Raw genomic sequence first — 143,603 nt, forward strand, 5'->3', positions numbered from 1 at the left:
TGATCCCACAACAAATGAGGAACACTGCATGGGCACGCTGTCAGGTTAGCCCATTGTGCAAAGGGCATACCTAGCAGGTTCCCAGGCAAGCCATGAGGATGTCACCCCCCAGTGCTCCCCTCCCCCGGAGTTCTCCAGAGAGACTGTTTTATACTTACCATATTTTACCAAATCCTAACTCTATGGGCTCATCATTATCTCCTCTCTCTCTTGCCCTTTTCCAAGCAGCAAGGTTGCTTGGACTTTGACAACACTGACGAATCCCTTCACCACAGGAATCTCCTTTTTATCTCCCAGTTGTCTGACCTGATTCTGTCCGGGAGAAATATGAGAGAGGGCTGCTTGTTTTAATTTATTGACTTTCTTTCTGTGGGTTTATAAATGATTCGATAATCATGGTTTACTCTCATCAATATTAATGGTAGGTTGTGTTGGTTTTTCCAGAGTCAGCACACACATAAGTAGGGTCTGGCAAATTGTTACCTTTGTCCTTAACAGCTGTGTATGAGATATGATATGGGACATTCCTTATTCCTTTGGCTCAGAGGCCTTGTTGGCTTCATATTAATGCACACCTGTAGAGGCCTGATTAGATTCCCAGCAAACATCCAGGTCTCTCTGGGGGCCAGGGGGTGGGTTTCCTGAAGTTGATGTATGTATCTTGCCAAAGGTGTGCTCTCTGGCCACCACCCCTTCAGTGTAATGGCGAAATGGCTTTTCTGGCAAGAGTTCTCCCAGCCTTGATAGAAAGCCATGTCTGTAATTTTAAAATTTCCTAGTAGAAAAGTAAGTAGAAATAAATGAAGTTGGCTTTTAAATTTCTCACTGTAAAATGTATGCAACTCAAAATGTACTACTTATACTACATTTCGTTCATCTGTTTGCTAGCGGACAGTCATTGAGGAGTCACAGAGATGCATGCTACGTTTGGAGCTATTTTTTAAAGTTTTTTTTAATTGCTTATTTGGGAATCTCACATCATGCAGCCCAATTGTGCTCACCTCCCAGTCTTCCTATGTTGCTCCCTCTTCCCCCAAAGGAAAAAGCAAGTGCATTTTGTGTTATTCATATACTCACTGGAACACAGTCAAATTCCTGGTGGCTGCCCCTTGAGGGAGGATTAGTCTTTCCCTGCCTGCATCATCTCCAGATGCCATCAACTGAGGAAAGCGGGACAGGGGTCAGGGAGGGGCAGAGCCAGAGCTTCCACATCCACTCCACCACTGCAACCTCTTTGCTGTGGACCAGTGAGATGTCGGACCTTTTGGAACTGATTTTAGGAATGCTGCCATAAGGGCTGGTAAAATGGTTCACTGGGTTAAAAGAGCTAGCCTCACAAGCCTGAGGATCTGAATTCGATCCCTGGAATCCGTGGTGGAAGAACAGCAACTCTGACCTCCAAACATGCATTATAGCGCATGTGCATTTCCCCGTAGTACATACACGCACGATCATAAGTCAAAAAATAAATCATCTTAAACTTAAAATAAGAAAAAATACTGCTACGGGTGTTGGTGTCTGAGTATCTGTGTCCTTGCTTTTACTAGTTTAAGATTTACTACTGTGAAATTAACTCTAGCAATGCATTTTTACTTAACAGATATAAACATTTCCATTTCAACATGCAATCAATAGAAAGACAAACGAAGCCGGGCGTGGTGGCGCACGCCTTTAATCCCAGCACTCGGGAGGCAGAGGCAGGCGGATTTCTGAGTTCGAGGCCAGCCTGGTCTACAAAGTGAGTGCCAGGACAGCCAGGGCTACACAGAGAAACCCTGTCTCGAAAAACCAAAAAAAAAAAAAAAAAAAAAAAAAAGACAAACGAAGGGGGGCGGTAGTTGTATAAGGTCTCAAAATTCAGTACATTTACAGTGCTATTCAATTTAGATATGCAATCTCTTTCGATATCTAGATTTCATAAAATTTATCGTTAGAAAAGTAGATTCACATTTACAAATTGTTCCAAACATTTTACAGCACGTCAGTCAACCACATCTTAAGTGCTCATAGCTCTAAGTGGCTAATGGCTTCTGTGTGTAATGCAGCAGTCAGGTGATGGGGCAAGATGCCCCATCACAATCTGGCTCCATTCTGCCTCTCTCAGCCTGTCTCCCTCTACTCCACAGCATACATCATAGAGTAGATCATCTGATCCTGAACATGAATTTGACAAAAATCTACACTGAGCACTTGCCCTTGTGCAAGCATTCTGCTAAGCACTGGGTATAATAGGACACAAAGCTATGTCTGGATGGGGCATAAAAACAAGCAAGGCCTGTAAGTCAAAGCAGTACTGATTGTACAATAAGTATAGTGTGTCATATACATTGTTATATGCCTAATGGGAAAGAATCTAATAAACACACAAAACAGATGTCATTATAACATAAATAACAGCATCCTCTCAATTTTTGGTATGTTGGAGAAAAGGAAAGGACTTAATGACATGTGTACTGATAAAGGCTCCAACTTAGGAATAAGGGAAGCTGTTCAACGGAAGCTAAAATGAAGGACAGATCATCTGTGGAAAGGGTTATAAACTAAAACGAAGGACCGATCAGCTGTGGAAAGGGTTAGAGAGAAGGGCCAGCATGGTGAAGGAGCCAAGGCAGCATGGGTCACAGGCCTGAAGCGAGAAAAACTTGCTTCTGGTGAACAAAGAGAAACGCTGTCTGTGGAAGAAGGCAGAAAAGCAATACCTAGCTCACACAGGGCTTTATACCAGAGTATAGACTTCCCATTTTGTACCAAATGCACTGGGAAACCTACTGCACAATAACTCAGAGATGTTGGGTTGGATGAGACTGGAAAGCATTATACTGAGTGACCTAACCCAGACCCCTAAAGACAAATACATGTTCTCACTCATATGCCTATCTTAGTGTTCAATCTTTTGATTTGTGTGTTTCATGTGGAGTACCTGTAGACTCCGGGAAAATAGGAAGAGACCACCTGTTTTGTGGGGAGGGGAAACAAAGATCTTAAGGGAATCAGGAGAGTAGAACACAGGTGATATGAAGGAGAAGGATGAATACTGGGCGTGGGAGAGGCTAAGCAGGGAGAGGGTTGGGAGGGCAGGGGAAAGGGAAGACGAACAGTATTCTGTTTGGAAAAGCCGTATGGAGCTAGCCTGTTGTCTTAGTCAGGGTTTCTATTCCTGCACAAACATCATGACCAAGAAGCAAGTTGGGGAGGAAAGGGTTTATTCGGCTTACACTTCCATGCTGCTGTTCATCACCAAAGGAAGTCAGGACTGGAACTCAAGCAGGTCAGGAAGCAGGAGCTGACACAGAGGCCATGAAGGGACGTTCTTTACTGGCTTGTCTCCCCTGGCTTGCTCAGCCTACTCTCTTATAGAACCCAAGACTACCAGTCCAGGGATGGTCCCACCCACAAGGGGCCTTTCCCCCTTGATCACTAATTGAGAAAATGCCTTACAGTTGGATCTCATGGAGGCATTTCCTCAACTGAAGCTCCTTTCTCTGTGATAACTCCAGCTGTGTCAAGTTGACACACAAAACCAGCCAGTACACCTGTCATTTTAAAAGCTCCCTGTTTAGTTGGAGTTATCCTACACAGTCGCTAATGCTCACTCAGGAAGGATCAATCTCAGTGCCAGGTAGAGCATGCCACCCCCTTGAGTTGTTGATTAGGGGTGTCCCAGAGATGCTCAAAGTAATACAAGCTATTGTCGTTGCTTTTAGTTGCCCAACAGAGCATGATGATAAGATCATATTGATGAAGACACTGTACACATTGGCCATAGGATACAGAGAAATCAAGTTTATGTAGGCTTAGATTTTTTCAAAACTTAGTTTAATAAGGATTCTTAACGATTCAACCTCCCTTCAAGCCCACTGTCCAAAGGTAGAGGAGGAAGATAGTTAATAGCACAAGGAATGTGGACGTGTTTAAAAGTAGTACTTTGGGGGCAATTCTAACCTTCTTACTGTCAGTCTATCAGCAGTACAGTTCAATAGCGTCAGGATACTAGCAGTTCAGTTCAATAGTGCCACCAAACATGTCTGCTTCAGCAAAACATCCTCTCGTAAGGCAGCTTCCAGAAAAAAAAAATCACATGACACAACTGAGTCTCCAAAGAACCCAGAAATTTCTACTGCAAGTTGATAATGATTGGGAAGCTTCCTCCTGATACTCTCTGATAGATTCTCTCTTCAGAGAGTGCTGTGCAGGCTGCTTGGAGTGGGAGGGGGGAGGCGTCAACAGTCTTACTCAGCTGTGAATGCTGTGAGCTACACTAGTGACTGGCGTGTCAAGATATGCTTGTGAGTCTAATAAATAGTAGCACAAATATAAGGGAGTGTCCAATCACTTTCTGTGGGCTTTAAGGCCATTCATTCCACATGAGGAAATTCATGTCTAGTGATGTAAATCTGGCTAGGAAGTGAGAGCTCACAGGCTCCAGGCATGAACCTACTTCTATTGTTTTGCTAAACGGACATAAAGCTGTCCTCTAAATCCTCTTTACACATAAATGAGTGCAGCTCTCAGACACTCTGAGAAGTGCCAATGTGTAGTAAACAGTCTTTACTATAGAAACCTACAAATGGTGAAAGTGTAGCATGAAGTACTTGGCCACAATGTGACATTTGTACTACAACTTTCCTCCCTCCCAAGACCCAAAGACTATCATTCAAGAGGAAGCAGGAAGATCACAGGAGCCAGAGGTCTGAGCAAATGGTACCTCTTGAACATGACAGGACCACTGCACTTAGGAACTTAGTAGCAGCTGTGGTTATCCTGTTGAAGATCAAAACAGCCAACCTTCTGCCCACCCCCCCCCCCCCCAACCGAATAGCTATTGGCTTTTGATGGATCCCAGGCCAGAATAACTGGACTCAGTGGATTATTTAAAAACAAAACAAAAACAAAAACCAAAGAAGTAAAGTTGGGAGAGAATGTGTGAGCTTAGGTGAGGATGGAGGTGTGAGCTTAGGCGGGGATGGAGGTGTGAACTTGGAAGTTACGAGGAGAACTCAGGGGTGAATATGATCAAAATACACAAAGAATTGACACAAATATTATATTTAAAATGTGCTGGGTTAGCATTTATTTTATTTTTACTTTCTATTTACTTATTAAAACAGGATCTCACTCTATCTCTGAAGATAACTTGAAACTCACTTGGCAGCCCAGCCTGAACTGGGACTTGCTACAATCCTTCTGTTTCCTGAGTTCTGGGATTACAAGATCACCCCACCCCATCATGCCTTTCTGGCTTTATTTAAAAACAAAACAAAACAAAACAAACAAACAAACAAAAAAAAAACCAACCTAGTGTGTAAAAGCTTTTAGTTAAAAAAAAAAAAAAGCTTTTTAGTTAAAAGCTAAAGCTCTTGATGCTCTTTCAAAGTTTCCTGTGCCCCCAGACGTCTTGCTTTGTACTTACAATGGTTATATCATGGCTGTCTTCCCTTACTACACACTAATACACACACTGGCCTCACTAGCAGATCTTACTCTAAAGCTTTTCCAGCGATAGAAGAGGGTTCTTTACTATCTCCTCCACGTGACCAAGCAGAGCAGGCAGTGCATACATGCACCATCTGCTAAAACATATTAAAGTCTGATCACAGTTTCCCTCCTACAAAGTGGGAGAGAGTGGTCCTGCCATAAAGATTTAAGTCCCTGAACAAGCCTCAACTCTGCCACTCCCCGGCATCCATTCTACCAATACTTCACAACAAAATAGGACATGGTTTTTTTATGCCAGGTTGGGAGCGAGGGTGGGGTTATGTGCTGGCTAGTTTATGTCAACTTGACACAAGCTAGATTCATGGGAGAGGAGGGAACCTCTATTAAGAAAATGCCTCCATAAGATCAGGCTGTAGGCAAGCCTGTAGGGCATCTTCTTAATTAACAATTGATGTGGGAGGGCAGACAAAGCCCATCAGGGTTGAGCCTCCCCTAGGCTGTAAGAAAGCAGGCTGAGCAAGCACTATGAAGCAAGCCAATAAACAGTAATCCCCCATGGCCTCTGCATCAGCTCCGACTTCCAGGTTCTTGCCTTCACTTCAAATGGTGAATTGTTGTATGGAACTGTGAGTGGAATAAACCCTTCCCTCCCCAAGTTACTGGTCATGGCGATTCATCACAGCAATTGACCCTAAGGCAGTTTACAGAATGTATCATCAACCCATAAGTGACCTCGTCATTAAGAGTCTTGAACTTTCCCACCCCCTTGAACGTTCTGGCTTGGAAACAGTGTACTTTAAAGAATTCTTAAGAAACACAATCTTTGATCCAAGAAAGAAGCGCTTGCACTTAGCCATAAGCACCCCTGCTGACCTACACACCAACAGCTTCCCTGAGGGGCTTCCCCAGTGGACTGTCAGTTCATCGGTGCAAAGAGGCATAGAAGTGCCACCCTCAGGTACTTTCCAACTGTAGCACTTGCAGGATAAATTTCTGATTTTTTTTCTACATCAAAACTTGGGAGGATTAACTGAGAAGTAAAAATATTAAGCAGTAGTTTACGATCCAACTGCTCTCTGTGCCTTTAAGGATTCCCCCAAGGAGAGAGGGGAGGAAGGGAGTGACCCTTGGTTGACAAAAGAAAATGTAACTGTTTCCTCTTCCTGTCCAGAACGTTCAGATCTCCTAGCAGATAATCTTAGGGGTAGGTCTCTGAAATATGCATTTCACCGTCCCGACCGGGGCCCATAGCCTGCACCGGCGTTAACAAGGCCTGGCTTCTCCGGAGCACGCGGGCATTCTCCGCAGGCGTGGAGGGTGCTGCGGTCCGGGTGCGAGTCCCCGCTGCAGCCTCCTCTCCCAGGCTCCCGCGCCTCGCGCTCCGCCCTGGGCGGCACCTTCCGTGCCCCGCCTGCTGTGCACGGCTTGCCAGGTCCCGAGGGCCGCGCCGAGGCCAGTGCCCCAGAGTAACCCCGCGGGCCCGCCCCTCAGCTCTGGCTGCTCAGTTCGGCGCCGCGATTGGCCGGCGCCGCCGCGGGTGAATGGCGTGACCCCGCTCGCCCACTCCCCGCCCACCCACAGCTCGGCGCCCGGGTGCTGGCCGGAAGTGAGGCCGTGGAGGTCCGCGAGGGTGCGGGGGGATGCGTCACTGAGACAGACAGAGTCCCGGGCCGAGGGTCCCTCGGGCCACCGCAGCGATCGCCCACCCGCACTAGCGCCTTGGAGCCTGGGCGGGGCCTCGCCAGGTTCTGCTCTGGGCTGGGCTGGCGTGCGGCTGGTTGTGTAGACTAAGTACCCTGTTGAACATAGGATTTTTGGACTCAGCCGCTTCGAGCAGATCACATGCAGACTTCAGTAAAGGGGGGGGGGGGCGCCTCTTGCCGTGGTAAAGTATTGAGGGTGAGAATCAGTAAGCAAGACCATTACAGAGTGTGGACGTGCTGGGAGAGAAGGAAACTAGAGGGGGATTGGGTTTGGGCAGGGTAGTGCTAGTCTGGTGGGGCCTATGAGGAGGTTAGAAAAGGAGCTGAAGAGGGGGAGTAGACGGGCTTTGAAGCCTCGCTTTGCTGTGTTCTTTCCTCATTCTCTCAACATTGAATTCTTACAGCTTTTAACTCTTTTATTTGCTAAAAGTGCATCACTTTTCCTAACTTATTGTTTGTTATCTGAGGTCCCGGGAGTATAGCATTTCCCCAGAGACCAGTCAGTAAATACGTACATGATGTTACTGCTGGCTGGGTACAGAGGGCAATTTTTTAAAAAACGAATAACATATTCGTGTTTGCTGAAAATCAATTCTCTTTATGCTTATCCCATTCACCCAGATTAGCACCCCTCCTCCCTGCCCTTTGGAAGCCTTCCTTGAATATCTATCTACAATACAGCTTTCCACAGCGTTCGTGCCCTGAAACTTATTCTGACCCATAAGCTCCTGAAAACACAGAGTCGCATAGGATGTTTGTGTTAGTTTTTTGTGTTACTATAGTTACCTGCAATGTGTCCATAGTAATAAGTGAAGAGAAAAACAAGCAAATAAAAACGTATAGCATCAATTTGAGACTCCGGAAGTCGTATTTATCTTGAAACAGCCTACTGAATCTAACTTGCTCTTGTGACCATGGAAAAAGTAAATGGTCTTGGAATGGTGTGTGTGTGTGTGTGTGTGTGTGTGTGTGTGTGTGTGTGTGTGTGTGTGTGAAGTGATGGTCTTCTACAAGTCTACTTCAATAAACACCCATTTCTTTTTGCTTTTTATGTACCTGGCCCGACACTATACTAGAAGTTTCTGCCCTTATCTTGAGGAAAAGAGTTATTGGAAACAGGAAGTGATGAAGGGAGCAGAATGCTCTAGCTATGCGGAAAGAGGAAAAGAAACATTTTGTTCTGCTTTACATTCCTCTTTTTTTTTTTTTTTTTTTTTTTTTTTTTTTTTTTTTTTTGGTTTTTTGAGACAGGGTTTCTCTGTATAGCCCTGGCTGTCCTGGAACTCACTTTGTAGACCAGGCTGGCCTCGAACTCAGAAATCTGCCTGCCTCTGCCTCCCTGGTGCTGGGATTAAAGGCGTGCACCACCACGCCCCGCCTTGAAACAAAGCCTAGCGAGAGAGGAAGACAAAGGAAAAAGATGAAGTTAAATGCACATGGGGCAATCGAATGGCAAGCAATAGTCTTCAAAAACTGATTAAGCTGGCGCCGAAGAGACGGTTCAGTGTTTAATAGCATGTGTTGCCGTTGGAGAGAACCTGGGGTTGGTCCCCTACAACTCCATGGTGGCTCAAAACCTCACTCCAGTTCCAGGGAGATCTGATGCTTTCTTCTGTACTCCCTGGGCACTGGGAACTCACATGGTGCATATGTGTACATACAGGTAAAACACTTGTGAGTATAAAGCAAAAAGAACTCATTTTATAAAATCAAGCTGACTCAAAAACTTGTAAATTTTCACTTGAGTCTTACGTGGTGAAAAGTGCACTTGAGACTGTGAGAAATTGTACTACCATCTTTTGGCATGGAAGAGTATGTCAGGCGCACAAAAGCAAGGCTTTTCACAATAGACTTTTTTCCAGGTAACTAAAATACCAAATGACCTAGAGTGACTACATCGTTTAAGGCTAATTGTTAGAGAACTTGTTTTTATAAATGATAGATCCGGGGCAAAGACTATTGAGTACACGTGGTCAGCTCTAACAGAATATATCTCACTTTGAAAGTATCCTTAGCCAGGGTTCATTCCCTAACTTCAGAAGCCGTATCACTACACTCTACCAGTTTACACGACTAATGTTTGGCTAAGAGTAAGCTTATCAACAGCTTTTTATCTAACCTTTAGCTCTTGAATAAATTATTGAATCAAATAAATTAGTTTTAAAATTTATCTTGATAACCAGCAAAAGAAAAGACTCAATGATAATCTGATTTGGTTGAAAACCTTTATTTCCACTTAGATAACAACTTTATTGAGATATGATTTATAAAGCATGAAATTCAACCAAGTAAAGTATAGACTCCAAGCATTTTAAGCAGTTAAGAACTTCGTGAAGCCAGACTTTAATTTTAACCAACTGGCTTTGCAGCCACCATAGATATACCACTTGAGTCTTCTATGGCTTGATATATATGTTTTTTAATCATTGTGCTGTTGACAGAATAAAGCCAGGGGATTGGAGAGATGGCTGAGAGTTTAAGAGCGCTTGTTCTTACCAAGGACTGGGGTTCAATTCCCAGAACTCACAAGTGGCTCCCCACTATGCACAGGATATCAAGTGCCCTCTTCTTATCTCTTGGGGCACTAGGCACACATGTGGTACACAGACATGCCCATGAGCAAAGCATTTATGTATATGTGTATATATATATATATATATATATATACATACATATATATGTATGTATGTATATATACACACACACAATAGAATAGTAAAAAATTATTTCAATCAAGCTTTACTGGGAAAGGTCTTAGAAATTTATCAGTATTAAAAGAGAGAAACTGGTACCAGTTTTTAACTTTAATTTTAAAAATGTATATGAGTGTTTTGCGTGTACACACACACACACACATCGTCATGTGCATGCCTGGTGTCTGCAGAGATCAGAAGAAAATGTTCAGTCTCCTGAAACTGGTCTTACAGATAGTTGTGAGCTACCAAGTGGGTGCCTGTAACTGCTGAGCTGTATCTCTGGCCCCCAAAATTTGACTAATTGTTGTAATAAATATAATAATTTCTATCTAATGGGAAAGTGCTTGGTATTCAAATTAATGCAAACTTGATTTTTTTAAAAAGAGATTTATATTTGTGTGTGTGCTCGCATGAGTTTATGTGTGTCACATCTGTGCATGTATGTGAGGATGCCAGAGAGTGTCAGATCCCTTGGGAATGGAATTGCAGGTGTTTGTGAGCTGCCTGATGTGAGTTCAAGTCTTCTGTAGGAGCAACAAGTGCTCTTAAGGGCTGAGCCATTTCTCAGTCTTGCCTTCACCTTAATTGTATTGCTCTGAGTCCTGAGATACAGTCCTAAACAGTAAGCTTATTAGAGGATCGGATAATAACTGTTAAAAAGCAAGTGTGGTGTGTTAAATAGTAATGAGTTCTAAGGAGAAAAATAGTAAAGAGGATACAGAAAACAGGAGGCAAAGGGGAAGGTGGTATGGAGTGACAGAAAAATGTCATTTGCTTCCTGAGGAGGTGGTGTTTATGCAAAGATCAAAATGAAACAAAGTTGCAAGCCTTAAGCGATTGCTAGGTTAAATCCTTGCAGGCTTAGAGAACCAGTAAGAGCCAGGGTTCTGAGCTGGTCTAGTGCTCACTGTATTCAATTAGGCTACTGTTTAAAAAAGACCACAATGTCCAGCAAGGCTTGGTTGTGGAAACCTGACTGGGGTGATGAGGGAATGACAACGGGACAGACATGCTTACAAAAAGTGGAACAAGTCACTTTGATGGAATGGCACCTACTACTGCACAACCTGGAGCCTCCCTGTCTTGTTTTGCACAGCTCAAGAAACTATTAGCTAGTCTTAGCAGGTCTCCATAGGGGAGCAGTCTCAGGCTCCAAGGGAAGGAAGCTAAAGTTGCTTTGGCATACTGGCCAGTCATTCTTCTATACTCCCACTTGGACCAGAGGGAGGCTTTGCTATGTCTCTGAACCTCACCCAGGTGATGGTGCCGCCAATTCCCTTGGGTCTGAGGCATTGACCCTTGTCAATCATGCACTCACTCAAGGCTTCCTCTGTTGCACCACAGGAGGTGGATAATTTTAGAAGATTAGAAAAATAGCAACATGCTAAATAATTGAAGCCCAAAGGCTTTTGTTAGGATTTGGGCTTTAATTCTGTGTTGAGACATGAAGTTGATGGGTAGTACTGCATTGACTGGAAAAACAGAGGAGAAAAAGAGGAAGAAAAACAGAAGAAAAGAAGAAAGGGGAGCAAGAGAACCCAACAGATGGTACAGTGTCATCCTTAGTATAAAACAACAGTCATCCTAGATTCTAGTCAACTTGGAGATGTTCAGAGATTAGCATAGATTTATCACTTTAGAGATAGGTTTCATTATGCCATGCAAATCGAACAGTAGCAGTTTCAGTCATTAGAATTCGGTATTTTAATGAAGCTGTTAATTGCATTTTTAATTCAACTGCAGCTGCTCTTGCAATAAAGCAAATTGCCCAGGATATTAAATAATTCCTTCCTCAAAAGTAATACTGAAACAGTCTTCTTACATACTTGGAAGTGTATTAGAGGAGATCTAGGCTCACTGATAAAAACTAAGAGCAAAGTGTCTGGGGTGGGGGATACTGCCATAATTTAAAAGTAAATAGAGAATAAAATTATTATTTAATGGAGAAAACACATTTTTTTATATTATCACATGAACGCTACTAAAGAACTATCTCAAATCACATATGCTAGGTAAAATGGTAGAGATAGCTTCTCATGGTTCTTATAGTTCCCAAGGCCAAGAATCCAGTTCTCATGGTACCCAAAGCACTTCTCTTCCATTCCATCCCTTAGTAAGCCTGGCACTGAATCATAGGGATGTTTTTATTTGGGGGAAAAAATAGCTAAGATGGGAAGTTATACAAGTTCTGTGCTTTTCTTGCAAATTTACACTTGAATTCAAAGATACTAAAATGGGGGTAGCTATGAGGCTGGTGGTTTCAGACCTTGTGGAGTGGAGTAAATTTAGCTGCTGTGTCAGGGAAGGTCCCGCCTGCCTCTGATTACATATGTAAATCACATACTGGGAACCCTAGGAGAGAAGAGTATGCCTTGCTAGTAAATAGCCTAGAGAAGAGTTAAGAATCCTGAACAGGAGGGACACGGATGGCAAGTGGAGCTGAAACAGGGATCAAACATGGCACCGCTGAGTTCATGCTTCACCCATAAAAAAAAAAAAAAAAAATGGTTAGGACTTCTTGTCACACTCCAGACTACAAAGAACTGTCGCAGATGATGCCTCAAGCCTTGTAAATGCCATTGAGGGGAGAAACAAGCTAGATTTAGAGCATTACTTGCCTGCAGATCTTAGCGGTCCCTGGTATGTGAAAACTACGAGACAATTACAATGCACACGGTGAATGCTAGGAAGCCAGGTTGCACAGATGACCACTCACATGCCACTTGAACGACACTTCCTGTATAGACAGACATGCACTTATGGTTAGCACTCGGCACTGTTGCGGGGAAGGCTGTCCTTACTCAGTGTTTGTAGAAATGAATGGCAACTAATTGTTATTGCTACAGCAATTTGTGACTGTTTAAATTATCTAGTGTTTATAGTTTGTATATTCGTATTCCTATGACAGTGGTCTGGGTCCTGGAACATTGCTGGATATACAATAAACATTTTACTATAAATAATAAAAAAATGTTTCAACACTGAATGACTGCTTGGCTGTGTTGTGTCAGTGGGTGTAAAGCGAAGGGGGCACAACAAAAGGTTACATTTCTAACGTTTGAAGTAAGAGTTGTAGGCCTTGATTTATCAAACAGCAGCGGAAACTAGAAAGGCTCTTATGTTTGTACCTGCGTCCCATTTAAGTGTTTGAATTTGCCCAGCTGAAAGACATTACAGTACTTCATTACAAGACTGATAATTTCGTAGAGTAGAAATATCAAAACTCCCAATAGTGTGTGATCAACCTATCCAAGAATTACGGTTGCAAAGTTCCTAGTGATTTCTGTTGCTTCAATTTGCGCAACAGCAGCTCCACCTAGGTTTTAGAACCCTTGCTAAAACCATGAAAAGGGTCCCCTTCACAATGTTGGCGAAACCCGTTAGGTGGGTGGGCACCTGCCAAAAAAACAAAAACAAAAACAAAAACGCCAAGCCTGCCCCTGTCCCCCAGCCGTTGGAAGGAGTTCAGGGCATCCAGAACTTCACTGTGGCTATTGCGCAGACTCTGCGTCCCACGCAGGCTTATTAGGAAGAAGCAAGAAAACTGCCCCGAGACACGTGAACCACGGGGGACCAACCCTGGCTTCCTCTGCGCACCGCATCTGATTCTGGAATTTACAATCACGAAAGTTCTATCGCCCCAGGATTGGTTCCAAGGCCGCATGACATCATAGCGCTTGATCCTGCCTCCGGGCTCGGATTGGCTGGCCGCGCCATTGTGACGTCACGGTCAGCCCACGCCGGGGTTGAAGCTGCCGGGCGCCTTCCTCTTGCATCGCGGCTGCCACTTGCTTCTGTTCCCGCGCCCGCTTGCACATCCTCCTGCTCGCGCGGTCCTGCTGCCGTCCGGTGCTCCCCGTAGCCGCTCAGGCAGAGAGGTGAGCCGCCTGCTTCAGGAACTTGGCGGGTGCCAAGGCACTGGGGTGCGGCCAGGCTGCTGGCGCCGTGAGGTCCGGGTTGGGCGGGGGGCGGCAGGCACCGTGGCCCGGCGAGCGCGGGGCGCGGGCCGAGAGGAGCTCCGCCGGGATGGATGCTTTCGCACCTGTTCGTGGGTGGCAGCCACTTTGGCGCACTGACAGGCGCGGAGATCGCAGGGAAGGATGGCGGCGCGCTTGGATCTTCCTCCGAGCTTTCTCTGAGCGACCGTAAGGGCTGCCGAGGAGGAGTCCGCGTGAGTCCGTGCAGTACCGGGCTTTGGGGCCGCGCGCTGGCCTTTCCCCCGCTTTCCTCTCCTTTGCTGCTGCCAGGGACGCCCGCTAGCCCGCGACCACTCCAGCGGGTATATGCAGCCCAGCCTGCCCCGGGAGGGTGGAGACGCGGACGCATAGCTGCGGGTAACGGCCTGGAGTCTGCGAATCCATAAAGTGCGCTGCTTAGAGTTTTAGGGAAAGTGTCCTTTATTGTTTGCTTGCCAGCAAGCCTTCCCCTTCCCCTATCCTTGAGGTGGAGATAGTAACGCCCCAGAGAGAGTTCTTTTTAGACGATCTTGAAGCCTTTGGCACCTTCGAACTTAGCGTCCCCGCTCTAGATTACATTATGCTTATCTCTAGGCGCCTTGATTGCAAATTTGAAGGATGCATTGGATGAATTTTCGTAAGGGGAGGGGGCGATTGAAAGAATGCAACGCATGACTCCTTAGCTGGAGGATACCCGGGGAGAAGTCTGGTAAGAAATTGTGGGGGAGCGAGCAGTCCTCCCCACAAGCCTCGACTGTCTTTCTGTTTTTTAATGTCAGGGCTGGTGGCAGGAAGTGTTTTTGTACAGTTGTACAGGAGGGCCAGTGTTGTCTGTTGGTTTTGTAATTCGTTCCTCTAACCGCTTGGCAGTTATAACCTGTTGGTTTGTACTTGCAAGTCTTTGTGCTTTTGCAAAGTCTCAGGCCACAGCATTTGGGTCAAAATCTACAGATACAGTCAGCTTTGCATTAGATGAATGCGAATGCACACCGTCGATTTCATCTATGGCTGGGCACAGGTGCATCGTTTATCTAGTCAGCCCCAGTACTGCCAGGTTTCTCTGCGAAAGCTCTGACCTTGAAAAAAAAAAAAGGCTACTTTCCTTTGAGATTTTTCTCCTGATAACGTCAGTGCCAGGAACATCTACCATAGGCCATCTCCTTTTCTATTCTCTTTTTGTCTTTCAGTTCTTTGGAACTGAAGAAAGAAAGGAGGAATGTTATATACTTTCATAGAATGGAGGGTAAACTTAACCATGAATGGGAAACGTGGCTGTTGGGTTTTTCAAAATAGGTAACTAGTAAGTAGTTCTTACTTGACTCGGTTTCCTTGTCAGCCAGCTGGGTCCCATGTAACTGATTTATTTATTAGGTGGTTTCAAGAGACTGTAAGTGAAAGAACCAAAAGGGGGTCTGCTAAATAGTGGTTTGATAAATGTCTCCTTTTCCTTCCCTGGGATTAACAGTGTTTCTCTTGGCCAGAGCCTTAGCCTTTGGATGCCTGTTGTTCGAAGAATTCTTTCCCCCAGCAGTTCCGCTCTGCCTTAGCCGTAATTACTGCTTGTGCTGCTGTTAGAGGTGAAGTACTCACCTTTGTGCTAGATTTCCAACTTGAAGTCTACATACAAATCGAGGCAAAATTGCCTTGTCTTCCAGGAACTATGGCAGAGTAGAGCATATTTGTTGCCTTTTTCTCTAACACACACTAACCTTCTCAGGGGTGTGTGTGTGAGGTGTGTGTGTGTGAGGTGTGTGTGTGTGAGGTGTGTGTGTGTGAGGTGTGTGTGTGTGAGGTGTGTGTGTGTGAGGTGTGTGTGTGTGAGGTGTGTGTGTGTGAGGTGTGTGTGTGTGTGAGGTGTGTGTGTGTGAGGTGTGTGTGTGTGTGAGGTGTGTGTGTGTGAGGTGTGTGTGTGTGAGGTGTGTGTGTGTGAGGTGTGTGTGTGTGAGGTGTGTGTGTGAGGTGTGTGTGTGTGAGGTGTGTGTGTTTGAGGTGTGTGTGTGTGAGGTGTGTGTGTGTGAGGTGTGTGTGTGTGAGGTGTGTGTGTGTGAGGTGTGTGTGTGTGAGGTGTGTGTGTGAGGTGTGTGTGTGTGAGGTGTGTGTGTTTGAGGTGTGTGTGTGTGAGGTGTGTGTGTGTGAGGTGTGTGTGTGTGAGGTGTGTGTGTGTGAGGTGTGTGTGTGTGAGGTGTGTGTGTGAGGTGTGTGTGTGTGAGGTGTGTGTGTTTGAGGTGTGTGTGTGTGAGGTGTGTGTGTGTGAGGTGTGTGTGTGTGTGTATTCTACTTTTGTCTGCCAATTCACAATACCATAGACCACTTCCCCTCAGTTGCCTGTTTTTTCCTGCATGTGTTCCCACTCAGAGGCCATTCACATGGCTGCTTCCCCCCATGCCTCGTTTCTGGTTTTCCTGCTGCAGAGTTGAACCCAGAAGTTCACACGTGCTGAGTAAACACTGCTACTGAGCTCCTTCAATCCTGCTTCATGAACTGATGCTAAGAACAGATTTGCTAAGTGTTTCTTTTCACAAACCAGTGTCCTCTAGGGAGTCCCATTACCCATCTTTTTGTTAAAAAATCTGGAACTTACAGCCAGGTGGTAGTAGCACCTGCCTTTAGTCCCAGCACTCAGGAGGCAGAGGCAGGCAGATCTCTCTGAGTTCAAGGCCAGCATGATCTACAGAGCTAGTTCCAGGGCTAGGGCTGCACAGAGAAACCCTGTCTCAAATCACCAAAACAAATAAACAAACAAACAAACAAACCTGGAGCTAAGGCCCAGAGATGTTGACTTTCTGAAAAACACACAGCTCTATCTCCAGCATTCCCGCTTCTTACTACATCTGTCTGTTGTTGGATTGTTTGTCTAATCAGCTACATGTCATTTATGTAATTGTGCTGTTTGCTAACTTAAAATACTCTAACCCTGTGCTGAACCATCTTAAACCAAACTTAGCACGTTTCAACAACACACATACCTCACACACACACACTAAACCATAGGATTAGCAATTTGCTGTTTCTCAGTCTGCCTGAAGTATGTTCCTGTATTTATCCTATTCTTGATTCATTTGTTTTAAGACAGTGTCTCATTGTAGTCTAGGCCGACACCTTGTCTTAGGGGTTTCTGAAAGGTCAGCCCTCAACTTCTGATCCTCCTACCTCTGTCTCTTAAGCACAGGGATAATAAGGTATAGGTTAACACATTTGGTCTGGGCTGTGCTGGGCATGGGACCCAGTTTTGGCTGTCCCCAATCCACAATTCATTTTTATTAACTTACTGAGTTAGCGGGTATGTGTTAAATGTGTGTATGGCTGGGGTGTTTGGATCCAAAGATGAGTGAAGCAGTTTCTGATTTCAAAGGGCTTCTTGATTTGGCTTACACTGGGAGCCCTTTTATGCATACTTATTTTATACTTTACACCAAAAGAGAGTCAGAGGTAGGTTTCTGGGACACATGGCACAACTGTCCGTCAGTTAGTGCAGTGCCTATTAAGACTGAATTGGTCAGGATGCTTTTGATTCACGAAGCAAAGCCCAGTATAAATAAGCTTACAATCACACCTTTGTAATGGCCTTGAAAGCAAGACCTTTGCTCCAGTTCACTGCAGTCCTCTGACATGCTGGTTATAGATCCTTAGGCTCATTTTACAAGATGACTCCTAGGAAGTGTCTGGATTCCCCCTTGAGGTGCTTTTACCTTAAGCCTCGGCCCCTTTAAGCACTAGCAGTCAGAAGGATCCGATAAACCTGGTATTCATCCCACCGGTGGGCTGACTCTTAACCTCACCTAACTGGCTGCTGTACTGGCTGTTAGGGAGGGCTTGCGTTAACACCAGGTTGTTGAAAATAAGAGGAAGTTTGGAGTGTGAACAAGTATGGAATCACTGAACAAGAAGGAAGTGCAGGTGACTGAAGCTGGTAGAGACAGCAGAAGTCCGACGTTAGCCTGGTTGTGCTGTAATAACAACTAACTTAATAAGGTTGTGGTGTCAGAGCACTAGATCACTTCCTGAGAACGGACCTCACTCAGACCCTATTAATTGATACCAGAGGATTCTCACTTTATAAGAAGATGCCCAGTTTAGATACTTGCCCAAGGTCACAACTCATGCAGCCTAGACATTTCTGGTGCCAGATCCTGTCTTCTTTCCTGAGATGTCTCGTAACAGAATACTACAAGTAGCCCCCCCCCCACCTCACCCCCAAAAGGAGTACACTGGGTGCTGTGCTTGGGAAATAGGAGTCTTGTCGGCATAGAGGATGACTTGGCTAGGATGGAGGCTCGGATTGTGGAGAGAGCCTGAGATTATGGAGAGGTTAACAGTCTGGTTTACCTCCCACAATAAATGCATGTGACAGACTGAAAAAGTACAGGCTCGGGATTCACGGTCGAGTAAAGCACATGTGTGCTAGCTAGTGTTAACGTTTGCAAAGGCATGGGCATTGGTGGGTAAAACTGGCTGCGTTGTTCCTTATCTTCACTGCTACCAACATGAGAAATTAGTTTTGAGCCCTGGTGTCTGTCTGTCTGTCTGTCTGCGCCCCCCCCCCCTTCTCTCCCATTAAAGATGAAAGGTTACCGTTTCTTAGTTTCAGTTTTGCCAAGAATAAACCCTTTGTTTCTGTTTGGCAGTGGATTGAGAATGAAAGTTGAGATCTCTTAGGTCTCAGCAGGACAACTGGTGGGGGGATTGAAGCAGTAGAAGCAAACTGCTGCTCTTCTGACTTTCGGAGATTGGATCTTGAAATGTTACTCTAGGAGATGTTTCAGCCTAGGGAAGCAACTTGTTAAGGTAACACATCTGACCAAATGTAAGTTTCTGTGATAGGGCCTCCCTCCCATGCCCTGATTTCAACCCATAAATGTTACTGTACCACACTTGTGGGTTCTCATTGGCATGTCTTTTCCCCGTGGGGACATGTTTCGTTGACTTGAGGGCATCCACTTTAAGCGCTCTGTGACCCCTGGGCTTAAAACAGTCCAACTTGGTGCGTTTTTAGACGTTTAAATTCCAGCATAGAGAGGTGACTTGGCGTGGCAAGCCTGAGGACTTGTTAGGTACTCAGAACCCATAGCTGAGGGTGGGGTATGGGCGGGAGCTGGGAGCAATGGTATCCATTTGTATTCACAGCACTAGGAGACATTGGTAGGCAGATTCCTGGAGGTCCCTGACCATCCAGACTTGACATCTCAGAAAGTTACAGACCGATGAGACACCCTGTTGTGTCCCCACTCCCAAAGGACAGCACCTGAGGTAAAATGGCATAAGGATGCCCTCAGGTACACAACAACTACACAGAGACCAGATTCCTACCCTTCTTGTCCCTTCTTTCCCCACCTGTTGTGTATGAAATTCAGTTGTAATTGTAGTCAGGTAGTAAGGGGTACCCCAGGACTCCTTATTGCCAGACAGACTTTAGTGCTTTTGGCTTCACATCTTACATTGTTTGAGGTTTAAGATTTTTCAGTGTTGATTCTGCCTTGCTTTTTCTAACTGGAATAACCATTTTCTTGAAAAACAACTTGTGACTTTTAAGTGCATTCTTAGTTCCTATGTGAGGCTAGAAATGCCCCCTCATGCTCCGGATGCTTTCTGCTGGCTGATTTCCACCCTGCTCTTTCCTTCTCCTGGTTCATAGTTACTTCTTGTTACTTCTAGGAAGCTGTCTTGAATGGGCTTTATCGGAACCAGACTGGGGAGCTGGCCTCTCAGGGATGTGTTTTGTGTTTCCGAAGCCAGGAGTACTGTTCCCCCTTTGTCTTGGCACAGTGAATGTGGTGACAAAGTGATTGTTATGAATTCTCCTTCCTTAAAGAATATTCTCAGGATACCAAATTCAGTAATTACTCATTTGCTTCCCCAGGGTTTTCAGCAGTATGGTGAGTCCTCAGGGGTAGTGTTCAAGGCACACCTGCTTCTTTGGAGAAGAAACAAATTAATATTTACAGAGGCTACTGAACCCCAGTCAGCTGTTTTGTTAGTTGATTTGCACAATTGAAAATTAGCATTCACTTCTGACAGAACTGGCGAATGTCTTGGGAATTTAAATGCACTTTAGGATCTGAGATGCATTTAAAGGAACACCATGCATGCATCTAAGGAAGGCAGGCTGAAGGGCACGTGTCAGAGTCGGTGCCGTCCGAGTTAGCAGCCACACACCCGCGTAGGCTTCCACACTTACTGAAGTGTGGGCTGTCATGGGTAAGTTATGTCACCTTCCCAAGATCCCAGCTTGTGTTGAGAGTTCCGATACCAATGCGCTCACTTTGAGTGGTGCTGGATCCATCAATATTATGTGTGAAAGTGAAGTGGGGGGATCTGGTTATTGCAGGTAAGAATTCCCTCTGTACAGGATGCCACTTGAAGCATTGTTTAAGCAAGGTAGGTTAGAAGATGTTCTACCACAGAATAAACTGGGCCATAGCTTGGCAAGGGCAGGCATACACCCACTGGTGTGTGCAAAATGGAGCTGGGTTTTGTTTTGTTTTGTTTTGTTTTGTTTTGTTTTGTTTTGTTTTTACCACGAGCCACTTTGGTTAAGGGCTCGGCATAAACTAATTCATTTCCAGTAGCTCACTGGACCTTATAAGGTAAGAGCCTGAGCTTTACAGATGAGAAACCGGATTTAGGAATGGTACCTAAATGGTTCAGAGTTCTATGCAGAGCCAGGCGAGTGCCGCCTCGGAGTCTCCTAGGCCCTTGCAGTGCTCTAACCCCTAAGGGCACCTGCAGGGGCAGCCCTTGTCAGAAGGCACAGGAGGCAAGCGCAGTTCATGTCCATCCCATTCCGGGAGGTTGGTGACAACATAAATGCTTTGTTGACTGTAACTAGGCAGAGCTTTAGAAGATGTGAACAGGGACTAATGACCCTGGTGGTCAGGGCTTAAGAGGGGAACTTTTTATTTCTTACCTTTTAGATAGTCTGAACATAAGGCTTGTCTGTTTGGGCAATGGTGCTGGTGGAGCATCTCAGACAGAACGCTTGCTTAAGGTTGCCCAAGGCCCCAATTCTGTTCTCAGTACTGCGAAAACAAAAAGTGCAGATGCAGGACTCTGCTGGCCTAAGAAGCCTGTGTTGAGAAGCCTCCTGACTGGCCTAGGGAAGCCCGAGTTGCTGTCCTGATGTGGACTTGGCCCCAGTAGGTTTTCTCTACAAGGTGTGAGGTCTGTGAGGTGTATGCTGCACTGGGTAGGAAAGGCACCCAGGTTCCATAAGGAGCATCCTCTCTGTGCCCTGAGAATGGACGTGTCAGTCGTTAGTGACTGTTTGAGAACACTCGGTCATTCTGCTACCTGCTCTGTTAGAGCTGGTGCGCTGGGCTGGTGTTTCAGCCGGAGGCACCTGCTGCCCGTTCTGTTCTCCTGGGATCCCTCCGGCTTCTCAGCACTGAATCTTCTTTCTAGGTGAGCATAGTCACTAGGTTTGTCTGACACGACTGAGACGACTTGAAAGTACCTTTGTTCCTAAAATAAAATCACTAGTCATATGATGGCTTCTATATTAGCAAGGAATCTGATAATAAAACCATCGTGACCTTGGGCCACAATCTGTAGAAGAGATGAATACATAAATACTATTATGTTTGCTTTTTAAAAACTACAACATTGCAAACCGGCTTTGAAAAATAGCCTGCACGTTTTGGTTCTGGGAGCCCTGCAGTCACCTCCACACACTGGTAGTAGTTATAAGATACAGCTGTTTGGTCGAACTTTAACAAAGAAATGTGTTTTCATATTACTTGCTTAAGGTTACACGGGCTCGAATGGAAACCTTTTAAGTCATTTTCTGTTGAGGGATTGTATAATTCTGTTATGCTTCTCCTCTCTTTTAATTTTAACTTGGACTGTAATTCAGCCTTTGTACGCTTTGTACAAATTAGCTTAGAGAACATTAGAATTTATTTTGAATATTCAAGTGCTCACATCAACCATGAGACTGCAATCAGATAGGAATTTTAAGTAGCTACCCAAAAAAGAAAATACTGCTTAAAAACCTTGTGAATATTCCTCTCGCAGCTATTTGCACTCGCGGCCTGCTGAGTTAGCTGTTCACAGCACCACTGAGGCAGAGCACCGTCCATCTGAGCCTGGCCTCTAAGGCAGCTGTCGGAAAGGAGGCAGCTAGAGTTGTCTTGATGTCTTGGCTGCTGTCTTTTGTACAAGTGCATTTCACACAAGAAGGTAGTTGCTCTGAATGGGTGGGAGCTTCTCCATTGAGACTTTTTAAAAAAAATTAATTACTTATTTACATTTCAAATGTTGTCCCTAAGATCTGTCAGGACCTCCATGTCCCTAGACAGGCTATGAATACTGTGGTGGCTTCATTATCAAGACAAGTAGAGTTTGGAATGGACTTAGTGACCCCAAAGGAGGTTGGCTGTGACCAGAGAACATTGAGACCGTCCATCCCTTTTTTCTTCTGCCTCCCTCACTCCCTCCCTTCCATTTTGAACCCAGGACTTAAGTCATGTATGTAAATGCTCTGTCACTGAGCTGCACTCCCAGATAAGGTAGCTGTTGTTGTGTTTGTTTGTTTGTTTGGTGGTGGTGGTGGTGTTTTTGACACAGAGTCTCATACATAGCCCAGGCTCCCCTGGAACTCATCCTGTAACTCCCCAGGGGCTGAGGTTCCAGGCACGGATGTATCGCACCATAGCCCGGACACTTGATTTTCATTGAGCTGTAGAACAGAAGTTGAATTTCTCATGGTTTTGAGAAATGGGGATCTGGACTCTAAGATGGCGGTAACATTTGCAGACACTGTCATAGCTCACAGCTGATCTGCTGGTGGGATTGCAAAGCTCTTCACTCACCGATGGCCCCTCTCTGCTGTTTATTTCTAGCCCACCTCTGAGCCCTGGGCTGCTGACTTCCTGTATCTTAAGTCTACGTGGGCTGTCACCAAGAATCCTGCTATTTTGTTTGCTGCGTGATAGGGCGCATTAGTCTATACTAGTTTGCCTAAGCCATTTTTAAGCTAGAAGCAACCCTCATCTCAGCCAGTCACTCTTGTCTATCTGTCAGTCACCAGGTATGGTCCACCCAGGCCTGGCCTGTCCCTGTCCGCTACTTGAACGTTCTCAGCACATTTAGTTAGTGACTACAGCTTCACTCTGTCTCCTTTCTGTTTCCCTTGTAGTCTGTTGCCAAAGTGGCTTTCCGGCATGTCGATAGGATCATTTTGGTCCAGCCTAAAGGTCTCCTCAGGCCCGTCATCCTTTGACCCTGTGGCCTGTGTGTGCCTCTTAATCTGGATGTTTAAGACTTGTTTCCCCCCTGTGTTCGCTTACTCCTGTCTCCGTGTCATGTTTTATTTAGATAGCTTCCTCATTTATATCTGTGTCTATTCCCACTATTTAAAAAGCTAAGCAGAACGGTAAGAGAAAGGCCAAGACTAACCTTACCTTCTCCTTGATTCTGACTCCGGCTGAACTGGGTGCTCTGACTCCTTGACTGTTTAGCTTGGCATGCTAACCACCGTATGTCTCAGTTTTCTCTTTAAAAAAAAATGAGAATGGCCAGTATCTTTCTTCTCACAGTTTCTCAGGCTCCTCCTGGGAAGACTTTCTCTGTTGCAGAACCTGAGCTTTTCCGGCTGTAGTGTGAGTATTTGGTAAATAGACACATAAACATCTCTCCAAAGATGTGTCCTTGGGATATGTGCTTTCCTTTACATCAGCTTCACACATGGCTGTGTGAAGCTGATGGGACCCCTGAGAATCCTGAGCTACGTGAGACTTCACAGACGAGGAACCCACCTGATCAGGGAACTGGGCCAGGTCTCCAGGCTAAGCCGAGTAAACCTCAGCAGCTCAGTCCATCCGCTAGACACTCATCCCACCCCCCAGGGGTGATGAGTGCTATTTTAAAGGTGTTGTTTATTTGCATATCACATTGTAAGTTTTGGGGTTGAATGTGCCCAAGATAGAACAGTCTGATGGCACTATTCCCAAAGAAGCCATAAGGTCAAGCCGATGTGTAAGTACTGAAGGTGTCTATTATTAAATAATATCGACTAGCCGCCCTTTGGAACCTTATTTTGTTGTGCACCATGCCCAGGGTGAGGGTGGGCAGAGCTGGGTTAAGCAGCCACAAGGCTACCTGATTCATTGATTATGCATACTCACTTGCTGTAGAGCACGGTGCTGCCGTCTGAGGACCTGAGGAACGGGGGTCCTAGCATTCCAAATCCCAGCAATGGGAGGCAGAGGAAGGCGGATCTATTGAGTTGAAGGCCATCCTGGTTTACAGAGTGCGTTGTAGGCCAGCCAGACTCTGATGAGGACATTGACAGAGTGAACACATTAACTTAGTGGTGAGGCCTGTGGTAGGATCCTGTGGAGTGCCAGGGGACAGTCATGGAGACTTTGATCAGATCGGAAAGCCAGGAGGAAGCAGGAAGCAGTCGGGGAGAAAGAGGAAATAGACATGCTGCCGGGGATAGACAGGTACGTGAGGAATGAGAGTCAGGAAACCTGTGAGAAAGGAAGTTACCAGTGTGGGCCCTAGGGCTACTCAGAGGCAGGCGGCTGAGCATTTCTCTGGTTTTGAGCAGTGAATAACGGTGCAAGTCTTAAAGGCAGAGTAGCTCCATTTGAGAGGGGCTGTGTAAGGACAGTAGAGGCATGGTGCTAGCTTCAGTTGGACGGTAGCTCTGGTAGGAGCAGATAGGTCTTATCAATCAATAGACTGACTGTAGGGCCTGGGGAGGAATTTAGAAATCATCTGGCCTGTTATACTTACTCTGGGGTTTGCAGAGAAATTCAAACAGAGCAATACAAGAAACTTTCTCTAAACCTCTTTATGTCTCTGATGTGTCTTCAGAGGCTAGGGCATTGTGGACATTGGTATTTTAGTTTTATTTTTCTTCTTTGAACTTTTCATATATGTATGTTTTGATCATCCAGACCACCCTCACTATACCCGAGTCCACACAGTGGCCACAGGATGCACATGGATGTAGGGCCTTCCACTGAATGGGTACCTTGCGAGGGGCCACATCTCTGAAAACGGGCTTTCCCTTCTCAGCTAGGGGTTGGGCCTCAGGGTCTTTCCCTCTACTAGTGCTGGAACGCTGCCTGGCTGACTGGCTTGATCTTGTATGGCAGCCACAGCCCTGAGTTCATGAACACGATGGCCTTAGGTCAAGAAGACACCTTTTTACAGTAACCCAGCCTCTGACTCTCGGAATAGTTCTCTTTGTCTCCTCACCTGCTGTGTTTGCCAGGCCTCTGAGGGAGGGGTGGTTTAGCTGTTCTGTTTAGGGCTGTATGGCGTACAGTCACTTGCTCTGTTCTTTGATCAGTTGTGGGGCTCTGTTTAACCTCCACTCTCTACAAAAAGAGACTTCTCCAGTGAGGGCTAAGGACCGCACTAACCCTAGCTGGCCAAAAGTGGTACTAGCTGCCCGAGCAGGGTCTCAGGCTATTCTGTTTTGAAATAAGTTACTATTTTTATATTGGTTGAGAAAGGGGCGCAGGGAGGGTTTCAGGGTTTGGTCTCAGGTTGTCACGTTACACATGAAACTCTTCTTGGTCACTCACTTGGTGTCTCTGCAATTGGGTTTCTCTCTGGAGTCCAGGCTGGCCTGGGATTTGTAGGAGTGAGCCACCACATTACAGCTTCTAGGGGGCGGGGGGTCTTAGAGAAGTAGGCTTGTTTCTGGCCTGGAGAGTTAGACATAGGAGGTGGGTGGCTTTTGAGTTGAATCTTAAGAGCTGAGACTAGCTCGGAGAGAAGAGTAGTGAGGGCCTACTGTGTGGAGCACCTACTGTGTGGAGGGCCTACTGTGTGGAGGGCCTACTGTGTAGAGGGCCTACTGGGTAGAGCAGCACGTGAGCCCTAAGTTGTATGATGTGAGTGAAACTGGGTGCCCCCCGGAAGTAGCAGTCGTACTCAGAAACCCTGGAGAGCTGTAACAGCTCCAGCGTAAGCAGCTTCAGTGTGTTTTCAGAGTTGATGGATTTGATTATGTAATTATCAGCATTGAGGATTCTGCGTTGCATAAATATGTGGTACAAATTGGCAGAAGTTAATTTAGGACCACTTTGGAAATCCTTCCTAATCCCAAGCTAAAATTCATCCTGATTTTGTTTTGTTTGGTTGGTTTTGTTTTATTTTTAATTTTTAATGAAATCCAAGCTTGCAGCTTCAACAGCAGTTTTTAAAATTGAATATCCTTAAACCATCTAGTATCAAAATACACTAGTTTGGTCCTTACATGCCAAGGAATGTCAGTAGAAAAATATTAAATGTCTTTGTTTTCCATAAGTAAACTACTGTGCTTCTCTAAAGGCAGAAGACTGCAGAGCAGAAATGCAGTCTGCAGTGGACAGCAGCACTTAGTCTGAGCTCTGAGGTGTTTCAGTCGGCATTGGTTGGGGTAAGGCAGGTTGCCGTAGGCAGTGCAATGTTCATACGTGAGGGGGCAGGGTGCAGGGGCTCAGGCAGACGCACCTTGGGTTCATAACACGTTTGATGTGGAATTAATTTTTGGTTGTTGTGCATTCAAAACTCTTTTACTGTTCCCAGCTTTGCATGTTGCTTTTTTCATGATTTCCAGTAATGTGACCTCTAGTTTAAAAAGGTGGGTCATAGAAAAACCTTAAGAAAAACCATAGAAAAACCTTGGTATGCGTCAGTCAGTGTCTTGACTACAGTAGAGATGCAGTTAGCATGAAATGTGTGGGGCAGTTGCCATTGTCTGTGGCATCGTGTGATGTCGTGTGACATGTAGTTTCACAGTAAATGTTTATAGAATAAGTGATTGCATATTGTGATTGCTACCCCTCCCTTTCTTCCTAGTGTTTTTATCCTAAATTATTTTTTGTTGTAATTTACAATATAGTGCCCCGCTCCCAAGACTTTGAACCAATATTTTATTGATTTCCTCATTAAACCCAAAACTTTGGGCCAGGCTAAACTAAAAGCAAAAACAGTATCAAGCCCATAAATACCACCATCTTTATGAGATCTCAACGATTCATTTGAAGACTTTACCAAGCCTGGTCACACACACAGCAGTGCCTACTGACTCAGCTAGAAAACCGTGTCTTGTCTGCCTCCTGCAGCAGCTCCAGCCACAGTCTCTCTAGGGAGTAGAAGCTGGAGCCGCTGGGTTGGATTTCGCTGAGTGTTCAGTAGCTTGACTCGTTCAGTCCTGAGTCGGCTTCACCCTTCCGTCAGTCTGTCTGATTCCCCATTGCCCATGACTCTTGAGGGCTGGAAGCATCCACTGAAGGTCTGTACCCGGAAGAGCTCCAGTCTTTGTTCCTCTGTTCTGCCACACTGATTCCCCACCCAGCTTTCCAGTCTGAAGCTCAGTTTGTTATCTAGGAGAATGTGTTCACTGGCTCATCTATGTTAAGGGCCTTGGCTTTTCTGCCTGGGGTTGTATGTTTGTGTGTGTGTGTGTGTGTGTGTGTGTGTGTGTGTTTTGGGAGGAGTTTTCCTTCCTCCCTCCTTGATCCGTTCCCTCCTACCCTGCAAGGTCTCAGTATGGTAACCTTGGTGACTTTCCTGGAACTCTAGACCAGGCTGGCCTTGAACTTCACAGAGATGTCCTTGCCTGTGTCTCCCAGCTGCTGGGGATAATGGTGTGCACAATCATGCCTGAGTCTCTCTCACTCTGTACAATTGCTCCCCTTCTATTTGGAGTCAGCCTGGACACTTACTTTCTGGAGTCTCTGTTGGTTATGCCTTCAGCCCATGCCTGGACCACTGTCTTCCACGTTTCTGCTACTGTCCAGCCTACCCGAGCTCTCAGGGTAGAATGCCATTCTTCCAGAAGCCTCCCCTCCCCCCCCCCTCCGTCTCCTGTACATGACACTCACTCTCAGTCCACCGGACTGTATTCTTGAGTTAGCTCATCACATAAACATCAGCTCCCACAGGAGCAGAGCTGTCCCAACCACGTGACAGCAGACCTCTGACCTCAAAACACTTCCCTTTCTCTCTGTCTCGTAAGCCAGATGCATCCTCACTGCCATCTAGTGCAGTGGTTTTTAACTTTCCAAATGCTGTGACCATTTTAATGTAGTTCCTCATGTTGTGACACCCAACCAAAAAATTCATTTTGTTGCAACTTCATAACTGTAATTCTGCTACTATTATGAATTGTAATGTAAATATCTGATGTGCAGGATATCTGGTATTTGACACCTCCCACCCCATAGGGGTCACTACCCACAGGTTGAGAATCACTGATCTAGCTCCTGCCCTCTTAGCTACCTCCAGCTAGAGAGAAACCGCCTAGTCCTTTCACAGGGACCAGAAATCACTAGAAAAAATAAGGTTACAGCTTAGCATGTGTGGTGAACAGACTGTCCATAGACAGACCAATCACTGATGTTACGGGCCTTTTAGTCAGTGGTTTTGCAGGCTGCATGGCTTTGTAGTCTGTGAAATCTAATGCCTCCATTTGAAGGCTGGCCTCACACCCCTGTCAGTGATGGGTTTTGCTCATGCTTGTGCCTCTCAAGTGATGTAAGAAAACGTGTGCTTGCTGGTGAAGGAGCTGACCCTGCTCTGTTTCGGATGCTACCTCCTTGTGTTTCTGCTTCCATCCTCGCCTCATCCAGAGGCTCCGGGTCCCTTGCAGGTTCTCACCGCCGACTCCTGCACCTGCACAGTTTTGCCTTTCTCAGTCACCCTGCCTATCTCCATTCCCTGAAAGGCCTAGCTAGGCCTGTATTCTGTGGCAGCTTCCCTAAGCCTGGCAGCAGGAGCTGGGCCGCCTGCCTTTGTACTCAGCCCTGCATAGGAAGACCCTGGTCCTGCGGCCCTTCCCTCCGATGTCGACATCTTGAGCCTATAAATGCAGCTGCTGCAGTGGGCCTGCTAAGGCCACTGGGGTCAGAGGCAAAAGCCTCTGTTGCTTAGATACCAGGCCACATCTGTGGCCTTACTTCTGATGACAGCACCCCTGATTTTAATAGGAGATTAAGTAAGTAAGTGCAATCAAATTAGTAAGGTAGAGTAAAGATGGCTCTGCGGCTCGCTGCTTATTTTGTTCAGGTCGATGCAGGGTTTTCCCAGAAGCCACTCTTGACGCTAGTGGTCCCTTTCCTTCTCTGAGTAGCTCAAGGTCACATGTTCTGCCCTCTGGGTTGGGCCTCTTACCAGGGAGTCAGGGAGAGAAGGAATCATAGCTTGCTGATGGCGTGCTAGAAGGGACATGGATGCTGCTTGTTATATTTCCACGTTTTAAAATTATTAGTTTCTAAATCAATTTGTTTTTCATAATTACATTGGTGTAGTGATTAAAACTAGTGTTTCCCAAGGAATAGGAGTGGAAACTGTTTCACAACGGCTATGGAGTGTTTTGGCATTAGAACTTATTTCCTCTGGCACCACGTTGCCTTTCTGCCTGTCTGGCGATGGTATGAATAAAGTAGTCGCACGTGCCACCATGAAAGTCACTTTAATTGCAATCGTCTCTGCTTCTCTTTCATCTCCAGAAAGGGAAACAGGATTGCAGTGAGAGCCAGTGCACTCTTAGGTGAGGAGCCAGATTGTCTGTTCTGTCTTTTTCCTTTTGGTTTGCTTACATATAAGTTCTGTGTTGCAGACAGTGGGCTGTCATTTACAGTGATCAGTACCCCCATGAGACGGAACCCCTCCTGCCTCACCCCACCCTACCCGCCAGCCATGCTGCAAGCCTAGACTGAGCACAGCCAGGCTGGGCTAGGATGCCAAGAGGGCCTGCCCTTCACTGCCAAGATGTCAGCTGTATTGTTCTGTATCAACTGTCAAGATTATTATTTTTTTCTATCTTCAAATCACTGTTTTTCCCTCAGTAAGCTCGTGTACCTGGCTCACAGGCATCACTCCATAATGTTCTCCAAACTGAGAAAGCAAAGAGAAAATGTTTTGTGTTGGAGAAACTCACAGATGTCTGTTCTGAGGCTGTGCCCTGGTGCAAACCTTCTGAGCTCTTATTCATAGCACAGGGGATGTGCGTGCCCAGCACAGCAGGGCGGGTGTGCACTCGGATGCACAGTGTTTCGCTCTCGTGACACTGTAGTCTTACAAAGGAATACATTCCCAAGCCGAGAGCGCGTGCCGGGGAGATGAAAGGTCACTTGCAAATTCTTATTTTGGGGAAAAGATGCCACATGCTCTGCCTTGCCTTTCTATTCACTCCTGCTTTCTCCCTTCTACCCCTCCCTCCTCTCCCCTCCTCTCCTTTCCTTGTCCCCATCTCTAGTCCTTCTCTCCCTCTCCCCTACATTCCCCCTCTTTTGTCTCCATATATACGTATGTGTGTGTATATCTATATGTGTATATGTATGTATATATATACATATATATTAATAAAGCATCTTCTTTCTTTTTTTGTTTTTCCAAGACAGGGTTTCTCTGTATAGCTCTAGCTATTTGTAGACTAGGCTGGTCTCAAACTCAGAGACCCACCTGCCTCTGCCCCCTGAGTGCTGGGATTAATGGTGTGCACGACCATACCTGTTCTTAAGTGTGTGTTGCTCTACTGTGATCTTCCTCACTGTCCTTTGAATGTGCTCTTTGTGCAGCAAGAGTGCATTAGCTCATGCGACTTAGCTCAGGGAACCGTCCGAGAGTGTCCTAACACACCGGAGCTCCCACCGGAGCTAGTGGTGTTTTGACGAAAAAGAACTTTGAGATTTTGTGCCCACACAGTCATGTGAAAATCAGCTTGATATTGTTCAGTTGATCGTGTTGAATTTTCCTCAGTTCTGTATCTGTGGCTCGAGCCAGTAGGGAAGTGGTAATGTGACTCTCTCACAAGTACCTTTAATTATAACATATTTAACTTCTATTATTGCTAGCTTTATTTTCAAAATGATCAGTTCAGTAAATTTAAAAGTATTTGAGTGTTCAGTTTTTAATGTGTACTTTTAACTACTGAAGTCAAGTGTTAAAGAAATTATTCTTGGGGCTTAAAAGATGGCTGAGCAGTTATGATCACACGCTGTTCCTGCAGGGTACTAGAGTAAGTTCCCAGAACCTATGTCAGGCAGCTCACAACTACCTCAAGGGCAGCCTAAAAGAACCCTGATCTGGAGGCTGGAGAGATGGATGGCTCAACAGTTAAGAGCACTGGCTGCTCTTTCAGAGGACCTGGGTTCAATTCCCAGCACCCACATGGCGGCTCACAACAGACTAAAATTTAGTTCCAGGGGATCTGGCATCCTCACACAGACAGACTTATATTGCAGACAAAACACCAATCCACATTAAAAAAACAAAACAACAACAAATCCCAAACAACCTTGTTCTCTTTTTGACTTTTCTTTTTTTAGGGGGAGGGGTGGTGGTGATGGATATTTAAGTTTAAAAACTAAATTTTCAATATCATTTGGAAATAGAACCTTGGGGGAAGGGATATCAGCATAGCTCCTAATATAACAATCGTCAGGCATTTTTGTTTCATTTACATATTCTTTTAAAAATTATTGCGCCTCAGCTTCAGCTTATGCAGATTATATCTGTTATGTTTAACCTGCCAGAAGTTAATTTTAAATGACGTTAAAATTGGATTTTTAGATATTTTTCTCATCTTTCACCATGTCTTCACAGAAAATGTGCTTTATAAGACAGCAGAAAACTAATGCACACAGAACGCTTGTTTTTTGCCAGAGTCTTACATGCCCCCCCTTAGTGAAGGATACCTGGACCCTCTCAGTTTGCTGCAGTCAGTAGGCTTCGATCTTGCATGTGTAGTCTCTGATGAGAGGGAGATGGGAAAGTATCATGAAAATAATTTTTTCTTGCTGGAAAGGGCCCAGAGGCCGGGGTGATGACTGCATGCTGAGGACCCCTGTACCAAAGCTCCTCTGTATTGCTTTTTTTTTTTTTTTTTTTTTTGTATATGCGCACCTTTATTCAGTATTGCATTGTCTTCAAACAATTTGATCATTTGTATTTTTAACATCTATTATATTTATATGGGTTTCTAATTTTATCTCTTGTTTATTTCTATCAGGTTTGGACACTATTTTTTTTTAATGATGTTAATTTCTATAATAGTTACACACACCTTTGTGTGTGTGTGTGCGCGTGCGTGTTTTGGGGTTTTGTTTTGGTTTGTTTTTTTTGTATTTTTCTTTGTTTTCTCTTTTTTTTTTATTAGATATTTTCTTTATTTACATTTCAAATGTTTTCCCCTTTCCTAGTTTCTGCTCCAAAACCGCCCTATCCCCTCCTGACTCTCCCTGCTCCCCAACCCACCCACTCCTGCTTCCTGGCCCTGGCATTCCCCTGTACTGGGGCATAGAAACTTCACAGGACCAAGGGCCTCTCTTCCCATTGATGTCCGACTAGGCCATCCTCTGCTACATATGCTGCTAGAGCCAAGAGTCCCACCATGTGCTTTCTTTAATTAGTGGTTTAGTCCCAGGGAGCTCTGGGGGTACTGCCTAGGGGGCTGTAAACCCCTTCAGCTCCTTGGGTATTTTCTCTAGCTCCTTCATTGGGGACCCTGTGTTCCATCCAATGGATGACTGTGAGCATCCACTTCTATATTTGCCAGGCACTGGCAAAGGAGAGCCTCATAGGAAACAGCTATATCAAGGCTCCTGTCAGCAAAATCTTGTTGGCATCTGCAATAGTGTCTGGGTTTGGTGGTTGTTTATGGATCCCCAGGTGGGGCAGCCTCTGGATGGTTATGCCTTCAGTCTCTGCTCTACACTTTGTCTCTGTATCTCCTTCCATGGGTATCCTGTTTCCTAAGAAGGATCGAAATATCCACACTTTGGTCTTCAGCAGATGCTGGTGAGGATATGGAGAAAGAGGAACACTCCTCCATTGCTGGCGGGATTGCAAGTTTGTACAACCACTCTGGAAATCAGTTTGGTGGTTCCTTAGAAAATTGGACATAATACTACCAGAGGATCCCGCAATACCTCTCCTGGGCATATATCCAGAAGATGTCCCAACCGGTAAAAAGGACACATGCTCCACTATGTTCATAGCAGCCTTATTTATAATAGCCAGAAGCTGGAAAGAACCCAGATGTCCCTCAACAGAGGAATGGATACAGAAAATGTGTTACATTTACACAATGGAGTACTACTCAGCTATTAAAAACAATGAATTCGAGCTGTGCGTGGTGGCGCACGCCTTTAATCCCAGCACTCGGGAGGCAGAGGCAGGCGGATTTCTGAGTTCGAGGCCAGCCTGGTCTACAAAGTGAGTTTCAGGACAGCCAGGACTATACAGAGAAACCCTGTCTCAAAAACAAAACAAAACAAAACAAAACAATGAATTCACGAAATTCTTAGGCAAATGGATGGATCTGGAGGATATCTTTTTTTTTTTTTTTGCTTTTTCGAGACAGGGTTTCTCTGTATAACCCTGGCTGTCCTGGAACTCACTTTGTAGACCAGGCTGGCCTCGAACTCAGAAATTCACCTGCCTCTGCCTCCCAAGTGCTGGGATTCAAGGCATGAGCCACCACTGCCCAGCTGGAGGATATCATCTTGAATGAGGTAACCCAATCACAAAAGAACACACATGATATCACAGAAGCACTCACTGATAAGTGGATATTAGCCCAGAAGCTCAGAATACCCAAGATACAATTTGCAAAACACACGAAAGTCAAGAAGGAAGTCCATATTGCATTTTAAAGAGATCTTTCTCCTTAGCTATGAAACGATTGTTCTTCATTCCTTCTTTCAGCAGCTCTTGCCCTCCTTTCTGTCCCGTGATGTGTGCCACAGGGTATGTGTGCACCTCCTCCACATCTGACCTTTATCAGGTGGGCAACTACTTTGGACTTGATCACATGACTGTGTCTGTAGAGTACCCTACTTAGGTAGAGAAAGATTTACTGTCAATGTTTTCCAGTGCTGGTTGTTGGGGTAAGTGCTGTACTACTGTAGATCTATATTACAAATCTGAGCAGAAAGGAGCAAGTAAGATTAAGGTGGTCATGCCTGTGGGTTGGGGTGCACTTTTTGTTAATCGCAGCACTGGGGACACAGAGGTAGGTGGATCTCTGTTAGTCTGAGGCCAACCAGGGTTAGAGAAACCCTGTTTAAAAACCAGAGAAAGAAAGAAAGAAAGAAAGAAAGAAAGAAAAAGAAAGAAAGAAAACAGAGAAAGATTAATGTCATTAATGTCATTGTAGCAGTAATAAGTTATTTTTAAGTACTCATTTTTATTTTTGAATTCATCCCTTCTCATGGAATATCTTTGCTTTATGGTCTTTGGACCTTAAAGTTGGCTGAAACTCGCTTAAATTACATAATCTCATTTTTATTCAGGCTTGGTATCGTTTACTGTTGACGCAGGAGAGTGCCTTTGTTTTAATACTAAACTGCTGCTGGTATCCCCTTGATCTTGCTTTCTGTAACCATTTAACCCTTAACTCCCTGGAAGACAAGTCTTGCCAGTCTGCCTGGTTCTGCGCTGAGTCTGCTCCAGGCCAGTGAGCTGCTGTTTCTCGTTACTAGCGGTTCTGTTGGTTCTCTTTGCGCCGACTAGGACTAGTCTAGTGTTTACCAGCTACGTGTTCTCCCCAAGACCTGAAAGTGACTAATGTAATTGAGGAGCTGAATGAATTTTTATTTTTACTTTGAATGATTTTTTTATTTTTGACACAGAGCCCTGCCTGCCTTTGTTGCGTAACAGACTTTTCCTGGGGAAGATGTCGCACCTCCTCCTCCTTCTCTTCCTCCTTCCTTTCTTCCCTCCCTCCATCTCTTCTCCCGCGCCCCTCCCCCCCCTCCCAAAACCCCACAAAATCTACTACTCAGCCTAGTTAGGGAGACCAGGACAGACCAAAGTACAGTTACTACTAAAGTCCAACTTGGTGAACCAGTAAGTTATTGTGATAGGGGCAGTACAGCTAACAAACTGGAGCACACTGCACAGCCTGTAGCTTAACCAGTTGAGTGTCCTTTCAGGTGGCTGGGCTGATCTGAGCCCTTTCAGGCAGCTCACTTTTTATCTCTGCCTATTCAAAGTGTCTTAGAGTCTAATTGCTTCTTGGACAGAGAAGGATTTAATGAATCCTGTCAGTTTCAGGGACTTCCTGCAGATGGTTTTGAGTTATTTTCTGTTTTAAGCTTTCTTGTAGGAGGGAATGTTTCAATAGCAAGGAAATTGCTATTATTTAACACTCCTCCTTAGGCATTTCCCCCCACTCCCACCCCCACCCCCATACGGGCCAAGCCCGTTTTGTTGTGTTGTTTTTTTTCTTTTTAAATGAATTTTAGTAGCTAGAGTTATTTGATTATTTCTTCTCTAAAGTTTTAATTAACAATTATTATACATATTTAGAGAGTATACTGTAGACATTTGATATATGCATACATATATATTATGATCAAATAGCATTGAGATCCTTCAGACTCTTCTAGTTACTTTAAAATGTGGATAAACTATTGTAAATCACAGGCATTCTGCTGTGCTACAGAACCCTGGAAGCTGTTCACCCCACCTGTACTTTCATACCTAGTATCTGATCTGTTTCTGTCCCCTCTCTATCCCCTTGCTGCTACCTGGAGGGCTTGGGTTGACCTGATGAGTGCACATGCACACACACACACACATACACACGCACGCACACAAAGTCTGGAATCAGATGGGACAAGCATTCTGATGGAGACCGTCGGCAGTCCTGAAACTTAGCAGGTCTCTGGAGGAGAGTAGTCACAGGCTGCCGTCATCCCCGAGGCCTGGGATTCATGCTCATGTCATTAGTGTATCCTTGGGAGTTCACCCCCGCCCCACCCTCTACCTTCCTACCTTTCTTTTTCTATGAAATCAACATTTAAACTCCCACGAGTGAAAACACTAAGTACCTGTCTTCTTGCTGTGCCTGACTTGAGTATGTGTCCTGACTTGTTTATATGCGCCTGGCTTATTTATGTGCCCCATTTCACTTGCTTCTCCATCTTGGCTCTTGCTTGTGCGCATGCCTGTGTGTTGCTGAGGGTGCAGCCTAAGCCATCTACACATAGAGCGTCAGTGACCAGCTGAGTCCTAGGTCTTTGGCATCACTATCTCGACACCCTTGGAGATGCGCTTAGGATGGGACCTGCTGGCTTCTGTGGTGGTTCTGAGTGTGGATTTTTGAGGAACTCTTTCCTTGCAGTTTCCTGTCAGCGACAGCGTTATCTACACTCATAGCTGGGATGTTTTTGGCATTTGTTTTCCTGTCTCACCAGTGTTTGCTTTCATCTTTTTTATCATAGCATTATCGTTGGCAGGTGGTGATTTCTCGGTCTCCTTGGTGACACCAAGTATTTTTCATGTACTTCTTTGCCACTTCCTTTTGAGAAATATCTGGTTGGATTGCTTGCCCACTTTTTGAAAAAAAAGGACTAATAAAAATAAGGGCTATTTCACAAATGCGTGTTGTCCTTGCACAGGGGCCTCGCCAGTGTGTTTCATCCCAGGGTTGTGTGTGCTAAAGTGAATGTTGCCACTTTGTAACATTGAGAAATCTTGCTTTCACTGTTGAGTGACTGAGTTCGGGGACAGTCCCTCGTGAAGTGTTTCCTTCAGTTGGCTGGTTGTCCCTAACAACAGCTCTTCCTTGTGCTGAGTCCCTGCCTAGTTCCTGACCTCCTCGGTTTCCTGAAGGCTTACCCTGCCCACAGTAAGGGGGTGGGGGTGGGGGATAACTTGTCATGTTCTGTGGCACAGAACAGCCATGGCTGACAGCAGTGAGGTATGTAGCGTAGCTACTAGAGACGGTTTTGGGTGTTCTTAGTGGGAAGCAGTGCTATGTCTGAGATGATGTGTGTGGTTACCATGACAATCATCACGTGTTGTATATACTTGCAGACTGTCACACTGTACCTTGTAAGTGTATAGTTAAAATAAAAAGTGAGAGTTAAAAATAAAAAGGTTGTCTTAAAATAGACAGTGAGTGGGAAAAGGTGAATTCCTACTGGTTTACACAGTACGTGATTGATGGCTTTAAGGTTTTAGTACAGTAGGGTTTGGTGTGTTCTCAGTCCCGTTCCCCCTCCCCCTTTCCCATCGCCACACCACTCGTGACTACCTCGCTTGCCTCCCTGGGGACCTCTGCAGACTTGCCTGCTGACACTTTCATGTGGCACATGGGCAGTGTCTGTGGCTCGTCTACGCTGTTGTGTCAGAGTGATGTGTGCAGGTAGAGTGCCGTTCACTTGGATGCTGAGTTTGGCAGAAGTCTGGTTCCGCTAGTTATTTTTCATGGGAGTCAGGCTCCGCGGGTGTGGTGCCAGGAGTATTCCTGGAGTGGCTTGCTGGGATCCAGCCTGACCAGAAAAGCAAAGCTTCGTGGGTGGAGCCCCAGATGTGGGTCTTGTGGAGCCGGTCCCCAAAGCAGACTGGATTCCCTGGAGGGCTCCGGGAGCAGGGCTGGCTAGGAACTTGTGTTTAAAGAGAGAGGGGTGTCCAGTTTCAGGATGGATAGTGGAATCCTGAGTGAGAGTGTCTGTGGAACTATAAGTTCAGCTCAGTGGGGTCACCCCAACTTTCTGCCAAAGCACACCAATGAGGTTTATAAGCAGCAAGATGGGAAGATTAAACCTGTTCTAATTTTAGTGCCAGTTAAGAGCTGGGCAGCCGGAGTTGGATCTGTTCCCACCCAGTACAGGCTCTGCCTTTTCTAATGTGTGAGTCTCTGCTTCTGTAAATAAGAAAAATAGCCCTTTATAGCATTATCGAGAAGATGAAATTGAACGGCTTGTGTGGTATGTGCTTGGTCCTGACTGTTCATGTAGCTACCTCTGGGATTGTTATTGATATGTGTCTGTTCTTGATGGTCCCATCTCAAAGCCAGCACCATCCAAGGAAGAACATTCAGGCTTCATAATGAAATCTTTTAACTCGTTAGCAAAGCATTACAGCCCATAATGATGCAGTATGTGTTTGATGCTAGGACATATTAGGCCAGAGTTAATGCTACACCTCATCCTATTAAACCCAGAACAGAACAGCTTCTCTCCTTACTTGCTAGATAGTTCCCAGTCAGAGGGCCTCTTGTCACCATGAGGCCATTGTGATCCATGTAGAAGTTAAGTTACTTGGTTATAAATTGAAGCCATTGTGTCCCAAGGCACTTAGTTATTCTATGCGTAGCAGATAGAGAACACTCAGGGTGTGTCCTCTGACATGGGTATAAAGTTTCTCTGTGATCAAGTCAAAATATTTTCCTGTTCTTCTGCACCCGCACAAGGATTGGAAAAAGTCAAGCTGTTTTCTATTGCTGTAGCTCCTCTGATAAGGAAGGACATAAACGGAATGTGGCTGACTCTGCTGTTGATCACCAGGGCCTCTCTCCTTGCAGGATGCTATGTACACAGTTAGGAAACCAACTAGGAGAGTGCTGTCCTCTTAAACACAGAACACATTTGACTTCAAAAGATCTTAGACCCTGTCTTTCTCTTCTCTCTTCTCTCTTCTCTCTTCTCTCTTCTCTCTTCTCTCTTCTCTCTTCTCTCTTCTCTCTTCTCTCTTCTCTCTTCTCTCTTCTCTCTTCTCTCTTCTCTCTTCTCTCTTCTCTCTTCTCTCTTCTCTCTCTCCTCTTCTCTTCTCTTCTCTTCTCTTCTCTTCTCTTCTCTTCTCTTCTCTTCTCTTCTCTTCTCTTCTCTCTCTCTCTCTCTCTCTCTCTCTCTCACCAGATTTACAGTTGCTTCAGAGAATTCCTCTTTTTGAAGATCTTTAAAAATCAACAGTCCACATTTCAAAAGCCAGATGACCAAAGAGTATTGCAATATATCTTTACATAGGAGATATTGTAGATATTGAAAAGAAAAAAATTATGGAGGTTTAGAAATGCTCAGTTGTTGAGAGCCTTCATTGCTCTTCCAGAGAAGCCAGGCTCAGTTTGCATAGTCCATCCAGGTGCTTCACAATCCCCTCCAGTTCCAGCTCCAGGGGGTCTCATGTCTCTGGCCTCTGTGGACACCTATACCCATGTGTCGTTAACCAGGCATAAGCACACACACATACTTATAATTAAAAATAAAATACGTCTTAAAAAAAAAAACAGCAGTAGATGTGATGGAGCACACCTTTAATCCCAGTACTCCAAAGGCAGAGACAGATCTCTGTGTTCGAGGCCAGCTTGGTCTGCATAGTGAGTTCCAGGCCAGTCAGAGGTACAGAGTGAGACCCTGTCTCAAGAAACCAAAACAACAAGAAAGAAATACAAAAAGGTCTGGACATTCTGTCCTCCATCACTGTGTGGAAGAAATAGTTTCCTGAGCCATTTTGTCTTGAGTGTTTGTTAACAGCAGCCCAGGCTGGCTGCAGCTGATCTCCAGAAGGAGGGAATCCTTTAGATGGCTCATGTGTATGACAGAAGCCTCGGGAGGAAGTGACAAGCTTTCTTAGACTGCTGCTGCTGTGTTTTAACAGGTTCAGCTCTTCAGCTTTCTGTCCACAAGGAAATATGTGATAGCTTTTCCAGATCAGGTAGGCTATTCTGTACCATTTCATTTCTGTCACCCTGTCAGGTAGTCAGTCTTGCCTTTCAGTGTGTGTGTGTGTGTATGTCTGTCTGTCTATACTGTGTTGGACTTTGTGAATTTCTGCTGAGGATGGATGGTTTTGATAAAGATAATGAGGAATCCCATTTGTACAACAACTAGCTCTTTGAGCTGCAGGGAGAGAAGGTCACCCTTGGGCAGCATCTTATTCTGTACTCCCTAAAAAAGAACCGGATGCCCAGGAAGAGCATCTTCTACGACCACTTTACAGCTCCTTTTATTACAGTTTCCCTGATTCCTCTAGGAAGAGCTACTTACAACTTCTGTACACAGACAGGGTCCTCTCTAAATCTCCTTCACTTTCCCATGGGGAGCCGTTGGTTATGCCTTGGTGGACTTCATGTTAATGTCACCACTGGCTTTCCTTCATTGTTACAGGGAATGGTTTTTCTGAGAGCTTGGGTTGAATCTTGCTGTCTGGGGAGAGTTGGAGGGAAGGGCTCGCGTGAGAGCACTGCAGATATTGCTGGGGCCTGGAGAACGGAGGCAGTTCCTGCAGCCTGATGTCAGGATTCCGCCCTTCACACTGGTCAGGACTTAAGCACCATGAGCACCTGGCTGCAGAGGAACCGCATTCCTGGAAGAGGCTGGGGCTTCCAGTGGCTGAAGCCGCCTCAGTCTGTAGTGGGGGCTTCGCCAGTCTGTGGCTCCTGCATGACAGAAGACCCCATGCAGAGTCAAGAGGCATCAGGAAGGGGGTTACAGAGTGACAGGATCCCCTCCTCATGTAAAACTGCCTCTCTCTATTTATGAGACAGAGTCTCTATGTAGCCTGTGGTTGGTCCGGAACTCCCCACTTGTCTCCACTTCCCCTGAGTGCTGGGGTTAAGGGTGAGAGCCCCATGTAGCATTTCAGAAATACCTCTTCTTCCTTGTCACTGTCAGTGGAGTTGATAAGAAATTAGCCAGAGAATAGAAAAAAAAACTTTTTTATTTTTTATAATGCAACAAACTTTCATATTTTGTTGCCAGAAACACCTAGGATGTGTCAACATAAAAATACTGAGGATTTTTGTCACAGGGGCCCGAGACTAACTCCATTGAAGAACAATGTTCTCTGTTGCGAAACCCAGATTGAATCTGCAGTAGGAGCTGAGATGAGGGAAGGTGACTCACTTACTAGGAACAAGGACACGTAGCTTGCACTCACTGTTAGACAAAGCCCTGAAATGCTTACGGGTTTATCCCGGGTGTCTTTGCCTGCTTGTTACAGGCCCGTAGGACGAGATTTTTTACATTTGTCATTATGGCTGAGGTAGTTCAGACCACAGTGTCTTTGAATCTCAAAGACGACATTTTATTCAGGGTGCTTTTGTGCAGTGCAGGGCTCCCTGAAGTGAAGCAGAAGGATGGAAACCCATTCCCCATCCATGCCACCCGCTCCCCATCCATCCCACCCGGTCTGCAGAGCTGAGGGTTAAATAAATGAAGCTCCAACAGACTGCCGTGAGTGTTTGGTGATGGTTTAAGCTCTGGGGCAAAGGGCAAAGCCCCCCCCTTTTTTCAGTTCACACCCTTATTCATTTTTAGTTGCACCCCCAAAACCACCACCATGTAGATGGAGGATCTGCATGAGTGTTTGTTTTTATTTAATAAATGTTTAGCCCTGCTTGTTGGTTAGATTTTCTTGTAACAGTTATGAATGTTTAAGAATTGAGTCTTTTGAGAGAGCTAGGGCAGGGGCTGGTGGGTGAGGATGAAGGGAATAGGGGAACTGTGGAATTATATTTTAATTTAAAATAAATAAAAGAGCTAACACAGAGATCCTAAGTCCCCTTCACCTGGTTTCCCAGGGGAAGTACCCTGGAGACATTGACCTGGTTCAGTCTGGCATGACATGGCACCATCACGCAAGTTTGCTTTGATTGCCACATCTTTCTCCTTCACCTCTCACCCTTGGCAGCCACTAAGCTCCTCTTCAGCTCAGGAAGTTGGTTATTGCAGAGCTATTATATAAATGGATTGACTTCGTTGACTCCATTTAAATCTCAGGACAGTCAAGGAGATTGTTGGTATATCAATAGTGATTTTTTTTAAAGTCTTTTCTCCTTCCAGGTTTCAAACATGAATACAGAGTAGCTTGATTCTCTCTCCTCTCCCACTACCCCTGGCTGTTCAAAACATGTCCCTCTCCTACCTTCCTTTCCTCTCAGTTTTCTCTTCTTTATTTCCTTCTGTCCTTCCTGTCTTCATTCCTCCCACCCTTCCTTCTCTTTGTAACCCAGAAAGCGCAGTTGCTGCTGCCTGCCATGTCTGGAAGTCATCTCACAGTACCCTCCTTTGGCCTTTACATTCTTTTCTTTCCCTCTTCCATAGTCATGTCTCCTGAGCTTTAGAGAGTGGTGTGTCCTTTTTAGGGCAGAGCGCTCACAGTCCCTTTCTCAGCACCTAACTGGGTGCTGCATTGACTGCAGAAAGAGACTTCCCTGGTCAAGGTTGAAAGCAGCACTTACCTGTGGCTATAAGCATAACTAATTCAGAAGGCAGTTTGGCATCATGTCCATCTAGCAGAACAGCAGTGCCAGGTTCTTCCCCTGTCACTCCCAAGACCTTAGTGACCACTGTTCATCCCTGACCACTCTCCCATCCTCTGCCCAGAGCCTCAAGCCTTTGACCTGTTCTTTTCAACCAGAAAGTGGTTGGTTGACATCATAACCTTCATGGGCTGTTGTTCCAGGAGACATACCTTGTCAAGCTGGTTGGTACTCTTGTTCAAGATTCACTGCTGGATAAAACCATTGATGACGTTTCTCCTCCAATGGTCCAAAGCACTCTATGGTGTTGGGAAAGCTAGCCAGCAGAGGAGACATTTTTGAATCAATTCCATCTTGATTTCTCAAATGTCCAACCAAAGTGTGCTGTGTCTTCAGCAGTAGCCTTACAGTCTTGCTCTTGGGCAACTAATGACTTGACTTGCTTGCATTGTTTGGGAGCCTCCCTGACTAACAAATCATGGTAAGTATCTCATGCCAGGGTGTGTGTGTGTGTGTGTGTGTGTGTGTTTGTTTTGTTTTTAATAATTCCTGGGTAATGTTCCATACAATATTACCAATATTGCTGTCTAACTGCCTGTCCACCCATTAAAGAACGTCATAGTTATTTGAGTTCAAGGCTTACCATGATAAAAACTGTATGTTCGTGTTTATGTGAACATACTTTTTCACTTCTCCAAATGTTCAATAAAAGTCATTGTGGTGATAAACTAGTATGTGACTGTGGGGCCTCTACCACAGTTTCTGTAGGTCATAATTTCTAGATAGAATTTTAATAGGTCTTCTCAGTATTTCTATAGTTTTAAATATTAACTAGGTGATGGTCTTTAGGGAAATTATATTTTTTCAGGGTTGATTTCTAGACATTTACATAAGTACCAAATACAGTTTAAGCATTTCCTTTACATTTTTTAGAGTTATTTATCTTAAGTAGATATAATTTTGAAGTGTTTCATGTCCGGAAAAGAAACTCCACACACACAGTAGGCACTTTCCATTCTACCTCCATTCCTCTCGCACCCCGCCCCACCTCCACCCACCCCCTGCCCCTGGCAGCCATGTTTGTACTTTGTGTTTCTTCAGTCAGGTTCTGGGCATTGAATGGAATGGGATAGCTTTGTGTGTGTTGGGCTAAGTAACACATGCCATGCTTTTCTGTCCCATCTTGTCACAGCACCCTTTGTCGATTTGTTGTTTGACTCTTGAGTTGCTTTAACTTTGGGTTGATAGAAGAAGATATCATAGATTTTCATTCTCTCAAGTGAATGTCTAAAGTTGCCGGGCAATGTGAAGTTCTGTGTTGTTCCAAGGACTTCCTAAACTGTTTTCCATAGCACATACACCATTACACAGCGGCACTGGACTGGAGGGTCTGAGTCCGGCAGCCCATAGTTTCTATAGATAGAATTTCCAGATAGAATTATTTCCAGATAGAATGTTAATAGCTCTTCTCAGTATTTCTGCACTTCTAAATATTTCCTAGATGATGGTTTTTTGAGAACTTGTAATACGCATCTGCTTTTATTTCTTTAGTATTGGTTTCGAGATGTTTACATAAATACCAAAAAAAGTTGAAGCATTTAAGCAGAGGCAGGTATATCTCTGGACATTTGAGCCAGCCTGGTCTATGTAGTGAGCTCCAGGCCAGTCAGGGTTGCATAGTGAGACCCTGTCTCAAACAACAGAACAACAAACGGAACAACCACAAAAACCTCACAAATATCCCAGGTTCCCCAACAACAACAAATATCCCAGTGCCAATCCCCGTTACTACCTGCCTTCAGTATAACTTACCATGGTGGCTCTTACATGGGCCTTTTTAAAGAGAGGCCGGAGCTGTTACAGCAACGATGCTTTGCTGGCCTCCTTGGTGCTACAACCACAGTGACTCTGCTTTTGTTCAGAGTTCCCTGTGAACCCAATTGACTGCCTCAGGCTTTCTGTGTAAGAAGGGGGGAGAATTGTGGGTCCCCCCCCCAAGAAGAATTGCTGCTGTTGTGACATAGCATAGCATTGAAAACTTTTAAAATTTACGATGAAAAAGTCTTCTGTTTTAAAAATAGTTCAGACCCTGCTTTTTGGCTTAAAGCCAGGGGCTTCTCATAGAACTTCACATCAACTAGGGGAGTCTGCAGGAGAGATGGCTGTGCTGTGCAATGCATGCTGGGTATGTGCCATAAATGTGGGGCAGGGCAGTATTAGGACACCTAAGCATTAATGTCTGTGGTGGTAGAGTTTGGTTTCATTTGGAGAGATGGTTGGAATAGACGTGGTCCTCCTTCCTCTTAGCTGGTAAAATTACAGCAAACAAGGAAATGTGCCAGAACCAGCGTGTCCTTGCGCCTGCTGTCTAGGCGTTGTCAGTGTCACACGATACATGGATGGGATGGGTGTATAAGCATCAGCAGCTGTAACTGTAAGCTGGGACGTGGACATTTATTTGTTAGATTCAGAGGCCCATTTAGAGAGCTTTTACCAGAGGAATGATCCTGAGCTTCTAGGGATGGCTTCCAGGCATCTGTGCTTGAAGGTTCTGGGTGATTGTGAGTACAGCCAGGTTTGAAAAGTTACTGCTAGGAAACTGTGTGACTCCAGGAGGACATGTGTGTGTGTCCTCACTTGTCCAAGCTTAACATGGGCGATCACACTCACATCCAGGTTCTCTCAAAAGGTACACTCTTGAAGAGCTTAGACCTAATCAGAATTGTGGACAAATGAACAGATAATTGTATTTTAACTAATAACTACATTTTATCAAAACAACAACAACAAAACCAAACAAATCATGTTATCCCAGATTGAAATACGGTGGAAATGGCTAGGCAGTGGTAGCACATGACATAAATCCTAGCACTCAGGAGGCAGGGCCAGCCTGGTCTACAGAGCAAATTGAAGGACAGCCAGGGCTGCACAGAGAAACCCTGTCTTGGGGCAGGGTTTGGGGGAGGTGGAAATGATGATAGAGTTGGCAGGTAAGGCCAAGGGAGGATCATGGCTTCGGTCTCCTCTCTGGTAATGCATTGCAGAGGGCTCTGAGGCCTGTAGTACCGTTGATTTAAGGGGAACACAGCTGTTTGGGGGGCAGTGTACATATGGTTGTATTGTAATGTGTTATCATTTAAAATTACGTTAATCCTGTATATTCTCATAATCAGTTCTGGTACCTGCTGTCTTCATTATCTTAGTATAATCAAGAAGTTAGATTGAAATTCCCAATGAGGTCATGGACTGTGAAACTTGCTTGATATTAGGACTCTGTTATTCTGTGTTGTAGACGGAGTCACAGGCAATAGTAATGTTTGCATCACAGGACCTGTGGAAGGCTGTCTGAAATATTTTAAGAGCAGTCAGATGTAGAACAGAAGACCCAAGTTCAGTTTTTGAGTGCATGATCCCTGGCAGCTTATCACCACCTCTCTAGGTAAAATGGATCTTGACTTGGGACAGTGATGTCCAGATCCATCCATTTGTAGCTTAGCAACCCAGTCCGCTAGTGACATCCCATGTGATCACATGGCTGACTTGGTAGCTGTGGCTCACTGCTATTACCCAGTATGTCACACTGACTGTCACCAGACCAGGAAAAGATTAAAGTAAAAAAAAAAAAACAGTTTCTTCTGAGGATTGTTCTCACACCACCAGTGTCAAAGAACTTGAATCTTCTTGGCCAGAAAGGTTAAAAGCACGTACTGTTCTCTTAGAGGACCAAGGTTCGGTTCTCAGCACCTACATCAGAAAGCTAACAGCTGCCTATAATTCTAGTTCCCACACCATCTGGTGTGAGAGGACATCTGTGCATAAACTCATGCTGGGTACACAAACATGCAAAAGCAATATTGTCGGTGCATCCACCGTTTTCTGGTTGTGAGCGGTAAGAGGCAGGTCAGTCACCTCTAACTTACATCTGCTCTTTACTACGGATGAAATGGACCCTGATCGGTGTTTTTCACAGAGGAATTAACAACCAGCATCCTCTTAGCATCCCAGAGACATTCTTCTAGAGTTTTCTTGCAGGTCCTATGATGCAAACATTACTATTGCCTGTGACTCGTCTACAATAGCGGATAACAGAGCCCTGATAGCAAGTTTTACTGCCCCACTACCTCATAGAGAATTTCAGGTTTTGGCCTGAGTCCATAAACATCAGGTGTGTGTTTGATCCGTGTTGAGTTTGTAAAGATGGTAATAATATTTTACCTGTGTTGACTTACTGGGTCAGGGGAAGGTGTAATTATCCTCATTTCACAGACTAGAGATCTAAGACGGAAAGAGTAAGGAACTTTTCCCAAGGTCATCTGATGGCAAGACAGGCACTTGAACCCCGGCTGGCTTGCTTCAGCGTGTGTGCCGCCTCACTACTATTGTTCAGTTCCCATTGGCCAGCAGGTATCTTTACATACCGCTTTCAACTCTATGTTTTAAGAAGGATGGAATCCTGTCTGCCTCTGTCCTGTTACTAATAAAGCAATCTGCAGCTTTGCACACAGCAATTCAAGAAATATGTTAGCGTGAGTCGGCTCCATTTGAAAAGCCTGGTAGCATGAGAAGCAGCCATGGAGCACAAAGTAAAACCAGTCTCCGTGTGGCCAGGTCCCCACACCAGTGCAAGGCTTTCACATTACTGCACTGTAGCTTTGGGGGCTACAGTTAATGGGTGATTGTGAGAAGGAGTTCTGAGTCCACCTGCAGCAGACCGATGCTCACTTATCCGTGAGGAGGAGTCTGTGCATCAGATACTGTCTCGCTCCAAGCAACAGAGTGCGTTTTTATGAAGCAAAAGTTATCACCAGTTCTCGGATCTAAAGTGGAAATGAAATTGGTACTGTTAATGATAAATTTCTATAACAATGTACCTATCTCTGATAACTAAGTTGTTATGTGGAGTCTGTGTTAGAAATTGTTAAGAATTCCCCTAGAATTGAATTCTAGGACCATTTTAATTGCCCTTTCAAACTGATTTTTCTTATGTCTGAGTTTCTTAGATTATATATATATATATATATATATATATATTTTTTTTTTTTTTTTTTTTTTTTTGCTTGTTTGTTTTTTCGAGACAGGGTTTCTCTGTGTAGCCCTGGCTGTCCTGGAACTCACTTTATAGACCAGGCTGGCCTTGAACTCAGAAATCTGCCTCTGCCTCCTGAGTGCTGGGATTAAAGACGTATGCCACCATGCCTGGCTATATATTGTTTTTAAGGACCAGAAAAGCACGTGTCTTTGTTCTGAGTAGAAAGAAAGTTCCTTTCAGTGTTGAAAGGTGTGCACATATGTGCGTGTGTGTTTGTATTTTTAAAGTTGTGTCGTACCTCACAGAATGTTTTTGCTGAGCACATTGCTAAGAGGGGAGCAGAGCATTGAGGAAGGGGTTCCCTGAAAAAAATGCCTCTGTAACTATAACTAGGATTTTAGGAAGCTACTGTTGTGGGGTAGTGGGTCTTCCTCCCACCTTCCTTTGGAATGCCAACTGTGTCGTGCGTGTCTGACCGTCTGTAGTATCGTGATTGTGTACTCCCACTTTAAGGTGGTACAGTGTTGTGTTTAATACCTAACTTGAAATAGCCAGGTTCTCTCGCTTAGAGGTTGTTGTATGCTGAGTGAGCCCAGATAGCAGAGCTACAAGAAACTACAGGGAGGCCCCTGCTGTGGGGCTGGGAGGAAGGAGCAAGGGCTAGGAATGAAGAGAGAGAGTAGGGAGGGGGGTTTCAGACAACCCCTTTTAGAACAGAACAACTGGGCATGTGGGTAAACAATCCTGGTTCCCTGGGGGCTGAGGCAGGAGGATTATGAGGTTTGAGGCCAGTTTGGGTTACATACAGACCTTGTCTCAAACGAACAAACCACACTGCAACACTAGTACCACATATCACAACAAAAAGCCAGGCCAGTGGAGCAGCTGCTGGTTTAGAAAGTGTTCGCCAGCCGTGTGCAGTCTCCTACCAGGTCCCCTCTGTATGCCAGTGTGTGCCTGAGTCCCAAGGACCCAGTAATTCAGGGCTCCCTGCTTGCCAAGTGCATGCTAACCAGTGCAAAATGCCCTCCAGCCCTAAAATAGTGCCTCCCCTCCTCCCTTCTCCAACCAGCAGCCTCAGGAGTTGAGATGAAGGCTTCACATTTGAAACATCTAATCTTATTTAGTGCAAAGGAATTCTGGTGGTGGCAACATTTTAAACATGTTTGTCCCCAAACACTCCTGTTATATCCAAACAGTAGGATGGCTTTACCTTCTCAGCGGCCTGATCTGTGACTTGGAAGGACAGCACATCCATGCCTTGCTCTTAATTACTGATCGCTGCTTTTCTTCAAGTTTGTCGGGGGGGGGGGGGGGGGGATGCCGTCAGGGTAGTGATGGGAGTATGTTCTTTGTGTGAGGTTAGCTTTATATGTGGGAATGGAGGCACTAAGCTAATGTGAATTATTTTTGTTAACCCAACTTTATTATTTATTTAAATGCCAGAAGCTTTGAGGGATTTATTTCATTGTTGGGTGACCTTCGTATCCTGAAGCTTGTTAGACTGTTTTCCTCCTTGTGTCCTTGTGTGTTTTTCACATTTCTGCTTTTGTTTTTGAGATGGGGTCTTACTATGTACAGTGTGTGGCTGGGAATTCACAGAGCACCCCAGTGCCCTGAAGCTGTATTTTAACATTGCTGAAAAGAACTGCTGCTATTCTCTCTTTGGGAGCCAATGTTCTCATCATAGAACACTAAACTTCCAGGGGAGCGTGTAGTGGCTATGGTTATGTGTGCATGTGTGCGTGTGTGTATCTGTCTGTCTGTGTTGGCAGCCAACATAAAGAGTGTCCCCCGCCTGCTCACCCTATGTTGACCATCAAAAGTCATGGATGAGCCCGAGTGCAGGCTTTGAGTGCCAGCCTGGCATCCCAGGTCATAGGTTTGTTAGCCCAGCTAGTTGGCTGTTTTAGATGAACTTTGACAGTTCAAAAACAGTGGATGGGGTAAGATGGTAGACAGCTAAACTTCCATGATATATTTTTAAGCCAAGAGGAATTTGACTGGACTGATTTCACAGAAAAGGAGACTGCCAGCCTGCTCCTGTCACCTTTGCAGCCAGAAACAGGATTTCCAGAATGTCCCTGGCACAGATGGGTCACCAGGAGGCCTGGTTGTGGGTTTAGGGCATCAGCTCTCCTTGCTGTGATGTAGTTTTACACAGTCTGGCCTGTCCAAACAGATGGCTGTATGGCCCGAGCCCCTTTCCCTGCATGGTCGCTTTCTTGCTTCCTTCAGCAGGTAGACTGTGCCTGGGAGAGCTCTGGTTCCATAGCCTGAGGAACCTTAGCAGTGCCCATCACTGTCATACTGAGCCCATTGTCAAGCTTCTCTCACCCTTCTTGGCACCCCAGGGGCAGGGCAGGGGGAACAGCAGGGGGGACCGGCTTGCTGGGAAACCTGTCCTGCATGATCTTTCATTCTTTGAAGATGCTTCTTGTACCTGTGATATAATTCACCTGGGCTTGCACTACATTCAAAGGGAGCTAACAAATTGGGGGTAGGTTTTCCGCAGGAGCAGGGCTGGGCCCTCTTTGGGCGTGGGATTTGTTTGCCCTTTTGGGTTCAGAGTTTACAGTATTTCATGCTGCAGTGGTTCTGATCTTTCTTTGGATTCAGGCATAAGGATTCTAAATTCTAAGTAGTTTCTGGAAGTGTGCTGCTGAACTCTCTCCTCCCCTCATGCTCTCCTCAACTGTCTTTTCATAAATATAAGGGAGTTTGTTTCATTCATTCACTCATTTTGGTGTTTTGCCTGCATGTATGTCTGTGAGGGTGCCAGCTCCCCCGGAATTGGAGCTACAGACAATTGTGAGCTGTTAGGTGGGGGGCTGAGAATTGAACTGGAGGTAAATACAGGGGAGTTTCTAAACAGAATGTCAGCGCCAGTCAGTTCTCCATGGTGTGATGTTTAAAATGTGACACAGTAATATAGTAGCAGAGTTACCAAAAGTGGTCTAGGATTTTATAGTGGGAAGAGACTCAACTGAGACTGTCTGCTGGCACACCTTGCAGCATTAAAGTGGAATTCTTACATTGCCTCGTGGTACACACCAGTTATCCCAGAACTTGGAAGGCTGAGGCAGGGAGGTGACCAGATTGAGGCCAACCTAGGCTTTTTTGTCTGTTAAATAGGAGACTGTCTGAAATCTGTTCTAATTTACCAACCCCTGCTCACTTGTTTAATCTTTGTCCATGTGTTATATGTGTGTTCTTGAACTCCTGGATAGCTTTAGGGTACTCTTATGGTTGGAATTTCAAAAAATGGATTCTGATACGCCTGGCTGTGGCCTGCAGTTTCCGTGAGGCCCTCCAGGTTGAGTGAAGGTCAGAGACCCCAAGTTAAAGAGGCTGTTACTTGGGTTCAGGGTCTGCAGGGTCTAGCTTCTGGGGAGAGAAATCCATTCTCATCATGTATTTCTTGTGTATGTTTTGGGAGCTGGGCAGATCAAAGAAAGGCCTGTTGCTTGCTCCAGAGGATCAAAGCCTCCCCCAGAGAGGAGGCCTGGCCTGGTCCCCACTAGCACCATGGTACAGAGTGGCTGTGTTCCCACTTGGCCCAGCACGCTTGAGAATCGTGTCTCTGGCCTTCACAGCTTGGAGGCTGGAAACTGCGGTAGGCAGGCAGGCGGGCTGGCCGGCTGCAGACCTGACAGCATGATTGAACATTGTTGCAAATTGGGTCATGGCGTTCCCATAATTCCAGATGACTAGGCAAAGTGTCAAGGGTTCTCCGGGGTTCTGTACCTATGTGAGAGTATATCCCAAAGGCTACTTCAGCAGTGGGTCAGTCCAGCGTGGCAGGGAAGACACCCCTTATACTGCTGCTGTGGCAGGCCAGATGAGGCTGTGAGGGAGATGAGACTGGAAAGGGCACAGTGCTGCAGGCCGTCCATGGCCAGTGTCAGGGATAGAGGGAGTGTGAGCAGCTAAGGATGGGCACCCCTCGTCTTTCCCAAGGCATTTGCCACATGCTCCCTGCAAGGTGTGCCATTTGATTGCCCTCTGTGGAGCCCAGCCAGATGCACCCAAACCTGGGAGTCATTGTGCTTCTCTGAAGGGGGTGCAGTGCCCTTTCTTGTGATGGACACAGGCTGGCTTGTGCATTTACACTTGCTGTCCTCGGGTCAGAACTCCATTTCTGAAAATAAGGTCCATTTGAAGGTTCATTCCACCCCTTCACCCGGCTTTCTTCTTGTGTAACAGTGTCTCAGGTTTCATGTATGTACCTGTCATTAATACAGTTGTTTCTCTTAGCCACTTGGATGTACTCAGGACCCACCTCAAACTGAATGCCCGAAGCCAGAGGTTATATGAAAGCTTGTACACACTAAGTTCTGTCTGTCTGTCTGTCTGTCTGTCTGTCTGTCTGTCTGTCTATCACTGTCTCTTTCATACACACACACACACACACAAATTTTCACCTTCTTACATAAAGCACACATTAAGAGACTTACTGTGACATCTCCAAATCACCAGCATCAGTGTTTTTTAAGGTCATTAGTAAAGGCTGTGTGAACAGCCAGGCTGATAAGTAGATGTCACTAAGTGTTCGTCCCGTTGGTAGCATGTGGCATGATGGGGATACGCTGGACAAAGCAGTTTGTGCTCCAGGCAGGATTGTGTGGGTTGCACGTCTTTCCTCAGAGTGCTGTACAGTCTAACACCAGCCTAAAACGTTTCTGCTGTTTTCAGTCTAATAGTCTCGAGCTGCAGTCAACTGCAGGTCATTGAAACCGTTTAGATCCTGTTTGTGTGTACAGTGTTTTTCTCCCGGACCTTGAGTTCTGTCTTCTGAGCTGTTGTATCTCTGGGTTTTAAGTCCTCTGTGCCTGGCACCTGATGCAGACAGCAGGTGTCCAGGTGTAAATGAAAAAAAAAAAAAATAGAATGGTGTGGATGGGTGATAGCTGGGCAGAAGCCTGGCATTGTGGTTGTGAGTGATACAAGCTTTGGTGACAGCCTACCTTCGTACCTTAGAAGAGCAGCAGCCACAGCTGTAAAGAGTGTATAGACACACTCACTTGTGGGTATGGGTGTGGGGGAAGATACCTGCCTTGTCAGAATCAGCCTGGTGAGTCATGGGTCAGCCCCCACTTCATCACTGGGGCAGCGAGCCCATCCGTGACATAGATCCCTCTTGACTGTCGCCATGTCTGTTCTCCCAAAGATTGTTTGCTTTTTCCACTCTTCCTAAGTTTGATTGAGAAAAGTTCTGCAAACCCAGGAGGAGAGTGGTGCAGCTGAGAAGAAAGGCACCGTAAGAACAAATGTGGCCCTCTGGCAAAGTCTCCTCCTGGGTATGCGTTTGAAGAGGGACCCCCATGTGAGGCAGCTCCTGCAGGCCTCCATGGCAGAGCAGTTTAGACAGGTTATCCAGGCCAGACACTGTCTTCAGTTATCTCCAGATACTAAACCCACAAGTCTTTCCTGAAACCCACTGCTGGATTCAGTACTCTCAGACTGAAATTTGACCTGAGGTTTTTCTGCTTTTCTCTGGCCGCGTTAGCCTAGATTCTCAAACTGGATTCTGTCCTAGGCTACTGTCCTTGGAATCCTAGGTCATTCAGAGCAGTTCCAGGAACTTACTTTTTTCCCCCAATCCACTAATGGCTCTCCTCCGCTGTCCACCCCCACCCAGGCGGTTAGCCCTGGACAGTTTAAAGCCTTTCTATGCTCTTGTTTCCAGCTTTCCTGTGGCTTCTGCTTAGAAAACGGCAGTTCCCTGCTTTCTGAAAAGCCTTGGTTAACAAGGAGGTTGAAGAACGATTCTTGTATTGTTCCCTCTCCGGGAACTGTTCCTGATGTTAGAACCCAGAGTGCTGGGACTTGAAAATCTTCCTACTGTGTAGCATTAAATGGGTGTGTACAGCTACCAGGAGGTGCGTTCCAACATCTGCTGTGCTTCAGACCTGGGTCCTTGTGCCCCCTGGGCACATCACTTGTTCTAGGTGATGCTGCTGAACATCTGTCCCTGTTTGCACTCTCCTGGGCCTGGGAGGCAATAGGTCCTTGATGTTTTTCATTTAGCTGTTGATGTTTTAGATAGTCTCTTAATTCTTCCAAGCTTCTCTCTTGAAATATTACCCATCCCCATGCCCCGCCCTTTCCCTAGAGGTTTGGCAATACTTAGAAGTGGTTTTAAAGGTTTTCAGAAGAACTGGAGGCTCAGTGACTGATTCTGTGTAAAACAGTGTGACTATATTTGCAGCATAACTAAACACACGATTGTGAATTTGATAACCATAAATTAAAGTTACATTAAATTTAACTGAATTGTTTGTGTTTGTTTGTTTGTTTGTTTGTTTTGAGACAAGGTTTCATTTTGTAGCCCCAGCTGACCTGGAACTATGGCTAGCCCAGGCTAGCTTCAAGTCAGTTTGTCTTGCCTCAAATGTATGCATTTCCCACACCCAGCGCAGTATCAGAGTCCTAAGGTTGGACACCTTGACTCGTGACTGTGATCAGTGCTAAATTGACTTGGTCATTTGCTATTGGATTATAATCCAAATTTACAAAAATTTGTTTATTGTGACCTTTTTGTGTGTGTGCTCCAAAGGGGAGAGCTTTCTGGAACAGTTTATTCAAGCACTACCACTGGCTTCCTTCTGTTTAGAGCTGACTTGATTGGTTGGAGGATATGATGTTTAATATTTTAATTTTTTACTGTGGACATGAAGTATTTAAAAACGAAGGTGACAAGTAATTTTAAGCAGGGAGCAGAGTCAGAGAGGGGACTGGGGAGTACAGGTGACTGGGGGAGGGTAAAAGGACTAGCAAGACGAGAGGCAGTGGGGAAGGGTGTATGTGCATGCGTGTGTGTATGTGTGTGTGTGTAAAAATACCTTAATAATGGCATCAGGGGATGGCTTTGGCTAACAAGACGGCTCTGCAGGTAAAGGCACTTGCTGTCAAGTGTGACAACCTGAGTTTGAGCCCTGTGGACCCACGTGATAGGAGGAAAGAACCAATTCCCAAACTCATCCTCAGACTTCCACATGCATACCCCACACACACAGAATATTTTAAATTATATTGTATATAATAGATACTATGTATAGCCTAAGTGTATTTAATATATATATCTGGTGACAAGCAAGGACACAGTTCCTCTCCTGCTGTTTTCAGTGTCCTTCCCCTGTGGGATGGATATGTCTGCCACCTTTCAATCCAGTTCTTCTTTCACACCGAGGTTCAGCACCACAGGGAAGGCTTCTCTGGAACGGAGAAGAGAAGTTTAGGAAACTGGGACTTGGTTGGGTTTTTTGGTTTTTGGTGTTTGTTTTTTGGTGTTGATTTTTTGGTTTTTGTTTGTTTGTTTTTTGTTGATTTGGTTTTTTTAATGTGAATTCATAGGACGCACCGCTGAGGTTCTCAGCCCTCGCAGTAGCATGCGTGGAGGAGTGGGGAGCAGCTTTGGTTTTGCGTGAGGAATTCAGCCTTTCCCTTTGCACCTTTGAAAATGGCTTGTTCTTGTTCTTTTAGGGAAATGCGTGTAAGAAGTATTTTGAGTAGACAGTAATCAATGTCTCCTTTCTCTTTAATAGGTTTTAAAATGGAACATTTCGATGCGTCACTCAGTACCTATTTCAAGGCCTTCCTGGGCCCCCGAGGTAAGCTGGCTTCTGGTTTAGCTCTCATCTGCGGCTCCCCTCCCATCTCTTTATAGCCTCTTGTAAATATTGCATGAGGTCTTGGAAATTGTTTTCTATGATGAGATCAAAACTTTATCTCCAGTCCTAAGGACCTTGTGAAGTTCTCTGTTAGTTGAATGCTATCCCCTGGCTCTCAAGGCAGAGACCTTATGGCTGTGGCCATCCTTCTGCCGGCTCAGTTTCCATACTGCAGCCCGTGAAAGCCAGTGATTTCACAGTGGTTGATGGTGGTACGCTTTCCTTAGAGCTCGACTCTCTAGAGGAAACCAAGCCGGTGCATTCTGAACACGCCCAGTGTGAGGACAAAATGCTCTCTCCCTTGCAAAGTTCCGAGGGCTGCTGTTCTCTACAAACTGGGTCTTGACCTATTGCCCAGGCCAGCCCTGAACCCCTTAGATCCTCATGCCTCAGCTCCCCCAAGTGCTAGACTCTAAGTGTCTGTGAGGCACCACAGCCAGACAGAAGCATGCAGTGCTGGCCATGAAACCCACGGTGTCATGTGTGCTGGGGACGTGCGCTGTTGTTGTGCTGTAACGTAATAAGCCCACAGGACTTTACTCTCATTTTTAAATTTAAGTTTTAAAGAATTATCATTTATTTTGACGTGTGTGAATTGTACACACAGTTGAGCTTCGTTTTGACATTTCCACGTCTACAGAATGTACAAAGTTCTTTTCCCTCCGTTACCCTCTCCTCTGCCCCTCCCATCACCCATCCGATTTCATATCTCTAATAGTGCTTTAAGGATTTTTTTGTTTTTTTTAAGACCAGGCTGATCTGCCTGCCTCTGCCTCCCAAGTGCTAGGATTCAAGCTGTGCACCACCACTGCCTTTTTTTTTGTTTGTTTTTAATTAACAAGTCATTTCACATCATGCCACATGCTTCAAATCCCTTGCTATGCTGCTGCTTTTCATTATTTGTTCTTATAATTTTTTTCGAAGTAGCTATGCATGGCCTTCTAGTATTCTCTGTAATACTTTCTTTACAAAAGAACTTTTCAAGGGGTTCACAGAAATGTATAAGGTTTCCATCACTGACAAAATAACCTGGAAAACCAACTTAAAGGAGGAAAGTTTTATTTTGGCTTCTGGGTTCAGAGGGGTCCATCGGTGGTCTCTTGGCCCTTACCTTTCTGGGCCGGAGACACGGCTGGCCATTGTTGGAAGAGCATGGCAGAGTAAAACCGTGCTTCTGGATGCAGGCAGAGTGTATAAGGACAGAGACAAGGATAAGATATTCCCTTCAAAGGGAAGCCGTGTTGATCTGTCCTCTCCCGCCAGGCCCCGCCTTCTATGGTTTTCAATGTCTTAGTAGTCCAGTCAAGGATGAACCCAGCTACAGATTCACCCATTAGTGCTTTCAGGGAATCATGGTCACTTCCCCCAAAGCCCTAACTAGGCAGCTGCTTGTAAACTGCTTCTTATCAGAACAGAGGACTCTCAGGTTCACTCATTTTTAAGATACAGGGAAAAAAAAACAACACAAAAAGAGCTTCATCAGTGGGTCAAAGATGAAAGGTGTTTGATACCATAAGGGTGTGGGGCGTCTAACCTGGTGCAGCCTCTCTGCCTCTGTGGCAGGTAAAATGCACAGGCCTTAAGCTGTCATCAGACTACAGTGATTCCTGATCATTTTGCAAAGATCCACGAAGAACGCCCTTCTGAGAATTGTTAAGACCAGGCATCAGGCAGTTGCCCATGGAGAAGCAGCAGGTTAGACTAGAGGGTGCTCAGTTGAAAGAACAGGTTACATTGGCAGTGCTGGCTCAGACCTGTCATCCTAGCACGCAGGAAGCTGAAGCAGGAAAACCATGGGTTTGAGAGTAGCACAAATCATGTAACCAGCTCCAGGCCCTTCCGAGCTGTACTGTGAGAGACAGAAAAAGAACAATGAAATGCCTTTGCATCTGCCTGTGTTGAAACAGTGCCTTCATACTTGGTTATAAAGAGTCAGAAAATTCAGCCTTTAATTGTCTGAAGTAATAAAAGTGATTAGCTTACTTTGCAAGGTAGAGCAGCCCATCGCAAGGGCACTGTGGCCGGAACCGAGAACCCGGTTCTTTGTATTTTTCCACTTTGCCATTCTCATCCGTCCTCAAGATGACCACCTTCATGATTACAGTAGCTCAGGCTGTTCACCCACCACAGGAAGAAGGTATTTGTTCATTGCATGAGCTGGAGAAAAAAGAAAGCTTAGTGGTCACAATTACCCCAACCGAGAAACCACACAGAGCAGTGATCCACCATGATTACCTGGATCCCCAGGAACACTTGCCCTGGGACTAGGGTTGTGACCAGCTGCTATGGGTGCTCTTGGAGGGAGCTCTTGGAAATGCACAATGCAAAAGAATAAGTTGCTGAGCTGAACCTTTAAGTAAAGAATATGGAAATTTTATAGGTAAATACGTAGATTCATTTTGTAGATGCTAGCTGGTAAGTGAAAACTTACTTTCTCAACATATACTGCTAAGGCCCAGAGCTGAGATCAAAAGGTGTTAGGGGCCCCTTCCTTGCGGTCTCTGGGGCCAGCCACTTCCCTGAAGGACTTGTGAGAACGAACATTGCCATCCGCCACTACTGTATCATAACTGGTGGTGTGGGGAGTAGGGGCAGCAGCTCTGTCTGAAACAAATGAAAGCAAGCCACGGCGGACTGGCTGGACAGGGTCAAGTGTCTGCACAGAAGGAAGACTGGCATGTAGTTCCCCAAAGGGAGCGTGTTCCTCTTCCCTGCGAGGCCAGGGGAGGAGATGAGGGTGAGAGCAAGGCTGTCCAGTAGAGCAGTGGCTGGAGGCTGCTTCTAGCATGTGCTCGGGTTTCTTCCCTTTCTTTGTCCTGCCTAGGAGACAGGGTAAGAGTGGGGTGTCCTCTGAGACAGGGTGGGTCGCCAGTTCCTATAGTGCCCTAAAAACACGAGCTCAGGAGTTCTCAGCCTGTGGGTCAGGACCCTTTGGGACCAAATGACTTTTTTCACAGGGGTCATATATTAGATATCTTGCATTATCAGATACTTACAATTCATAACAATAGCAAAATTACAGATATGAAGTAGCAATGAAAATCATTTTATGGTAGGGGGTCACTGCAACATGAGGAACTGTATTAAAAGGTCGAAGAGCTGGGAAGGTTGAGGACCACTGCCTTGCATAGTCCCGAGTCTGATCATGGCCAAGCCAATAGTGGTCCATTCTTTTTACTCACTGGCCTCTATTGCTGGCTCCCCAGTCAGACCCAGTGTCCCTCACCTGGCTGAAGGGCACACTGCTTGTGCCTGCATGTGCTGGCACTCACTGAGCTGGAAGGCTTTTGAATGCAAACTACCATCTCCTAAGTTTCCCGATTCCACGTTAATTCAGTAAGCATAATACACTTAGTGGGTAGTTTGACTTTCTATTTTCTTTCAGATTCTTTGAAAGCATGTTTTTATTATTTTACTTAGCGTAAACACAAGTAATAAATTATTCTAAACCTGTATCAAAAAAGCTTTGCTTTGTTTGATGTGTATTTGTATGTGGTTTGCCTTTATTGTATTGCACAGATTAAAGGCAACATGAGTGTCAGGTGGCTTTGGAAGTGGTCTCCCTTATTTGTATCTAATTGACGACTAAATGTTTTCCTTCTGTTGGTTTTCAGATACTAGAGTCAAAGGATGGTTCCTCCTGGACAATTACATCCCTACGTTTGTCTGTTCTGTTATTTACTTACTCATCGTATGGCTGGGACCAAAATACATGAAGAACCGGCAGCCGTTCTCTTGCCGAGGCATCCTGCAGTTGTATAACCTTGGACTCACCCTGCTGTCTCTCTACATGTTCTATGAGGTAGGTCAGTGGCTCTAGGGCTTCCTTCCACGGAGCTGTGCTGCTGTGGCCACCTGAGGTGTGTCCCTACGTGAAGAAAGGCATCTGTTTCACTCGGGAGAAAGAGGGACAGCGAGTCCGTTAATGCATTTTAAGTAGGTTTTAAAATGGATCTTTATAAACCAGATGTCTGTACAGATGTCCCCTGGAATACCTCAAAGGAGAAGCTTTGGTTGCTGAGTTTTTTGTCGCTCGTGTTTTGTGTGGCACACTGAGAACTAAGCTAAATAGCTTCAAAAACATTCTTATTCACATAACAGATAGGCTGGAAAACAAAGGAAGGTTGAAGAGTGGATCTGGGTACATTTTATTATTAATAAATGCTTGCTTCTCATGTGGAGGAGGAAGTAGGTGGGACAGTGGGAAATTCTGTGGCAATTCAGCTTTTGTTCTGATCTGGTAACTTGTCAGATCTCACAAGTTCTGTTTTTAAAGTGTTGCTGTCCATATTCATTGCGCATGGCACTGTTGTGTGGGACACACAAGTGTACACTGTGTGGTGTATAAGCTGATTTTAAAAGTCACATGAATGGTAAGATCCTCATTTGGAATCTTAGATGGGTGTGTGTGAGTTTGGGCCCAGTCATTCTTTCACGTGGCTAGAATGTTTTGGCTTCAAAGGCAAATAATCAGAGTCAACACTTGAGTCCTCCTCCCTATTTTGCAAGGGATAATGATACAGTCCGTAAAGCCAGGAAGACAGGGAACGTTGTCCCCCATTGGTCAGCACGGTTCTTCTGTGTCTCTTGGAAGGACTCTATTTTCCAGGCTCACATTAGCCTTTTGCTAAATCCCCTCCATACAGAGAATTCCAATCTACCCACAAAATGGACGTATTCCGATATTCTTAGGTGTTACGGCAGCTTCAGTTCTCCCGGTGGGGGCGGGGGGTGTGTGGGGGGGGCAGGGTAGAGAAAAGGATGGGGGAGGGGAGGAGGGGCCTGTTGTGGTGGCTTCCAGGCTCACACTGCTCAGGGATGGGAGCTAGTAGAAACTGCCATGACCACTGGAGGATCCCCTCCCGCTGAAGGATGTGCTCGTCCTGGCCCGCCCATACCCTCTCCCTGGGTAGAGATGCTCGCCTGGGAGAACAGCTCTGCCATTGCTTTTATGTTTAACTCTTAGAGAAGTGCTTACAACCAGTTTGGTTTCCTATTTTTTTATTTTTCTTTTTTTGTTTTCTGTTTTGTTTTGTTTTTCTTTTCTTTTTTTCCTTTCTGTTCCTCTCTAGAATGAAGGCCCTCTCTACTCTAGGATGGAGAGTGCAGGCCTGGAGACAGGAGCCGTACATGTGCATGACACCTGGCCCAGTGCTGGGAGCTGCTCTCCTGCTCTAGGGACAGACTGCAGCAGCCGTCGGGTTCCAGAGCGAACTTTTCTCTCACTAATGGAACAGTGATAAAGCCATTTCTTTAAGAAGCTTCTGTAGAGTCTATAGACTTTAACGTTGTACATGGTATATTCTAGAAACAGTTCATTTAAGTTGATTGACTTTTGGAGAGCCTCAGTGTGTGCCTTTAGTGTTGCATGTTTCACAAGCCCGGATGAGGTAGCTATAGTGTCATTTAACTTTGTATATAGATATCTCTGAGGTCACGAGAAGAAAATAGCTGTATAAACTGGCAGTTTGTGCATCTGATGTAGGGATTTCCAGGCAGCCTGTATTGAAAGCATAGATTTCTTTCTGGCAGTGAGGCCCAGATGAGTGCTTTCAGATATACAGAGGAAATCCCACCCATGACCCTTAAGCTTGCAAGACATAAAGAGCAACACACCAGCATTCGGATCGCTCCTGCTACGGGAGCAGCCCCGAGCCCTTCAGCACAGTCACCATACACAACATTGGTTCTGTCCTTCCATGGACTAAAAGGGTCCCACACTATAGTAGTGACTGTAGTGTGTCCTTGTCAAGTCTGGGGCTTCATTTCAGTTCCTTTTTCTGGAACTAGCATTTGTATTCTGTGAACTAACAAGATGCAGTAGGGCAGCCATGAAGCCTTACCGGCTACACTAAGGAGGTTGTGAGGCCCTTGGGGTGCAGTGTCATGCACGCCAGTCTCTAGTTACTTTCCTGCTTCCGAGGCTGTAAGGAATTGGTTTTTTTTTTTTTAAGCAAATATATAGTCATTGGTATTTTGGTTTATTAACTACAGATGTGCCTTGACATGTTCTGAATCAATACAAGGAAAAGTAATGACCACAAAAAGGAAACACAGAAGTCTTCTTAAACGAGGGAACCAGGAAAGGAGAGGAGCCGCAGGGGCAGGAAGGGAGCGGGGTAAAAACAACTGAATCAATTCTGAAAATGACACAAGGCCAAGATGTAACGGGAATACAGGTATATTTATAGTTGGTGCCTTAGGTAGGGAAAGGAGGCTGTGTGTGTAGATACCTCATTGACCTTAGGTTGGTCTCCAGGCAAAGGCCAGACACTCCTGGGTTTTCAGGATATTTGAGATGTGAGATGCATTAGTTTGACAGTATTGGGTGTGTGAGGCTTCCCTTGTTGATGTAGGTACTGTGACTTAGTTAGGTGTTAGCCCTTAGTGACTCGGGCTGCTCTGACAGAAGCTCAGGAAGCTACACCCTCAGAGAACGTGTCACCTGAGTACTGATGCTGTCTGTCCAAATGTCTGTCTGTCTTGGTGAGAAGCCCGCGATGGTAAATTCTGATCATCAGTTTGCTTGATTGAATTAGGAAGCACCGAGGCCCTGGGTTCTGGGGCATTGATGAGGCATACTTTGGGGTTTGTTCACAGAGAGGTCATTCTGGGTGGAGCATCCATCCCTGACCTGAAATAGAAAGTAGGGCAGGAGAAGGTCAGAGGAGTCATGGCCTTCCTTTCTCTGACTCCAGAGTGAAGCAAGCCCTTCTGACCACAAGGGGACAAAAAAATTCTCTGAACTGAGCCAGAATAAACCCTTCCGCCCCTCAAGTTGCTTTTTACAAGGTAAAAGGAACCAATACAAACCCGGGCCTTCAAGTTCTGGAGTGACTTGCCCTTATTCTCCATTTCTGCACCAGCTGGCCCCGCGTTCCCTGTCCCCAGCTGCTTCTGATCCTTTGTTACAGTGCTACGCACGGTGCTCCTCTCAGGCAGCTGCTCCCCTCCGACCTGGAGCTGTTTCCATGTGTCTGCTCCTTTCCCGTTCTGCCTCTGACCTCCGAGGCCCTGCATGGAGAGGATCTAATTGTCTGACTTGATGTAGTCCAAAGGGCACGCTAGTCTTGCTCAGTCTAGGCCTCTCACGCTGATCCTGGACTCTGCAGCAGCTGTCGGAGACAGGCTCAGGGCTGTACAGTGCCTTTGCTTTGGTCACCCTAGGGCTGCTCCTATGGGGAGATACGCTCTGCGCTCCCACAGGCACCAGCTCTTTGGGTCTTCCTCCCTGACACCATCCCCAGCCTCTTTCTTCGGTATCTCTGTTCCAAAGTGAAGTGCCTTTGTGGTATTCCATCAGCACCCCACTCCAGCCCGGGCCACGCTCACAGACAGACAGACAGACAGACAGATGCCTGCAATGCAAAGGTCCTCTCTACATCTCCTCATTGTTATTTTGGTTGTTTGCACCACCGAAGCTGTCCTTGTATAGGAATAGGAAAAGGGTAAACATGAGAGCCACATTCTTATACTATTTAACAATCAGACATAAGTTATAGGTTACGAATGATTACTTTTTGAATGTGTTTTTTTTCTCTAGAATAGAACCATATGTTGTGAAAAATACGACCAAATTGTCTTTCAATCATTCAGAACATTTAAATTGTATGTAAAAAAAAAATGTATTCCCAAGAAGACAAATCTTGTTTGGCATAAATCTGAACATATCCATTTCTCTCTTCCTGTGCGCATGCTGCTATGCCTGGCTTGCTCATGGGCTCCAGGGATCCGAACTCAGGTCCTGGAGCTTACGCAGCTCTCTTTACCAGCAAAGCCATCTCCTCATCTCCTGAATCGGCTTCTTAAGGAACTGATAATACTCAGAGCTGAGCATGAAGAAGTATGCGTGCCCTAGCAGTTGTCCTTGGCTACCTAGCAAGTGTGGGGTCAGCTTGAGACAATGAGACCCTGTCTCAGAACAAAACTTGAAAAAAAAAAAAATGCCCTGCGGCTACCCCTCTGAGGCCCTGCTTCTGAAATAATGATTTAGCCTATGCTAATCCCTTTTTTACTTTAAAACAGAAGTGTTTGTTGAGTGTCCCAAATAAGCATCCCATATTAGCATTTCTGGGGTTAGGTTGACATGCCTGTCTTCCCCCAAGCGTCTGAGAGGTTATAGAAGAACTTGAGCACAGACTTCTAAAGAACAAGAATGGGGTAGGGCAAAACAAGCTCGCCCTTCCTGGTTGGCGCTGACTGCTGTGGAGTTGGGTGTGCGTGGTGTGGATGTGTGCTCCACCTGGCCGGCCCCTGCCTTTGTTCAGGTTGCCAAGAGCTCACACTGCTGCTTTCTTGAATTGTGCTTTGAAAATCATGGTGTTTTATTGGGAAGGTGGGTGATGTGGCCTTTGAAAGGCTGTTCCCTGAGCCGGAGCCTCCTGTCCTCTGTAATTAGGCATGGGTAAGCGCCTTCCAAGGCACCTGTGGGCTCTGCCTTGCTCGGGGCTCTAACGTGCCCCAGAGCAGTTAGTTCCTCTGGAAGGATTATATTCCAAACTGTCTCCTTTTTCTTTTGGTTCAGGCTTTCCAAAATAGATAATGTTCTTGTGGGGAAAACAGGCTTTGGAGAAAGTATTTTGTTTTTAGAACACTTTGGAAAGGGCTTTTGCTCTTTGCCTTCCTGCTTAAGGAGGGTGCAGAGAAGTTGACTCAACTGGGGAGACCAGTATTTGTAGGAAAGCTCTGCTAGGTGTGTCTAGCCTCTTGACATTGTAACAAGAATTGTCACCTACAAAGTTCACAATGTTGACATCATTACTCCACCCCACCCCACCCCCCCAGTGAGAGAACATTTGAATGTTTTAAGTTTGTGGTTTTGTGTTGGGGTTTCATGGCTATCCTGGGGTGCACAGTTGTAGGTTGGACATTCCTGGATCATTGCCCAGAATAGGTGATACTTTCTTCCCTTACAACTGAATTCCTTGCTTAGAAGAACTCCCCTGGGCGATCTGAAGGAGATAGTATTTGCCCTTGGTGTGGCTGGAGCTCCTCTTGGGGATTACACACAGTGGAGAGGAGAAGGGGGGAGTACAGTCCAAGCACCCCTCCCTACCCCTCACCCACCTCCAGAGGGAGGGAGGGAAGGAATACCTTGGCCAAAGAGGAAGCCTCGGATCTCATTCTGCAGACTCCTCAGACCTCTGAGAACTTAACTTCCTACTGAAGTAATGAAGGATGTGGGAAAACCACAAGGTCCCCCCCCCCCCCCCCCCCGCCACCGCCGCTCTCTCTCCCTCTCTCCCTCTCTCCCTCCCTCCCTCCCCCTCCCCCTCCCCCTCCCCCCTCCCCCCCCTCCCTCTCCCTCAAGATACCTCCATATTCCTGGCTCTCTTTGAGATAGGATACCTCTATGTTCCTGGCTGACCTGGAACAGATATCCTCCTGCCTCTGCCTCCCAAGGACAGGGACTAAAAGGTCTGCAACTCCACCCACCACCCCATCTTACAGGTTCTTAGTTAAAGCCAGGCTTCGCAAAGTAAGACTGCACTAGGTTGGCTGTAGAGTTTTAACTCATGCAAAGGACCCTGGCAGGGGCTCCTGGTTTTGCCCCAGTTGTAGATTCTCAAGTATTGGGAGCAGAAATGCCATAGTTTTAGCTAGAATATCAGACTTACATGGTACCTACTTAATGTCCTGCACCTGACTTCCTCATTTAATGGTCCTTCTCAATGTCCCTGTCCCTTTCTGCATTTAATGGTCCTTCTCAATGTCCCTGTCCCTTTCTGCTGAGGAAGTATTAACAGTAAAAACAAAACAAAAAACCTTCAGCACAAGAGGGAAGGGGCCAGTACTTAGGATTCCAGGCATACCTGTTTCAGGTTAGCCTGTTTGCTCTGTGCTAAAGTTTTGTCAAGTGTGCAGGAGTGGTCCTTATGACTTAAGCAAGGGAGGTGCCTTCCTCGTTCCAAAGTGGCCTTACACTGTAAGAGGAGGTGGGGGCTTTTGCCTTCGGAATAGCTTATGGTTGGTTGTTAAGTCAGATAAGGAGATACAGGTAAAGGTCTTTTTCTCAGCGTCCTTCATGGAAAGACTTGCCAACAATTCAGAAACAGGCATGGAAGGCAGCAGAGCCTAGAACTGCTGTGTGACACATGCTTGGGCTTAGCCAGGCCTTTTCTTTATCTCTGTTTCCTCACTTAAAGTGCTCACTTCTACCAGATATAAAAACATACACAGGGCAGCAAATCTGTGAAATGTCTTAATGGCTCTTTGGAACATTTCTCATCTGGGATGCTGTTGTCTTTAAATATCACATCGGAGTCTGTTTTCATTGCCTTTGGTTTGTCTCTGTTCAGGGCATGATGTCCACATAATGTATCCACCTCTTATGACCAAAACCATCCAGCCCTTCTGTCGTCTTAGGGCTTTGGGGTGATGTGACGGGGTGATCAGACCATGAGGACAGAGCTTTTCCAATCAGACTCGAGTGTTTCCAATGACCTTGTTTCTGGAAGGCTTTGGTAGCGATCCAGAAAGTACTATGGTGAAGGTTCTCCTTCATTTGTGGTTAGCAGTCAGTTCTCCCCACTGACGTCATTAGCTCCCTGAGCTGCGTCCCCAGGACCTCACTGTGATGCACAGCTATGTTCTCTTAAGATGAAAAGATGACAAAACCTGCATTGGCTGCTGAGCTGCCTCCCAAGGAGAGAAGAAGGCTGCTTGCTGCGCTTAATTATAGCTCTTCACATGTTCCTGGCCTAATTAAGGTTCGCTTTACTCCAAGGAAGGAGGAAACACATATGGCTTTACAGTGGCACTGCCCGTATCTTGGTTACTTGGGGACAGCCACATAAATAACTCTCTCTTTGTTGTCCTTGGGCCAGTTAGTGGTACAGCGAGTGTGAAGATAGAAGCAGGCTGTTTGTTGTGGCCTACTTTTCCACTTTGGAACAGTCTCTCCGCTGCCTCTCAGTAGCCCAAGGTAGATGGCGGCCCTCCTCTCAGCACCTCACCCCGTCCATCCTCTTGAGCCTTCTTCTACCTCATCTGAGGTCCTGCAGCATTGTGACAGACCAGGTTGCCGGAGAAAACTTGAACGTGGGCCCTGCAGAGAAGCAGCAGCTACAGGAAGTTTCTAGGAGCGTCTTCTCCTGTGTGCTCTTTGTAGGGCTGGGAGGGGCTCTCGGTCCTTTGCATTGAGAGTCTCTGGGGCCACTGCTCATAGCATCCCCTGTTCCTCTGACAGTAACGGAGGCTGGAGAAGCTTCAAGTACTGGCCCATTTGTGAAGACTCTGTAGAGACCCAGACAAATAAATGCTAGCCCAGGTCCGTAGTTTGGGGTATTAAATTATTCTCACCTTTCTGGCATTTTCCACACACACACACACACACCTATAAAATTTGGTAAATGGTTTTCTCCTTATGAACAGAATTCAGAAGCCTGCCATAAAATTTGAGCCTCTTTGGAATACTTTTGGATATTTTTTAATTTCTCTGTCTGCCAAGCAAAAAATGAACCCACGTCCCTCCCTCCAGACAGAACTGATGTCTCTGTCTCCTACAAATGTAACTTGATACCTAGTTCCTATGAGTTGTGACCCCCAGCAGAGTCACATATCAGGTATTCTGCATATCAGATGCTTCTATTATTATTCATAACAGTAGCAAAATTACAGTTACGAAGTAACGATGAGATCATTTTTTGGTTGGGGTCACCATAACGTGAGGAAATGTATTAAATGGTGGCAGCATTGGGAAGGCTGAAAACCACTGCTTTAGAGGACTTTGAACTTCTGTCTTAGTTCCGTATCGTTGATCAACCCTCTCCTCTTTACAAGTCTGTTGATGTAAGATCAAGGCCTCCCCAGAGCTTATTGAGGAGCATGAGACCCTCATGGTTTAAAGTTTCCTCGTGGGACCCTTACTGCAGTATCTATGACATTTGACAAGAAGCATTTCCTTTTGGTATCTCGAGACACTTTGCATTTCTGTCATGGGAGGGAGGAAGGACAGTGATCAGTTGAGAAAATTAAGAGAAGCCATGAGAGGTTGGGCTTACAGTAAAGACCAGTCATGGAGAAAATAGAACTCTAACTGAGCTTCGGGAGATAGGAGATCTGGAGACCTAGGGTACCTGGGACAGAATTCTAGATAATAGGAATGAAACGGTCATTGTGAATATTTATTATGCTCTTGTTAGGAGCCTTATTGGATGAGATAAGCTGTTCACAGTTCATATCAGCAAACTTTCAAGATACAGCAAGCTCACCACCCAGGGCCCGGGCCTGATTTCTGTCCTCCAAAGGTGGTGTTAACATAGAGATTTTCTACTCCTATCCCAGGCCAGAGGAAAGGGCAAGTAGGATTTTGAGTTAATTTGCTTACAGATATAGCCTTTCTGATACAAGACCATGTCTGTGCCACTTGAGTTGTGAGACCCAAGGCTTAAGCAGGTGGAGATACTGAAGCCAGTGTCCCTATCTCAGCATAGATGTTGGAGGCTAATGCAGCCCTTTGACCTTGGAGGTTAAGGAAATATGGATCTGGAAAACTGTATCTAGATAAATAGCTTGTAGGTATAGAAGTGAAGGGGAAACTTGGAGGCTCACTGTAGAACTGGAATACCTCAGAAGGGTTTGTTATGGAGGCAACAGCAAGTCTTTGAAAGGTTTTAAGTGTGTAATGTATTGCATTGAGAGGCTCCCTAGCTGGCCCTAGTAGAAGCGGTGAGTGGCAGTCCCAGTGGAGAGAATGACCCTGAAGGCTGCCTCCACAAAGACCTCAGGGTGGAGGAGGTGTGGTAGGCACAGGCCAGGAGCATGGCCACCAGTGAACAGCATCCCCTGTATGTGGCTGGTTGGTGCTGGCAGCTCACCACCCAGGGCCCAGGCCTGATTTCTGTCCTCCAAAGGTGGTGTTAACATAGAGATTTTCTACTCCTATCCCAGGCCAGAGGAAAGGGCAAGTAGGATTTTGAGTTAATTTGCTTATAGAAGGAAGTTCTACCTAGATTCCTGTAGAAACAAAAATGAGAAAGAGTCACATGTCAGGAGGGAACCAGAGCCTGCCTTATTAAGAGGCAGCTGCAGGACTGACTGTAAAGGGGGCATTTGCCCGCTTTCCTACTCAGCAGTCCTCCCCATCACAAGGAGTCTTCTGAAGTGACATACACATGGTCCTCTGGTCCAGGACCCCAAGATGGTAGCTAGAGAAAACAGTGATGGTAGGGTCCAGAGTGTGACTTGTATTGTTGCTTTGGTAGTTTTGAGACAGAGTCTCACGATTTACCTTGTCTGGTGTTGAACTTGTTATATAGACCAGGCTGGCCACAAACTCACTTAGCTCTGCCTGCCTCTGTCTCCCAAAGGAAATTAAAAGTGTGCGCCACCACACCCTGCTAAAATGTGACATTTTTAATATGGTAAAAGATATAACAAAGATAACCGTTTCAGCACATATTTCACTGTACACATTTGTCCTTGTGGAACCCTTGCTGTGACATTTTGACAAGAAGCATTCCCTTTTGGTATCTCGAGCTATTTTGCATTTCTGTCATGGGACAGAGGAAGAACTCTGGTGTCACAACCCTCTCTCCAGTCTAGTCTCCAAAGGCCCAAGCCCACCTCCTCTCCCTTCGTTCCTTGTTCATTCTGGGTTTGCATCTTGAGTCTTCAAAGTTCTAATAGGCCTGAATGACAGACTTAACTGGCCTTGAAAGAGGACATAAGACCCAAAGGATATATATGCCTCATGGTGCCAGTCTAGAAAAAAAGCAGCAGCGTGTATGGCCTGTTATGAAGTGTAGCTGAGAGATTGTTGAAAACTTGGACAGAAAGCCACTGGAGAGAATTTAGTCCAACCTCACTTTTGACAGTGAAACCCACAGGTCTCACACTCCTCCCTGTCAAACCTTCCAACCCACAGCCTCCACATCTGATGGTATACCAGATTCTTAATGCTGCTCTCTGGCCATGAAAAATATGTAAACTCAGAATGTTTTCATGTAGAGAAAGTAACAGAAGAGAAGGAAAACACTGGAAGGGAAATTACAAGAAACATCAGATGCAAACACACACACACACACACACCGCGCATTCATGCACTGTGCAGAGCCTGGCATTTATTTCTAACATTTGATTGGCTAAAAATGTAACAGTTTGCCTTCCAGTCCTTGTCCAAAACGTTCTGCTTGCTGTGGGGCATCTGTACCGTTTACCAGGCTGAGTAGTTGTCGGAGGGCAGTGGGGGAGCAACCTGAGCCTCCTGGATCTGGCTCTGTTGCAGTTTCCAATTATCGTTATTCAAATTGACCCAGCAGAGGTGGCAGCACTCCTCAATATCCGCCCCAGTGTCCTTATGTTTTAATATGCCTTAAACAGCTCAATGGCTGGGCCACTTCTAAGATTTATTTATTTATTAATTATTATATGTAAGTACACTGTAGCTGTCTTCAGACAGACCAGAAGAGGATGTCAGATCTCATTACGAATGGTTGTGAGCCACCATGTGGTTGCTGGAATTTGAACTCTGGACCTTTGGAAGAGCAGTCGGGTGCTCTTACCCACTGAGCCATCTCACCAGCCCGGCTGGGCCACTTCTAACCTCCACTTGGCTGATGGACCTTCCAACTTGTCACTTACCTGTGTTCCACCTTGGCTGCCCTCTCAGACTCAGTTTCCCCAGCACCTGCATGACAGCTGTGTTCTCTGTCCAGCACCTCAGGCGTGGCATCTACTCCTTCCGTGGCACGGTGGCTATCTTTTTCTCCCCTTCCTCAGTCTCTTGCCCAGGAATCCTAAAGTGCCACCTCTGTCTCCCTGACCAGCTATTGGCTGCCAGCAACTTTATTTACCAATCAGAACTAACTGGGGGCAGGGTCCCTCCGCAGTTTACATGCAGACTTGAAGATTCTTGTGCAATGGGGGGTGGGGGGGGTGCAAATTAACATAATTAAAGTGGCATTAGACCAAATCAACAACAGGGTTCTCAGTTACCCCTTCCATTGAACAACTTTCTTACTGAGGTCAGTAGGTGAAGTTACTGGTTTACAGTCTGAGCCGCACACTGAATTCTCTTGAGAACTTTGTGAATCCCGTGAGGTTTGTTTCCTGGTCTGGGTGAGGCCAGGCGTTAGTAATCCTTTAGAGCTCCCGGGGTTATGGTGGTCTGCAGCTTCAACGGGACCCGCAGTTGTTTTCCAAATTACATATGATCAGAATCACCTGTTAAAACACTGGCCAGCTGGCAAAATCACAGCCCTCGGAGGCCGGAGGATGAGAATTTCAGCCTACCTGAGGTCTCTCTCACACACACATCCCATGTAGGCGTCTCGCTCATAAATTTCAGGGTCACAGGATCCAGGGTAGGGCCTAAAGCTGTGGCCAACAAGTTCTGGGTGGTGTCAGATCTGGGAGCAACATCATTAGATTCTCAAGAATTTGTGACCAGGGACTCTGAGTGGTCGACCCCAGGGTTTTAGATCCTGAAGGTTTGTGATAGTTCAAGATTGCATCTTGCCAGGGGTCCTGGGTGCTGCTGGCAGGATGGACAGGGGCACACACTTTGATAACTGTGACTGGGTCCTTGTGTGTGCTTCATATGTGGATGGCATGAAGCTCAAAGTATACCATCTCAGGCATCCCCTGCCCTTCTGTGGCCATCAAGAGCACTCAAGATTGTTCTCAAGTATAGAAGAAAGCAAGCAAGCCGGAAGCTGTGGTTTTCATAGATAAATAGCACACAGTAGGTGGTAGGAACATAATCGAAGTAGAATAATTAATCTTTCTAGCCTGACCATTAGAGTAGGTTCTAAGGTCTCATCATAGGCTATGCATCTTACTATGGGCTAATGAGGAAACAGGCTGTGTCACTGAGCCAGTTGAAAACTACAGCTTGCATGCCTATTTTGGGGTCCTTTCTGTATCTGTAGATGGCTAATCTGTAAGCCTAGGAGTAGACGCAGCATCAGGAAATGAAAAGGAATAAGAAGATGGACTATATCTGTCCTAGTGTTAAAAGTGTGTCTCCAGTCCAATGGTGTTGGTAGTGGCTATCGAAGGACTTGTTAGAACTACAGATCCTTGAGCCCCCACCCTTGGGGAGTCCATGACTAACTTACACACATGGCTCCAAACTGTACAGTCAGGTTTCAGGAGCCCAGGCTTAGGGAAAGTGACATGAGGAGATGGGATGACATCTTGGAGTTGGATGGAGCTTTACCTGAAGCAGCAGGTGAAGGAGTTCTCAAGGCAGCATCCTGGGAACGTCTTCAGGCTCCCTCTTCACCCTTCCAGTATGGTGACTGGATGAACGCATGCAGCGTGGAAGACTTTTCTCTTCACCGTTCACTCTGACGATGAACCTCACTCTGTAGAGCCCCAAGTTAATTTTCTCATACTCTAGACTAATAAAGTTCTGTGGAACAGGGCTCTGATGTAGCGACTAATTTTTCTCCCCTTTTTTTCAGTTGGTGACAGGTGTGTGGGAAGGCAAGTACAACTTTTTCTGTCAGGGAACACGCAGCGCGGGAGAATCAGATATGAAGGTATTGTTTCAGGGTTGTGTGGGGGTGAGGGTGTCTGTGTGTATTTGTTTGTTTTGTTTTTGATAAAGAACTTATATAAAAGGCAAAAGAGACAGTAGCCTCTCAATCCTGATCATTCCTGTTGTCGTTTTCAAAAGAGAAAGAGGCGCTGGGTATGTGGTATGGTAATTTGAACATGAAAGGCATAAATAAAATGAACACTAAATCCTCCCCTCTGTAAAAGAAACTCCTGTGAACCGTTGGCAGGTTTCATAGTTACAGAAAAGACCATTTGATTTAAAATCACTCTTGTAAGTGCCCTCCGAGAATTGATATTAAAGGTAAAACCCGGCCTCAGTCCAGTCTGAGAACTGGAGTTTGTTAAACAGAAGGCTGACAGTCAAGGCTCAGCATGGCCAGCGTTTCCTTTGAGCATATCAGTTGGACCAGAAACAGGTACTCTGGTTCCATTTCCTTCATGACTCATACTTCCTCACCGCTGGCCCTCAAGCCCCAGCATCCTTCTCCCTCCCGGCAGCTCCGCAGACTACAGAAGAGCACTGCTGAGCCTGGAGCTGCCTGCTGGGGCTTGTGGTTTTGAGTTAGTTTTGCTTTGAGACAGAGTCCTTTGTAGCCTCAGATTCTGTGTAGCTGAAGATGACCCTGAACCCTCGATCCTCAGGCTTCTACCTCTGAGTCCTGGGGTGTGCAAGAGTGTCAGGAGCTTTGAAGACATTTCAGTTCTCCCAGGCTCTCACCGTGGCTGGAGCTGTCCCTGGACGGCAGCAGGGGGCCAGTGGGACTCTCCCAGGTTTACATCGTGTCACGGGTGACATTCCAGCAAAGTACTAGAGATAAACCATGAGCCCTTTGCTCTTAGATCATCCGCGTCCTCTGGTGGTACTACTTCTCCAAACTCATCGAATTCATGGACACCTTTTTCTTCATCCTTCGCAAGAACAACCACCAGATCACCGTGCTCCATGTCTACCACCACGCTACCATGCTCAACATCTGGTGGTTTGTGATGAACTGGGTTCCCTGCGGCCATTGTGAGTAATGGGATGTTTGGGGAACATATGACAGAGACAGACTGGAAACTTAGTCCTTGGGAAAAATGTCCTCTCTGTAAATCCTCAGGTTAATAAGCTTTTGAGTTTGTGTTCAAGTTTTTCTTTTTCTATTTATTATTATTATTATTATTACTATTATTTCAGTTAGCATGCACTCTAAAGATTTCATTGTGGCATTTTCCCTGTCACACTTTTCTCTCATTTGTCCCTCTCCCCACCTTCTCATGGCCCCTGTACCCTTTCCTGGTCTCCTTCCTTCTGCTTTCAAGTCACATATGTTAGTAATGTTAGTAGCAAAGTACTCCTAACCAGAAAGAGCAAGGCTGAAGATTTCATAAGGCCCAGCCCAAGATTATCCACAGAGCCATAGTAATGAGGACAGTAGGGCACAGGCACAAAGAGGGACGTGTAGACTAAAAGGGGTGGAATAGAAGACCAGAGAGAAAGTCACACATCTACCACATAACATTGACAAAGGTGTCAGCAGATATGTTCAAAACAGAAAATCACAAATTATTCATAAGTCAATGGACTATTGAACTCAATACACAGTTCATGAAAAGAAACCCAAATGCCCAATGAATACTTTAAAAGTGCCCAGCATCTTTTAGCTGTCTGGAAAAATGAGATTCCCATCTCACTTCAATCAGATAGGTTATCATCCAGAAAGCAAACCATCAGGGGATGTAGCTCAGTGACTTGGCCATATCAGTGAGGTGCTAGATCCGGTATCAGTAGAGGCAGAGTGCTAGCGAGGATCCAGGATTCGTACTCATCCTGGGTGCTGCTCCACACGCCAGGTGCTGCTGTGGAAGTCCATGTGGAGACACCTCAGAAACTGAACCGAAAACTACCATTTGACCTTGCTGTTGGCTAAATAGCCGAGGACTCCAAATCACATACCACAGAGATACAAGCACATTCATGGTTGTGGCTGTTCTCTTCCCAATGGCCAACAACCGGAAGCAGCCTGGGTGGCCAAGCACAGATGATAATGTACGTTGCACAGTGGCATTTTATGCAGGTGTAAATAGTGCGTGGCATTTGCAGGAAAACGGAGGCCACTGGACATCATGTTAAGTGAAGTTAGCCAAACTCACATACTGCATATATGTAAACCTAAATATAAAATTGTATATGTGCATGATATTTATATATAGGTCACAAAACTAGAAAAGGTCTGGTGAGAGGGGAGGAAGAGATCTTAAGGGAGGTCGGAGATTGTGTGGGCAATGGAGTGTGTGTAAGAGCAGAGGGGACTGCTCACGGGGGAGGGGAGGGCTTCACAGGGAAGGACACTGTGGGGAGGGCAGCAGGTGATATCCGAGCAGCAACAGGAATGTACGGAGACTCCGTGATGAAACCCATTACTTGGGATGCTAATTTAAGAGTTAAATAAGCCAAACCCCTTCAATAGATAGTTCTGGAAAAATTACATATCCATGTGCAAAACAATAAAACAAAACTCAGACCTCTACTCGGCACAAAGTCAATTCTAAATAGGTCAGAGACTTTAAGACCAGAAATTCTGAACCTGCCAGAGGAAACCAGTGACTTCGAGATAACAGGCCTTTATGGGCAGGGACTTTGTGAGGAGGACCTAGGGTTGCTTTTAGTAATAGTTTGTGTGACCTAAGGGCATAGAGCCTTTCTCTGGTTATTGTCCTACTCTGATTGAGTAAGATGAAGGAGATACCACCTTGGGCACATTGAGAAGTAGGAAGGGAGCAGGCAGGTAAGTTGGCTTGGCAGGTAAAGGTGCCTACTGCCAAGCCTGATGACCTGCGTCCAATCCCTAGAACCTGTACGATGGAAGGAGAGAACCAACCCTCACAGTCAGTGTACTGTCTAGTGTGGAAGCCGTGTGTCACGGGGCTAGGCTACACATTAGGAAGTCCCCATCCAATCTGATGGCGTGAAGTTACCAGGTGTTTTTTCATAACTTTCGCCAAAATTTGCTAGTTTTTAAAAGTTGGGCGTGGTTGGGTTCCACTTAGGGTCCAGCAAGTGTCTCGGTCACTAGTGTTTCATCCTCCCCTGAAGAGTTTGCCTGGGAATCTCTGGGTCTGCTCCCAAGGTAGCTGCAGACTGTCTCTGCCCTCTGAGATTCAGAGCTCTATCAGATTCATAACTGAAAAAGATTTTCTAAATACCCCAGAAGTTGGCTGAGTTCCAACACTCTTGAACTCGTGTCTGATGTTCATCCCTTGTCACCTATGGATAAGCTAGCCCAGATTCTGGTAGGGACAGCCCTCCACCTGATTACATCTGAGGAGTATTTTAAATTTCAAGATACCTCATGAGACAACTAGACCCACCTGGCCTGCGCAGAGCTGGAGAGTGTACATGACCTCTGTGAGGGCCGCAGGACCAGTTTCTGTCGTAGCCACGAGACACTCCTAACACAACCTGAAAAGCTGATGGCTTTGCTTCGCTTCATTGAAGCGAAGTTACTGTTGAGGATGAAAGTATTTAAAAAATGACATTCTACTGGAAATTAGAAGAGGTATGGTAAAACGGATCTTTCATCTCTAAAGAACTGCCTCTAAAATGGCAGCCCATCTTAGGCATTTGGGAGGAGGACTCCTCCCAGTCTGCCGGCCACACCTGCAGGTGCCAGGTCTGGGGCACAAGCTAGTCATATAGCAGGTCTGTGGACCACTGGGTGTAAGGTGTCCGTCCTATGGCTGCCTGCCCTGCCCATCCAGTGGAAACTGACTTTTCCCTACACAGCCAAGTAGCACTTAGAGCCGCTGCGTTTGTCACCCTCTTGATTTAGAAGAGTCTCTGTAGTTCCAAAGTGGTCTTGGATTTTCCCACACCTGTTCCTTAGAAGACTCTAAGGCATCTCTTCTCGGTCCCTTTGTTCCCGCAGCGTATTTTGGTGCGACACTCAACAGCTTCATCCATGTCCTCATGTACTCGTACTATGGCCTGTCCTCCATCCCGTCCATGCGTCCCTACCTCTGGTGGAAAAAGTACATCACTCAAGGGCAGCTGGTGAGTACTTGGTCCCTGTGCCCAGAACTTGTTCCCTGCCACATCCAGTCCTCTTCCCAGGCTGTCCTGTTGTTTAATTGAATCCAGTTGATCCAGTTAAACTTGTGGGCAGGTAGGCAATGCTCTTGTTTCTAGTAGATGGAGAATCTGCTCTGGACTGGGGGGATGCCTCAGATCTTAAGCTCTCAATTTCAGGTCCAGTTTTGTTCTTTCTTTGTGTGTATAAGTGCACACATAATGTGCACACATATACCTGTATGTGTGCTCTCACTTCTAAACTGAAGATGAAACCTGCCCACCTTTGTTCCCAGGAGTTTCAGGTAGAACTTTCTGGAGCTGAGTCCAGAGCCCTTGTATTTACTAGACAGTGGACCCTCTTGGGTAAGATGAGTGCCGGGTGACTACTTTATTCTGACCCCTGTATCAGAGTACTGGGTCCAAGCTCCCGCTGCTTCAGACCCTGGTGGCCCTTGGCAGAGGCAGACTGACAGCTGTCTGTCTTGATGATGATTCTTGTCACTCTCCCTGGCTCAGCCCATTGTGTGGCTGCTCCTTTCCCCTCGTGAAGCCTTCCTGAGCAGTTAGTAGTACTCTTGATAAACACCGGCCTGGTTTGTTCTGTATGTCAGGCACCCATGCTAAGGATATGATTTCTGCATGAGATGTCTGGAATATTCCCTCCATGTTGTAGGTGAACACATAAAGGCTGAGGGACAGGTACTAAACCCTCCACCCAGCCTTGCCGTGGGCATTTTGTTCCCAATGAATCTAATTGAGATCCCCTGAATCAACCTTGATTTTTTTTTTTTTTCAAAATTTAAAAATAACATTTTGAGACGTTGGAGCTCCTTCTGTGTCTGGTGTTTCATTATCACCTCTGCCAGCTGCTCTGCAGTCCTTGTTAATCTTTTTCTCACCTGTGGGGAAAGGATAATTGTTCTCTAGCCTCCTCTGATACAGAGGAGCAAGGATGCAGAGATGGATGGATTTATGCTGTGATCATGGGCTCTGGAAGACAGAATGTGGAAGAATACCGTAGGCATTAACATCCTGCTGGGCTGTATGCTGTCTGCCTAGTTCTTAGATTAGAACTCCAGACTGAAGGAATGAGGGGAACGGAGCCCGTGCGAGCCTCTTGAGTCCTCACTGGGCTACTGAAGGTGCTTGAGGAGTCAGGGGCCTTTAACACCTTTGAGTGGATCATACAGGTCCACCTGCTTTCCAAGGGTCACTCATCAGAAGTCATTCGTGGACCTAGTATTTTGGCCTGTGCATCATGAGTTACATCACTGGCCCCTTTAAACAAGTACCTCACTCCTCCCTCTTACCTCTCTATGCTGAGTTCTAGACTGTTAGAGAAAGGTGGTTTAAGTAGGTATGAGGAGAAAGGGCGAACCTATAGAAGAGGCATACATAGAGAGGACAGAAATAAACGTCGTATAAAAAGCTAGGAAGTGCTGGTTCAGAAACTTGGGTGGGGACACTGATACATAACCCCATGGTTGGAACCATGTGCTGCCACCGCTCAACCCTGGCCTTTCCCCCTAGGTCCAGTTTGTGCTGACGATCATCCAGACGAGCTGCGGGGTCTTCTGGCCATGCTCCTTCCCTCTCGGGTGGCTGTTCTTCCAGATTGGATACATGATCTCCCTGATTGCTCTCTTCACAAACTTCTACATTCAGGTAAATCTCACCCTTCGCTGGCCTCTGACCTCAGTGGGGCTGTGTGGAGCACTCCTGGGTGCTGGCACTGTGCTTTGAAAGAGCCTTTTTAGGGATGGAGGGTGGGTCCACAGCTTTGTTTGCCATCGGGTCCTAGGCGTCTTGAGACCGGGTGGGAAATGATGCCATGTTTAGTGGGTGCTTTGTTCCCTTTCTTTGGGCAGTGCAGAGACATAAAGAGCTGATTTCCAATCGGAAGTCTCAGCCCCCTGCCCTGCCTACCATAGCTAGGAAATTTCCATCACATTCTCTGATGTAATTAGAACCTATTGTTTTGTCCCATTTTTCTTAGATGCCCATTGCTCAAGTTTGGGGCTTGATAGAGGTTTGTCTATCTGGTGGCGCCTGGTCACCAGGCAGACACTGATGAGTCTCCTGCTTTTGTGGCCAGTGCCAAGTGGCTTCTGTCCCCACTGTCCCCTGGGCAGGAGCAAGAGCAAAGGTAATGGGTCCCAAGAAAAGTCCAGTAGTGTGGACAGCCACCAGGAGGAGACTCTCAGCTGCTGTTTGTCTTCTGTGCCCCCCACGTATCTGTGTGTGACTTGTTGACTCCTGCCTTCCTGGGGCCTGATAATAGGACCCTCTTCCAATTGCTCCTGGCGCCCATTGTACTGTACATGATGGTTACTGAGGCAAAAAGAACAACATAAAGATAAGCAATGGCTCGTGATGTAGAGTGGCTGTTAGCCAGGAGGAGGAGCCAGTCTGGTTCCCTAGGCCATTGCTCCACCATCCACATCCTGAAGAGGCAAAGCAGAATGAAAAGAAACTCTGTGTTCTAAGTGTTTCTGTTGTGGCCTAGGGGGTCAGAACCTCTGAGCTAAGCCTCACAACGTTGCAAAGGTGATTGAACATAAAGTGGTTATTTGAGCACAGGAATTACGTGGTGAGACTGGTCAGACCAGGAAACCAGGCCTAGTGAGATACAGACCGGTACAGTTCATCCGGTTAGCAGGCACTGATTCGCCTTGTACATTTCAGACTTACAACAAGAAAGGGGCCTCTCGGAGGAAAGAACACCTGAAGGGCCACCAGAACGGGTCTGTGACCGCCGTCAACGGACACACCAACAGCTTCCCTTCCCTGGAAAACAGCGTGAAGCCCAGGAAGCAGCGAAAGGATTGACAAGCCGAGCCGAAGCCTCCAGACCGCGGCGTGTGATTGTAAGCACAGCGTGACTTGTGTGCCCTGACGCTCATAGCAGCTGCTGTCACTAGTCTGGCCCTACTATCTGCAGTGTGACTCATGTAGGACCTTCTTCATCAGTTCAAAACCCCTAGAATATGTATACAGATTATACAAAGTAGGCATACGATTTTCTCACATTTCTGGGCTCTCATCGACCCCCGCGCTAGACTGTGGAAAGGGAATGTTCTTGTAGTATACGACACTGCTGCTGCCTTATTAGTTGTAACACGATAGGTGCTGAATTGTGGTTCACAATTTAAAACACTGTAATCCAAACTTTTTTTTTTTTTTTAACTGTAGACCATGCATGTGATTGTAAATTTGTACAATGTTGTTAACAGTAGAAAAACACACATGCCTTAAGACTTAAAAAGCAGGGCCCAGAGCTTGTTAGTTTAATTAGGGTATGTTTCAACTTTGTATTATTCATTTGTAATAGCTCTGTTTAGAAAAATCAAATGTATGATTTATGAAACAAGTGTGTGATGTGTGACTTCAAGTGACTTGGAGATGCGAAATCTGATGGCACCTTTGGTTTTATAACGCTGGCTTTAAATAAGCAGGCTCAAGTCTAGTGGAACAGTCAGTTTAACTTTTTAACAGATCTTATTTTTTTATTTTGAGTGCCACTATTAATGTGTTTAAAAAGGTGGGGAAAGGGTCCAAAGCGTCTGGAGACACTTACGTACCTGCCCCTGGTCCCCCAGAGGCTAGGGTGACTATAAGAGTAGGTCACTTTTCACTTCTGAAGTGCTTAGTGTTTTTATACAGGAGATAAAAAGGCCATCCGACTTCCCACCACTTGGAGAGAGAGAACTACCTTTCAGGAAAGGTGACGAGACATTTATTATGTGACAGACACACACACACACACACACACACACACACACACACACAGAGTGATGAGGGACTGGTTACCTGGGTCCACATTTTTTTTATTCTTTTCTGTAGTGCTACTTTGACATACACTTCCTTTTAAAATGTGCCTAATTTACCAAGAGACCAGGAAGCACCATAAGCGTTTTGAGGTAAAATTTAAGAGCTGGAGCAGGCGGGAGCTGGGTGCTTGGGAGCAGCCGCTTTATTCAGTGTGAATCATGGTGGGCATCTGTAATTTTTTTCTGCTTAGCACCTAAAGATCGGTTTAAAGCGCTTGTTTTAAAAGTAACAGATGGCTTATCCTAAAATCGTGTCTAGTGCGCTCGAGGCCTCGGTCATACAAATGGGGACTCTTTTCACGTGTGTCATTTTTAAAGTGTTGAAAGTTTAGCCTTTGAATACCTTCTGCATTGGTAAAAAAACAAATCCATGGAACCACTCATGACACATCTTAGGAGATGATTGACAATGTATAAACTAATTGTGGGTTTGATATTTATGTAAATACCAGTTTACCATGCTTTAATTTTGCACATTCATATTACAAGGAGCCAGTGGGTCCTAATTAGCCTTGTGGGTTTTCTGTTTGGAAGGAGTTGCTGCATCTGTTTACATTTCCCTTGTCAGATCTAGAATGTGTGTATGTGTGTGTCTTCTCCCTAGGTACCCGTCCGCAGGTGTCTTTACATATCTCAATACAAAAAGTATAACATTCGATAGTGTGCTGTCAAAGTGTGCTTAGCTCATCTGGATATACCCACACTGTTAAATAATGTCTAAACATTAATCATTAAAACCTTTTTGATTACCCGTGCTGTGTTTTCTGTTGTCTGATGTGCTGACAGTTCTGAAAGACTGCAGGATTCTGGTCAACTCTGTCACCTTGTAGGAGCTTAGGGAGTGGACCTGAGTAATGTAGTGTGGAAAGTGGTTGTATCAGTTGGGGGCTCTCTAGAGAAACAGAACTCATAGAATGTGTGTGTGTGTGTGTGTGTGTGTGTGTGTGTGTGTGTGTGTGTGGGGATTTATTAGAATGGCTTACTGGTTGTGGTCCAGCTAGTCCAACAAGTCTATCTACAAACAGAGGATCCAAGGGTCCAGTAGCTGTTTAGTCCATGAGGCTGACTGTCTCAGCTGCTCTTCAGTAAACACTGGAGTTCCAGAGCAGTCGCATCTAATGCCAGCGAAGGATTTGCTTGAGTGGACTCACTAGCAAGAGTGAGAACAAGCAGGCAAAGAGAAGAGAGCTTCCTTCTTCTCTGTCCTTTTTAGAGAGAGGCTGCCAGCAGCAGGTAGGGCCTAGATTAAAGGTGGGTCTTCTACCTCAGAGATCCAGACCTCAAGTGGGTCTTCCCACTTCAGATGATTAAGGAACAAAATCCAGCACTGGCGTGCCCAGCCATTTGAGTTGTAGTCAGTTCTGCATGTGGTCAAGCTGGCAGCCAAGAATTGCTCTCACCTCCCCTGGCAGAGGACCCCAGGGGATAAATCTCAGTGTCTTCCAACAACCCTAGCTCCTCCCCTGCACCCCTGCTAGAGGGTTCACCTCTGAGCACGCTCCTGCATCCTCCTCTCCTTCCTGGCATCCCATGCTCTCCCCTCATCTGCAGGCTGTTAGAGGAACTTCTCGCTGTAGACAGTAGGTCTGCACATTTTTCTGTGAAGAGCAAGAGAGGGAGCACTTCAGTTTCCGTGGAAGCTACTCAACTGAGCCATTGTAGAGTACAAAACAGCCACAGGCATGAACGTAAATGACACGGTGTGGCTGTCTTGGAACTCTGTGTGAAAAAAAAAAAAACAGAAGACCTGTGTCGTGAGTTGCTGAGTCTGCCAGAGAGAAGTGCGTTCCCTCCTTCATCCCAAAGACTCATCATTCACACACACACACACACACACACAAATGGTTGCTTTTCCAAATCCTGCCCCTCCCAACCTACTGAGGCTTTTATGTCCTATCCACGCCTCTGGGAAGCAGGTGATCTTGAATGCTTCATCTCTCACAGAGACACTGATGGCTTACAGCTTAAGTGCCCCATCCTTCTCCCTTCCCACCACAGCTGGAAGTACAAGCTGGAGCTTTTGTGTATGTAAATAACAGTTTACAAGATCTCCTGAAAAACGCACTTAACACTAGTAAGTGGCATGTTAAAGGATGACCAAGGGGATCATTGGAGATTGGCTAATGGTGATAGAATCAAATCAGTATTTTTCCCTTAAGTCCAGGTCAAAAGTAAAACATAAGACACAGAAATCAGAGTAATAAAAATCAAAATAGCCGAGTACATAGGCAATCAGGAGACAGGGTCAGGAAGATGATGGCAAATAGGGCCAGCCTAGAGTTACAGGCCAACCAGGATTGTATAGAAAACAGCTTTCATCGAAAGGGGAAAGTGAGGAGAAGACAGAGAAGAGAGATTGGAGTAACACCTCTCACTGAAAAGACCAATTGTTGAGCCACAGTCTAGAGCTCTCCCTAGTGTCCTGAGCTGAACTTAGGGCTGGCATCACCACAGGTTTCTTGGGCCTTGGCTGAACTGCCACTACAACATTTGGGAAGGCAGGTCCTGGTGCTTTCGTAGGCTCCCCCTTAATGCAGATTCTCACCTGCTGACCTTGTTCAGTTTCCTCTCCTGGTGTTAGCTGTCAGTCTCTCTCCTCCCCTGGGAGGAATGAGTGGGTGAGGGAAGAGAACAAGGCCAGGCATGTGCCTTTTCTGTTTTCTGAGTTCTCCTGCGTGTGGAGACAGGAGCACCCTCTCTGGCAGCCTTCCTACTGTGGAAGGTGGTGTAGCCTAATCTGAGAAACCCAACTTGGGGACCACAGGGGCTCTTAGCCTCTCAGACTGGGATCTCCTCCAAATACCCAACTCATTTCTGCCAAGCTCAAGCTGCTGCTTGACCATTCAAACCCCGATTGGCTGCCCCAATTACCCTGTCACAAAAGTAACAGCCGTTCTTCTGTTGAATCAGAGTGCAGAGACTTACAGTCTCAATGTTCGAAGTCTACATTCCTAATTTTGCCAGGTTTCCCTTGATTAAAGTTTTCATACACGTATGCATTACACATTGGCTGTACACCCTCATCCTTCCACTCCTTTATGCTCCTTCCCTTTAGTCTGCTTTGTTTCCTAGACAGTGTGATTCTTGTTGCATAGCATAGTCATGACTCTTATATATCTAAGCAGGGGACTAAGAAACAAATGAGAGGAAGGTAATACGATTATTTCCAGTTACATCCATTTCCCCTAAAAGTGACATGACTTCATTATTCCTTACGCCACCCCACAAAATTCCATTTTGTGTATATACTACATTTTTAACACCCAGGTTGGCTTCGTAACACATCTGTGTGAATGGGGCAGCATGGGATGCCCATAATCTCTGTCAAACGTTGACTTGGCATCTTTTGGTTAAACACATTGGCTTTGCATTGGATGTGCATGGGGCTTTTGGTAGTACAGCCACTATTATTCAGTTCATAAGCCCAATGTTCTTTCTTCAGTGTTTTCAACTTTCACTTCTTTGGATCTTATATATATATATATATATATGTTTGTTTGTTTTGGGTTTTTTCGAGCTAGGGTTTCTCTGTGTAGTCCTGGCTGTCCTGGAACTCTGTAGACCAGGCTGGCCTCGAACTCAGAAATCCGCCTGCCTCTGCCTCCCGAGTGCTGGGATTAAAGGCATGCGCCATGCCCGGCTGGATCTTTATATTTTAAGGTGGGTGTTTTGTTTTGTGAGTGAGATTGTTATCCTGAATTCTTTCTCAGTGTGCTTTGCTTTAGGAAGGCTGTTGATTTTATTTCCTTTCTTATCATAAATCACTATATTGGGGCTGGAGAGTTGGCTCAACAGGTAAGAACATTGACTGCTCTTCCAAAGGTCCTGAGTTCAAATCCCAGCAACCACATTGGTGGCTCAACCATCTGTACAGCTACAGTGTACTCATATACATAAAATAGAATGGAGAAAGCGCATGCCTCTGTCTTGATCCATTTTGCTAAAAGTGCATCGTTTCCCCCGTTTAATATAATGGTGGCTGTAGGTTTGCTGTATAAAATCTTGATGATATTGAGATAAGTTTCTCTTGCCCTCATCTCTTCAGGCATTAGCATGAAGACAATATTGGATAAAAGCCTTTTCTGCATGTATTGAAATGATCCTTAAGTGCATTTCTGTGGTGTATTATGTTTGACAGTTTGAATATTTTGAATTATTTCTACATCTTCAGAATGAAGCCAGTGTGATCATGACCGAATGATCTTTTTTATTTGTTCTTGAATTCAGTTTCTTGAGACTCTTTGACTTTATTTTCAGCCCAGAGATTAGTCTGTAGTCTTCTTGATGTGTGTTGTCCTGGTTTTGGCATTAGGCATTTGTCACACTCCTCTGTTTTCTGTTACATGCAGTACTTTAAGAAGTGGTGGTGGTGTCTCTTCTTTAAAGGTCTGAAAGAAATGAGCAGTGGATCTGTCTGCTTCTGGACTTTTTTCTTGGAAGATTTTTCCTTCTAGTTTAGCCTCACTGCCTGTCACAGATCTCTTGACTTAGCTTTGGTAGGCTGGCATCCATCTGGAAATTAAGCTGTTTCTTTTAGGTTTTCCTGCTATTATTTCTAGCTTAAGTGTTTTTTAGTTTTTTTAACTTCATCGGTATCTGTTGTAATGTCTCCCTTTTTGTCGCTAATTTTATTAATTGGACTCTTCTCTGGGTTCCTTTAGATAAGGGTTCATTGATCTGTTTATCTTTCCAACAAACAATCATGATTATTTTTTTGTTTTATTTGTTTCATTTAATTTCTACCCTGATCTTATTTCTTTCCATGCACTTACTGCTTTTGGATTTTGCTATGAAACATTGTGTATTCTGCAGCATTTGACCTGTGGTCCATTTTTATAGATTTATTTGATCTATTTGATCACTTAATACAGATGTTTGTCCGTTAGTAAAATTGGGGTAGTGGAGTTACTTTTATTATGTTAGGGTTATCTGTGACTTATTATCAATAGTATTTTTAAATGAAATTAACAATAAATAAAAACAAACAAAAGCCAACCACTGACCTAACCGTCTATGCACAAATGCAATGCAAGAACACAAGAAACAGTAAAATCTAAGACACTGTGGCGTCTCCAAAAAGTATCTCGATCCAGAGAAATGACCTTCAATGAAAGTAATTTACATGAAACTCCCAAGAATTAAAAAATGATTGTTTTTAATATATAGACTCTCTTGATGTCATTTTTCTCTGCTAGACTGGTAATCAAAGCACTAGATTCAGTCCGCGGTACTCTGAGAATGGAAAACTGTCTGGGGATGGGACGGATCACTTATCAGAGGGTGGACCCACGGTGGTACTCTGAGAATGGAATACTGTCTGGGGATGGGACGGATCACTTATCAGAGGGTGGACCCACGGTGGTACTCTGAGAATGGAAAACTGTCTGGGGATGGGACGGATCACTTATCAGAGGGTGGACCCACGGTGGTACTCTGAGAATGGAATACTGTCTGGGGATGGGACGGATCACTTATCAGAGGGTGGACCCACGGCGGTACTCTGAGAATGGAATACTGTCTGGGGATGGGACGGATCACTTATCAGAGGGTGGACCCACGGTGGTACTCTGAGAATGGAAAACTGTCTGGGGATGGGACGGATCACTTATCAGAGGGTGGACCCACGGTGGTACTCTGAGAATGGAATACTGTCTGGGGATGGGAGGGATCACTTATCAGAGGGTGGACCCACGGTGGTACTCTGAGAATGGAATACTGTCTGGGGATGGGAGGGATCACTTATCAGAGGGTGGACCCAAGGTGGTACTCTGAGAATGGAATACTGTCTGGGGATGGGACGGATCACTTATCAGAGGGTGGACCCACGGTGGTACTCTGAGAATGGAAAACTGTCTGGGGATGGGACGGATCACTTATCAGAGGGTGGACCCACGGTGGTACTCTGAGAATGGAATACTGTCTGGGGATGGGACGGATCACTTATCAGAGGGTGGACCCACGGCGGTACTCTGAGAATGGAATACTGTCTGGGGATGGGAGGGATCACTTATCAGAGGGTGGACCCACGGTGGTACTCTGAGAATGGAAAACTGTCTGGGGATGGGACGGATCACTTATCAGAGGGTGGACCCACGGTGGTACTCTGAGAATGGAATACTGTCTGGGGATGGGAGGGATCACTTATCAGAGGGTGGACCCAAGGTGGTACTCTGAGAATGGAATACTGTCTGGGGATGGGACGGATCACTTATCAGAGGGTGGACCCACGGTGGTACTCTGAGAATGGAATACTGTCTGGGGATGGGAGGGATCACTTATCAGAGGGTGGACCCAAGGTGGTACTCTGAGAATGGAATACTGTCTGGGGATGGGACGGATCACTTATCAGAGGGTGGACCCACGGTGGTACTCTGAGAATGGAAAACTGTCTGGGGATGGGACGGATCACTTATCAGAGGGTGGACCCACGGCGGTACTCTGAGAATGGAATACTGTCTGGGGATGGGACGGATCACTTATCAGAGGGTGGACCCACGGTGGTACTCTGAGAATGGAATACTGTCTGGGGATGGGACGGATCACTTATCAGAGGGTGGACCCACGGTAAAAATACAGTCGAATAGAACACAGTCACCCCTTACTGACTAGTCATTTTATGATGTAAAGAACACCAATAACATTGTGTGTGCCATTCTAGTTGCTGCAGGCATGATGGAAAGGGGGGACGCCGAATCAGACTAATGACTAATCCTGGCTTTACACAGAAAAGGAGAAAAAAGAAGTAGGGATAGCAGGAGGAGCAGTAGGCAGAGGAGATGAGGCCATTTGGGCTCAAGGTAGAATGAAAAGTGGTGAGGAAGCCGCTGTTGAGCTACAAGCCCCTCAAACAGCACAGGCCTCTGTTCTTTGGGAAAGCTATTTCAATGAGAATGGGGAGAAGAGAACAAGGAACAGAGCCCTCCCACGTTGACATTGGATGTTAAATGGTGTTACATAAGGGAGAAATAAATGTAAAAGCAGAGGGCTGCCTGGGGCTGTAGACTGAACACATCTGACCCGTTAGCTGGCTCCTGTCGGAGCTTCAGCATTCCTTCCCTGCTTGCTTCCCGATGCCTCCCATGCCCTTTCATGTTCCTCTGTAAGCCTGAGTTTCAGCATTCAGGAGGCAAGTTACAGTGTTTTCACCTCTGGGCTGACTTTGTGTGGTCCTGCACTGATGCTGGCCAGGCCTCCAGGGGGAGTTCTTCAGGAGTCTTGTTGGGAATACTGGCATAGCCCCAGGCAGGTCAGGGCAAGGTTGGCTTCACAAACCTGTGCTCCTATCTTCATCATTCACCAGTCAGTGTTGACCCTGCCCCCGGGGAGTCATTCCTGCTTTGAGGTGTACTACATGCAACCCAACCAAGTCTTTATGCCCCTGCAGATTCTGGCTTCAACCGGGCTTCTACCTTCTCAAACAGAAGGTTTTTGTTCAGGTTTTCTTCCCAGCCGACTTGGGCCTTTCTGCTGGGCAGGGTTTGGTGTATCATCCTCGACACTTTGAATTTGCTGAGAGGGGCTTACAGGTCACAGGCTCTCCAGACACCCCGCTGCTGACTCTGCAAGGGGCTTTTTAAGATGGTGCCCCATGGCAGCCCCGTCAAGAGCTGAGAAAGGGGTTTGCTGACATCTCTCCTCCCTCTGACTGTACCGCTGTTGCTGTCTTTCCTGTTCCCCTTCTTTTTCTGATCTGTAAGACGTCCCTTACTGAAAGAACAGATTCTCTGAGCCTCTTATCTCAAGCCACAGTTCCCACGGTCTGTGCTTGGCACGCCCGCTCTCTGGGAGTGGGGCATTCCCCAACTGATGCAGCCCCTCGGGACGCATTCTGGACTTGCTTTTTAAAATTCTCTTATTTTTGCCTTGGTTTAAAACTCCAGAGATACCTGCCTCTTCTAAAAGCTGTTACCTTATTTTGTCTAGTTTATTTCCTGCAGACTGGAGCAGACCCTGCCTGTGTGTCATGTTCCTGCTTTTGTGGTCTCTGTTCTTTTTTAGTGTTTAGTTTGTTTTTAATGTGCATTTGTGCTTTGCCTTTGTGAATTCATATGCATCGCATGCATTCAGGAGCCCACAGAGGCCAGAAGAGGGAATCTGAACCTCTGGACTGGAGTTATAAATGGTTATAAGCTTCCACATGGGTGCTGGAAATCAAACCCAGGACATGAGAAAGTGCTCTTAAAGCACTGAGCCCTCTCTTAAGTCTCAAAACATTCTTGATGTTCCTAACGTCTCCTTTGATCTTTGGCAAACAGGGTTATGAAGATAAGTCTGATCCATTGATCACAATCGCTCCAATCTGACAGCAACACTCTGGTCAGATTTCTTCAATGCCGAGATGTCTTTGACAGAAACTCTGATATGTCCCACTGTCCTCTTGGACCTACCTAGCCAGTTTATCCTTTACACTTGGTGGTTCCAGTGGAGAGAGTTGCAGCATCAGTCGCTGCTCTTTACACCATTTCTCCGGCTACCACGTCTTCCTGGAAAATGTAAAGCCCACGTTTGTCATCCTTAATGGGTATTTGTAGATTGTTGTTGTTGTTTTGGTTTTGCATTTCTTATGCTATCTTTGCCACCATCCATGTAGGACATCTGGACTTGGCTTTGGGCTGAGGTCATAGAAGACACCCAGGATAGAAGTTGTAGGAACAAGTCATGGAGGCAGAGAGCCAGTGATGTGGCCACAGTTGGTCTTTTCTCAGATGACCTGGACTCTGCCGTGTTGTCCAGTTCCATTGCTGTGTGGACCAGACTTCCAAGGTTGTTTACTGGGAGAGGGTCTGTGAGAACTTCCTTCAGTCCCCAGTGGAGCTTTTGTTGGGTTAGGATTGAGGGTGTATACACTGATGCACTAAGTGTAAGACGGCTTGTGGCTCCTGCCAGCTCCTGAGAGTACAGGGAGGGAGGGCTCTTCCAGAGACGGTGATGATGAGTGGGTTTTCAGATGAGCCTTCAGACAGTCTGGGTTTCTGTATGGAGATGGAGGCTGGAGGTTGTCTGGGAGCCAGCATTTCAAGTCCGGGAACCTACATTAGCAAAGACGTAGAAGGCAGAGACAGCACATTGCACTGAATTAGTGTGCGTGGGGGTGAAACTGCTAGTCTTTAAAATTAAGAGGGAAAGTGAGAGGAACATGGAATTTGGGTGTTCTCATAGATGAGAGAGAGGTGTGTCTTACTCAGCCTTGGGGGTGGGAATAATTATGCTCTAAAGGAATCATTCTGCCCACGGTTTCTGTCCTCACCATCTAAGGAGGAGCGTATAGTTAGGCTGAGAATTGCAATGGCTTGTCCATCAGCAGTAAACTGACAGAAGGTTTGTCAGAGACAGAAAATTCCTCCTAAAGCAAGAGATGGTATTCAGGGCACCCAAAAGGGTAGAGGATAGGTGGTATGTACCGCTTGTAAATAAGCCAGTTCCCATGTTGACTTAAGCAAGAATTTGTTCAGTGATTCTGTCAACACATTGCTGGCATTACTGGTTGAAATAGCGGACCCAGATTTGGCTTTCCATTCATAAGTGAGTTTGACAAAGGTTTAGCCAAGCTAACTAGCACTTCTCAGCAAGCTTCATGCCTTCTACTGTGAGTCTTTCCAATGAAGTTGGTTCTCATGTGTAAGGGTGCGTCAACACCAACACATCTGGGCCTACCCTGCTCCCTCAGCATCACTTCCGAGGCCTGAGGAAGCTGTGTGGTTGGGTTGGCCAACTGTGACGCTCTGGCTCTCTGCCCTGTGCTACTTGGCGTTGATGTATTTTAAAAACAAGGCCAAAAGTCACTGCATGCCCTTACAAGGAAATAGTCAGAAGCCAAATCCTGAATACAAAGCTGCTTCCTTGAGGAGTGGATGAGAGAAATCAGGATGGCCCAGGTGAGATGTGGGATTGTACCCTTAGTTTAGAACTGGGTTGAAAGGACACGTACTAGACAGGGCTATCCAGTCAGGTTTGGACTCAGGGTCTATCCCTTAGGGTAAAGGCCTTGCTTCTTCTCATCCCTGTGGGGACGTCGGGAGACTTGCCTTGCTTTTTTATTCAGCTGTGAAAGAGGTCTGAACTCTGTAGCCCAGATGGCTGAGGTTAAGGCAGGAGATAGAAAACTTTTAACACACCCTTAACGGTAACTATCACAGGTCATTTCTTATCAGATACAAAGTTAGCCAGGAAGATAGGCATTAGTCGCTTTTGCCCAAAGCAAATTATTAGCCTAAATTATCATTGAAATTTAGTTAATATCAACTTTTTTTCCTAAAGGAGTTTGTATTTCTAAAAAAAAAAAAGGAAAAAGACTTTTTAGATACCTTAAACTTAGATGACTCACAGTCTGTGGATGTGAGCATTGTCTAGTCGTGGATGGATTCTGGGAAACAGGCTGTTCTTACAGTACAGGCATGCTACATAATTGTCAAGGCGAATCAGAACTCTGGGGTCTACTGTGTGAGCAAGGGGGTTGCAGGTATGTTGCAGTTCTTTCCATCAACTTCCTTCTAGTGCCTTTACATGAAAGTCAGAAGAGATCATGCGTGCACGAGCTTCTGACATCAGACTCCGGGCACCGAGAGATAAGGGGCAGAGTTCCTGGCCTCACTGGTCAACAGTCCCTTCTGGAGTTAACAGGGTACTTCCAGGAAAGCAGCCTGGACAACTAACTGAAAAATCAATCACCTCATTTACATTAAATAATTTAAAATAATAATAATAATAATGAAAATAGAAAATAGAATCAAATCTAAAAATAATTTTTAAAAATCTCTTACATGTACGTTTGTATGCAGGTTCCTGTGTGGAGGAGCTTGTATGTGCAGATATATGTACGTGTATGTACATGTGTATATCAAGGCCTGAAGGTGACAGTGGACATCTCCCTCTGTTGCTGTCTACCATATTTGGTTAGCAATAGTCTCTCCCTTGAACCATAGTTTCCTTATCTGGTTAGCCTGGAGTGCTAGCTTGCTCTGGGGTTCTCCTATCTCTACCTGCCCAGATCTAAAATTACAGATTATCATAATTACACCATGTCTGCCTGGAATGGGTGCTGTCTTAGAGCTTCTATTCCTGCACAAACATCATGACCAAGAAGCAAGTTGGGGAGGAAAGAGTTTATTCAGCTTACACTTTCCACATTGCTGTTCATTACCAAAGGAAGTCAAGACTGGAACTCAAGCAGGTCAGGGAGCAGGAGCTGATGCAGAGGCCATGGAGGGATGTTACTTACTGGCTTGCTTCCCCTGACTTGCTCAGTTTTCTTATAGAACCCAAGACTACCAGCCCAGGGATGGCACCACCCACAAGGGGCCCTACTCCCTTCATCACTAATTGAGAAAATGCCCCACAGCTGGATCTCATGGAGGCATTTCCTCATCTGAAGCTCCTTTCTCTGTGATAACTCCAGCTTGTGTCAAGTTGACACACAAAACCGGCCAGTACAGGTACTGAGATCCAAGCTTGGCTCCCTGGCAAGTACTCCAACCGCTGACTCATGTCCCAGGCCTATGCCTTTCTGTTAATTGTTCTATTTTCAATTCATTTTTCAATTCATTTTCAATATTTTATAGACTATGTTTTATGGGGAATCTTATATAACTCTGTTACAGCATGTTTGAACTTTTGGTTCTGGTTTTGGTTTTTAAGAGAGTCTCATGTAATGCAGCCCAGGTAGCTTTGCATTTGTGTATTGAAAACTCAACAGAGGGCCTTGAACTTTTTGAGGGTCTAAGCTTCTTAGTTTTGGGGGGTTTTTTGTTTGTTTGTTTGTTTTGTTTTGTTTTTTCAAGCCAGGGTTTCTCTGTGTAGCCCTGGCTGTCCTGGAACTCACTCTGTAGACCAGGCTGGCCTCGAACTCAGAAATCCACCTGCCTCTGCCTCCCAAGTGCTGGGATTAAAGGTGTGCGCCACCATGCCAGGCTGCTTCTGAGGTATTGTATATAGCCCACTTTCCCATGCTTCTTCCTCCCTGGCATAGACTTGGTGGGCTTCTCCCTTTGGAGGCAAGTATTCAATAGGATATTCAAGTTGGATGTTTGGGGCGGGGTGGGGGGAGGGGGGGGCTCTTGTGATAGAAACCAATTAACTTCCCTTTGGTCTGGATTAAGCTGTTCAAATAGCCCAAACTAGCCCCTTCAGAGGTAGAAAGAAAACTCATTCCCAAACATGTAAAGTCCTGGCAGATCAGGATTGCAGCCCTAGGTCCTCTTCTGTTTGGGAGTCTGTCTGTCTGTCTGTGTGCTTTGCTCTATGTTGCTGCTTTCAGTCATTAATTTTCCTGCCTTTTTTTTTTTTTTTGTCTTTAAATCACCTCAGAAAAAAAGGAATTTATTCCTGAAACCTTAGTCTTCACCCTCACAGTATCTCCTGACCCTAGGATTGCTAGGATTGCTCGGGTGCCCTACCTGTGGGTTGTCACTGTGGTCCTTTTGGAAATGAGATCAAGAAGGGCTACAGAGCAAGGGAATATAGACGGGGCCCCAGCACCCGTAGTGGTGGGATTCGCCACGAGGTTCCTGATGCAGGGGTGGGGATAGAATAGTATAGAGAAAAATTCGGAGTTGGAGTTCGGAGTTGGAGTTCAGAGCTGAAAGAGTCCAGACACGAGGAGGGAACGTCTCTCAGATCTGCATTCAGCAGCGGTGCTCCCGGAGACCTGCCAAGTCACCGGCAGGACTCACTGACCCAGACAGGAAGCTATTAGAAGAGAAGCACGCACAAGTTCCTGCTCAGGGTGGAGCAAAGCTCTTTCCCTCCCGTGGCCACTGTCTACACAAGTGTTTCTCAACCTGGGGGGTCGCGACCCTCCCATGGGCTTGAACGACCTTTTCCCAGGGGTCACATGTCAGAGGGTTTACATTAGGATTCATAACAGTAGCAAAATTACAGCTAGACGATATCGATGAAAATAATTGTATAGTTGGGGGTGACCACAGCACGAGGAACTGTATGAAAGGGTCACAGGAAAGCTGAGAACCACTGCTCTGGGTACTGCTGCTTTCCCACTGTGGATGCGGAAATGGCTGCTGGAGGCAATCCTGAAGTACTTCCTGCTCCAGTGGTGGTAAGAGAAAGAAACCAGCTGGCTGGCCGGTGCCTCAGGTCTCATTAGAGCTGCACTTGCTCCGGTCTTCCTGACAGTGTCCGTTCTAGCCAAAGAAATTACCGAATGAGCATGCCTGTTTCACTGATGAGAGAAATGACAGGAGAATCACACAGATGCTCAAATATTACTATACCTGATTTCAGCTTTGACATCTAATAAGCCATGTTGTATTTTGATAAATGTATATAAAATAAGCCGACCAAATCCTCATAAGCACTTCAGTCTCATCGGATTTCAGTCATTCTTATGCTTTGGGGATTTGGGGGTTTTTTTTGGGTTTTTTGAGTTTTTTTGCTTTTGTTTTTGTTTTTTTTTAATGAGGATTGAAATTTTTTATTAAATATTTTCTTTATATATATTTCAAATGCTATCCCAAAAGTTCCCTATACCCCCCCCCACCCTGCTCCCCTACCCACCCACTCCCACTTCTTGGCCCAGGCGTTCCCCTGTACTGGGGCATATAAAGTTTGCAATACCAAGGGGCCTCTCTTCCCAGTGATGACTGACTAGGTCATCTTCTGCTACATATGCAGCTAGAGATATGAGCTCTGGGGATACTGGTTAGTTCATATTGTTGTTCCAACTATAGGGTTGCAGACCCCTTCAGCTCCTTGTGTGCTTTCTCTATCTTCTCCATTGGGGGCCCTGTGTTCAATCTTATAAATGACTGTGAGCATCCACTTCTGTATTTGCCAGGCACTGGCATAGCCTCATAAGAGACTATACCAGGGTCCCTTCAGCAAAATCTCGCTGGTATATGCAATAGTGTCTTAGTTAGGGTTTTACTGCTGTGAATAGACACCATGACCAAGGCAAGTCTTATAAAAAACAACATTTAATTGGGGCTAGCTTACAGGTTCACAGGTTCAGTCCATTATCATCAAGGTGGGAGCACGGCAGCATCCAGGCTGTCATGGCCCAGGCAGAGCTGAGAGTTCTACATCTTCATCCAAAGGCGACTAGTGGAAGACTGACTTCCAGGCAACTAGGGTGAGGACCTTATACCCACACCCACAGTGACACACCCATTCCAACCAGGTCACACCTATTCCAACAAGACCACACCTTCAGATGGTGCCACTCCCTGGTTCAAGGATATACAAACCATCACAACTAGTGTCTGGGTTTGGTGGCTGATTATGGGACGGATCCTCGGGTGGGGTAGTCTCTGGATAGTCCATCCTTTCGTCTTAGCTCCAAACTTTGTCTCTGTAACTCCTTTCATGTGTATTTTGTGCCCTATTCTAAAGAGGAATGAAGTATCCACCCATTGGTCTTCCCTCTTCTTGATTTTCTCGTGTTTTGCAAATTGTATCTTGGGTATTCTAAGCTTCTGGGCTAATATCCACTTATCAGTGAGTGCATATCTAATGACTTCTTTTGTGATTGGGTTACCTCACTAAGGATGATATCCTCCAGATATATCCATTTGTACAAGAATTTCATAAATGTATTGTTTTTAATAGCTGAGTAGTACTCCATTGTGTAAATGTACCCCATTTTCTGTGTCCATTCCTCTGTTGAGGGGCATCTGGGTTCTTTACAGCTTCTGGCTATTATAAATAAGGCTGCTATGAACATAGTGGAGCATGTGTCCTTCTTACCGATTGGGACATCTTCTGGATATATGCCCAGGAGAGGTATTGCTGGATCTTCTGGTAGTATTATGTCCAATTTTCTGAGGAACCACAGACTGATTTCCAGAGTGGTTGTACAAGCTTGCAATCCCACCAGTAATGGAGGAGCGTTCCTCTTTCTCCACATCCTCGCCAGCATCTGCTGTCACCTGAGTTTTTGATCTTAGCCATTCTGACTGGAGATTCTACAGATTCAATGCAATCCCCATCAAAATTCCAACTCAATTCTTCACTCAGTTAGAAAGGGCAACTTGTAAATTCATCTGGAATAATAAAAAACCTAGGATAGCAAAAACTATTCTCAACAATAAAAGAACCTCTGCTGGAATCACCATGCCTGACATTAAGCTGTACTACAGAGCAATTGTGATAAACACTGCATGGTACTGGTACACTGACAGACAGGTAGATCAATGCAATAGAATTGAAGACCCAGAAATGAATCCACACATGTATGGTCATTTGATCTTTGACAAGGGAGCTAAAACCATCCAGTGGAAAAAAGACAGCATTTTCAACAAATGGTGCTGGCACATCTGGCGGCTATCATGTAGAAGAATGTGAATTAATCCATTCTCATCTCCTTGTACAAAGCTCAAGTCCAAGTGGATCAAAGACCTCCACATAAGACCAGAGACACTGAAATTAATAGAGGGGAAGGTGGGGGGAAAAGCCTCGAAGATATGGGCACAAGGGAAAAATTCCTAAACAGAACAACAATGGCTTGTGCTGTAAGATCAAGAATTGACAAACGGGACCTCATAAAATTGCAAAGCTTCTGTAAGGCAAAAGACACTGTCAATAAGACAAAAGGCCACCAAGAGATTGGGAAAGGATTTTTACTAATCCTAAATCTGATAGGGGACTAATATCCAGAATATACAGAGAGCTCAAGAAGCTGGACTCCAGAAATTCAAAAAACCCCATTAAAAAATGGGTACAGAGCTAAACAAAGAATTCTCACCTGAGGAATACCGAATGGCTGAGAAGCACCTGAAAAAAATGTTCAACATCCTTAATCATCAGGGAAATGCAAATCAAAACAAGCTTTGGGGATTTTGTATTCTGAGTACAGTGGACTAGTACAACCAAAAGTTGTCCTACTGTGCTACAGAATTCCAGACCTGCATAAATATCATGTAGCATACGGGCATACTGATACATGTCTACACTTAGCTCTGGCAAGTCAGAGGCAAGAGGATTGCAAGTTTTATTTCGTTTAATAATGGCTGAGGCATTGCTTTGTGTTCCATTGTGTCTGTGTGTGTGTATGTTCTACAGTTTCCTTCCCCATTATTTGCGGAAGGACCCCGTTTGCAGCTTAGCTGTTTCGAACAGAACTGCCCTAGAGTGATGTGCTATCTCTCTCTCTGCTACACTTCATCCCCTGGGCAGGGGAGCTCAGGATTGAGAGCAGTGGGGCATCTAGTATGTCTTCTTTTTAAGATGTATTTATTTTAAGCCGGGCATGGTGGCGCACGTCTTTAATCCCAGCACTCAGGAGGCAGAGGCAAGCGGATCTCTGAGTTCGAGGCCAGCCTGGTCTACAGAGTGAGTTCCAGGACAGCCAGGGCTATACAGAGAAACCCTGTCTCGAAAAACCACAAAAAAAAAAAAAAGATGTATTTATTTTATGTATATGAGTACACTGTAGCTTATCTTCAGACACCCCAGAAGAGGGCATCAGATTCCATTACAGATGGTTATGAGCCACCATGTGGTTGCTGGGATTTGAACTCAGGACCTCTGGGAGCACAGTCAGTGCTCTTACCCACTGAGCCATCTCTCCAGCCCTTTAGTATGTCTCTTTACAGTCTGTGGAGGATTCCCCATCGTGCACCATACTGCTTTACACTCGCATTCACAGTGGACAAGAAACCCCCTTTCTCATATATTTAGCCTGCATTTTTTTTTTACATTAAATTTTGTTTTGATTACATGTCTTTATTTGTGTGGAGAACAGAGGATGACTTGTAATACAAAAGTCAAGTCACTCCTCCCACCATGGAAACTGAACTCGGGTCTTCTGAACTTAGAGGCAGTTACCACTGCCTACTGAGCCATCCTGTCGCCACCGCCGTGGCCGCCACCACCACGCCATTTTAACCTTTTCACAGTTGTGGCCTTGGCCTCTCTTTCCCTGGTCATTACTAAAGCTTAGCATTGCCTCATGTTACATTAGCCATTAAGCCTGTTGGGCTCTGTTTAGAATGGGATTCTTTGGGGTTTCTAGGCTTTGTTTTGGCCAGTTTTGTGGGTTCTTATTATAAGATGAATAGTTGGCAAATGATTTTCCTCCATTCCTTATGTTGTCAGTTGACTCTATTTCCTTTACTGCATAAAAGCTTCTTAGTGCAATACATCCTATTTGTCTGCTTTTGGCTTCATTTTCAGTACTTTGAGCTTCTATCCACAAAACTATCACCTGTAGAAGTGCTTCCTGTGTCCTTGATGACATACTTCCTGTGTCCTTGACATACTTCCTGTACCCAACAGGAAGCAGATGTTCAATAAAAAACATCTTGAAGCAGGGTTGTCCAGCTGGCCTCCTAACTTCTGGAATTCACAGGCTTTGAATCACCACGCTGGCTTCAAAAAAACTGTTCTGAGGAATGGCTAGAGGCATTTGGGACCATCACAGACACCATCATGCACATCTAGCCAATCAGGGCTGAGTTTAAATGCTCCCATCCCTCAGCAGCCGTGAGACCATCCTTGTCTACCTACTTAACCTCCTTGATAAAGATCTCTGGCATATTTGAGAAGATAGGCAGCTATCACATGGTTCACACGAGCAGACTCAAGATTGGTGGTTCCGTGCAGCAGTAGGTGGTCACAAGAAATAGTTGGAAAGGAGTCGGGGGCACTGGGTGAAGATTCAGTCTGCTTCCAGCTGACCAGGTGTCTGAGCAGCTCACCTCTGAGGCTGTGGGCAGGGGAGCAGGGGTCGGGTGAGAGATGGGCAAGGCAGGGAACATCACTGAACAAAGCCTGGAACTTTTCCTTGCAGTTCCTAACAGATCTTCCTTTGCCTCAAAGCCACCTTGGATCATTCCTTTGTGGGGAAATAGACTTTGGTCCCTCCCTCCCTCCCTATATGCTGTCCCTTCTCAGATCTGCCTTCTTCTCCTTGACACATTCAGCTACACTCAGCTGCTGGCTGTCCAGAGGACTTACCTGCAATGCTGATGCTCTGCTTCTCTGCAGATACTTGGGTGGCCTGTCCCTGTCCTGAAATGCCACATGCCCAATGAGGCCTTCCCTAGTGACCAAATCTAAAAGCTTTCTCTTTCCCATCTCCTTCCCCTGCTTCTTTCTCCCTGGATTCCTATTCTGTGAGACTTTTTCCTGAGCCTTTCTTTGTTTTCTACCTCTAATTCTCTGGCCCTGGTGCACATGAGTCCTAACTACTTGAGTAACAACTTACAGATGAATGGGCAGAGATGGTCTATGTAGATGTCACCTACACCCTGCCACGGGGACATTCACCTTGTCTCAGATATGAAGGGTGTTGTGCTTTTAATAGTCCAGGGGTTGTCAGTAAAACAACTTAATCGTCTACAAAAAAAGTGCACCCAGGTTTATTTCAGAATGAGCACATGACAGTGACAAGCCAGAGCTGGCCCGTGTTCAGAGTAATGAGTTTTCTGTTTTTCTCTAAACAATGCACAGGTTCTGCTGCTCTGGGCCATTCACATTTGGAACTGAAGACAAAAAGAATTGTGAAGGTGAAGGACAGCATTGGGAGGCTATTTTTAGAACCTGCAGCAAATGAGTTGGCTGGGTCGGGGGAGTGGGGAGAGGGGGCAGGTTGATGCTGGTGTCAGACACTTGAAGTCTATTGGCTTCTATTACCTTGTCTGTTTCTCCAATTGCAGTTTTATAATGGTTTTCACCTCTGTTTTTTTTTTCAGTTGGTAGAATCACAGAACAACCCCTGATAAGAAGAGAGACTTGGAGGATGGTAACTTGACCCAGCAAGAAATGCCAAGGGCTGAGCTATGTGGCTGTGGGTAGAATGCTTGCCTAGCGTGCACAAACTCTCTCCCCCACATCATATAAGATGAAATGATGGTACATCCCTGCAACCCATCCCTTAGGCAGAGGCCAGAGGATCAGGAGGAGATCAGAATCATCTTCAACTACATAATAAGCCAGCCTGGGCTACATGAGAGGCCAGCCTGGGCTACATGAGACCCTATTGAGAGACCGCTGAAAGAACTCCAAAGGTCCTGTCATTGTTCATCATCTTCCTGATGATTGACGGGGGCCGCTTCTTGTAGCTGAGTTGTAGAAAAGTACCCATAGGCAAAATAGTACAGAGATTTGTCAAAGTTCCTGGGCACAGCTTCAGATACTGAGACACTGAGCCTTCATTTACTGTCCTTGGAAACACTCTCCTAGTCACTGGGTGAAGATGCAAAACATTCCGTCAGAGCTTCGAGAAGCAGGAAGGTATGTTCAGAGGGAAAGCTGGGCATGGAGGAGGCTGGGAGGTGACAGTAGAAATGTGAGAGAGAAGCAGCGCAAGAGCTGAGCTAGGAGAGGACAGAGTTGACAGCAACCAGGAGACAGCCCTCTCAGAGAACAGGAAACCAACCGACAACCTAGCTCTTCCTTCTTCACCGGCAGAAATTGAGTTCATGTCTGTTAGCTTGCTTTTCTCTCTAATTTCAATATCCTCACATCAAGCCCAAGCAAATCACTGACTAGGTGAAAACGAAATTAGGTTTTTAAAAACAACAGTGGGTGCACATGTACTCATGTTTATATTAAAGAGCTCATAACAATTATAAAACAAGTGTGTTATTATACAGTATGATCATACAGACTTTAAAAGTTTATGGTGTTTTATCACAGCAATCGAAAAGTAAGACATATGGATAGATGGATGGAGGCATAGGTGGGTGGGTGGATGGATGGATGGTGGATGAATGGGTGGGTGGGTGGGTGGATGGATGGGTAGGTGGGTAGGTGGATGGATGGTGGATGGATGGGTGGGTGGATGGATGGATAACTAGATAAATGGATGGATATATGGTATCTTAGTCAGGGTTTCTATTCCTGCACAAACATCATGACCAAGAAGCAAGTTGGGGAGGAAAGGGTTTATTCAGCTTACTCTTCCACATTTCTGTTCATCACCAAAGGAAGTCAGGACTGGAACTCAAACAGGTCAGGAAGCAGGAGCTGATGCAGAGGCCATGGAGGGATGTTCTTTACTGGCTAGCATGCTCTCTTATAGAACCAAGACTGTCAGCCCAGAGATGGTCCCACCCACAAGAGGCTTGATCACTAATTTAGAAAATGCCTTGCAGCTGGATCTCGTGGAGGCATTTCCCCAACTGAAGCTCCTTTCTCTGTGGTAACTCCAGCCTGTGTCAAGTTGACACAAAACTAGCCAGTACAGATGGATAAGTGGGTAGATGGGTGGATGGATGGATAATTGGATGGATGGGTGGGTGGATTGATGGATGGATGGATAGATAGATGGATGGATAAGTAGATGGGTGGATGGATAAGTAGATAAATGGATGGATGGGTGGACAGATAAGTAGATGATGGATAGGTGGGTGGGTAGATGTGTGGATGGATGAATGGATAGATGGGTGGGTGGGTGGATAGATAGATGGATGGGTGGGTAGGTGGATGAATGCATGGATGAGTGGATAGATGGATAGATGGAGGGATAGATACGTAGATGGATAGATGGGTGGGTGGGTGGATGGATGGATAGATGGTGGGAGGGAGGCAAGGACAGATGGATGAGTATAATTGTAAATAAATGTACTTTGCCTACATATTTTCTCCAGCCTCTTGTGAAGGAAGATTCCGGCAGCTTCCAGTATGAGCTCTTGCAGTTGCCCTTTGCCTCCATGTCTACTATCTCCCTTGCCCCCTGCCCACTTCCTTTCCTTCTCTTTCTTGTCCTGCTGAGCCACTGGCTTTTTCACTGGCCAGAACTCCTGCCCCCAGAGCAAGTCTGATCTCTTGCCCAACTTCTCTGGCCCCTGACGTGGCAGGTGCCCATGACTCTGGTTTCTGGCTTCAGGTGCAGATTGTCGTTGGAGCTGTTGCCTGAAAGCAGCTGCTCTCTACAGTACAGCTGAACTCAGACCATCTCTTCAGAGTAGGTTTTAATTTAGAGAGAGAGGCGGGGGGGAAGAACATCCTTTCACTTGTTCTCAACCTTCCTGGTGCTGCAACCCTTTAATACAGTTCCTCATGTTGTGGTGACCCCTAACCATAAGATTATTTTTGTTGATGCTTCATAACTGTTAAGTTTGCTACTGTTTTGAATCATAATGTAAATATTTGTGGTTTTCCCATGGTCTTAGGCAACCCCTGTGAAAGGGTCATTCAATCCCAAAGGGGTCACAACTCACAGGTTGAGAACAGCTGGTATAAAGCAACATGGGACAGAAAAAAAAAAAAAGAGTTCACCAGAATGGAACTGGAGGAGAACTAACATTTTGCTTAGGTGGCTGCCTTCCATCAATGTGAGTGTCCTTCAGCCCTAGGCTACCTCGTGGATGATTGGTAGCCCCGGTGCTGTCTGCTCCCTTCCCTATCCATCCTCCAAAGAACAGTGAACCATGGCTTCAGCCGCCTTCTTCACAGAAGTTGGTTAGTGCAGATGAGGCACCTCAGTGAGAGGTTAGGTTAGCATCTCACTACCCTGGAAGCCTGGGTCCTAGACATCAGGCGACAGAAAGTCGGTCCTGGCTGAGGTCTGTGCTTCCAGCCTATGGGTCTCACACGGGGCACCCTGCACAGGAAGCACTGGAGTGGCTGGAAAATGAGGCTCGTGTTCCTGCAATCAGCCACATCGCCCATGCAGAGCTTTCTGATTAACCTGGGCTTTTGCATACAAGGTGGAATCCCTGCCTTGTATTTGGGTCTGATCAATGGGAAGGGCACGTGGCTTGCTTTAAAATTAGCCTCATAATTCATTGTGTAATAGTTCTGGGCTTCACTAAATAGCATGACTGGGCTTTTATAAGGGCACATATAAAGTATTTCCATTTAGTGTATCTGATTGGTTCATCTGAGAGAAAATCCTTTAGATTCGCTGAGATGCCGTGTTTCCACCTACAAAATGATGCTGTGGGTTTTGTATGGAAAAGAAAGATTAACAAAACTTACCATCTTATCTAGGGCACAGAGGGAGAGGGAAGGAGAGGGAAAGGGAGGGAGGGAGAGGAAGGGAGAGGGAGGGAGAATCTGAGCTTGTCAATGAAGAGAACAATCTCTTCTGCCCAAAAGGACAGAGTGAAACTAGAAAGGAATGAAATGATCACACCCTAAATCATGCTGTCAGCCAGGGTTAACATTCTGGGAGGTTCCTAAGCTCAGAGAACATTTCACATCTTAAGAAAAAAGGCTGGGTTTTTTTTTTCCCTTCCTATTTCCCCTGTGCCAGTGAGACATCCTCACACAAATTCAAAATCAGCAAAAACCAGTTACCAGCCAAAGCCACCTTCCCGTTGTCCTTCACAAAGTCAGCTTGTTCCCCCAGATTTCTGATTCACCTTGGCTGCATCTGAAGAGAAGCCCATATGACCTAGAGGCCAAGGAGAAGCAAAGAAGTGTATGTGCCTGCAGAAAATACATTTCTACAGTCAGGAGAATGAGGTGGCTTGAATAGGGATGACCCCCCATAGACCCGTGTGTTTGAATGCTTGGCTATGGAGGGTGACACTATGGGAGGTGTGGCCTGTTGAAGGAGGTGTGTCACTGTGGAGGCAGGCTTTGAGGTCATATGTGTTCAAGCCATGCCCAGTGTGAGTTGGAGGCCAGCCTGAGGTATGGGAAACTCCATCTCAAATCAAAAAGCAAAACCACTTTATAGCAAGAAAACCATTTTCCTGTGGTCCGCAGAGCTAAACAGGTGATTGATTATCGTTTATACTTCATATCTCATGTGACTGAGGGCCAGAGAAGAGGGGTTTAAAAAAACTAAACCTTGGACCTGGCCATGGATCAGGGTGCTTGTCACCAGCTCAGACAACCTGATTTTGAACCCTAGGTCCCCATGGTGGAGGAAGAGAACTTACTCCTGTGGGTTGTGCTCTGACTTCTGCATGTGTGCTGTGACATGCACACACCAGCACATGCACACACAAATAAGTAACAAAAGCTTAAGAAAAGCTGGACCATTCTAGAGGGACATGTATGCAGTACCAGCGGGGGCCAGAAGAGGGCATCAGACCCTTTGGAACTACAGTTATGGACGGTTGCAAGCTGCCCCGTAGATGCTGGGGAACTTGAATCTGGGTCCCTGCAAGAGCAGCCAGCGCTCTTAACCACTGAGCCATCTTTGTAGCCCAAGATATTATTTGGTAATAGTTTGTCTTAATGACACCATATCATATGCAACCTAATAGATAGATAGATAGATAGATAGATAGATAGATAGATAGAGTATTCATTTCTGGGTTTGAGATAGTCTAATAAACGTCGTATAGTCCAGTTATTTCTTTAGCTTGCTGGTTTTTGTTTGTTGTGACCACAAATGCAGTATGAGCATGGCTCTTCGAATTCCCTCCGCCTGCACCCTAAATTTGTCATCCACCGAGGCCACCGAGTTTCACCTCTCCTACCTGCCCAAAGTGACTTTCCTCCCTTCAGAACCCAAGACCTTCATATCCTAACCATGCCTTGCATCAGAATTCTAATTTTGCCAATCAGGAAGTTCATTGGCCTCACTGGGCTTGTTCAAGCTGCCTGTGTTCATATTCATATGTAAACCTGTATCATCTGACTTATAATAAGCCGTGTGTCTGGCAGGCGGCTTGTCCCCACAAACCCTGAAGGTGTCACTGCACAAGGTGCCAGGCTGTGTGAGGCTGACATTCCCTCTGCGCTCCCAGGATGAGCCAGCGCTGCAGTCTACTGAGTCAGGCGCACAGGCTGGAGACGGTCCGCTTGGTTCCCTGTCTCTCTGCTGTCGTCCTCTTTCCATTCTTTGCGACTCAAGGGTCAGGAGGACAGGCAGTTAACCTAGATGAAGCACAACAACCATGTAAGCGAATAGGTCCCAAACTGTTTAAACTACAAACAAGCCTATCACCTGCCCAAGTGAACCTGCCTTTGGAAATCTGTGCTGGTGGAACAGATAGAAGCCACCCACAGTGCAGGCCTTAACACACTGTCCTGGAATTCTCCCGACCTTGAGCTGTCCTGGACACCCAAGAGAGCAAACCAACGCTATACTCCTAATGGCGCCTTGCCAATCCACCAGCAAAGGCCTTGGAACTGAGCCTTAGCGACTGCCACCGCCGCACTTCACCAGGCTCGTGGGCTCCACCTTCTGGCCAGTGTTCCCCTGGCCTGGCCTGTTCGTTGACGGTACAGGAGAAATTTTGCTGGATTCCTCTGCTCGCCCGGGACAGTTTGGAATGGCACAGCCTGGGCACAAGAGGGTGAGGTGGGTGGTGTCCAGAGACGCCGAGAACCCTCTAGGTAAACAGCATATCCACCCAAGGACGCTGGTCAGCCAAGGCTGTGAAGTCAAGGGAGCGCACTCACTTGGGACCTTCCCCTAGCATCTGGTTCTTGCTTCTTGTATCGATCCTCAAATGGTCAATAAAATCAGGGTCCCAAATCTATTCTTGTTTGTTTGTTTGTTTGTTTGTTTTTTGGTTGGTTGGGGTTTTGTTGTTGTTGTTGTTTGTTTGTTTTTGAGACAGGGTTTCTCTGTATAGCTCTGGCTGTCCTGGAACTCACTCTGTAGACCAGATCTATTCTTTCTTGGATGTAAATGTCGTGTTCCTTTTTCCTCATCTTAAACTCCAAATTCTCTGTGCAGCCACATCTCTGTGTGGAGCTTTTTGTATGCTCTTCCCCGGCCCTCAATGGTCAAGATTACATAACTGCTCTTGAAGAAGTTCTGGGTTCACACATGCATACACATAATAATAATAATAATAATAATAATAATAATAATAACACGAATCTTTCTTATTAAAAATCGTTAAACAAAGTCCTGCAGGACCAGTTTATGGAATGCTAATACACTGGTTTTCACACTGTGGTTTAAGCGTTTTAGTTCTGAGAGAAAAAGAGTATGACTATCCCATAATAATGCTTTACTGCTCACTCTGGCTCCTTCACCTGGCTAAGCGGTGCTGCCTCTGGTAACTAGAGTGTGTGTGCCTGTTGCAGTTTAGCTCTTTGCTTAGGATTTTTGTTTCTCTGCATGTCTAGGGGCGTTTTGCCTGCGTAGATGGCTGGGCACTGCGTGTGCATTGCCTGCCGAGGCCAGAAGAGAGTGCTTCATCTCTTGGAATTGAAGTTACAGACTCTGTAAGCTGCCATGTGGGTGCAGAGAACTGAACCTGGCTCCTCCGGCCAGAGCAGCCAGTGATCTTAACCTCAGAGCCATCATCTCACCAGCCCTCTTGTTTGGTTGGTTTTGTGTGGGAAGCCACATATGCCATTACAAGGTGGTGCTGGCTACCACCCATAAGTTTGGGTAAACAACCAATGTGCACGTGTGCAGTAGAGTTTTTTGCCGAGTCACTGCCTGGCCCAAGGCATGCAAATGAGGTACTGAAAGCATAACCAATCGGGTGTAGACACGCCTCTCCTAGGCCTATATAAGCAGCGCCAGTTCTAGGGCTCAGGGTCTTTTTGCCTCTGCAATCAAGCTCTCCCAATAAACGTGTGCAGAAGAATCCTGTTGTGGCGTCTTTCTTGCTGGCGAGTCGGGAGCTCACAGTTTTGTTTGTTTGGTTGGTTGGTTGGTTCAGTTTGGGTTTTTGTTGTTCTTTTATTATTTTTTTATTTTAATTTTTCTGTCAACCCTCTTTTTACTGTGTGCTTTACATAATCCTAATTTCAATATTTGTGACATCCATTCTCAACACCTGAATTGTTCTTTGAAAATTTGAGCTCATCCATGCAGTAGGCTGAATAACGCGCCTCACCTCTGTCCTATACCCACAAGATGTAGATATGTTGTCTTCCATGACAAAGGTGACTGGGAAGCTGAGATGGGGATGTGATTTTGGGTGAACCTAGTCCAGCAGGAATGTGGGTTTGTGGGAGTTATTATCATTCATTGCATCTCAGGTGCGAGGGGGTGTTTGTTTTGTTTGCCTGCATGTATGAATGTGCACCATGTGAGTACCCTGGCCCCCAAGGAGATCAGAAGTGGACAATGGATCCCTTGGGACTGGAGTTATGGGTGGTTGAAAACCATCCTGTAGGTGCTAGGAATTAGACCCAGGTCCCTCTTGAGAGCAACAAGTGCTCTTAGTCACTGAGGCATCTCTCTAGCCCCTTACATGGCTTAAAGGGGGAGAGTGTATCCCACTGAAGCAGAGAAAGACTTGAAGCTGGAGGGATTCTCATTGTGCTGCTGGCTTTGAGGCAGAGGAAGGAGCTGCATTAGGCAGCTGGGTTTTTTTTTTGTTTTTTTTTTAAAAAAACAAACAAGATTTCATGTAGCCCAGGCTGGCCTCCAGCTCCCTATATAGTTAAGGATGGCCCTTGAAGTCCTGCTTCTCTTGCTCTAGCCTCTTGAGTGCTAGGATTAGAGACATGTCCTGCCAGCCAACTTCTCATGGCTATAACAAAGGAGCCTAGCTTATAAAGTAAGAGGTCTAACTAAGTTATACCTGTGGAGGCTGAAAGTCTGGGTGGCTTGACTCCCATTGATGAGGGGCTGTGGCAGATGGCAAGGCATATGCAGGAAGCAATGAGGAGCAGGGAGAAACCAGTGGACCGGGCTGGCTTAAACAAACTCTGAAAACAAGAGGGCCATGAGAAGGATACCTTAGTGTCCTTTTGAGGACATCCCTCCAAAGATCCAAGAGCACCCTATTGGCCTCCAGTGTTTGGATCCCATCACTTGCTAGTGCACTGCCCTGGAGACCAAGGCTCCAACATTCAACCCAGAGGAGAAACTCCATCCCACCCAAGGAGCTAAAGCAATGCAGCATCCTTGAAGAGCTGTACAGGGCAAGGGCTGGTCCTCTGCAGCCACCAGAAGAGAATGAAGCCTGCCCATGCCCTCCTTTGAGACCAGGCTGTAGCTATTGCTGTAGCTAAGACGGACCTTAAATTCCTGATCTTCCTTTCCCTCCCTCCAAGTGCTAGAATTATAAGCAGGGGCCACCATGCCTTGTTATGGAATCTTATTTCATTTGAGTTGCGAAACTGAAGTGTCCCCATCTCTCACGCACTCTTGACATGCCAGCGTTGTCCAACGTGAGAACACTAGTCTGTAGAGCAGCTTCCTGGAAAGGCCACACATGCGCCTCTTCTGTGTCTTGCATCTTCCTGCCTTGGGGCAGAGGTTACCTGTGGAGGGGCAGCGGCCATCTTGTAACTTGGAGGGTATTAGTCATTTTTCAAGGGTGTTGAGTGTAAGCATAGGAAAAGTCTGAGCTCAGGTGATATCATCTCACGAACTTAGACAGCTTTTGGTCACCTGGAGATTGTGGAAAAAACAATTGTCTGGTTAAGCTACCGTATCTAAATTTGTTTTGTGTAGCCAAATATCCTTTTAACAACAATAAAGTTTTAATGTTTATGTGACTATCATAAAATTTTACTCTGTAATAATGGTCTTTGGAGGGAGGACATTGAGATAGAGTCTTCCTGTGTAGCCTAGGCTATCCTACTTTAGCCTTCTGCGTGTTGGGATGGCAGGCACACACCTCCGCACTTGACCAGCTTTCTTCATGGGAAGTCATTCCTGCGTCAGGAGAACTTGGCAGGACAGGCCGGAAGCAGAATACAGGGAGTTACCTGAGTCAGTGGGTTCTCTAAGTGAGGATAGACCAACAGCTTTCAGCAGTACAGAGGGACCAATTAGAAGGATGAGCATCTGCCAGGCTCTGCCCCGCCCCACACCCTCTGCACCCAGATTCTAAAGGAGTCCAAGCTGTGTGTGTTTTTGCAAGGCCACTTGATGATCCTCACATACAGATAGATGGTGTTTGATTTACAGCAGGGCTTCCTGCAATAAACCCACCATGTACTGATTTGTGGTTTTCTGTTTGTTTTTGACAGGTTTCCTGTAACCCAGGCTGGTGTCGGAATTTGTCGAGCTTAAATTCTTGGTCTTTTTGTCTCTGCCTCCAAAATGCTAGAATTATATACATGCGCCACTACATCTTGCTATAAATATCTAGAAAGCAGGTGAGTTGCAAATTCATTTAATGCCCTTAACCCACAAAATACCAGATGTTAGCAAGACAGCAAGTAAGCAAATTACCTTGTTTGGGGATTACTAGTCCAAGTAGGGGGCCTTGTGTGGCAAGATGGAACCGTAACTGGAAAAAAATTCAAAATTAAAAAAAAAAATTCAAAGGGTGCTTTTCCAGATCAGGTACTATGCTCACATCAGAAAAAAAGGTCAAAAGATTGCAAATCCAAACACCGTAGTTCTGAGCCTCGCGCATACTACAGTTGCAGAACCATGAGCCCAAGTCACATGTCAGCCTCGGGCGTGCAGAACCCACAGAGGTGCGACAGAATGAAACAGCTCAATTTAACCCATGCACCCTGCTCACAGTCAACAAAGCTCCCTGCTTTCCGGTAAGAAAGAGGCTGCCACATCTTGGCTGTTCAAACCAGATAAAAGCAAAAGCAATAACAGCACAAACAAAGCCTCAATCACTTGGAGAGTGAGGTTCACTGTGGCTCATGTTGGGTACCCAGGAGCCGCAGACCGATGATTTTGCAGGAAGCCTTTAGTCCTTTGCCTTCAGCAGTCACCTCCTGCCCCTGCTCCGCTATAGGCTGCAATCTAAGAATGGTAGCCTTATCTGTTCCCATTCTAGCTCTCAAATAATTGACACAGAAACCCATTAAATTTATTAATCAGCACTACGACTGGACAGATAGTATCTATTCTAACCCTCTATGCTATTTCCCAGCTACAGGCCCCAATGTGGCTTGCAGTTTGAGTCTCACCCCAGCTTGCTCTGACCCATATGTGTCCTCATGGTGAATCCCTTGGTGACCTGCTTGTCACCACTCCTCCACCTCTTCCTCCCTCACTGTCCTTCTCAACTTCCTCTCTCTCCCCTGGGACCCCTGCTGGAATCAGAAGTCCAGCCTTCCTATCTCCTCTGCCCAGTGATAAGCTGATTAAGAGCACTGACTGCTCTTCCAAAGGTCCTGAGTTCAAATCCTGGCAACCACATGGTGGCTCACAACCATCTGTAATGAGATCTGATGCCCTCTTCTAGAGTGTCTGAAGACAGCTACAGTGTACCTGTATAATAATAAATAATTTAAAAAAAAAGAAGAAGGTTTGGGGTGGTGAATGACTTAAGGTATATCATCTTCTACAGGAGCCACCAAGAAGCTGGTTGTGTTAGTAAGGAGGGAAGTCAGTACTCAGGTAAAAGTTACCAGAGAACGGGAGAGCCAGGGCAAGGGTTGGGCTTGCTGTGAAGAGCTAAGAACCTGCAGGAGTCTTTCCTTAGACTGACGCTCTCAGCCCATCCTCCCTCCTGAGAATGGGCTAGGTGAAGGCTGGAACATCTGACCACTCACTGTTGTGCTTCAGTGGTTCAGCTCTGATGCTTCCACGGGCCTCCAAGTAGTGGGGATGTTCAGGCTGCAGACAGGTCTGCCAGCTGGAGGCTGCTAATTGGAATTCTGCACTTTCTAGGGTGGGATGCTAAAGGCCCATTTTTTTTTAATTTAAATATATTTTGTATAGGTTTTATGGATGTGGTGTGTGTGTTTGTGTTTCATGGGTGGGGTGTGTGTGTGTGTGTGTGTGTATGTGTAGATTTGAGAGCAACTTCCATCATTCTTTTCTCTCCTCTCACCACATGGGTTCTGTGGGCTCGAGGTCAGGCCTCTAGGCTTGGCAGCCAACACCTTCTTCACATTGAGTCATCTCGCCAGCCCAATGGGAAGCCTATTTAAATGGCATTTAGTGTGACCCAAAAAACATGTCTCCTTTATCTGGATATGGATTAATTTGGAGCAATCGATGGATCTTTGTAGACATGGAAAGCCAAGTTCACAGTGAAGTAACTTGGCCAAGGCGACAAGGGCCAACTGAACTACCACTGGTTCACAATGCGTGTTCCACTACACAGTTTCGGAAAAATCTCTACCGAATACTACACAAGATCTGCAGCCTTGGTTGTCTGAAACAGAATTGATGCCTTTAGGTAACATGTTCTAATTCTTTGTGTTCAATTGTAAATACCAATTATGCTTGATACAGAGCCATTTTTGGTTTTTTCTTTTTTGATTCTTTGTGAATTTCACATCATGTACTTCAATCCCTTACATCTCCCCCTCGTTCCTACCTCCACCCCTGCAACCTCTCCCCAACAGAAAAAAAAAAAATCTCACTGTGGAAGCTGCAGTGTGTCACAGTGTGCTCCACAGGACACCCTTTTGTGGTATACACTTCTTTGCTTGCTAAAGTTCATTGCAATGAGTCGTTGGTCTGGTACGAGGCCTCTGGCTTCTGCTACTCTATCAGTACTATAGCCAAACTGGGACTCTTCATGGATATCCTGATGTTACCTTGTGTCATGGAGATCCCGTGGTTTTGGATCTATAAGAGTGGCTCCTTCATGCACTCCAGCAGTTCATCCACGGGGTAGATGTTGGGGTGGACCAGTTTAAAGCCCTGGATCTCTGCCTGAGGGGTATCTGAGCTGATCACCCCACCCGATCCCCTGCTATTACACCCTCAGGGCTGGTTCACTAGCAATGCCCCCAGACCAGATCCAGCTCTATCCTGCTGCCCAGGTGAGGTACAGGGCCCGATCCCCCAAATGCTGCAGCAGGTGAGGGGCAAGGGCAGCTCTCCCACTCTCATGACCCCCGCGCCAGGTCTCCTGTCTGCCATAGGCAGTGGGAGTGAACAGGGAAGAGGGTATCTCTCCCTCATCCATGCCACTACAAGGAGACTAGTGGTAGGACCAGCTCTCACACACTCGTATTGTCCTCAGCTGCAACTCCTACAACGTGCAGGCCACTCTCCTGAGTGCTGCAGCTAGCTACCATGGGGGTCAGCTCTCTGCTCTCATACCCCCAGGACCAGTTCTCCCATGATGCCCAGGCGAGGGGTGGGGCAATTCTGCACAACCTTCAGACATCAACATGTCCCCAGGCAGCAGCCCAGACCAGGGACCTCTGCCTGACTTTTGGTGGTAACAGACCCCTGCTACTCCAGAGCCACTGACCCAGACATGGCCCTCAATGGAGCATAGGCCAGGACCCCACCATGATCCTAGTGGCATCACATCGCAGATGTGGCCACTCACATCAAACTGTGCCTAACAACCCTCGAGTCTCTACGTCTGCCTCTCTTCCTTATGCTCACATCCTTCTGTTTCTCTTTCTCTTCCATTTCTCCACCGCTGATTGCTTGGGTCTCTGAGTATCTGGGGTCATCTCAGGAGGGCTATGCCCGAATTCTGCATTATCAACTGGGCAGAGATCATCTGGAACATAGTCTGCCCTTGCCCCAGGCCTGTACCATGGCACTGGACTGGGGGGGGTCATCTGAGTCAGGCTACTAATCACATGTTCACAGGTCAGAACACTGAGTGTAGATGTAGCATCTCTCCTCTCTGCCACCTACTGACGCACATGTGACATAGCAGCCACACCTGGAACACCTCTAGGGACAGAGAAACACTTGCTTTGAATGGCATCAAACTAGATATTCTGGGATGATGCAACCCTTTCTGTCTGTGTATAGTTAGCAGTAACTTACTATATATTCCAAAACCCGTAGAAAAAGAAAGGGTTTTCTTCTATTTTGAGACAGGGTCTACCTATGCTGGCCTCAAACTCATGATCCTCCTGTCTCTGCATCCTAAGTTCTGGGATTTAAAGGTCTGGGCCTCCACACTCAGGGAAGAAAGAGTTCTGAAAATTCTCAACACACACACACACAAAAAAACTATTTTTGAAAATTGAGGTGGTGGATTCGCTGGCTATCCTGTCTGACCTCTGCTCTCTGCTTTTGTCTGCTGAATTCTCACACTGTGAGATGTGTGTCCACTTATTACATGGGAATTACATGAGGATCAGAGCAGACATTCACCTGCTCTTTACCAGGACAGATTGAGATTGCAGCTAACAATATCTTCACCTCGCTTGTCACTCCCAAGTGAGTTAAACACTGTCAAGACAGACTCCTTTCCAAATGACAGCAGAAATCAGGACATCTGCTCTCCGGTTCAAGAGTTCAGTGGACCCATTACTTTAAAGGGAGCTTGCTTAAGTTTCCTGAGAGGATCTTTCTAAAATAGCTCTTTCTCTCTCCCAGCTGACTTGCAGACCTAACTGTGTCAGATTCAGGTCTGCATGACAAGCTAGCTATGCAGGGGTGAGATGAAGGGTGGTAGGAGGTGGTGGTTTGAGCAACCTCAGCAGGCTATTTCCCTCCCCGACCCTTTTTCAATAGGGTGTAGCTCTGGCTGATTGGCTGACCTTGAACTCACAGAGGTCCAGCTGGCTCTGCCTCTTGAGTGCTGGGATTAAAGGTGTGCTCCATCATGCTCAGCTTAAATATTTTGTTGTTGTTTGTTTGTTTGTCCATTCGAAGGTATCAAAAGTCAATCTCAGCTATCAACTGAAGCTGAGTATGGTAGCCTATGCCTGTGGGATTTATCCCACAGTCTGAGGCAGGAGGATTGTCAAAAGCTCAAGACCAGACTGGACTGCCGTACAAAACCAAAAATAAACAAAAATGAAAAGATGCTGACTTGTGGATCTCTGTCCAACAGCAGGTTTCCCTTCAAATATCTATTAGACCTTTGGAAATGTGGCAAAATCTGGTAAGGTAGCTTTGGTGGATGGCAAGACAGTAAAGAAGTAAGAGATGAGTTTGGGGTGGAGGGAGAACTGTAGTACCCCTGAGTGGTGCTTCCAGAGTCCAGTTAGGTGTGGCACTGCCTGTGATCCCAGTACTCAAGAAGCAGGGGCAGGAGAATTTCAGGTTCAACTCAGCCCCCTAGCTTACTGATACGAGCTCCACGATTAGTGAGCACTCTTGTCTCAAAAGCTAAGATGAGGGTCAGTGGAAGGAGACGTCTAGCTTCCATAGGCCATGGCACTCGTGCTCACACACACACACACACACACACACACACACACACTACAAATAAATACTTTTTTTAAAAAAAGTATGGCCCAGGGATGGGTGATGTGCTACTGCGCAAGCATGAGGACCAGGGTTTGAAGCCCCAGAACCCATGTAAAGTTGAGCATGATGTCATCCCGGTGTTCCAGAGGGGAGATGGGAGGTGACAACAAGAGACTCTGGGAACAAACTGGACAACCAGCCCAGTGTGGGAATCCGCAACAAAATAACAGGAAACCCTATCTCAGGTTCACTCTGGGCCCCTGTCTCAAGGTTGGTGACAAAGCTGGACACCAAGCATTCTCCTCTGGCCTCTATGCATGCCTAACTTGCACATGCGTGCTCATACAACACACACACACACATAGGTACGTCCCTGAAATGAAGTCAGTCGAGGTTAATTTACCATGAACTCTGATCCATGATCACTGAACCTCGGAGCTAGCCTGCAACTGTTGACCCTAATACACCTCACCTCCTGAGCTCTGCTCTACAGAGCCGCATCCCACCACAGCCTCTGTATTTAATGACTTCCGTCACCTGGAGAGTCAACCAAGTCACCCATTTTAAACACCCAAAAGAGTTAAAGTGGGCTTTAAACCGTATTTAAGGTTTGGGTCTGACAGTACCGAGTAGATTGTATGCTCAGCTGCTATGGCACTCTGAGTTCAACTTCTAGACAAACTATTTGTCATGGTGCTACTGCCTCTAATAAGCTGGAGGATCACGGGGAAGATTAATTTGAGAGGGGTGGGTGGAAGGTAGGGGGTTGGAATTTATTTTTTATTTCAGTCTTTGGGTGGAAAGGAGGCCTTGCTTCCTCGGGAGCAACTGGAGGAGCAGCGAGTTAAACTTGAAGGAGACAGCTAAGAGTTAATCATTCCGGGCACGGGGTGAAAGCCAGTAGGAATTCTAAAAATAATGCCTTCTCCAAAACTGAAGCCGTCTGCAAGAAGCAGGATTGGAGCGCTCGTTAGCTTGACTCCTTTGCCCTCTGCAGCTGCCATTGTCATCCAAAGCCCGGAACAATCCTAAACCGGGGCTAGCTCCGTAAAGGGAAAAAGAACAGAGGATGCCAAAGGACACGCGTCAGACAAGTTTGGGGCCACAAAGGGAAGTGGCAGCTCCACGGGTCTTCACGGGCAGCTCCACAGGGCTTCATGGGCAGCTCTGACTGCCGATGGCAAAGATGTAGAAGAGATGTAGTCTTTGTTGACAGCCTTCCTTTTCTGAGCCATTGTCATTTGTAATGTCACCGGCTTTGAGAGGATGGAGGAGACTGGAAAAAGCCCGTATGTCCGGTAGCTTGTGCGCTTCCCTTCGGTTTTCTGTGCCCTTTGTTCAGATGAGTGCCCGACTCAGATTCATCTCTTTCAAAAGCTTGCTACCAACATTGCCACCCAGCATCGTAGGTCACACGGTGGAGCCTTTCTTTCCTTTTTCCCTCCTTTCTTCTCTTCCTGTCCTCAGCACTTTAGGATCCTGAATGGGATCCTAACTAGTCTCTGTCAGAGAGAGAGAGACAGAAACCAGGCTCTGAAGTTCTTGAGAAAGCTGTAGGAGCTCCGCAAGCAGCACACTCGGCCTTGATTCTAAGGTCTCCATGCTCAGGTCCACACAGGAGGGCACTCTGGGGAGGCAGTAAGTCCCACTGAGAGCTGGGCTCAGCCCCGCATTGATCATTTTCTGCAATTCTTATTATGCAATTGGTTACTTTCTAGTTTCTTTACAATTTTTTTTTATTTCTTTAGTACTCTGTGAATATAAAATAGCAGTTTTTCTTAGATAAATGTTTATTTCTCCCACTAAAATGATATATTCAGAACCCTTTTGTTGCCACTATCTCCAGCTCCGTAAAAGCAGCATTTGCCCACTTGCTCCCTCCAACATGACTCAACATGAGATTAAAAGCTGGTTACCCGCTTCCTGCTCCTGGCCACTATGTGCTTTCCTACGACCTGGCTCCCTCATTTCTATCTGAAAATACCTCTTTCAGGTTTAAATTATGCCTTCCCAGGACTGCATCATTACCCTTCTGACCTCATGCCATTGTGAAATAAACCTTTACTTTAAACTTCTGTTCCCTTTTCTTTGTGACTAGATGGGAGGTCTCCAAGCCACCTGTGAGTGACAGCCTATGACTCTTGACTGTCTGGAAAGACCTGTCCCCAGCGTGATCAGGATTTGGGGTTGAAGCTCAAATGCCTGGCTTCCGTAGGTGTTTTTCACAGTCGGCTGAGGATGTTATGCCAGTATGTTGACTGAGTCTTACATCAAGCAGTCGCTATGCACATGGGTGGCCCCTTAGATCCATCTTCAGAGTAACTTATTGCTTTTATTCATTAGTTCGATCTCTATATTTCCTCTGGGTTACAAGGCTTTTGTTCTTCCAGACCGTGAGGAATATCTGTTTCAAGCACATCTTGAACCTAGATGTGATGGGAGGCAGAGACCAAGGATCAGGGTTCATAGGCCGCATCTACGAAGTACAAGGGTTAGCTAGGTTTAAGGACACCTGATCTCAAAAATACTGAAACCAACCACATGAAAACAAAAGACCTTATTTAACATGAGAGAGGGGAATACAGCAGGGCACACATACAATCCCATCATTTGGGAGACGGGAGTAGGGGTGGGGATCAGGAGTCAGCCTGGTCTGCCTTAGCTCCTTCCTCAAAAGACAAAAATAAGAATGAAGTTAAAAAGACACAACTTGGGGTGTGGTCTCAACACTGACCGTCTTTGCTTTCAAGTCATTTACTCATACGTTAGCTCACGAATTAAGAGGTTTGGTCTTAGGACATTGTATGGGGGGTGCATGTGCACCTGTGTGCCTGTATGCATCCACACACCCACGCACGCACACGCACCACACACACCGAAACGCACACACCCATGCACACATACACACACACCACACACACACCACACACGCACACAAGCACACACACACACGCACACGAGCACACACACACACATGTATGTGTTGAACTGGAACTCCCCTTTGTTCTTTGGTTCTGTACTGTTTGTTTCTTCTGTTTTTTGTTTTGTTTTGTTTTTGTTTTCTGAGACAGGGTTTTTCTGTATAGCCCTGACTGTCCTGGAACTCACTTTGTAGACCAGGGTGGCCTCGAACTCAGAAATCCACCTGCCTCTGCCTCCCGAGTGCTGGGATTAAAGGCGTGCGCCACCACTGCCCAGCCTGTTTGTTTCTTCTATTTTCACAGGAACTGCAGCCATGCCTTCTGTGAATGGCTTTCCCTCTGACTCAAAGGCCACTTAGCTGTCCTTGTGGCCTTCACTGCTGAGTTCCTGAGTGTCTGAGAGAGCATGCTGTGACAGCATCCCCTGAATTGTAGAAGCAGCATAAAGAACTCTTCTCATATGACCTAACCCCACTCACTGGTCAGTTTTCACAGCCCTCCTGAACACAACAAGAAAGGCATCTTTGTCTGGCCTACGTGATTCCCTGTTTCAAAACAACACAACCTTTCTGACCTTCCATTTAAATAAAAAGATTCATTTAGACTTTTAAAAATGCATAGAAACCTACAGTCTCAACGCAAATGGTTTTAATTTGTCTACGTTCCTTTCTAGTCTTCCTCCATTTGCAGGGAATATTCACATGGCTGAAACCAGGACGGACCATTTGTCCTGCTTCTCTCTCTGTGGTTTGTGTTCTGCAGCAGAAGGGGGGGCACACTGCATCAAGGGACTGGAACATCGGGTGTCTGGTAATAACGGGATATCTGAATTAGCAATGGGAAATCCTCAGAAGTGATTATAGTCCAGCCTTAATAACCTGCTTTGAGATCAGTAGTAATTACTACTCCCTCGCCTTTAGTATTCTTGTTGTTTATTTTTCTTTTTAAAGAATTATTTATTTATTTTTGGATATGAGTACCACTATAGCTATCTTCAGACACACCAGAAGAGGGCATCAGATTCCATTACAGATGGTTGTGAGCCACCATGTGGTTGCTGGGAATTGAACTCAGGACCTCTAGAAGAGCAGTCAGTGCTCATAACTGCTTAGCCATCTCTCCAGCCTGACTTAATCTTTTTTCTTTGTTCTTATTTTTGGAAGGATAACTTTTAATACTCTACAGCATAATAGGTTAACTCATGTAGGCACCGGGTGTATGCTTCCAAAATATCTAGTGGGGAGGATCTTGTATGGTTCTTTTGCTCCCCAACATAATATTTTTATTGATTATTTAGGAATTTTACCTAGTGCATCCCAATCCCACTCACTTCCCAGTCCTCCCAGGACAACCCTCCCATCCTTGTAACCTCCTCCCAGAAGAAAAAAGAAGAGAGAAAATAATACCAAGTCCATTTGTGTTGCCCATATACTCACTGGAACGTGGTCAAATTTCCACTAAACTGAGTCCCTCCCCACCCCACCCCCATCATAAGCTCTCAGCTATGAAGAGCTACACTTCAGCATTTTTTAAGAGTTGCTTTTAATGGCTTCCTGTCTAGACTCTTTCTTTTCTGAGGATGGGAGTGCTAGTGGGGGTGGGATAGGCTGTCACAGAAGCTGTCTATGCCTCTCCTTCTCAAATGTGAGTCTGCAGACATCAATAGTCCTGCAAGAGAAGCCTCTTTGTCCTTTATCAGCAGCAGCACATGGACCATGGACTTCTGTGTGGAATCGGGTGACAGCACGAATCGTGAATATCCACATGGCCTCTAGTGTCAGCACGGACCAAGGACCTCAGCATGGTCTTCAGTGATAGCACAGAACAAGGACATCAACATCTCCTTAGCCATAGCCCGGACCACAAACACCATCATGATGTGGGCACAGGCCATGGACACCAACATGGCCCCTGGCGGTTGAACAGACCAAGGGCATCCACGTGACTTTTGATGATAACATGGACTACAGACATCAAGATGGCCTCCTACAGGAACACAGACCATGGGCATCCACATAGCTCTCTGAACTTGATCATGGCCCTTGGTGGCAGCACAGGTCATGGGCATCAATGTGGGCTCTCATGGAAGATAGCATGTAGGGGTGGTCTAAGGTGCTAGATTTAGACTTATCTTTTCAAAGCATAGGCAACTTCTCTCTCCAAAGTGCCTTAAATATTTAATCTTTTGGGCGGTTGACAGTGGCAGGTCCTGCAGGCCAGGCCTTCTCTCTGACAGGCCCAGAGAAAGGACACTTTAGCTTCAACAGCCAGATTCCCTCAATGGTGTCTCAGTTTCCTCCCCAAATGTAGCTCTTGTGCAGGCTTGAAAAACAAGCTTAGGGCTGGTGAGATGGCTCAGTGGGTAAGAGCACCCGAGTGCTCTTCCAAAGGTCCAGAGTTCAAATCCCAGCAACCACATGGTGGCTCACAACCATCCGTAACGAGATCTGATGCCCTCTTCTGGTGTGTCTTAAGACAGCTACAGTGTACTCACATATAATAAATAAATAAATCTTTAAAAAAAAAAACAAGCTTAAAATACTTATGTGTCTTACTGTTTCCTTCTCTGGGAGCTCATAGCTCCTCTGCTGGTCCAGCCACAGGAAAGAAACCTTATTTAATGTGTTATATACCAGGCTGGAGAGACAGCTCAGCATTTAAAAGCACTGACTGCTCTTGCAAAAAGACCCAGATTTGATTCCCAGAAGTCACATGGTGGCTCACAACTGTCTAAAACTTCATTTCCAGAGAATTCAGTGACTCCTTGGGCATATAAGTGGTACACAGACATGCATGCAGGCAAAACACTCTTTATTATTATTGATTTTACAAATAAAATTAAAATAAACAAACTCTTCTACTCTGGCAAGATGAGGTCATTTGCCAGCAACTTAGGTCTGCGTAGACTCTTCTGCAGGCTGGGTCACCTTTTCCACAAGTCCTTCAGGCCTATATCTCTCCCCATAGCTGCTCAGCCGCTGAAATCCACAGCCTTGTCTGGGGGTTTCTTTGGTCTCCAGGTCTAAGCCAGTGACCTCACATTTTCAGAAAGGAGCAGTCTGATCCTTGAGTGTGGCAGAAATCTCTCAGGCTTTTCTTGCCAAAGAGATAAGCTTGTGGTTTCTTCCTTATACAGGGAATTTCGTTCCACCTCAGTGCAATTGCTCCCAGCTGCAGGCTCTGCCTTCTCTCCTGCTCTCCACACCCCAACCCGACCACCCCACACCTCAGGCAAACAGTCCGAGGGAAGAAAAGCCTCCTCTGGCATCCCACTCCCCATGCGGGAATGAATGCCTCTGTTGGGCCGAGTCAGTTACCATGACAGCAGGTTGTTGTAAGGTCAGGCTGACCCTCGCTCTTTGTCCTCTATGTCACGGGTCTTGTTTTTCCACCTATTAAAACTGAACATGAGGCTCTTGACACGTGTGGCTGACCAGCCTGGGATTTCCACCCTCCCGAACTATGTGTTAAATAAGCCTCTTGGCCCATAAACTCTAGAGTTTCTTGTATTCTATCCTAACAAGAGAAAGGTATAACCAGTCACTTGCCGGTCAGCAGCCTCCATGGGTGTTAGGTAACATCCAAACCTTTAGCAAGCTCTGGACTCTACCTTCCTGGCCTAGACCATCGGTGGTGGATGGATGCACTTTCCAGTGAACACACACACTAAAACCTTCTTAGGTATTATGAGCTGTGAAGACAGACCGTGAAGGAAAGTGGCTTGCTGGAGGTGGGGGTGCTTTGCTTCTGTGGTGGGGGAGTCTTCTCCCGCTGATATTTGGCTGAGACTCAAGCATGAAGGGAAAATTAAGAGCCAATCTCCCATGTTCTAGCTGCAGTGGCCTCTTTCTGTCTCTCAGACTCTTTGGCTTTGGCACCACTGTGCTTCTGCCTCCTGGACCCTCCTGGCTGGCCCATTAAGATCCAGAGATATCATCTGTCACAGTGTCCCGAGGACCTGTGACAGCCCACTGAAGCGACTTGCAGGCTGACTCTAAGTTACTTTGCTGTCTAAAAGGTCTGGGGCTCCTTTCTACTGACCACTCTCACCCAAGGGTAGGCTCTAAGGCCTCGGTGGATGCTTGAAGCTGAGGTGGACACCAGACCCAGACAGAGGCACCATGATGCTGTGGCGGTGCTGCCAGCTGACTGATGGGCACAGAGTGTACACAGCCGGGTGTACAGGAAGCAGGAGTGATTCATACCCCATGCAGGGCAGGGCAGGACACAGATTTCATCATACTGCTCAGAATAAAATATAGTTTACAGCACAGGCACCAGTTATGCTCAGAACTTTCCACTGAACAATTTCAGAGCATATTTAAGCAGGGAACTGAAACCACAGATAAGGCTGAGGACCGCTCTGACGTAATAAGGTTTACATTTGGCTAATGGGTTGGGGTGGGAGACAGAGTTCAGTCTGTAGGATCAAGAATGCTTTTATTTCTCCTTACAGCTTTATGTTCGACGTGGTGTGATTAGCTTTTCTGCCCTAGGGCTGTTCTGAAAACTTCTGACAGTGACTTTCCCCCTCTACCCCACCACCACATCACTGGATATCCTGATGAGTCCCCAGTTTGCCAGATCAGAGATGGTCCAGGTCAGGGCATCTGGAAATGAAAGTGACCCTTTCAGGAGTTCACAACAGCCAGCCATGGCTATGACATTCAAAGCTTCTCATAATTGCCCAAACCATCACTCGCCAGTGTTGTTCCCTCTCACAATAAATCACGTCCAGATTACCTGCTCAGCAAGGGCTTTCTGTTCTTTTCAACTTCCCCTCCTCATTCTAGGTTGCGGTTATACAACATGGAACGTAGGTGCACGTTAGGAGCCGATGTCCACCTTACCCCTTGAGGACTGTCACGGGTATTTAGACCATCCAGAGCACCACTCACTGTTATCAAAACATTTTTTAAAAAATTCCGTTAACATTAAAAACATTTATTCATGTGTAGGTCTGCATATAAAGATCAAAAGACAATTTGCACAAATTGATTCCTTCCTTCCACATGTAGGGACTCGGGGATCAAACTCAGAGTGGCAGCCTCCGTAGCAAGCACCACTGTCAGCAAGCCATCTCACCATGTTTCCCACCACGACAGGCTGTTTGTCATTCACAAGTTCTGTGTATTAATATGTTTCCATTTACCAAGGCCATAGACATTAGCTGCATATGATTGGGAGATAATTGAAATGTGGTTCAGACAACTAATGAATGCATTGTTAGTGGTTTGGTTTTTTTTTTTTTTTTCTTTTTGAAAATTCTTCAGAAAAGACAGCAAATGAGATAATTTATTTGACGGGAGATCAGAAGCTGTAAGGCTATGGGGTAGAGGCTAACACGGGCTGTTTTGGTTGTGAGCAAGGTGGCCACTTGGAGTGCTTTCTATGATAAGATGGTGGTCAGGTTCAGAGCCAGTGAAAAACTCAGTAACTAACTTAAGACTTGGACCTGTGCCTCAGCCTCCGCACAAGCTGTGTTACCCAGACCCCTGCCTCCTTTTTCTTCCTTGTCCTTCAGCCCACTCACTCCCTCCCTCCTCTGTACTCTCAGGAGGCAGGAGTTTCAAATATGGCGACAAGGCCTTCAGGCAAAAGCATTGTGTTAGAGATTACACTACTCAGAAAGTTTGACTTGAGCTTATGATATTAAAAATCCATCTCAGCCGGGCGTGGTGGTACACGCCTTTAATCTCAGCACTCGGGAGGCAGAGGCAGGCGGATATCTGAGTTCGAGGCCAGCCTGGTCTACAGAGTGAGTTCCAGGACAGCCAGGGTTACACAGAGAAACCCTGTCTCAAAAAACCAAAAACCAAAACCAAAAACAAAAACAAAAATCCATCTCATTTCTCTTGTATTAGTGAGGGTTTGGTTTTGATTTTTGTTTTTTAGATAGGGTTTTGCTATGTAGCCCAGGCTGGCATCGAAATCACAATTCTTCTGCCTCCCCAGTGCTGAGATTACAGTCATGTGACACTGTGCCTGGCTTTAGGGACATCTTTAAAAAAAAAAAAAAGCAAAGCAAAAATGTATGGGTTTCTTGATGACATCATTATGCACATATGTCCTCTTAGTTGACTTACTATCTGCACCCCTTCGGCTTCCTTCTTTCTCCAAAATTGCCGTGTGTGTGTGTGTGTGTGTGTGTGTGTGTGTGTGTCCGTCTTGTGTGTGTGTTTGTGTAAGGGAGAATGTGAATGTTTGCATGAATGAATGTGTCATGTGTGTGGAAGTATGTGTGAGAGTGAACATGTCGTGTGTTTGCGCATGTGTGTGTGTGCGCTTGTGTGTGTATGTGTGTCTAAATCTAGATTCAGCATATGAGAGAAAGCATGTGAAACTTACCATTCTCTTCTCCCCTGGAAAAGGAACTTATATGACCTCAGAGAATGGAAAACTATTTGCCACAAGTAAAACGGCATTTAGTTTCATCTATTTGTTTCTTTTTATGTGGGTGAGGAGGAGCGCTCTGACCTAGTAAGTGGCAGGCGAGGGCTCTGCCCCTCAGGCACACCTAGCCCTTATCATCGTCTTTTAATCCCGGTTTAATACTGCCGTTTGCTGGAGGGTCTGGTGTACAGCAGGCAACTGTTAGTCTCCTGGACTGCATCAGGGTGGCTGAAGATACAGTCTGGGCCACTGTTACTTTAGTGCAATAAGTCTCAGCTCTCTAGTCCACTTGCTCTTTAATGAAGTCATACAGAGGCCATAATTTAGCTACAGAAGAGAAATTCGAAGAGAAGATGAAAAGGTGTGTGTGTGTGTGTGTGTGTGCGTGTGTGTGTGTGTGTGTGTGTTTGTCAAGGTTGGTGGTAGTTCTGAAGTACTAAGGCAGGACAGATGGGAATTACAGTGGCCTGGATGAGGGAAGAGCCGCTAATCTGGTCTGGTTTTTGTTGGTGGTAGTGGTGAGTTGTTTTGTTTTAGTTGTTTCTTAGTTTTGTTTTGTTTTGTTTTGTTTTTTTGCTTGTTTGCTTCTTTTTCTGCGAAAGGCAGTAAGCTTCAGGTTCCACGGATGAAGTCCAAATTGCTCACAGAGTCAACACAAATTTTCCAAAAGAGATTAAGGACAGCAAGTAACATTGTGCTTACTTAGGGCCCAAATGAGGTAATCTTGAGTTTCTACCAATTCCCTTATCCCTGAATCTAAACGGTACCCCCTCACATCCACCATTCAACTTGGCTCACAGAGGGAATCCTTACTCTCAGCCCTCATTGGAAGCGACATTCTGAACAGTGTTAAAGGGTGGTGGTTTTTAGATACCTTAGACATAGCTTGAATGCCAGTGGAAGTCCATCATAAGGAAACCTGCCTGGCACTTCTACCGGAGCAGCTGAAACCTGTTGGACCATGTCTCTTTCTTTCCCAAGGCGACCTTTTCTAACATGTGAAAATGCCCTAGACTAAATCTCCACCTCTGATTTATATTAGTTCACCATGAAATTCTTTCTTTGTAGAGGCCACAGAATCTGAGTTTTACATAAATGGAGACCCCTGAGGCAAAAGGGGACCTTCAAGCTACTGTGGGATAGAGTAGGGCTCTGCCTCTGTCCTATAGTAATGACAGAATTACAGCCTCGGCTTCACCATTAAGCTATACTTCTCGGGCCGCTAAACTCACTTTTAAAATGCAGGAAAATGATGGTGGTGGATCTGAGAGGAGTTAGGGGGAGTGAACATGATCAAAATACACTGACTGAAATTTCCAAAGAACTAATAAAAATATTTTGAAAGGTCTAGAGAGATGGCTCAACAGTTGAGAGCACTTGGTAATAAGTTTGACTCCTAGCAACTACATGGAGGCTCACAACCTCAACTCCAGTTCCAGGGCATCTAAACCCCTCTTCTGGTCTCTGTGGGTACCAGGCATGCATGGTGGTACACAGGCATACATGCAGGCAAAACACCCATACACCTAAAATATTAACAAATGAGTATCTATACATATATACATACATGCATGTGTGTATACATACATATATGCAACATATATTACATATGCATTATATATAAAATTATATATACACATATATACATATATATATTCCAGATTTTATATATATATATATATATATATATGTGTGTGTGTGTGTGTATATATATATATATATGTATATATATATTCCAGATATATATTCCAGACTGGGGAGATGACTCAATTAGTAAAGCACTTGCCTGGCAAGCTCAAGTACCTGAGTTCAAATCTCCAGAAGCTACACCAAGAGCAAGGTTTGATGACGCTCACCTGTAATCCCAGCAAAGGTAGGATGGAACCCGGAGACAGACACATCTCTGAAAGCTCACCCGTCAGCTAGCTTGAACTACATGTCAAAGTTGTAAGACAATGAGAGACATTGAGGACTGCCATCTGAGGCTGCCCTGTGACTATCACATGTATCTAGTACCTGTGTTACAATAAAGAAGGGGAACGGAATCCTTCTTTGGATAGAAACGGGCTGTTGTCTCCTCCCTTAAGAGCTAATCCAGCTGTGCCATCAGTCACATGACCAAGGGCCTACCCCTCAAGAAGGTGGGTTCACATTTAAGCCATGCTAAGGAGATGGGGGAATAATTATCTCTTAATACAACAATGTACGTTTGCTTCCTTCCCAGAGTCTCCACTTTGGTACAGTTGCTTTAGAACCTCCATGGGCTTCTGTTGGGTCTATCTCTGGTCCCTAACACTCTGGGACCATTCATTCTTTCTCTAAAGTTCCCCTATTTCCCATAAGGCTGCTTGTCCACCAGGTGTCTGGCTTCCTTAATGAGGGACCAGGATGTCTGGTAGGCAGATCGGAGAGGCTAGCTAGATGACAAAGATGGAAAATTACGTGGTGGCACACTTCCAGCTTTTTTACCCTCCTGACCTGAAACAAGGCCTTGGCAACTTAGGACAAAGTCTGGTCACTTATTCTGCAGCTACTGGCCTTCTTCCCTGTCCCTCCAGGAGGACCAGCGTACCATGGTCAAGGCTAGACCAGGATATGCTGTGTTCAAAGTAGCTAACACTAAATTAGGGGAAGAAGATTCCCTGAAAACCCTTAAAATAAAACTATACTTGGGGTTCTTGAGTTTCCTTCTCTGCTTTACAGGGTATCTGTGTGTGTGTATGTGTGTCTATCTGTCTGTCTGTCTGTCTCTGTCTCCCTGTCTGTCTCTCTCATGTATGTGTATGTGTGCTTCCTCACCCCTAATAAAGTCTTTTTTTTTAACCAGTTGATTGCTGTGTCTAAGATTTTTCCCTACCTGTTGCCTGTGAGCATAAGATGATGATGGTGATGATGATGATCATGATGATTGTGATATATGGTTGACCCAGGGAGTGGCACTATTAGTAAGTGTGGCCCTGTTGGAGTAGATGTGTCACTGTGGGCTATAAGGCTCATCCTACTCTTCTCCTTTCCTCCACCATCATGAGCACTATGCCTGATTCGGCTTCTCGCCATGTTTTCTCATAAGATTTTCAGAATCAAGCGATTCCTAAAAGCAAAATCATCCTATTCCTCAGTGGATCTGGATGAAAACTGGTAACGAAATCAGGTACAGCTCTAAGAGAAGACGCTGGAGGAGAACGAAGCTGAGTCTGTAAGGAGTCACACAATGGCAAGACTGAAGGTTTATACTGAACCATGCTCATTGATCAGTATACCAGATAGATTTCGACATTTTTAACCTGGAGGCTTGCTCGTGTCTAAATTGGGGTGTTTGTCCAGTAATAAAATTTAGAACCTTTCAAAAACAAACAAACAAACAAACAAACACCCTTATCCAAGCTGCCTGGAAGCCAGTATTCTGCTATCAGCCTTGAGATGAAGATGGAGAACTCTCAGCTCCTCCTGCACCAATGCCTGCCTGGATGCTGCCATGTTCTTGCCTTGATGATAATGGACTGAACCTCTGAACCTGTAGGCCAGCCCCAATTAAATGTTGTCCTTATAAGAGTTGCCTTGGTCATGGTGTCTTTTCACAGCAGTAAAACCCTAACTCAGGGACTGGGGTGTGGCTGTGATAGGCCTGACCATGCTTTTGTTTGGGACTTTGGATTTGGAGAGCAATGGAATGCTTTAAGTGGGGCTTAATGGGCTATCCTAAAAGGAATATGGATGACTTTGTTGCTGTAAGTGATTTGAATTGTGCTGACCTGGCCCAACAGGTTTCCGTGGAGACAAATTTCAGAATGTGGTCTAGAGACTGTTTGTGTGGTGTTTTGGTGAAGAATGTGGCTGCTTTTCGGCCTTGTCTGAAGAGAATCTACCTGAGACTGAGGTAAAGAGATTCTATTAGTTGCATTAACAAAGGAAATCTCAAAAGAGCCCAGCACAGACTTTGTTCTCTGATTAAGTCTCATGAAGAGTGTTTTGAACAAGTGTAGCAAGCTTAGAAAGGAAAAATATAAAACATATGGTTCAAGTACCAAAGGGGCCCCAGGAAGTGAAATGGAACTGAATCCTCTGTTCTAAGAGATAACAGATTAAGGCACGTTGGGGCAAGATCGTACCCAGCTAAATTTACATCCAGGCATTGTGGTACACACCTTTAATCCCAGGAGACAAAGCCAAACAGATCTCTGAGTCCAAAGCCAGCCTGGGACAAAGCAGGTTCAAGATGAAGGAAAAGCTTAAATCTAGGCACGATGGTAACACCTTTAATCCTAGCATTACAGGAGACAGAGCCATGCAGATCTCTGAGATCAAGGTCAATCTACAGAGCAAGATCCAAGGAAAGCCAAGCTTAGGCAGAGAGGGAGTCAGAAAACAGAAAGCTGGTAAGATAATATGGAGATTCATGTTCCAGCCCCAGAAAGCAGCAGAACACAGTAGCTTCAGCCATGTGGCTCTGGCTTTAGAGTGAAAAATAGAAGGGACTACAGGGACAATTGATGCTGGTTAGCTGGAGCTAAGAACTTAGTGGTGATTGAGAAGAGACCAGCATCACTGTGGTGTGTTTTCTGAGAGCACAAAGAAGCTGTGATCCAGAGATAGACCAGGTTGTACCTTGTGCTGCAACTGGACTTGGTAATGTGTAAGAGTCACCCAGGTGGTACTGGTTTTGAAGGCATGAAGGCCTCATGAAGAGCAGCTGAGGCTTGGTACTGTTAGAGGCCATGGAAGGCCATTGGTAAAGGTGCAGCCTACACACACACACACACACACTCATGCACACAATCACACATATTTTCCAAAATGTAGAGTATTGCCAGACCTAGTGTCTTAGTACCCAGGAAGCAGAAGCAGGAGGAATGCCTTGAGTTTGAAACCACCCTGGGCTACATAGTAAATCTGAGGTCAACTTGGGCTTCATAGTAAATCTAAGGTTAACTTGGAATACATAGTAAGACCTTGTCTCAAAAAACAAGAGGGCTAGAGAGATGACTTGGCTTTCACTATGTGAATCATATTTTTGTATATGTAGTTTATAAACATGTGTGTGCGTGCATGCATGCTCAGGGGAACCAAGGAGAATACAGGCTATTCTGCTCTATCTTTTTCTGCCTTATTCTTTTTTTTTTTTTATAGATTTATTTATTTATTATATGTTAAGTACACTGTAGCTGTCTTCAGACACTCCAGAAGAGGGCGCCAGATCTCGTTGCGGATGGTTGTGAGCCACCATGTGGTTGCTGGGATTTGAACTCTGGACCTTCGGAAGAGCAGTCGGGTGCTCTTACCCACTGAGCCATCTCACCAGCCCCTCTGCCTTATTCTTTAGAAAGAGAGTATCTCACTGAACCTGGATCTAGGCTGAGGACCAGCAAACCCCAGTGATCCTCTTGTCTCTGACCCTCAAAGCACCTGGGTGGCCAAAAGGTACTGCTTTGTGCATGGGTATTGGGCCCTCAGGTCCTTGTGCCTGCAGAGCAAGCCCTGTGACTCACTAAGCCATCTCTTCAGCCCAATAAATTATATCTTAATAAGTCTGACTTTGCAACTGATGGTGATGACTCCCACCTCTCTCTCTCATCTCAGTGCTGGGATGGCTAAGGCAAGAGAATTGCCATGAGTTCAAAGGCCAACCTGGATGACAAGGTACAACCTTGTCTCAAAAAACAAACAAACAAACAAACAAACAAAAAAGGCAAAACAACATCAAAGACCCAAAATGAAATCACCTTGACATTTCACAACTAGAAGGAAGCCCAAAGCTAAGAAAGGATTACAGTTTGGGTGGAGAGAGGGAAGGACCCTTCAGCGCAGGCGGGAAAGCCTGTGACCATGAAGTTCAGTTGTCCTCTTTCCTTGGTGTGTCTCTGTTGTGCACCTCTGCTGCAGTAGTATTCCTGAGCTGGGTCCTCCCTGCCCTTTTGTATCATCTGCCCTTGGAAAGACAGCCTTCATTCTGAAATCTCAACACTGGTTTAACCAGGACAGTCTGTTCTAGGACAAAGCAGGCTAGAGCTCTTTGAATTTTGCTATAGCATCCAATTTTACCAAAGGAGAGGAACAGCAAGTGGTAAGACTTGCTTGCAATCTGGTAAGATTGATGGGAAAACACACTGCATAGGTTAATGGGCAACTAAGCCCTTCCCTGCTAGCACCCTAGCCTGTGAGAATTCTCTTCAGATTTCCAGTTTAGCAAACTGTGTCATCTTCCCCCAAGAGGCTGGGACCCTGAACTCTTCAGGTCACCCATCAAATTTAGGGCAGTTACCTAACCATGGCCTGTTTATTTCACCCTGGAGCATAGTCCCCTTGTTGAGTTGTCCTTTGCAGATCAAAGTGCATCTGCTAAAACTAATTGATTAGCAAATAACAAATTCTTATCTTCCCATGTATACCTGGAGCCCCAGTTTCAGTTTTCAACTTATTAATAATATGATGTGTGTGAGTCTGGCTTTCTAAGGGTTGATGACCGATAGGCAACATGGAGCGAACAGACGGTCAGCTACTGGAAATGAGGTGGAAATTCAAAGGTGAAGATGAACAGACAGGCATAAACATTGGCTTATCAAAGTCACCTTCGTATTACACTGATTGGTCAGCAAACTGGATTCAGTTTGTCAGGCACTGGCAGAGCAATGCCAATCACACAAGGTCGAGGAATCAGGAGACTAAGGAAGGTCATGGAAGGGAGACAGGATAGCAGTCTAAAGGTGAACCACCCAGCTATCAGCTGTCTAAGGAAAAGCATTCTTAGGTGAAGGGAACAACCAGCCCAAAGGCTCGGGACATGACAGGCCTGTTTGAGTCTCTAGGCAGAGTGCAAGCCAGTGAGCGCTACTGAAATAGAGCATGGCCAGAGATAGGGTCGAAGATGACAAGTGTAGAGGGCATTGGCAGGATCAAGTAGAGCTGCCGAAGCCATTAGATCAAATGGTTCTCAACCTGTGGGTCTCGACCCCCCCCCCAAAGGTCCAATCTTAGATATTTATACTGTGATTCACAACAGTTGCAAACATCACTGTTACAAAGTAGCAATGAGAATAATTTTATGGCTGGGGGTCGGTCACCGCTACACGAGGAGCTGTACTAAAGGGTGGGGGTCACCGCTACACGAGGAGCTATACTAAAGGGTGGCAGCGCAAGGAGGTTTAGACCCCACTGCTTTAGTGAAACTTTGCTCCAAGTGAAGAAGATGGAGGCCTTTAACCTGGTTTCCATTTAAAGGGGTTTTTATAGCTGCTATTTGAGAGACGACGAGCCAGCCAGGGGGAAGCTATAAGAGAGCATTTATGCAGTAATGTCTGCAGCTTGAATGGGATGAGGTGGGACTGGGTAAGAAGTAGATGGTTGCTGGAGAAATTGTTCAGAGAAGAGACCTGACAGGAAAGAGACCTGGGAAGAAAGGGGCCTGCCTCCAGGGAGCTTAAAAGAGGCTCTGGTCTCTGGAAGCTGAGGTGGAAGAGGGGAACTAGGATTGCCAATATGGAATGAGTGTTTTCCACTAGAGTCCCGATGGAGAACAGAGGTACGTGGATCTCTGCTTTTACTATATTTTAAAGGTATACTTAGGATTTCTATTTGATTATCTTTTATTTTGTTTTATTCGAGACAGATCCTCTTTCTGTAGCCCTGACTGGCCTGGGACTCATCGTGTAGACTAATGTGGCCTGGAACTTGCAACAATCATCTACCTCTTGAGTCCCAGGTTACAGGCCTGCTCCACCCCGTGCCGCAAGACAGTTTTAGTACAGAAATAACCCTAGGAGACCATTTAAAAGTTTAATCGATGAGAATTTCACATCCCATCACCAGGACGTAAGGTCAGACCTGAGTCCTCCACCTCTGTGTCACAACCTCCATTTTAGGTGTGTGGCCTTCCCAAGAGAGACAACGTCCTCCGTGTAACCACCCCACCAACCAGGGTCTGGATCCAGAAGCCTTGGGCGCTGCTGACGGAGACTGGGTGCTGCTGACGGAGACTGGGTGCTGCTGACGGAGACTGGGTGCTGCTGACCGAGACTGGGTGCTGCTGACCAAGACTGGGCGCTGCTGACCGAGACTGGGCACTGCTGACCGAGACTGGGCGCTGCTGACCGAGACTGGGCGCTGCTGACGGAGACTGGGCGCTGCTGACGGAGACTGGGTGCTGCTGACGGAGACTGGGCGCTGCTGACGGAGACTGGGTGCTGCTGACGGAGACTGGGTGCTGCTGACGGAGACTGGGTGCTGCTGACGGAGACTGGGCGCTGCTGACGGAGACTGGGTGCTGCTGACGGAGACTGGGTGCTGCTGACGGAGACTGGGCGCTGCTGACCGAGACTGGGTGCTGCTGACGGAGACTGGGTGCTGCTGACCGAGACTGGGTGCTGCTGACCGAGACTGGGCGCTGCTGACCGAGACTGGGCACTGCTGACCGAGACTGGGCGCTGCTGACCGAGACTGGGCGCTGCTGACGGAGACTGGGTGCTGCTGACGGAGACTGGGTGCTCACAGGTCCCCACTTGGACTCAGTGGAACTTCCATATTGACCTCTCCTGAGTCAAGCGTGCTAGCCACCGCCAGCACAGACGCACCATGCTCCAGTTTCCCCCACAGGGACTGGGTCAGCCAGGAGAGACCCCACTTCTGTTCCTGCCTGACCCTGGACCAGATGGGGATGCCTACTGGTCAACCTGCTCCCAAACCCACAGCGGACCAATATTTTCCATCCTGCAGCATCCACAATGAGGGTCCATTTGTCAAATCGTACCAAGGCTCTAGCCGCTTGTGCAAATAGACAGAAAGGAAAGCGGTGTGAAGCGTGAACTGCGGTAACTGTGTGTGGTACAGAGCCCAGGAAGGGACAAGTGATCCAGAACTGTCTATAGGAAGTTCCCACAGTGACAAAGAAAATCTGTTGCCAGCTCTTGTGTTAGGATAATATTTACATTTTTCAAACCGCTGCCAAACTCAAAAGTAAGGCTATTTCAGGACACACAGAAAATATGTGACATTCAAGTTTCAGTGTCCACAAAGAATTTTTTGTTGAATCAGGTCACACTTTGCAGTTATGAGCTGCATATGGTTTTCTTGCCCCAAGAAAGTAGGTACTAAGTAGGTAAGAAGTTTCATTGGGAGTCAGAGATGTGCCCTGTAGAAGACATGCGGAGTGTGGGTGAGGTTCAACTCATGTTCAGCACCAGATAGATAGATAGATAGATAGATAGATAGATAGATAGATAGATAACAACATAGATAACATATCACATATCCAGACCTTCTACACTTTGGCAATAGAGTCCTTTCTTTAGAGAGCAGTTCCCCCAGGCTTCCCTCGTCTGCCCCTTTGTTCTACTCAACCTTCCTACCTTGTTCTTTCCCCTCCAAAAACATCCTCTAATGTGAACCCATTCTGGGATGACTGTGTCCTGCACATTATCTAATTCTTAGAACTCTCTCCATCTTTAAAACAACTTGGGTACTAGAAACCAAATTTGAGTCCTCCGTAAGAGCAGTCAGGGCTCTTCACTCCCAAGCCACTTCTCCAACCTGTCTTCTAGTCCATAACTTCTCACCCTTCCAGACAGACCTTCAGACCCTCTACACCCTAGGGGATCTAGTGAAGAGTCTCCTGATAAAATATACTCGTCCAGGGAGGGACGTGGTTCTTTTAGCAGACAGAGAAGAGGTTGTCCAAGAGGGCAGGCAGTGTAGTAATCAAGATCTGGGCTTCGCTCTCCTGGAATGTTGGGTTTGTGTTGATTACTAGATGAGGAGAGGCCCAAAGAGCAGCTGGACAATGAATTAGGAACCTCTGTAGAGGAACAGAGATAGAAGTTGTGCTGGACAGTTCTATAATTGTCTGGGAAGAGGATCCTCAGTTGAGAAAATGCCTCCATTAGACGGGCTATAAGGCAGCCTATAGGCATTTTCTTAATTAATGACTAATGTTGAAGGGCTCTTCCCATTTTGAGTGGGAACCACATGGGCTGGCGGTCCTGGGTTCTTATAAGAAAGAAGTCTTGAGCAAGCCATGAGGAACAAGCCAGAAAGTAGCATCCCTCCATAACCTCTGCATCCGCTCCTGCCTCCAGGTTCCTGCTCAGATGGAATTCCTGCCTTGGCTTCCCTCGGTGGATTCAGGATAGGTAAACCATATAAACCCTCTCCTCCTCATGTTGCTTTTGGTCCTGGTGCTTCACCACAGCAATAGTAACACTGAGGAAGACAGGGGTATAGACCGGGACTCATCACCGAGAGAGCTGGGTTCAAAAGCTGTTTGGAAAAAGGACCCAGCAGAGGAGAGGGCAAGAGTCAGCCAAGAGAAAATGTCCCGAGTGTTCTCCAGCTCTCAGAGAGGGGAAAGGGAGCAAGGAAAGGCGACTAAGAGGAAGCATTCAGCAGGCAGGAGAAAAACCCAGAGAGAGTGGGATGTAAGGAAAGTTAAGGTGTAGAGTGTCAGCAAAATAATTTAAGGCAGGTTGTTAGGTCTGTGTATGAGCACCTCTGACCACTATGCCATCTTGCTGGTCCCTCATAATCCTTCATTAGCACTCAGTCATGCACGCACTGTCTATGACTGCTTTAGCCTTATGTCACGTGGTGGTACAGAAGCCATATGACCCACATGTTCCAAATCTCTGTGACCCTTTAGGGAAGTCCTGCTGCCCTCTGCCACAGTTTCTCCATACTTCAAGCCTCCAGCACCCCTATTCAAGGATATCATCTTATCTTTTACCTTGTCCTGCATCATCACCTTTTGTCCTATAAAGTTGCTCCCACTCGCGCATCAGACTACTTGGATTTATCTGATTTTTAGGGGAACGATAGGGGTGATGGTGAAGAAGGTAGCAGCCACAACTGGGGCTGGGAGCAGGAAGAGAAAAGAAGAAGAGGAAAACCCGAAACTTTCCTCCTCGACCGTCATCACCACCAGACAGTACTCTCCTCTACAGTGAAGTCCACCATCTTGCTGGACATGTCAATGCATGCCTGTAATGCCTCTTCTGCTCGGGTCCAAGTTAACAGTGACTGACATCATTCCTCAGCTCAGTGGCCATTCTTGGTCTTACCGGATCCTTGAACCGGTGGTAAGTGACACAGTGGGTCACTTTTTAAATCTCTGGATCCCACAAGGTGGCAGGAGAGAGCCACATCCCAAGAGTTATCCTCTGGCCTCCATGTGTATCTGTACTCACACATGTATATATACACACACAAACACACAAACACATGCAAATAAATAAAAATGTAAACGACAGCTTCACATCACAAAATGTAATCTTTTCCCACAGCTGTGGAATGAGTCCCATGCTCACGCGTATATAAAGGGACCCACTTCTGTCATTGGGCCCTATTTACTCCCTTCAGAGACTCCACCATGACATCTGGTCCTTGAGCTGGGCTTTTATCATGCTGTTGTCCCTCTTTTCCCTGTAATCCTCCTCAGTGTCCTTCTTGACAAACCCCCAACCTTTAAGCAGCTATGTCCTCGTGACAGCTCTGTCTACGCAGCCCTCTGGATACACTGGACACTTAGCAGACGCCTTCTGACTTGACTCTAGCTGTCCCCTTCCTCAAAGTGATTGACAGCAGACTGAGTAGCTCCTATGTCACCACTTCAAGGCCACTGCTGCTGCCCTGCTATGTGAGACCTTGGCTCCAAGCCCAGACCTGAAAACCCTCTGGGAAGATGGACTGGCTTCCTCATGAATCCATTCGCTCTTGAAGTGTTCATGGAGGAGCGGGGAGGGGAACAGGGTCTGCTGTGTACCGGGCAGTGTTGTAGGTTTTAGGACCATATCGCTGCCAGAGCAGAGGATGCGCGAGAGAAGATCAGGTCTTTCAGAGGGGATAAGTGTGGAGGGAGGGGAGGAGGTGAATGACAGAGAGAACCTTCAGGGTCAGGTGGGAAATGCCATGGCTGCCATCTAAGTGGTAGTGGGTCATGTGAATAGGCAGGGGACAGGGGAAGATGACTTCTAGTTGTGGGGCATCCATGAGAGGGCCATGCAGAGCAAGGGACCAGGCTGTGTTATTCCTCAGTTGAAGCCTGAGGTTAGAGCAGTGAGCAAGGTTGGGGGCAGTGGGAGGTGCAACCTAAGAGATGAACAGAAGACTGTGGGTTCCAGACCCGCCACACAACATGGAGACCTCTAGCCAGATGTGACTCCAACTATCTGGAAGTGTGGCTGGTCCAGACTGACGGCATTTGAAAGGGCTGAATAAATGCAAGCAGAGAATGTGTTTTTATTTGTACGGGTTTCATGTGGCGACAAGAGTGTTTGTGAGGTATGGGGTTAAAGTGTATTCTTGCCTTTTCCCTCGTCGGCCATCTGAAGGTGTAAGATGGGTCACCAGCAACTGGACGGGAGTCACCCAGGGAAGTCATGCCAGAGTTCTCACCCCTGCTGCATCCGCTCAAACTGCCACACTACCTGATCCAGAAATACAAGTTGAACACGTGGGGCCCGTGCTCCCATCAGTGTGCAAAGAACACAGGTGTCACTATGTTGGACTAAGTGCACTCATGAATTGAGTATTGCAGACCACCCAGTGAAGAGAGGCCAGGCTAGCCCATGCACACTAAATAAATAAATAAATAACAAAAACTTTAAGACCTTAAAATCATACTACTAAAACTCATTTCACTTATTTCTCTCTTCTTTTGAAAACCACCTATTACTTGATCTCTATGTATCAATGATTCATCGATTCACCGTGGTCTCTGGTTTCTCTTCACAGGGTAATTTGATGGTTACTTCTTAGCACAGTAGTTCTGGAAACCTCTTCCTCCATCATTAAAGCCAGATTTCACCTATTGCTTCTGACATTGTAATTACAGCTTCTAAGAAATGTAAGATATGGCAACAAGGGAGGGGAGGTCACGTTATCTTTTTATTGGATGACCCTGAAAAGATCTTGAATGGCTTTCTGAGAAATTAGGCTTCTTTTCTGGCGGAAGTGTAGGATAGAGTGCATCCTGAGCAAACTCGATTGCTCTGGCTTTTGTAAGATCAAGCTAGATGCTGGATTCTAGTAGGATCCGGGTGAAGTCCTACAGGTGCACAGGTGCAGGGGCTGTTCTGCAGGTGGAGCTGACAAGATTTCCCCTGGGATTAGATGTGACAAGGCTGCCCCTGACTGCAGCATGATGGTGGGCAAAGCAGAGGGTTAGGAGGTGTCGGTTCTAGCATCAGCTAAAGAAGCACGTGGAGATGTGAGTAGTGACAAGTCAAGTCACGTAGGTCGGAGAAGAAAGAAGTTTGAGCTCAAGAAATGAATCTGGGAATTGTGGCGCCAACTGATATTCAAGAGACAAAGGAACTCATCAGAGGATGGGGCTTACATTCAGAAAGAAGTTCAAGAACTGAGTCTTTAGAACACTTGGCATTTATAAATGGGGAGAAAGGGGGAATCATAGAGCCAATCAGAGGAGGAGGAGGAGGCAGATGATGGTCCCTGGGAGTCCACAAGGGAAGTCTGAGTCCTCTATACGTTAGGTCAGGACAAGGACAATGCTGGACCATATGACAGCAGACTTCATGGATGTGGAAATCCCAAGCAGGCTCTTTGGAATGGTCTGAGCAAAAACTCAACTGTAGGGATGAAACCAAGAGAATGACAAAAACTTTGCCATCAGCAGAGAATATGAAAATTCCCAGGAATGGCAAAAGAGGAAGAAAGGGATGGATCCAACAGAAAAGTTGGGGCTCACTAATAATAATAATAGAAGAAGGAAGAAGAAGAAGAAGAAGAAGAAGAAGAAGAAGAAGAAGAAGAAGAAGAAGAAGAAGAAGAAGAAGAAGAAGAAAGGAGGAGGAGGAGGAGGAAAAATTGTAGGTTTGTGTACTAATGGGGATAACGCAGCAGAGATGAGACCATCCACATGGGGAAAGATAGAAATTAGAGGAGTTATGTTCCCATGGTGATGAGGGGATTTTTTTTAATCCAAGGCTTACAAAGGAGTGCCCTCTGGATCCATGACTATTTACTTACTACAAGGGACAAAAAGGCTGGCCATGTAGGTGTGATGTGACAGTGTATTGGAGGAAGTGTATTGCCTGGTGGCTTCTTTTATTCAATGAGGTAGGACGTTAAGACTGCCCACAGGGTGAGGGTTTGGAGATGTATTGGAGACATGTGTTATTTAACTAGTAGTATCAGAATGACTGAGCTAGGAAGCTGGGCTGGTCCTTGTGGACATGGTTTTAAGGTGATGGCCCAAGGCTATGGTGCATGTCCTAAGGCTATATCAACTGGTAACCTGCCCACCGTGCAAGCATGAGGACCTGAGTTCATCTCCTTGGAGATGCAGCTCTAGTAGAGGTGAGTGGACACGGGGAGTCCTACAGTTCGCTGGCCCCCAGCCTAGCTAGCTGATTAGCTCTGGGTTCAGTGAGAGGCTGTCTTGACCCACTGAGATGGCTCAGCACCAGTTGAAGATACTTGCAGTCAAACCTGAACTCCATCCTTGCTATAGTAGGGGAGAACTAACGCGGACAAGTTATCCTCTGTCTTCATCATGCTCTGTGACACACACACACACAGAGAGGGGGGGTGGGGTGGTAATAACGCTTGGCTCAAACACTTGCTTCCTGCCTTTTCTCATCCCAGAGGAGCTATTTGTAGGCAGAGTTGCTAAGGAACTGCTGCACCTGAGAAAACCCAGCCTGCTCTTCCACGCCCCCGATGGCCACAGGAGGAATTGCAGCTTAGTCACCACACAAAACGCGGGCGCCACCGTGTGGTCAGTGGCTGCAGCAGCAAATGACTTCTCATACCCATGACTGGGTTTTTTAGACTCTTGGTTGCAACTAGTAGAAACCCGGATCAGGCCAAGTCTTCCTTTCTCTGTCCCTGCCCTCCCGCCCCCCCCCCCCAGTAACTCTCCCCTTTCACACCTTCCACTCTCCTTCCCCGCTGGGGGTGACCCTCTGAAGAGAAGGTATCACTATAGGAGACAGCTCAGTATCAAAAACCCTCAAGAGCCAAGGAAATAAAAACATTTTCAAATAATCGCTTGGCCACCCTTCCTTCTTTCTAGGGCCACAGTATATTCAGAAAGCCAGAAGTACCAAGACACAGACACAGCCATCCCAAGGATAGGATGATAGAAATGGCTGAGGTCCCCAAGTCTCATTAACTAGACACACAGTTAATTCATTAATTTCAGCTGTGTTTCCATCCCAGTCTTTCCTATGGCCTCAAATTCCAAACATTTTCACATCTAAAGCTTGTTCATTTCCCAAAGAGAAAACGTGGGCTGGGGGCGGGATCTTTACTTGATCGGCAAACACAGGAGTAAAACCCAGTCGCTTAGCCTTCCATGGTGTCTTTGTCTCATCCAAAGCTGACCTTCCTGGCACTCAGTATGCCCACCACCAAGTCTGAGCCAGCAGGCTTCCCTTCCTTCCATGTCTGCTTCGGTCCAGGCTGTAATAGTCTCCTTAGCCAAGTTGTTTCTTGGATGTCTGCTTTGTCTTTCTGCACTCGAATTTCTTCTACCCAGGTCTCCTCCGCACCCTCCTGCCACACCTAGCACTGCTTTTAACGCCTCTGAGGTTGCCTAGCAGTGTTTGGGGTAGGGAAGGGAGTCTGCACAGAGAGATCATCCACAGGTTCTTAAATGTGTTTATTATTTTATCTGTATGACTGTTTTGTCTCCATGTGTGTGTATGTATTCTGTGTGTGTGTGTGTGTGTGTGTGTGTGTGTGTGTGGTGCCTGAGGAGGCCAGAAGTGAGCATTAGATCTCCTAGGACTGGAATTACAGAGAGATGTGAGCTGCTATGTGGGGGCTGGGGACAAAACCTGTGTCCTCTAAAAGAGCAGCCATTACTTGGAACTCTGCCCCATCTTTCCAGTTCCCACCAACCAGATGTTTTAAATCGCTTCCTTTTTCCTCTCTTTTCTATTTCTCCCTGCCCCCTGTCTTTCAACACTGAATCTCACGTAGCCCATACTGCCACTGAACCCCCTATGTAGTCAAAGCTAGCCTTGCCTTGAACTCCTGACTGCCTTCCCTTTACTTCCCGAGTGCTGGATGACAGTCACATGCCACCATGCCCTGCTAAAAGTAGCCCAAACAGGTTTCATACTCTTGACCCTCTCACCTTATCCTCATCCTGCCTACTGACACAGACCACAGCAATGGGTCCCTTTATTATTTTCTAAACATACATGTTAAATCTCACACAAAAACTCATTTACATCTTCACAGACAAATGCTTGCTGCTGCGGTGGGGACTGTCATATAATGTCGCGTGGTCAAAAGGACCTCATTGCATCATTGTAGTGAGGTGATTTCGCTGCTTAATCACAGCTCCCGAGATGTTGGGGACAGAGATGGAGAGGCCATCAAAAGGCCTGATGCCCCACATTGCCTGACGATGAGCAGCTGAGATCCTCCACTGCTGTGTCTGTACAACTGCACTGGGAGGCTGGGGGATTTAGCTTAATGGTAGCGAAAGGGCCCTGATTTCAGTCCCCAAAGTATATAAGTAAATAAATATTTGTATTTTCTTTCTTTTAAGACTGTTGTGAATCAGATAAAAACATTTTTTAATTGTACACTATTCTAAATTCCACCCCCAACTCTCTCTCTCTCTCTCTCTCTCTCTCTCTCTCTCTCTCTCTCTCTCTCTCTCTCTCTCTCTCTCTCTCTCTCTCTCTCTCTGGTACAGAATCTCATGCAGCCTACTCTGCCCTGAGAAGAGGGCTTGTCTTGCAATGTAGGGTGGGGTGGGCTGGACTGGTATTAAATGGAATGTGACATTAAAAGGAGTAACGTCCCTGATATTATGAAACGAACAGTTTAGTAATACCCCTGTAAAGAAAAGAGCACAAAGACAAAAATGTGCCCCTCTTCTGCAACAGGAATTTTCTCACATTTGACAGCACTCAGCTCATCATTCTCTGATCCCTGTGTACTGCCCCCTCTGTTTTGTAGGTCGTATACTAGCTTGCAATGACAGCAGTATTCAAGGGTTGGTCATGTATCTGGGAATGTAGCTTGCTGGTCAAACAAATGTTTAATATGAAAACTCCCTGGGTCCACTCTCGGCACCATCTCCCCTTGAAGAGCAAAATTGCAAATGAAGGATGCAGGGGAGACAACTCCTATCTCCATCCATGGACCGGTGGATCAGCCAGATGAGGCCTGTGTGTACACTAGACTATTATTCATCCTCAGAGACAGGAAGTCCTATGCTATGGATAAGACTGGACAGCATTATGATGAGGGATATCAACAAGCCACAGAGGGACACGTGTGGTTCAATTCTATTACAACAAACACCCAAAAGAGTCAAGTCCGTGAATCAGGAACCAAAATGATGGTTGATGGAGCTGCGGGATGCTGTAGCTTTACAAGGGTCTGGGGGTGGGGTAGTGGTGGTGGCAGTCATACATCAGCGACGATGCTGAATGGTGCTGAGCAGTACATTTAAGGTGGCTCTAGGGAGATATTTTGTGAATAGATATATATTTCTAAAAGATTTTCAAAATCCTCTGTGTCTGTGTGGACAGACCGACAGACAGAGACAGCGAGCAGTTATATGTTCCTTCACACTTGGAGGCAGGAAGAGAGCATCAGATCCCTCCAAGCTGGAGTTACAGATATATGCAAGATGCCTAGCTTGTTATGTGGGTGCTGGGATCAGAACTCTGGTCCTCATGCTTTAGCTGCAAGCACTCTTGACTGTGAACCATGGCAGAAGCCCCAAAATTAAAAAACAAAAGAACAAAAAAACTCTTATTTTATTTTATTTTTGAGACAAGGTCTCACTCTGTAACCTAGGCTGGCCTGAAACTCTTGACAACCCTCTTGCCACCATATCTGCTATATTGTATGTATTTTCTCACTGTGTGTGTGTGTGAGTGAGAGAGAGAGAGAGTAGTGCAGACCTGAGATGCCAGCACTTGAGAAACGGTAGCAAAAGAAAGATCAGGAGAAGAGTTTTTGAGGTCAACTCCAGCTACAGGAGACCTCTCTCTCTCTCTCTCTCTCTCTCTCTCTCTCTCTCTCTCTCTCTCTCAAAACAAAACCAACAACAACAAACCAACCCAAAAAAAAATAAAATACACATGACGTAAATAAGTAAACAAGCAGTTTGCTCAGAAACAAGCTTGGGGTTCTTTTTTTTTTTTTTTAAGATTTATTTATTATATGTGAGTACACTGTAGCTGTCTTCAGACACTCCAGAAGAGGGAGTCACATCTCATTACGGATGGTTGTGAGCCACCATGTGGTTGCTGGGATTTGAACTCCGGACCTTTGGGAGAGCAGTCGGGTGCTCTTACCCACTGAGCCGTCTCACCAGCCCCCAAGCTTGGGGTTCTTGATTTCACAGTTTTCCATATAGGTTTTATGTCAGTAAGTGGTCAATTCCCTTGTGGATTTCCCTGGATCCACGTGTTCGGACAAAACCGAAGCGGTTAGAAGACAGGTGGCTACAATAGCTTTCAATAAAAACTAGGCTCGAAGGATTTGTAGAAGAGAGATGGTAGCACTGTGAGCTCAGTATTCTTAAAAGGAAAGTCCAGGTGAGGATGCAGCTGGAGAGAGCCTTGTCCTAACAGGCTCCAGGTCCCCGTCCGCGGCGTCCCCAACATAAAAACAAAACAGAGTCAGAAGAAGAGCCTTCTGGGTTCAGTCATGTGCCTGGCCTTTTGGATGACAGGGGTTTTTGTTAGATGAAAGCATCCCACTAGCCAACATCTTGGGCAATCATTGGGCTCACTTCGTGCCTCAGGTAGTTCAAATAGCATCCATCGTCTCATCCATTTGCTGCAGATGGGGCCATCCTGGCGCCCCAAGCCCTAGAATGAAAAGCTTTTGTCAGTAAGTGGGATGTGCCCTGCCTCCGAGGGCTGCGCTTTGCGTCATGCGTCGTTCCATGGATTTCTCTGGGTCTCCATCTTTCTACCACATTCTAGAGGCAGAAGGTTAGCTATCGTAATCACTGGCTAGAAACTCCTTTGAGCGTTCTAGGCAGCTGTTTACCTGGATAAAGGCGCACGATGAAAGGTTCTGTGGCGGCTGTGCGTACGGTTATCTGCACGGTCTAAACCGGCATCTGAGTGTGTGATCTTTCAGGCTGGCCCCTTAGGGGCTCCGGTCCTTCTGTCAGAAACGTGCCGACCTCCAAGGGTTTTTGTGAGGGTTGGGACTTGCCTGTGGGTGGTACGACGGACGTTTCTATAGCACAAAGGGGCGACGATGCCCGGGTTTTTCTTTAGCGAACGGTTCTTTTGCCCTTGTAGGAGGAGATGTTTTAAGATCGGAGCTGTTTTCATGATACAACAAGATGTTGCTTGCCTTTTTTTTTTTTTCACTGCAAGTCTTGTGAGGGCAGGGGAGCCTCCAGAGACTATGAGACATGAAAATCGTAGCATGCTGGAAACAAAGGCCCACGTGAGACATCAGATCGCCTTCTGATGGGTCAGTTATTGAAGTCATTTGTGGAGATGTTCAAAAATATTACTCTTCGGGATGGACCTAGGCTCCCCCCGCCCCCCCCCCACATTGTAGCTGATGTGCAGCTTGGTCTTCATGTGGGTCCCCTAACAATTGGAGCAGGGCTGTCTCTGACTCAGTGTCCTACCGCTGGATCCCCTAGGCCTAACTAGACTGCCTGGTTGAGCCTCAGTGCGAGAGGATGATGCCCTTAGACCTACTGCGACTGAATGTTCCAGGGTTGGGGTACCCAAGTGGGGCCTCCCGTACTTTGAGGAGAAGGGTAGTGGGTAATGGGAGAAAGGATTTGTAAGGATGGGGTTGGGAGGAGGGGGTAGGAAAACAGGAAATAAAGTGAAAGTATATGGTTGTGTCTCCCTCACACACTTCATGAGAATTTTTGTCAAATGTAGTTGGGTTGCAGTGTCAATTTAGATTACAATTTAAAAAAAAAAAAAACGTTTACTTTGGGTGAACATAGTCATGTACACCTTTAATTTTAGCACTTGGGAGGCAGAGGAGATCTATGTCGTGAGTTTGAGTCTAGCCTGGTCTACATAGGAAATTCTAAGCCAACCAGGGCTATACAAAAAAAAAAAAAAGAGTTCACTTCCATCTACTGAAATGGTAAATATTATCATTTATAACCATAAGGCAAAGCTCTTGGGGAGTTATAGGAAGTTTAGATAATAAACTGGTTCTGTGGCCAAAAAGTTTGAAAAACACAGAAATAAAGTAGTTATAAAAAATTAGGTAGAGCTGGGTGTAGTGTCACACACCTTTAATCTCAGCACTCGGGAGGCAGAGGCAGGCGTATTTCTGGGTTCGAGGCCAGCCTGGTCTACAAAGTGAGTTCCAGGACAGCCAGGGCTATACAGAGAAACCCTGTTTCGAAAAAAAAAAAAAAAAAAAAAAAACAACAACAACAAAAAAAATTAGGTAATGGCTTTATAGTCACTTAAAATAGTAGCTCTCAACCATCGGAATGCTGTGAGCCTTTAAAACAGTTCCTCGTGTTGTGATGAGCCCCAGCCAGAATTATTGTCGTTGCTACTTTATAACTGTAATTTTGCTACTGTTATGAATCATAATGTAAATGTCTGATATGAGAGATAGCTGATGTGTGACTTCATGAAAGGGTCATTTGAGCCCCTAAAGGCGTCATGACCCACAGGTTGAGAACCACTGGCTTAAAAGGAAACTATTCGACAGTTACAAAGGACACACAGCTCTTTAAAAACACAGCTCTTGAAGGAACACATAGAAGAGAATAGCAGCAATGCTGTATGCAGGGAGCCACGGCCACTGGGGTTCTACCTGTAGGAGGCACGAAGACATGAGACTACGGTTTCTGGCCTTTGGACCCACTGTGAGACCTCAGCTCTCCTCCAGCTTCTTCCTGGCTGTATTTTCTTTAGCCAGTATTCTAAGTGTGCTTGCTCATCAGCGAGTGTTCTGATTCATAACAGCACAAGCCACTTTCTTCTGCTCTAGCTTTCTTTGTTAATATTGGCTCCATACTGTTGCATACCAGAGATTCCAACACAAGAGGAGAGCCAGAGGCAGAGGCGGGAGGAGCCCAGTAACTCTGAAGCCAGCACAACTAGCTTCAGGCCATCCAGGGCTACCTAAGTAGAAACTATCTTAAAAGTAAAGCAAGACACAAAGAAATAAACAATTCGGTGGCCTATTGCCCACCGTACTGTCTCTCCCAGACCTTGCTGGAATGTGCACCGAGGAAGAGGAAGGGCTGTTGGATGACTGAAGTGGTTGGGGGAATCAGTCTTAGATGCCCCAAAGTCCTGCTGTAGGCAAGGCCTTGCCCAAATACTGAAAATAATAAAGTTCCCACCACACCCTGCTCCACCACCACCCTACCTATAGTCTTTCTATGTAGCCTTGATGGCCTACATAGATTTTGTATGGATTTAAAGACATATAGTTATTTATCATTATATATAAATATGTCATATATAATATAAATAGACATTAAAATATATAAATATATATAAATATATATAAATATGTGTGATATATCATATATATTATATAACATATTATATGTAATACATATGACTATATGTGTGTGTGTATATATATATATATGTATATGTATATATATATATATATATATATATGTGTGTGTGTGTGTGTGTATCACAAGTGTTCCTGTGCTCTAACACGTATAGCACGTGTGTGGATGTCATAGAACAGTGTTATGGAGGCTTTTTTTCCCTCCCATCATGTATGGGTTCTGGGAATCCAACTCAATAGTCCAGTTTGTGCTGCAAGCATTTGACCTGCTTAGCTATCCTGCCTGCTGGATTAAGACAGGGCCTTGGCCAGTAGTTGGCCTGGGCACTGTGCAGTCCAGGCTGGGCGCAAATGCTGATTGACCGTCTTCCAGTCTCCTCCAGGGGACTGATATTATAGGCATGGCCTACTAGGCCCAGTGGAAGTGCCTCTCTCCTTTCCTCCCTCTTCTTGGAACCCAGTCCTGTGGCGAGAGCTGAGGGCACTTGAAGGTGAGCACCGCCTGAGTCGTGAAGGTCCTCCATAACGGTCCTCCCTCTTCTGACCAGAGCTCTGTACTTAACCACAACTGAACAATTCACCTTTGGATAAAGACTGTGGCGCACACATGCAATTTGATGTTTTGCCAGCCTCAGAAAGGAAGGAATTTTGCCGCACTACACGAAGGAGCCTTGACCACATGATGGTAAGGCAGCAGTTCTCAACCTGTGGGTCACGACCCCATGAAGGGGGAAGGGATTGAATCCGCCCATTCACAGGGGTCACCTAAGACCATCGGAAAACACCATGATATTTACCATTCAGAACAGTAGCAAAATTACAGTCCTGAAGTAACGACAAAATAAACTTTGTGGTTGGGGGTCACTACAACATGAGGAACTATATTAAAGGTTGCAGCATCAGGAAGGTTGAGAACCACTGGGCTAAGTCAGCCACAAAGGACCTGGAGAAGTCAGTTCCTATAGACGGCGAATGCGGGCAGTGGGGAAGGGGCTGGGGTAGAGCCCTGGAGAGGGGTAGCAGCCACAGCCAGCCACTTCGCCTCATGCCCCTGAACCGCGAACCGTGCTGCACAGCCACCGTTCGCAAATGCTTTGGATTCCTCACCAGTTTTTACTCTTAGAGATTCCTGAGAGCATCAAAGTTCTTTTGTTTACTACGGCAGCGCCCTCTATCAGCAGTTCAA

General features: G+C 46.0%; 2 protein-coding genes, 1 non-coding gene and 1 pseudogene across 3 annotated transcripts; 3 read left to right on the plus strand and 1 right to left on the minus strand.

Moving 5' to 3' along the window:
- Positions 1-13,556: 13,556 nt before the first annotated feature.
- Elovl5 (ELOVL fatty acid elongase 5) lies at positions 13,557-79,574 on the plus strand. Its single transcript, XM_021171553.2, has 8 exons — positions 13,557-13,713; positions 54,308-54,373; positions 58,048-58,235; positions 70,843-70,920; positions 71,780-71,951; positions 74,848-74,972; positions 76,521-76,655; positions 77,676-79,574. Exons 2-8 carry the CDS (start codon positions 54,316-54,318, stop codon positions 77,817-77,819), a joined length of 900 nt encoding a protein of 299 aa, XP_021027212.1. The 5' UTR covers positions 13,557-13,713; positions 54,308-54,315; the 3' UTR covers positions 77,820-79,574.
- LOC147002075 (uncharacterized) lies at positions 78,980-98,322 on the plus strand. The gene is made up of 4 exons (XM_085828319.1): positions 78,980-78,992; positions 80,257-80,508; positions 97,130-97,278; positions 97,465-98,322. Exons 1-4 carry the CDS (start codon positions 78,980-78,982, stop codon positions 97,489-97,491), a joined length of 441 nt encoding a protein of 146 aa, XP_085684445.1. The 3' UTR covers positions 97,492-98,322.
- An 11,729-nt stretch (positions 98,323-110,051) lies between these two features.
- LOC115032042 (small nucleolar RNA SNORA17) lies at positions 110,052-110,179 on the minus strand. The gene has a single exon (XR_003837689.1). It is a non-coding gene; the product is annotated as a small nucleolar RNA SNORA17 (small nucleolar RNA).
- A 13,831-nt stretch (positions 110,180-124,010) lies between these two features.
- On the plus strand, positions 124,011-124,157 carry LOC110302607 (large ribosomal subunit protein eL39-like; annotated as a pseudogene).
- The last annotated feature ends 19,446 nt before the right edge of the window (positions 124,158-143,603 follow it).

Source organism: Mus caroli, unplaced genomic scaffold, assembly GCF_978045245.1.
Source record: "Mus caroli unplaced genomic scaffold, Mus_caroli_1 scaffold_11, whole genome shotgun sequence".
Classification (NCBI taxonomy): domain Eukaryota; kingdom Metazoa; phylum Chordata; class Mammalia; order Rodentia; family Muridae; genus Mus; species Mus caroli.

Excerpts from the sequence above, each read along its gene's own strand:
- LOC147002075 (XM_085828319.1), top strand. Across the intron at positions 80,509-97,129 it reads AAACAGCCACAGGCATGAAC|GTTTATTTCAGAATGAGCAC; the intron begins GTAAATGACACG and ends AAGTGCACCCAG. Across the intron at positions 97,279-97,464 it reads AGACAAAAAGAATTGTGAAG|TTGGTAGAATCACAGAACAA; the intron begins GTGAAGGACAGC and ends TTTTTTTTTCAG.
- Elovl5 (XM_021171553.2), top strand. The coding sequence starts at position 54,316 with ATGGAACATTTCGATGCGTCACTCAGTACCTATTTCAAGGCCTTCCTG. Across the intron at positions 58,236-70,842 it reads CTCTCTACATGTTCTATGAG|TTGGTGACAGGTGTGTGGGA; the intron begins GTAGGTCAGTGG and ends CCTTTTTTTCAG. Across the intron at positions 71,952-74,847 it reads CTGGGTTCCCTGCGGCCATT|CGTATTTTGGTGCGACACTC; the intron begins GTGAGTAATGGG and ends TTGTTCCCGCAG.